At 46.9% G+C, this 144,179-nt stretch overlaps 1 long non-coding RNA gene across 1 annotated transcript; it reads right to left on the reverse strand.

Annotated features, from left to right (window-relative positions):
- Positions 1 to 46,601: 46,601 nt before the first annotated feature.
- Positions 46,602 to 111,483, reverse strand: LOC134935647 (uncharacterized). Its single transcript, XR_010180306.1, has 2 exons — positions 111,391 to 111,483; positions 46,602 to 46,805 (listed from the first exon to the last, which is right to left on the reverse strand). It is a non-coding gene; the product is annotated as an uncharacterized LOC134935647 (long non-coding RNA).
- Positions 111,484 to 144,179: the final 32,696 nt, after the last annotated feature.

Raw genomic sequence — 144,179 nt, forward strand, 5'->3', positions numbered from 1 at the left:
AACCAACCCATCATTTCAGTGACAGGGTCTGCCACACGACTGTGACTGAAATGACGGGTTGGTTTGGACCCCCACCAAAAAAGAAGCAATTAATCTCTCCTTGCACAAACTGGCTCTACAGAGGCAAGATGTCCACCTCATCATCATCCTCCGATATATCACCGTGTACATCCCGCTCCTCACAGATTATCAATTCGTCCCCACTGGAATCCACCATCTCAGCTCCCTGTGTACTTTGTGGAGGCAATTGCTGCTGGTCAATGTCTCCACGGAGGAATTGATTATAATTCATTTTAATGAACATCATCTTCTCCACATTTTCTGGAAGTAACCTCGTACGCCGATTGCTGACAAGGTGAGCGGCGGCACTAAACACTCTTTCGAAGTACACACTTGTGGGAGGGCAACTTAGGTAGAATAAAGCCAGTTTGTGCAAGGGCCTCCAAATTGCCTCTTTTTCCTGCCAGTATAAGTACGGACTGTCTGACGTGCCTACTTGGATGCGGTCACTCATATAATCCTCCACCATTCTTTCAATGGGGAGAGAATCATATGCAGTGCCAGTAGACGACATGTCCGTAATCGTTGGCAGGTCCTTCAGTCCGGACCAGATGTCAGCATCAGCAGTCGCTCCAGACTGCCCTGCATCACCGCCAGTGGGTGGGCTCGGAATTCTGAGCCTTTTCCTCGCACTCCCAGTTGCGGGAGAATGTGAAGGAGGAGATGTTGACAGGTCGCGTTCCGCTTGACTTGACAATTTTCTCACCAGCAGGTCTTTGAACCCCAGCAGACTTGTGTGTGCCGGAAAGAGAGATCCAAGGTAGGTTTTAAATCTAGGATCGAGCACGGTGGCCAAAATGTAGTGCTCTGATTTCAACAGATTGACCACCCGTGAATCCTTGTTAAGCGAATTAAGGGCTCCATCCACAAGTCCCACATGCCTAGCGGAATCGCTCTGTGTTAGCTCCTCCTTCAATGTCTCCAGCTTCTTCTGCAAAAGCCTGATGAGGGGAATGACCTGACTCAGGCTGGCAGTGTCTGAACTGACTTCACGTGTGGCAAGTTCAAAGGGCCGCAGAACCTTGCACAACGTTGAAATCATTCTCCACTGCGCTTGAGACAGGTGCATTCCACCTCCTATATCGTGCTCAATTGTATAGGCTTGAATGGCCTTTTGCTGCTCCTCCAACCTCTGAAGCATATATAGGGTTGAATTCCACCTCGTTACCACTTCTTGCTTCAGATGATGGCAGGGCAGGTTCAGGTGTTTTTGGTGGTGCTCCAGTCTTCTGTACGTGGTGCCTGTACGCCGAAAGTGTCCCGCAATTCTTCTGGCCACCGACAGCATCTCTTGCACGCCCCTCTCGTTTTTTAAATAATTCTGCACCACCAAATTCAAGGTATGTGCAAAACATGGGACGTGCTGGAATTTGCCCATATTTAATGCACACACTATATTACTGGCGTTGTCCGATGCCACAAATCCACAGGAGAGTCCAATTGGGGTAAGCCATTCCGCGATGATCTTCCTCAGTTGCCGTAAGAGGTTTTCAGCTGTGTGCGTATTCTGGAAACCGGTGATACAAAGCGTAGCCTGCCTAGGAAAGAGTTGGCGTTTGCGAGATGCTGCTACTGGTGCCGCCGCTGCTGTTCTTGCGGCGGGAGTCCATACATCTACCCAGTGGGCTGTCACAGTCATATAGTCCTGACCCTGCCCTGCTCCACTTGTCCACATGTCCGTGGTTAAGTGGACATTGGGTACAGCTGCATTTTTTAGGACACTGGTGACTCTTTTTCTGAGGTCTGTGTACATTTTCGGTATCGCCTGCCTAGAGAAATGGAACCTAGATGGTATTTGGTACCGGGGACACAGTACCTCCAACAAGTCTCTAGTTGCCTCTGCAGTAATGATGGATACCGGAACCACGTTTCTCACCACCCAGGATGCCAAGGCCTCAGTTATCCGCTTTGCAGCAGGATGACTGCTGTGATATTTCATCTTCCGCGCAAAGGACTGTTGGACAGTCAATTGCTTGGTGGAAGTAGTAAAAGTGGTCTTACGACTTCCCCTCTGGGATGACCATCGACTCCCAGCAGCAACAACAGCAGCGCCAGCAGCAGTAGGCGTTACACGCAAGGATGCATCGGAGGAATCCCAGGCAGGAGAGGACTCGTCAGAATTGCCAGTGACATGGCCTGCAGGACTATTGGCATTCCTGGGGAAGGAGGAAATTGACACTGAGGGAGTTGGTGGGGTGGTTTGCGTGAGCTTGGTTACAAGAGGAAGGGATTTACTGGTCAGTGGACTGCTTCCGCTGTCGCCCAAAGTTTTTGAACTTGTCACTGACTTATTATGAATGCGCTGCAGGTGACGTATAAGGGAGGATGTTCCGAGGTGGTTAACGTCCTTACCCCTACTTATTACAGCTTGACAAAGGCAACACACGGCTTGACAAATGTTGTCCGCATTTCTGTTGAAATACTTCCACACCGAAGAGCTGATTTTTTTGGTATTTTCACCAGGCATGTCAATGGCCCTATTCCTCCCACGGACAACAGGTGTCTCCCCGGGTGCCTGACTTAAACAAACCACCTCACCATCAGAATCCTCCTTGTCAATTTCCTCCCCAGCGCCAGCAACACCCATATCCTCCTCATCCTGGTGTACTTCAACACTGACATCTTCAATCTGACTATCAGGAACTGGACTGCGGGTGCTCCTTCCAGCACTTGCAGGGGGCGTGCAAATGGTGGAAGGCGTATGCTCTTCACGTCCAGTGTTGGGAAGGTCAGGCATCGCAACCGACACAATTGGACTCTCCTTGTGGATTTGGGATTTCGAAGAACGCACAGTTCTTTGCTGTGCTTTTGCCAGCTTGAGTCTTTTCATTTTTCTAGCGAGAGGCTGAGTGCTTCCATCCTCATGTGAAGCTGAACCACTAGCCATGAACATAGGCCAGGGCCTCAGCCGTTCCTTGCCACTCCGTGTGGTAAATGGCATATTGGCAAGTTTACGCTTCTCCTCCGACAATTTTATTTTAGATTTTTGAGTCCTTTTTTACTGATATTTGGTGTTTTGGATTTTACATGCTCTGTACTATGACATTGGGCATCGGCCTTGGCAGACGACGTTGATGGCATTTCATCGTCTCGGCCATGACTAGTGGCAGCAGCTTCAGCACGAGGTGGAAGTCGATCTTGATCTTTCCCTATTTTTGGAACCTCAACATTTTTGTTCTCCATATTTTAATAGGCACAACTAAAAGGCACCTCAGGTAAACAATGGAGATGGATGGATACTAGTATACTTATGGATGGACGAGCGACTGCCGACACAGAGGTAGCTACAGCCGTGGACTACCGTACTGTGTCTGCTGCTAATATAGACTGGATGATAATGAGATAAAATTAAAATATATATATATATCACACTAGTACTGCAGCCGGACAGGTATATATTATGTAATGACGGACCTGCTGGACACTGTCTGTCAGCACTGCAGACTCCTAAAGTAAGCTACTAGTATCAAGAAGATAGAAAAGAAAAAAAAACCACGGGTAGGTGGTATACAATTATGGATGGACGAGCGACTGCCGACACAGAGGTAGCTACAGCCGTGGACTACCGTACTGTGTCTGCTGCTAATATAGACTGGATGATAATGAGATAAAATTAAAATATATATATATATCACACTAGTACTGCAGCCGGACAGGTATATATTATGTAATGACGGACCTGCTGGACACTGTCTGTCAGCACTGCAGACTCCTAAAGTAAGCTACTAGTACCAAGAAGATAGAAAAGAAAAAAAACCACGGGTAGGTGGTATACAATTATGGATGGACGAGCGACTGCCGACACAGAGGTAGCTACAGCCGTGGACTACCGTACTGTGTCTGCTGCTAATATAGACTGGATGATAATGAGATAAAATTAAAATATATATATATCACACTAGTACTGCAGCCGGACAGGTATATATTATGTAATGACGGACCTGCTGGAGACTGTCTGCAGAATGCGTTTATAAAAACACCACACGACGAGTGTTTAACTTTTTCAGGCAGACAATCACAATATACTGGTGGTCAGCAGACAATCACAATACTGGTGGTCAGTGGTCACTGGTCAGTCACACTGGCAGTGGCACTCTGGCAGCAAAAGTGTGCACTGTACTTGAAATATGTACTCCTGCTATAACTGCTCCCCAGTCTCCCCCACATTTAAGCTGTGTGAGCAGTGAGCACTCAGCACAGTCAGATAATCATATACAGTATTACATATGATGCAGCACACTGGGCTGAGCACAGATATGGTATGTGACTGTGTCACACTGTGTATGTTTTTTTCAGGCAGAGAACGGATTAATTAAACTGGTGGTCACTGGTCACACTATCAGCAGCAAGTAGTACTCCTCCTAATAATATGCTCCCCAAAATTAGTGTCTCTCTCTAGTACTCTAGTCTAAACGGAGAGGACGCCAGCCACGTCCTCTCCCTATCAATCTCAATGCACGTGTGAAAATGGCGGCGACGCGCGGCTCCTTATATAGAATCCGAGTCTCGCGATAGAATCCGAGCCTCACGAGAATCCGACAGCGGGATGATGACGTTCGGGCGCGCTCGGGTTAACCGAGCAAGGCGGGAAGATCCGAGTCGCTCGGCCCCGTGTAAAAAAACCTGAAGTTCGGGCGGGTTCGGATTCCGAGGAACCGAACCCGCTCATCACTAGTCGAAACGCGTTGATACAGTGCCTATTTGATGTTTTTAACCTGGCATACACATGAGGGAAAACTTATGACACATTGATACCCGGGTCATATTTGTCAGCTGGTTCCACCTCAAGTTTTCTTCCATGGTATGGCTGGTCATTTATGTGTATTTTATTTTTAAATAAAGGGGTTAAGCTTTGCCCTAATTGGCTCCCTTTTAATTTTTTCATTCACATACACGAGTGATACTCATTCTGATTGTATTGGTTAAAGAAGAAAGTCCACACTTCTAAAGAAACCTTTATGTGTTTTCTACTTCGCTTATACAAGTAAGCATACATGTACAAATTCCCTGTTTCGTTGGCATGACATCACTTTGGGTGATCCTATAAGAAGGTGGACGTTGGAACTCTTCCTAGGATTTTTCTCCATCACTTATTCTTCCGCCCCACACAGTGTGAAGAATTATTTCATATAGACAATACTACACTATATTGTGATTTATGTCTTTTTGTTCCATGTGAAACTAATATCTTGGCAAGAACTATACAATTAAGGGGACATTTGGAGCGCAGAAAGTGAGGTTGTACTTTTTCTATTACATATCGTTTTATAGGTTGGTGACCTATTTCTGTACTGCCCATTGCTGCTCCATTTTGCAGCGCCACGAGAGGTTTTTCTTTCCAATTTCTTACTGTCGTAGCAGACTTTAATCTATCAGCAAAGGGTGGAAATACATCTTTAAGTTAAACCTTTTCCTGGTTGCTTGGATGTTTTAAAACTCTATTTGTGTGCTGTTAGATTGCGTCTGCTCTGTCTGGTCTGCAGAGGTGCTGAAAGAACCCGGAGGTAGACAGGAAAAAAGCTATTTAAAAAATCTGTGTTATTTTTGTTGGCACTAAAAGCGTACACAAAGCATACCAATATTTTGCATACTCCCCCCACATAGTGTTGCCATAGGTTATTAGTAATTTTAGACCTGTGTGAAATCAGATACATTTGTTTGCTATATAGATAAATTTGAAATAAGTGTATTAAGGGAGTAATTATAAAGACACAAAACGCAGTTCTGGCCTGGTTGCAAAGGTTTATACAGAACAAGTGTGGGTTGTGTGGGTTGTGTTTGTGAGTTATTATAGTTTGTATTGCTCACATTTATAGAGATTGTGTGATTTGTTGAATTGCGGACGTACATTTGTACACGTGGCACGGACAAAGTATAGGGTCGCACACGCGGTGTAAAAGGCACGCACGGTAGCGTGTGTAGACAAGGTTGCATAGGAGTATGGACGCTAAGTACAAATCACATGATAGTTGTTCAATTAAAAGGCGGGATAGTATACATTTAATACAATAGCACATTACTATCTGATTTCAAAAACAGGTTACCTTAAAAATTTAGTTTAAAACTGTAAGTACCCCTGGGGTAAAGTAATCAACCTAAGGGAGTGGAAATTTTCTGTACAGAAAAGAAAAACAAGGTGTATTTGAGTGAGTGAAAGCGGAGTGAGTGGAGCTGAACCCCGGAAATTCGGGTCCCGTGGGAACACTGGGTTAGTAGAGCCCCGGTGGCGTAAGGTTCGCTACCTTATGTGAACATATTGTGGAAATACACAAGTCGTGAGGAGACTTGCACAGGAGCGTGGTAGGAAATTGTGAATTGAGAATTGTGATCCCATACAGTTTTTGTTATGCTCCGGCTGAGTATCGCAGCTTGTGAATTCAACTCCCGCGATCGTAGGGCATATAGATAACTAGTATGTATAGGCTGTGCGATTGAACCGCACGTCCGTGTGTTCTACACAGCACAACGTGATACCATTGTGTCATATGTGCTGTGGAAAAGCATACACAGACGTAATTGTGTAAACAAAGGGGTTTTTCTTTGATAACGTCGGGAAATCCTGGTGGACTTCCATTGGAAAGGGTGAACAATAGTTATCTAATTTCTCTATTTTTCACCCTCCAAAAAATTCCAGTGGAAAGATACCGAAAAGGAATTTTTCGCTGCCTCTCTCAGGAAAATATTCCAACAGAACCTCCACCGAAAGAAATTGCGGTGCTGTAAGGTCTTATAGGAGCCCTAAGTTGGGTACATTGCAATACACTATCGACAGTGTATCGTTGTACTGGCCAGCGAGAGCGAGTGAAAGGCGCTCAAGTAACTTTCACTGTCTGCTTGCATTGAGTATTTTGGTGTTTGTGGGTAAAGACCCACAATTATGGGAGCCAGTTGCTCAAGTGAGAGACGTTCAGTATGCAGGGTTCAGGCTGGAGAATTGCGGCCCAGGGGGTCAGCAAGGTTTATTATGTGTGGGAAATATGGTTCACATGCAGAGGCTTATTGCAATGAATGGGTACGTATGACTGCTAAAGATAGGGCATCATTCCCTGGGGTGAGTAGCTTTGAATCAGAGGTACTGCAGAACATATGGATTAAAATATGTCTGATTAAATCTAGAAAACAAAGGATCAGACATAACGATTGTTTAAATCTGTGGCAGCAAGAGGGGGAGGCGCAAAGGGAACTAACTCGCATAGCAAGTTCCAAACCTGGCAGGGATGTGAGTATGAGCACACCAGTACCGACATAAGTCGAAGGGGAGGAAATGGCTACAATCAATGGTACATCTGTAAATGATAGTAGAATGCAGAAGCAATGTGTTAACCCTAACCCGTGCAAGTTGTATCCTGTCTTGAAATCTCTCCAAGGAAATAGGTCACAGGAAAATGAAGGATCCAGCCTAATCTCAGCCCTCATTCAGGCAGTCACCTTACAGGAAACTCAGAGCAGTAACAGTGTCCCCCACCGAAAGGACTGGTGAGATCACAGCAACAGATCACACCGGTAAGTGTGAGACTGTTCATTACACAGAGACATTAACACCTCAAAGTGAGCAGATTAGGAATGGAATGGTATGATTACATTCTGTCTTAGAAATAGTAACTCCCAATAGGAGGACCGATAGTCAGGGAATAATCCTCACCAGGAACAATGCAATGTATTGCCCGTTGTCCAGATCAGAGCTGCGGTCAATCATTTCAGAATTCCTCGATCCCCAGAAGCATTTAGCCAGCTGTCAGAAGTTTATCAGGGATCTGGGTAATACCCATGAACTGGCAAACAAAGTTTGGCGGACACTTTTGAAAGCATGCCCACCCCTTAATATTGACACCCAAAAATGTATTACGGATTGTAAATTAGAGTCGGCTAGTCCTATGACTGACGAACACAATCAGGAGAACGTGGAACGAATTAACATACAACTAGGATTGTATTTCCCCACTGCTGTTAAGTGGAGCAAAATTTTCTCCATAAGACAGAAGGACAATGAAATGACATCTGAATATTTCCATAGGGCTTTGCAAATAATGGCTAGATACACTGGGGTATCGGATATAGGGAATGATGAGAATTACAGGGAGGTGGCTGTCTCTGTGCTAATGGACGGTCTCAATAAGGCATTGAGGGTCAGGGTGCAGACTTCTTTACCAAATTGGAAAGGGGTCACAGTAGCTAATCTTAGATAGCGTGCTATTGAACATCACAAGAATATTGTTAGGCGCAGAGAACAACAGGAGGAGAGGTTGAGGACGGTAAGTATACAGGAACATATAGGAAAGACCCATCAGCTCAAACCCCAGATCCCTAATGGTAAGTCAAGGTCAATAATATGTTACACTTGTAGGAAGGAAGGGCATTTTGCCAGAGATTGTAGGAGTAGTAGGACACATAGTCAGTATAGACCCCCTAGACAGAAAACACAAGCCACATTATTAAACACATAGATGGGACCAAGGGACATATAGTAAGGAATCACAAGCCATATAGAAAACACAGATTCGGCTAATGGGAATAACGAAATAAATGCAACATTACCCTTTGACAAAACTTGCTAGGGTTAAGATGGGGCCTCTAAACTTTTGCTTCTTCTTCTAGCAGAAATGGCCCGTGATTAACTTAACAGGAGCTTTGTTAGATATGATATACATATAATGTGCTCCCGCTTGTTATATTTCTCTGTTCTAGATTCATATCCATCACAGGTAGAGGAAATTATCTCACAGATACCGGGTTCCCTATGAATTTAGGATGGACAGGACACTGGATTGATGGCTGGGATAGTCCCAATAGCGATACAACAAGCACAATTTTTTTTTAAGGGGAGTAGACCAAGTAGAAAATCACTTCCCTGTAGTACCCAATCCAGTTGTCAAATTTTAGAAAATCTTCTTTGCCTCTACAAACTTATCTGTCACCAATGTCTATTCTGTTTCTCCACAATTTCCTCTTCATCTTTTGCGTTCACACAGGGTGGTCCAATACGTGGACCCGATTACAGTTTAAACACCACATGCCTACTCAGTCCTTCAGAGTTCTGCCCAAACCCAGTACAGGTTGAGTATCCCATATCCAAATATTCCGAAATACGGAATATTCCGAAATACGGACTTTTTTGAGTGAGACTGAGATAGTGAAACCTTTGTTTTCTGATGGCTCAATGTACACAGACTTTGTTTAATACACAAAGTTATTAAAAATATTGTATTAAATGACCTTCAGGCTGTGTGTATAAGGTGTATATGAAACATAAATGAATTGTGTGACTGTACACACACTTTGTTTAATGCACAAAGTTCTAAAAAATATTGGCTAAAATGACCTTCAGGCCGTGTGTATAAGGTGTATATGTAACATAAATGCATTCTGTGCTTAGATTTAGGTCCCATCACCATGATATCTCATTATGGTATGCAATTATTCCAAAATACGGAAAAATCCCATATCCAAAATACCTCTGGTCCCAAGCATTTTGGATAAGGGAGACTCAACCTGTATATCTCACCAACACAATGACATCAGTATTACTACAGTGTGCCTGGTCATGCACAAAGGGTAGGGAATGGGAATACTGGTGAAGGGAGATTGTGTACAGACACTGATATGCATGATGGTGTGACGGCCTGTTGGTGAATGGCAAACCTGACATTTATCGTTTTCATTTTCCCTCTCTTCTCTCATCCAGAGATGTTTTTACTTCACACAACTGATAACATGAAATAATTAAATTAAAAATTTAAAATTTGTGTTCCCTACAGGAAAAAAAGGTCTGGAAGGTGAAGGGATATGGCCAGGAGTCCTCAGGACTTTGGACAGATGGACACGGTAAGCCAGTGGCCCCCAGAACATATCTCCCAAGTCTAGCTGAGGCGGCACACGGTTTGACTCATCTGGGCAAGGAGGGTATGTGCAAGCTGGTAAGAGCCTACTGGAGTGCACCAGGATTCTCTTCTCATGCAGGTAAGAAAGCAATGACATGTCTTACTTGCTTGGGGAAGAATATTGGTAAGGCAATACAAACGGAGACATCCCATATCCCTCCTACAGACGGACCTTTTCAGGTAATACAAATCTACTTCATACAGTTACCACCCTGTAGGAATTTGAAATATGTGTTAGTATGTACTGATGTGTTTTCCAACTGGGTAGAAGCATTCCCCGATGCCACAAATACTGCTGTGTTCACTGCAAAGAAAATCGTGCAGGAATTTGTGTGCAGATATGGTATCCCTAGAATTATTGAAAGTGATAGGGGTACCCATTTTACAGGTGAAGTCTTTCAGGTCATGTGCAAACTGATGGGAATTAATAGCAAGCTGCATACTCCGTACCGACCACAGGCGAGTGCAAAGGTGGAGAGAATGAACAGCACTTTTAAGAATAAGCTGAGCAAAGTAATAGCTGAAACTGGATTGTTGTGGCCAGAAGCTTTGCCACTAGTATTGTACAGCATCAGAACCACTCCCAGGTCCCCCCTTAACCTATCACCCTTTGAAATTCTTTTTGCTCGACAACCACATGTAATGATAGACCCCCAGGATGATTTGAAGTGCAATAATGAAATGACTGTGAAATATTTGGTTAGGATGAGCCAGCAGCTGAGAAATCAACAAAGAAATCTAAAGCTGGTGATTCCTGACCTACCAAACGGTAATTGTCATGACATTGAGCCTGTGGATTATGTGATGATTCGAAATTTTCTACGATCAGGTTGCCTCATAGACAGGTGGGAAGGACCGCATCAAGTCTTGTTAACCAGCACGACAGCACTAAAGGTCACCGAAAGAGAGACTTGGGTCCACTCGTCCCACTGCAAGAAGGTCGCTGACCTGGAGAGCTGTGTGTTCAAAGAGCAAGGTGAAGAGAACCTCGTATCACTAGAGTGTTTGTTCCAGGAAAGCTGAGAGGCAGGACCAGGGCCGGATTAACAATGGGGCGGGTGGAGCTGCAGCTCCAGGCCTCCCCATCAAAATAGGCCCACAGCATTGCTCTGCTAGTGTAGACAAGAAACGTTTTGTACTGCTACACAGCTTGCCATCGTCCGTGTGCGGCCCAGCCCACTCCAACACCCCTTTCCCTGGCAGTAGTTCAAACACCCGACATACCAGAAGTTACATACTGGTGCAGTGAAGCGCTCCACTATCCCGGCCCCTAACTGCGCTGCATGTCTCAGTGCCGCCTTCACACCAGGTGACACCCGCCCCATCATCACGCCCATGGGGGGGGGGGTTGCAGGGGCAGCAGATTGGCCCGGCGGGATCCCAGGATAGTTTTCCTTTGGCCGGGCTAGGGTGGGCTGTTCAGTCTTCCTCCCCTGTCACCACTGCACGGGCTCATCACTAAGTTGCTGCAGCAATTGGAGCTTAGCTCTTATCAGGAGGCATTCACAGCTAATTACTGGGCGGAATAACCAGCGGTACAGCTGATCTGTCAACAGCTGTGCCGCTGGGAAACTGATGTGACTCGGCCGGCACTGCAGCCACGGCACCTTCACATTACAGTAGATGTCCCCTCCCCAGAGACCAGCCAGCCTATCACGGTCTTCAGGGTGGGCTGCCTCTGGGTGGGCTGCATGTATCAGCCTAGCCCCTCCCCTCTTCCTGCTCCTCGTCTGCTGCGTGTGTCACTGGAATGCCTGCCCCTCCTCTCCACAGTGTCCTGGCTTCCTCTATGCATCTGCTTTCTATAGGAAAACGAAGGTATCATGAGGTGTTGGCTATGCTGGACTGTAATATGGGGGAGGGGGCTGTGTATACAAGGGCTAATATGAAGGGGGGAGCTGTGTTTACAATACTTTAATATTAGGGCACTGTGTTTACTGGGGGAGGGGGTAATATGGGAGCACTGTGTGTAGGGGGGTAATATGGGGGAGGGGCCATGTTTACTGGACTGTAATATGGAGGAGGGGGCTGTATTTCCTGGACTGTAGTATGGGGGAGGGGGCCGTGTTTACTGGACTGTAATATTGGGGAGGGGGTCGTGTTTACTGGACTGTAGTATGGGGCGCGGGCCGTGTTTACTGGACTGCAATATTGGGGAGGGGGTCGTGATTACTGGACTGTAGCATGGGGGAGTGGGCCATGTTTACTGGACTGTAATATGGGGAGAGGGCTGTGTTTACTGGATTGCAATAAGTGGGGCAATTTGTGTATTGGGGTGAAATTTAGTGTAGGGTGCACAAAGACAAAAGAAATAGGGGACACAAATATAGCAGCGTAGTATGTTAACAGCACAATGGTTCACTTAGTATAAATCACACGTACATCAGAAAAGGCAAAAACTGGAATATCATGTGCAAACAAGCCTGTTAGGAGAAAGTGCTGCGCCTCCATTTTCTAACCAGGAACCAGCTTGTGATACCCTCTGGAAGCACTGTCTACTAACAGACTTGTTTGTCCCTGATATGCCAGTTTTTACCTCTTCTAGCATAGGGCTGGTGCAAATGTCAGTGGTGCAACCAATGGTGGTGTCTAATAACACACAAAGCATGATTTCAGCATCTGTACACACTGGCAGGGGTGGTTTCAGCCCTTGCACATTCCCATGGATGTATATCAGGGAAGGGCTTTGTAGCAGCATCAGCATACAGTAAATGTCTAAAGCGCAACTGCAGCAAAAGATTCAAGGAAGGCCAAGAATCATGCTCTATGTCGAGGGACAGACCCCACCCATTCAAAAGACCCTGCCTTCAATAGGGCTGTTTCTACACATTTCCCGGGCTGGTTTGCCATCCCAATCCACCCCTAAGGTCCATGCCCAAAACACAAAAACTCATCTCTGTGAAGGCTGCACTGGCTGTCCGGTGACTGTAGCTGACTTTGAAACTCACTGCTGCTGCCTTCTGAATGGAGATGATGGTCATGTCATGCTGGCTGCTGCTGCAGCAGATCAGTACTTCTGTACATGTTATATGCAAGCACCATAAGAAATATTTTGTGAATGAGCTTTCATATTTGTGTATGTTTCTGGTGTTTGTGTATGTACAGTCAGGGCCGGTTCTAGGCCTTTTTGTGCCCCGGGCAGGAAATAGGGACATGGCTTCATACAGGGGGCATGGTCAGTTACGCCCCCTGTACAGTAGTAGCGCCGCTGAAATGCTGTGCGGTGCACGATTACGTCATTGCGCACCGCACAGCAAAGGTCCTCTCCACGAAGGGAAACTAGACGCGCACCGCACAGTAAAGGTCCTCTCCACGAAGGGAAACTAGACGCTACGTGTCTAGTTCCCTTCACAGCGGGACGCAGCAGGCAGCGGGACACAGCGGGCAGCAGGGGGCACAGCAGTAGCGGATCTTGCCATGGTACGGCGCCCTCTGGATGGCGCCGGCGCCCTCCGGAAGGTGGCGCCCCGGGCAAAAGTCCTGCTTGCCCGTGGCAAGTTCCGCTACTGTACAGTGTGTGTGTGTGTGTGTGTGTGTATATATATACATATATACACACGTGTCCTCCATCCCACGGTATTGACCACACCACCTGTGTAGACCACACCCCCACTTCAGTAGTCACACCCCCACAGTTCTGGTCACACCCCCTGCCGTGGCACACAATAGGCCCTTCACACATTTCAGCTCCAGGCCCACATGGACCTTAATCTGGCTCTGGGCAGGACTGTTGAAACGGCACCTGAGCGCGGAGAACAACAAGATCAGAGGCGGTTGTCTTACCAGTTTTCTTTTTTCACCTCCCACTGCTTTTTTCTCTTTCTTCCCCTTCTTATGTTCCTTCTTTTCCCTTAACGAAATGGATCTACCTCAAGAGACTGCGTTTCGGATTTGTCTAGTAATTCTGTTTTTGATCAGGACAATTTGTTTTGGTGAGGGTCCCGGAGAGGTCGAGCAAGGATCTGGAATGGGTTCTGATGGCAAGTACGGATTTGTAGGATCTCAGGAGCAGCACATCATTCGAGTAAAGGCTGGTATCAGTAAGCACTCTGGTAGTCATAGAGCTCAGAGGCAATGTGAGGGGTTATTGTCTGATGAATATTGTATTTGTAGGAATTGTGAGAACATAGTCGAAGATGCACCATCCAGAGATGTCAGTCCAATATTAATATCGTCATGGACCGACATCCGTTGAGTGATTACCACTCATTAGTGGGTAAGGTCTTAAACCAGACAGAATGTTGGGTGTGCTCACAGGTACCTCAAGGACAGAGTAAGTCAGGATTAGTGCCGTACCCTTTAGCAATAGATGAGGTACTCGAATTGCGGGGTTAGAGACCGGTGGACAAAAAATTCAATCTATCTAGGCCCCCTAGCTTGAAGCTCCACCAGTACAACGTAGATAGGTCCCTGTTGTGTTTTAATATTTCCAATTTCCGAAAACCAGGAAATTGGGAAGTGACTTGGAATAACCAGACAATGACTTTTTCACACAGAGCTGATAGGATTCCCATCGACTCTGAACTTGTACGCAAGATAGCCAGCAGTATTTTCGGTACCGGTATACACGTGGAAGCAAAACCATGTGGGTTGGAAAGGTATCGCAGGGGTATTGTGCCCATATCATCCAGCCCGATACTTGTACTGAGCAAATGAGAGAACTAGGGATTGGTTTCTGTACCTGGAAGGTTTGCAATATGGTGATTTTACATTTTGTCCCCTATGTTTTCCCAGATGATGCCTATTTCATATGTGGGAGGAAAGCGTACAAGTGGCTTACTCCGAGATCTGAGGGATTGTGTTATATTGGGAGAGTACTACCAGAGGTCATGACCATAACCCATGACAAAATGAAAGACATTCACCGCAACGCTCAGACTCCTTATACTCATACCCACTATGAACACATCATCAAGAGACACCTCATAGATAGGGCAGAGCACACAGCCTCTGATTTGATCCATGAATCCACCGGGATTCAGTTCCTTCTCACATTAGATATAACCCGTACTGCCAGAGGAACTATAAATTATAGGTACATCCATGCGCTAGCGAACTTGATAGATAATATCACTGAGATGTATGATAACACCTTCAGGTATACAGGAAGGGAGTTACAAGCTTAGAAGAAAGAATTGATCCAGCACCGGATGGTCCTAAATTACGTTACAGCTGTGACAGGTGGGTATTGTGTTACCCTGGCAACTCAATATGGCGTGAAGTGCTGTACGTATATTATGAATAGCACTGACGACCCCACGGAGATCATCGATCAAAAGATGGATGAGATCTTACAGTTGAAGTGGGAGTTCCGGAGGAAACACAATCTTACCTTGACGGCTGTGGGTATTGAATTGACCGGCTGGGTCTCATGGTTAAACCAACTCAAATGGTTTTCTGGATTAGGAGAGTGGGTGCAGAATCTAATTGCAAGTGTAGGAAAGTTTCTCCTTTGTATTCTGGGTGTCATCATAATTATTGGCTTGATATTTAAGTGTGTTCGAATTCTAACGCGCCGCAAGCACGGCACAAATTTGATGAGTCTAAGGAGCGAGGGCGTTGTCACAGCAGCAGATTTGGTTTATGACCCATCTATAGAAACAGTGTTATGATAAGGATTGCAAATGAATTTCATGGCCTGTTTCTTTCACCATTTTTTTTCTGTCTCCCCCTTTTTACCCAGAAACATCCAATCGGAAAAGACGTCAATCCTACCCAAATGTTTATGTGAATGTATTTTTATATATGTGTCTTATCTTCATCTCTGCAACCCTCAGTTAATGGCACACATAGTCAACAGGTGTTATACACATATAGTAGCATTCACATATGTTCCCCCTCCATGTATCATCAACTAAATGTGCTCCCCATTTGTTGGTATTAGAAGCCGAAGAGGCAAGGGTCAAAAGCCTTTTGCCCGAAAGGAGCTCAGTAGCATTTGTTTGCCCATTTACAGACCCTTAATACGGGATGAGAAGGATTTAATGTATACTTCGCAATACCTCGAAGTTTACTTAGAACATATACGGCACGATGATACATGCCCCTCAGACATTGATTCATACATACATGCTTTTACTATCCCACTAGGATATACATTTCCCACCTACAACTCTCCCCGATCATCCAAGCTTTGTATATATTGTATAGGTAATATTTTTAGTTTATTAGTTAAGAGTGGCAGTTATTGATCACTGCCAAAGGGTGGACTGTCGAAGTCGGAAAATATTACAGTACACACATCACGTACAAACTCCACACAGATAGCCTCCATGCGCATACTTGTTCTGCCGTGCGTGCACATATTCACAAATTGCGTATGACCGCTCACGCGGTCCTGCGTATTAGCACGTGGTATGAGTAATTACGGTAGCATTTGTACTTGCATGGAAATGCCACAAAGACTTATCACATATTTAATCCACATAGTGCACAATGAACACATAGCCCACATGCACCACTCCAGCAATTTATACTTGTTTAAATGGTACAACAACAAAGGGATTCACCTTTACAGGATATGAGGGGACAGCATTAGGTTATGACGTGGTGTTTGGTATCCAGCTGTAGGGTATTTTAAGGGCAACATTCCAGTAGCAGTTTGCAGAAGATAGCACACTCCTGCGCATAATTATGCGCAGGAACAGAATATTACTATTATACTGTGTTTACTGTACTTTGATATGCATCAGGAACCCAGTGGAGACCAACTGCAAGCACACCTGGAACAGACATCGCCCACCTATTCAAACCAACCTATGACCCCTCCTTTACTGTAAATGATCAGCCCTTTGACCTATAGATGAAGAGGTTACAGTTTCCATTGTATTGTGTTTTTACCAACTGTATAAAAACCAAAGTTACCTAGCCGGTCACTCTCTCTCTGAAGGTCATCTTGCTTGATTGATCTGAGCACCGGACCGAGTGGCGCTGGCGAAATCAAACGTATTACCATTGTATTGTAGCCTCTTTTCTCTTATTGTAATTGTATATTTGTTGTAACCCCCTTTTATCAATTATATGTTGGTGGGACGGATCCCAACTTCTTAAATACAATTGGTGTCTTGTCTCTTTCCCTGCTAAGGTTATAAGTGTATTTCAGCCACACGTGAAGCTACATTGTGCTCTCAGCGCGTCGGTGTGTGTGTATGCACTGCGTGTACTTTGTACGTCCATCACGGCGTGTTTACGCAAAGTGCGTACACGGTACGGGGCTTTGTACGCTAACTGAGTAAAAAGTTCGTAGGTTAAGGATTGAATACAGCGGCCGCAGCGGCTCGATTTTAAAGTGTATTGAGTGTATTTTTAAGTATTGCTTTTAGCCCTGTAAGTAAATCAGCATTTACAATATATAATATATAATATATTAATACACACACACAGCGCACGCAGTGATAGCCATGGCATGCACGTTGGGTTTGCCATGCGACCCAGAGCATGATCAAAATTAGGTAACATTTGCTTGATAACTTAATTTTGATCAGGGAATGATTTCTATCTATCTTTCTATCTATTTATCTATCTATCTATCGGGGTGCAAGGGGCACCAACATATCTCTTGCCTCCGGGAGTCTGGAATGAACTTACGCCACTGTCTATATTCATTTTATATTTTATATAATGTCACCTCAAATTTTTATATAACCTATACTTATGTAATCTGGGTGTTTTTAGGCACCACTAGGTAACATTGTAACAAGGTAAACGACAGACAACCAGTCCCATCTGTAATCAGGTGACGAATGGCAATTACCCTTCTATACCTCTATCTCATTCTTAGCAAAAAGGGGAAACTCAGCTAATTCCCCACTCCTTATCATACGTCAACATGCCACTGTAGATCCCACACCCAGGTTACAAACAATTGACCAGCCCCAGGGATTCATTCAACCCCCTAGGGGCCAAACAATCCAACCGAAAAATCCACTTGGATTCAATCTGAAGCAATTTCTTGCCTCTATCACCTCCTCGGATGGAAGCCGGTACATGGTCGACCGCCTTATACCGAAGGCTGGCTAGATTGTGTCGCTGTGAGGCAAAGTGCCGGGCTACCGGTTGTTCAGTGGTACCTGAACTTAGCGCGGCCCGAATGGCAGATCTATGTTGGGTCAATCGAACTTTCAATTGACACTCAGTTTTGCCCACGTAATAGAGCCCGCAGGGGCACCTATCACATATATGACAAACCGTGTGGTGCAGGTTAGAGGCCATTTGATTTTCTCATACGCCCTAGAGGATGCTGGGGTCCACTTCAGTATCATGGGGTATAGACGGTTCCGCAGGAGCCATGGGCACTTTAAGACTTTTCAAAGGGTGTGAACTGGCTCCTCCCTCTATGCCCCTCCTCCAGACCTCAGTTTTAGAAATGTGCCCAGGCAGACTGGGTGCACTCCAGAGGAGCTCTATTGAGTTTCTCTGAAAAGACTTATGTTAGGTTTTTTATTTTCAGGGAGAACTGCTGGCAACAGTCTCCCTGCTTCGTGGGACTGAGGGGGCAGAAGTAGGAACCAACTTCCTAAAGAGTTTCATGGCTCTGCTTCTGGCTGACAGGACACCATTAGCTCCGCCGTCACCCCCCTCACAGAGCCAGAAGTCAGAAGACAGGTGAGTGTTAGAAGACAGATCTTCAATCAAGAAAGTGACGGCTAAAGGTACCGCACGGCTGGCAGGAGCGCAGCGCGCCATGTTGTCCACACATACACAGGCACTGCAGGGTGCAGGGCGCGAGGGGGGGCGCCCTGGGCAGCATGAAACCAATGGAAACTGTCATAAATAAGGGGCATAAGTTGCTGAGGCACAGTCCTACCCCCACCAGTATAAAAAATTACCTCATAAAAGCTGAGGAGAAACACGCCATTGAAGAGTGGAGCTTCCTCCTCAGTCAGCCAGCACACTGCTCAGTGCCATTTTCTCTCTTCCAGACTGCAGAGAAGAACGCTGGTCCTCCTCCACTACTGAACAAGTATCAGGGTGCAAAACAGGGGGGGGTGGCACAGTGAATTTGGTGCTATATAATTGTGTGATTAATATTATAAAAGTGCTGCATGTCAGTGGGCATTTTGTGTTCATAGACATTGTGTTACTGGTGCTGGGTTGTGAACTGGCAAATCCTATCTGTGTCCCTCTTACAAATTTTACTGTGGGTCTGTCCCCTATAAGTCCCGGTGTGTCTGTGGTGTGGTTGTGCACGTGTGTGACATGTCTGTGGCAGGGAACTCTTCCTCTGTAGGAGACATGTTAGGGACACAGAGGTGTAATATGACACCAAGAGCCTGACTGGGTGAAAGGTTACATGATAGTGTGAATCATATCAGTAAGAGGTTGGACTGAATCTCATAAAGAAAACTGAAAATAATCTGTTGAAGATGTGATTTTTAATAGTTCTGCCTTTCATCCACAGGGACCCCTCTGGGTCACATACAAATTTGCACAAGTAGTGCAAACTGATACCGACACGGACTCTGATTCCTGTGTCGACACTAGTGATTCCAGGGGAATAGGTCCTAAGTTAGCAAAAAAGCATTCATAACATGTTTTAGCTATAAAGGTGGTGTTAGAAGTTACGAAGCCCCCTCTTTTACCAGAAGGAGAGGGTTTACTTTAGTAAAGAAGTAATGTAATTTTCCCTCCACCTCAGGAGTTGAACAGTCTCTTGGAAGGAGTCTGATTTAACCTGAAAATAAATGTCAGATTCACAAAAGGAATTCAGTCAGCTTACCTTTTTCCAAAAGGTGGGAGTCACCCCGCATTTTAGACAGGGCCCTGTTATAAAAGAGAAAAGGTGTTTCTCCCTGCGCCTGAAATGGCTTCACTTAAGGAGCTAACAGGCGCAAGTGAGTGAGGTGATCTATTGATGTGGCCAATGGGACACTACTCAGGCCTAGCATTGTCTGTGCGTGGGTGAGTAGTGCTATTGAGAAAACTTGTCATTAGACATTGACACAATAGATGGAGGCGAGATACTCCTAACGCTAGGTCATATCAAAGACGCTGCTGCGTACGTACTAGAAACCATGAAATATATTGGTCTATTGGGATCAAGAACCGCTACCATGGCAGTATCGGCTCGGAGGGCGTTGCGGATTCGCCAGTGGAATGCTGATGTAGATTCCAAAAGAAATATGGAGGCTTTCCCGTATAAAGGTGAGGCCTTGTTTGGTGATGGGCTGGATGCATTAGTCTCGGCGGCTACCGCAGGTAAGTCAACATTCTTGCCTTATGCTCCTACACTGGCGAAAAAGACACATCACTCTCACATGCAGTCCTTTCGGCCCAACAAATACAAAAAGGCCAAAGGTTCCCCCTTTTTTGCAAGTAGAGGAAGGGGAAAAGGAAAGAAATCCACAGCGTCTTCCGGATCGCAGGAGCAGAAGTCCACCCCTGCTTCTGCCAAATCTTCAGCATGACGCTGGGGCTCCCTTGTGGGAGTCCGCTCGGGTGGGAGCACGTCTGAAACTTTTCAGTTAAATCTGGATTCAATCTGGCCTGGACCCATGGGTCTTAAAAATAGTGTTCCATGGGTACAAACTAGAGTTTCAAGACGTCCCCCCATGCCGATTTTTCAAATCGACCTTGCCAGCTTCTCTTCCAGAAAAAGAGGCAGTAACAATGGCAATTCAAAAATTATGTCAGGATCAGGTCATTGTCCTGGTACCCTTGTCACAGCAAGGATAAGGTTTTTATTCAAGCCTCTTCATAGTTCCGAAGCCGGATGGCTCAGTCAGACCGATTTTAAACCTGAAAAATCTGAATCTCTACCTGAAAAGGTTCAAGTTCAAGATGGAATCCCTGAGGGTAGTGATTTCCAGTCTGGAGGAGGGGGACTTCATGGTGTCAGTAGACATAAAGGATGCTTACTTGCATGTTCCCATTTATCCTCCTCCCCAAGCTTATCTGAGATTCGCAGTACAGGATTGCCATTACCAGTTCCAGACGTTGCCGTTCGGACTCTCCATGGCACCGAGGGTATTCACAAAGGTGATGGCAGAGATGATGGTCCTCCTTCGTCAAAAATGAGTCAATATAATTCCTTATCTGGACGATCTCCTGATAAAAGCGAGATCCAGGGAACAGTTGGTGCAGAACATCGAACTCTCCCTGTCAATACTCCAACAACACGGTTGGATCATGAATTTTCCAAAGTCGCAGTTGTAACCGACGACAAGATTGTCCTTTTTAGGGATGATTCTGGACACAGAAGTACGGAGAGTATTTCTTCCAGTGGAAAAGGCTCTGGAAATCCAGAAAATGGTCAAACAAATATTGAAACCAACAAGTGTGTCGATCCATCAATGCATTCAGTTGTTGGGGAAAATGGTAGCAGCCTACGAGGCCATACAGTTTGGCCGATTTCATGCCAGAGTATTCCAGTGGGACCTGTTGGACAAGTGGTCCGGATCCCACCTACACATGCACCGTAATAATCCTGTCCCCCAAAGCCAGGATTTCACTCCTGTGGTGGCTACACAGTTCTCACGTACTAGAGGGACGCAGGTTTGGGATTCACGACCACGGATGCAAGTCTCCGAGGCTGGGGAGCTGTCACACAGGGGGCAAGCTTCCAAGGAAAATGGTCAAGTCAGGAAGCATGCCTTCACATAAACGTTCTGGAATTGAGAGCCATTTACAACGGCCTTCTACAAGTGGTACATCTTCTTCAAGATCATCCCATGCAGATCCAGTCGGACAATGTAACAGCAGTCGCGTACATAAACAGGCAAGGCGGAATGAGAAGCAGAGCGGAAGTGGCAGAGGTGACAAGGATTCTCCTCTGGGCAGAAAGACATGTAAGAGCTCTGTCAGCAATTTTCATTCCGGCAGTAGACAACTGGGAAGCAGACTTCCTCAGCAGACACGATCTCCATCCAGGAGAGTGGGGCCTCCACCAAGAAGTCTTCGCAGAGGTGACAAGTCTTTGGGGAGTTCCTCAAATAGACATAATGGCATCTCTTCTAAACAAGAAGCTTCAGAGATATTGTTCCAGGTCGAGAGACCGTCAAGAAATAGCAGTGGATGCACTGGTGACCCAGTGGGTGTTTCGGTCGGTATATGTTTTCTCTCCACTTCCACTGATTCCAAAAGTTTTCAAAATAAGAAGAAGAACAAGAGTTCGAGCAATCTTCATTGCCCCAGACTGGCCAAGGAGAGCTTGGTATCCAGATCTTCAGGAGTTGCTCATAGAAGATCCTCAGCCTCTTCCTCCTCGAGAGGACCTACTACAGCAGGGGCCGTGTGTGTATCAAGACTTACCGCGGCTACGTTTGACGGCATGGCTGTTGAGCGCCGGATCCTAGAAAGGGTATTCCCAAGGAAGTCATCCCCACTCTTATTCAGGCCAGGAAAGGAGTAACGTCTAAACATTACCACCGTATTTGGAGAAAATATGTGTCTTGGTGTGAATTCAAGAAGGCTCCTACGGAAGAGTTTGAGTTTGGATGTTTTCTCCATTTTCTGCAGGCTGGTGTGGATGCGGGCCTTAGATTGGGGTCAATCAAGGTCCAGATTTCGACCTTATCAGTTTTCTTTCAAAAACAATTGGCCCCCTTTCCAGAAGTTCAGATGTTCGTGAAAGGGGTTCTGCACAACCAGCCTCCATTTGTGCCTCCAGTGGCACCATGGGACCTTAATGTGGTGTTGCAGATCCTTCAATCAGATTGGTTTGAACCTCTGCAGGAGATAGAATTGAAGTTTCTCACTTGGAAAGTGGTGATGCTTTTGGCCTTGGCATCCGCAAGGCGGGTGTCTGAGTTGGGGGCCTTGTCTCACAAGAGCCCTTACCTGATCTTCCATGAAGATAGGGCAGAGATGAGAACTCGTCAACAATTTCTTCCAAAGGTGGTTTCGTCCTTCCACATAAACCAACCTATTGTGGTGCCAGTAGCTACTGACACTTTCACTGAGTCACAGTCTCTAGATGTGGTTAGAGCTTTGAAGATTTATGTCGCAAGAACAGCTCGGTTACGGAAAACAGAGGCTCTGTTTGCCCTGTATGCTCCCAGCAAGATTGGGTGTCCTGCTTCTTAGCAGACTATTGCGCGCTGGATCAGAGGGACAATTCAGCACGCTCATTCTACGGCAGTCTTGCCGGTACCGAAGTCGGTGAAGGCCCATTCTACTAGGAAAGTGGGCTCATCCTGGGCGGCTGCCCGGGGCGTCTCGGCTTTACAACTTTGCCGAGCAGCTACTTGGTCAGGGTCAAATTCATTTGCTAAATTTTATAAGTTTGACACTTTGGCCGATGAGGACCTCAAGTTTGGATGAGGACCTCAAGTTTGGTCAATCGGTGCTGCAGGGTCATCCGCACTCTCCCGCCCGTACTGGAGCTTTGGTATAACCCCATGGTACTGTAGTGGACCCCAGCATCCTCTAGGACGTATGAGAAAATAAGAATTTACTTACCGATAATTCTATTTCTCGGAGTCCGTAGTGGATGCTGGGGTTCCTGAAAGGACCATGGGGAATAGCGGCTCCGCAGGAGACAGGGCACAAAAGTAAAGCTTTCCGATCAGGTGGTGTGCACTGGCTCCTCCCCCTATGACCCTCCTCCAAGCCAGTTAGGTACTGTGCCCGGACGAGCGTACACAATAAGGGAGGAATTTTGAATCCCGGGTAAGACTCATACCAGCCACACCAATCACACCGTACAACTTGTGATCAAACCCAGTTAACAGTATGATAACAGAGGAGCCTCTGAAAGATGGCTTCCTAAACAATAACCCGAATTAGTTAACAATAACTATGTACAATTATTGCAGATAATCCGCACTTGGGATGGGCGCCCAGCATCCACTACGGACTCCGAGAAATAGAATTATCGGTAAGTAAATTCTTATTTTCTCTATCGTCCTAGTGGATGCTGGGGTTCCTGAAAGGACCATGGGGATTATACCAAAGCTCCCAAACGGGCGGGAGAGTGCGGATGACTCTGCAGCACCGAATGAGAGAACTCCAGGTCCTCCTTAGCCAGAGTATCAAATTTGTAAAATTTTACAAACGTGTTCTCCCCTGACCACGTAGCTGCTCGGCAAAGTTGTAATGCCGAGACCCCTCGGGTAGCCGCCCAAGATGAGCCCACCTTCCTTGTGGAGTGGGCCTTTACAGATTTAGGCTGTGGCAGGCCTGCCACAGAATGTGCAAGTTGGATTGTGCTACAGATCCAACGAGCAATCGTCTGCTTAGACGCAGGAGCACCCATCTTGTTGGGTGCATACAATATAAACAACGAGTCAGATTTTCTGACTCCAGCTGTCCTTGCAATATATATTTTTAATGCTCTGACAACGTCCAGTAACTTGGAGTCCTCCAAGTCACTTGTAGCCGCAGGCACTACAATAGGCTGGTTCAGATGAAATGCTGACACCACCTTAGGGAGAAAATGCGGACGAGTCCGCAGTTCTGCCCTGTCCGAATGGAAAATCAGATATGGGCTTTTGTAAGATAAAGCTGCCAGTTCTGACACTCTCCTGGCCGAAGCCAGGGCTAGTAACATGGTCACTTTCCATGTGAGATATTTTAAATCCACCTTTTTTAGTGGTTCAAACCAATGAGATTTTAGAAATTCCAAAACCACATTGAGATCCCACGGTGCCACTGGAGGCACCACAGGAGGCTGTATATGCAGCACTCCCTTAACAAAAGTCTGGACTTCAGGAACTGAAGCCAATTCTTTTTGAAAGAAAATCGACAGGGCCGAAATTTGAACCTTAATAGATCCCAATTTGAGACCCATAGACAATCCTGATTGCAGGAAATGTAGGAATCGACCCAGTTGAAATTCCTCCGTCGGAGCACTCCGATCCTCGCACCACGCAACATATCTTCGCCAAATGCGGTGATAGTGTTGCACGGTTACTTCCTTCCTTGCTTTAATCAAAGTAGGAATGACTTCTTCCGGCATGCCTTTTTCCTTTAGGATCCGGCGTTCAACCGCCATGCCGTCAAACGCAGCCGCGGTAAGTCTTGAAACAGACAGGGACCCTGCTGAAGCAAGTCCCTCCTTAGAGGTAGAGGCCACGGATCTTCCGTGATCATCTCTTGAAGTTCCGGGTACCAAGTCCTTCTTGGCCAATCCGGAACCACTAGTATCGTTCTTACGCCTCTTTGCCGTATAATTCTCAATACTTTTGGTATGAGAGGCAGAGGAGGAAACACATACACCGACTGGTACACCCAAGGCGTTACCAGCGCGTCCACAGCTATTGCCTGCGGATCTCTTGACCTGGCGCAATACCTGTCCAGTTTTTTGTTGAGGCGAGACGCCATCATGTCCACCATTGGTCTTTCCCAACGGGTTACCAGCATGTGGAAGACTTCCGGATGAAGTCCCCACTCTCCCGGGTGAAGGTCGTGTCTGCTGAGGAAGTCTGCTTCCCAGTTGTCCACTCCCGGGATGAACACTGCTGACAGTGCTATCACATGATTCTCTGCCCAGCGAAGAATCCTTGCAGCTTCTGCCATTGCACTCCTGCTTCTTGTGCCGCCCTGTCTGTTTACATGAGCGACTGCCGTGATGTTGTCCGACTGGATCAACACCGGTTTTCCTTGAAGCAGAGGTTCTGCCTGGCTTAGAGCATTGTAGATTGCTCTTAGTTCCAGAATGTTTATGTGAAGAGACGTTTCCAGGCTCGTCCACACTCCCTGGAAGTTTCTTCCTTGTGTGACTGCTCCCCAGCCTCTCAGGCTGGCGTCCGTGGTCACCAGGATCCAATCCTGTATGCCGAATCTGCGGCCCTCCAATAGATGAGCACTCTGCAACCACCACAGAAGAGATACCCTTGTCCTTGGAGACAGGGTTATCCGCTGGTGCATCTGAAGATGCGACCCTGACCATTTGTCTAACAGATCCCTCTGGAAAATTCGTGCATGGAATCTGCCGAATGGAATTGCTTCGTAAGAAGCCACCATTTTTCCCAGGACTCTTGTGCATTGATGTACAGACACCTTTCCTGGTTTTAGGAGGTTCCTGACAAGCTCGGACAACTCCTTGGCTTTTTCCTCCGGGAGAAAAACCTTTTTCTGAACCGTGTCCAGAATCATCCCTAGGAACAGCAGACGAGTTGTCGGCATTAACTGGGATTTTGGAATATTCAGAATCCAGCCGTGCTGTTTTAGCACTTCTTGAGACAGTGCTAATCCCCTCTCTAGCTGTTCTCTGGACCTTGCCCTTATTAGGAGATCGTCCAAGTATGGGATAATTAATACGCCTTTTCTTCTAAGAAGAATCATCATCTCGGCCATTACCTTTGTAAAGACCCGAGGTGCCGTGGACAATCCGAACGGCAGCGTCTGAAACTGATAGTGACAGTTTTGTACAACGAACCTGAGGTACCCCTGGTGTGAGGGGTAAATTGGAACGTGGAGGTACGCATCCTTGATGTCCAAGGACACCATAAAGTCCCCTTCTTCCAGGTTCGCTATCACTGCTCTGAGTGACTCCATTTTGAACTTGAACTTCTTTATGTACAGGTTCAAGGACTTCAGATTTAGAATAGGTCTTACCGAGCCGTCCGGCTTCGGTACCACAAATAGAGTGGAATAATACCCCTTTCCCTGTTGTAGAAGAGGTACCTTGACTATCACCTGCTGAGAGTACAGCTTGTGAATGGCTTCCAAAACCGTCTCCCTTTCGGAGGGGGACGTTGGTAAAGCAGACTTCAGGAAACGGCGAGGCGGATCTGTCTCTAGTTCCAACCTGTACCCCTGAGATATTATCTGCAGGATCCAGGGATCTACCTGCGAGTGAGCCCACTGCGCGCTGAAATTCTTGAGACGACCGCCCACCGCCCCCGAGTCCGCTTGAGAAGCCCCAGCGTCATGCTGAGGCTTTTGTAGAAGCGGGGGAGGGCTTCTGTTCCTGGGAAGGAGCTGCCTGTTGGTGTCTCTTCCCCCTTCCTCTGCCTCGTGGCAGATATGAATATCCCTTTGCTCTCTTGTTTTTAAAGGAACGAAAGGGCTGCGGTTGAAAAGTCGGTGTCTTTTTCTGTTGGGGAGTAGCTTGAGGTAAAAAGGTGGATTTCCCGGCTGTAGCCGTGGCCACCAAATCTGATAGACCGACTCCAAATAACTCCTCCCCTTTATACGGCAAAACTTCCATATGCCGTTTTGAGTCCGCATCGCCTGACCACTGTCGCGTCCATAAACTTCTTCTGGCCGAAATGGACATAGCACTTACCCGTGATGCCAGTGTGCAGATATCCCTCTGTGCATCACGCATATAAAGAAATGCATCCTTTATTTGCTCTAAAGACAGTAAAACATTGTCCCTATCCAGGGTATCAATATTTTCAATCAGGGACTCTGACCAAACTACTCCAGCACTGCACATCCAGGCTGACGCTATAGCTGGTCGTAGTATAACACCTGTATGTGTGTATATACTTTTTTGGATATGTTCCATCCTCCTATCTGTTGGATCTTTAAGTGCGGCCGTCTCAGGAGAGGGTAACGCCACTTGTTTAGATAAGCGTGTGAGCGCCTTATCCACCCTAGGAGGTGTTTCCCAGCGCGCCCTAACCTCTGACGGGAAAGGGTATAAAGCTAATAACTTCTTTGAAATTAGCATCTTTTTATCGGGGGCAACCCACGCTTCATCACATACATCATTTAGTTCTTCTGATTCAGGAAAAACTATAGGTAGTTTTTTCACACCCCACATAATACCCTGTTTAGTGGTACCTGTAGTATCAGCTAAATGTAACGCCTCCTTCATTGCCAAAATCATATAACGTGTGGCCCTACTGGAAAATACGGTTGATTCGTCACCGTCGCCACTGGAATCAGTGCCTGTGTCTGGGTCTGTGTCGACCGACTGAGGCAAAGGGCGTTTTACAGCCCCTGACGGTGTTTGAGGCGCCTGGACAGGCACTAACTGATTGTCCGGCCGTCTCATGTCGTCAAACGACTGCTTTAGCGTGTTGACACTATCCCGTAATTCCATAAATAAAGGCATCCATTCTGGTGTCGACCCCCTAGGAGGTGACATCCCCATATTTGGCAATTGCTCCGCCTCCACACCAATATCGTCCTCATACATGTCGACACACACGTACCGACACACAGCAGACACACAGGGAATGCTCTTAACGAAGACAGGACCCCACTAGCCCTTTGGGGAGACAGAGGGAGAGTTTGCCAGCACACACCAAAAGCGCTATATATGACAGGGATAGCCTTATAATAAGTGCTCCCTGTATAGCTGCTTTTATAATATAATTTTTGCCACTATTTTGCCCCCCCTCTCTTGTTTTACCCTGTTTCTGTAGTGCAGTGCAGGGGAGAGACCTGGGAGCCGTCCTGACCAGCGGAGCTGTGTAAGGAAAATGGCGCTGTGTGCTGAGGAGATAGGCCCCGCCCCTTTTCCGGCGGGCTCGTCTCCCGCTCTTTAGTGTATTCTGGCAGGGGTTAAATATCTCCATATAGCCCCGGAGGCTATATGTGAGGTATTTTTTAGCCAAATAGGTTTTCATTTGCCTCCCAGGGCGCTCCCCTCCCAGCGCCCTTCACCCTCAGTGACTGCCGTGTGAAGTGTGCTGAGAGGAAAATGGCGCACAGCTGCAGTGCTGTGCGCTACCTTTAGAAGACTGAGGAGTCTTCTGCCGCCGATTCTGGACCTCTTCATGTTTCAGCATCTGCAAGGGGGCCGGCGGCGAGGCTCCGGTGACCATCCAGGCTGTACCTGTGATCGTCCCTCTGGAGCTGATGTCCAGTAGCCAAGAAGCCAATCCATCCTGCACGCAGGTGAGTTCACTTCTTCTCCCCTAAGTCCCTCGTTGCAGTGATCCTGTTGCCAGCAGGACTCACTGTAAAATAAAAAACCTAAGCTAAACTTTCTCTAAGCAGCTCTTTAGGAGAGCCACCTAGATTGCACCCTTCTCGGCCGGGCACAAAAATCTAACTGGCTTGGAGGAGGGTCATAGGGGGAGGAGCCAGTGCACACCACCTGATCGGAAAGCTTTACTTTTGTGCCCTGTCTCCTGCGGAGCCGCTATTCCCCATGGTCCTTTCAGGAACCCCAGCATCCACTAGGACGATAGAGAAAATAGGATTTTAATACCTACCGGTAAATCCTTTTCTCCTAGTCCGTAGAGGATGCTGGGCACCCGACCCAGTGCGTACTTTACCTGCAGTTTGTTCTTTATAGTTACACAAGTTGTGTTCATTTGGTTTCAGCATGTTGCTGTAAATGGTTCATGCCTGTTGGCGTGTGTCATGTTGAATGCCATGTTGTGCGGCATGGTTGAGGTGTGAGCTGGTATGAATCTCACCATTAGTATAAAAGTAAATCCTTTCCTCGAAATGTCCATCTCCCTTGGCACAGTTCCTATAACTGAGGTCTGGAGGAGGGGCATAGAGGGAGGAGCCAGTTCACACCCTTGAAAAGTCTTAAAGTGCCCATGGCTCCTGCGGAACCATCTATACCCCATGGTACTGAAGTGGACCCCAGCATCCTCTATGGACTAGGAGAAAAGGTATTAAAATCCTATTTTTGTCTTTACAGGCCCTGAACAACAGCTTTTGAATAGGGGTCTGACGTTTATTCCGACGAACTATCCTGATAATTTGAAATGGAAGGTGGACTCATTTAAAATGTCTCGCTCATTAAAAATAAAAGAGTACTTCTCTAAGCAACCATCGATGCCGCCTACACAGAGATTACCCCCCAGGATTTCTAAACTGGCCAGTCAGTCCAGATTTGATCCACAGTCTACAAATGCCACGTTAAAAACATTCCATTGTTTGATGGAAAATACCATCAATAAGGAGTCCGAAGTTGTCAGACATAATTTATCACGTGAGGTATTAATAGATCTAGAAAACAGGACAGATATCATTATAAGGGCGGCCGACAAGGGGGGATCCATCGTCATTCACTACACTGAAGAATGCGAGAGGCTGTTAAGCGATACAACCACTTATTGCTTACAGGAACAGGACCCTACCTCCAGCTTTAAACAAGAATTGGATGCCTTGCTCAAACAGGCAGTGGGTGAGGGACTCATCTCACAAATAGTGTGTGACAAATTGACAACCAAGTGGCCGGTTGTCCCTCTTTTCTATACGCTGCCTAAGATACACAAGGACGCACAGAGGACCCCGGGGAGACCAATTATCTCAGCCCGGGGGTCTCTATGTGAGCCTATTGCGGTGTTCCTAGATACATATTTGCAGCCGTGCATTCAAAATAAATGTTCTTATCTTAAGGATACTAGGATGTTACTAGAGAAATTGGCACTGGTAGAACGGGTTCCCAGTGAGACGACATTGGTGACTTTAGACGTCACTAGTCTCTATATCTGCATTCCTCACCAAGCAGGGTTGGAGGCGGTCAGACGTCTACTCACTGGCAATGTGTTGTATGAAGGCCCTGATATTGGTTTGTTTATGAAATTACTTGCTTTCACTTTGGAACATAATTTTTGTCTATTCAATGGCAGGTTTTACAAGCAATTAACTGGCTGTTCTATAGGGTCACCTGTAGCACCCTTGTTTGCCAATTGTTACATGTGGGCATAGGAGTGCGCAGCTAATTTTATTAGGGGGCGCACCGCAGGAGGGGCGTGTCTAGCACTATTTTACATTCTCTCAGTAAAATCACATGGCTTAATCTAATTTCTCCCTAATTCCTAATAATAAAGTAGGTATAATACACCCCAGAAAAATACAATGAAACATAATGGTGCGACCACCGGCCGGTACTGCATTACCCTGAGTCCTAGCTGCAGTTGCACCCTATCGCTGCTTACACTTCCCAATCCTATCCCTGACCCAGTGGCGGAACTAGAGAGTGGCGAACCTAGGTGCATATGCACCCCCCAGCACCTACAGCCTGATTTTGAGTGGGCCACTCTGAAAAGTACGGGAGATTTAGGGGACCAAACATTTGAGTTTTAATATAACACAAGTAGATTTTAAAATGTAAACATGTGCCGTCAGAGCCAAATCTGCCTTTTTCTATGGCATCAGTGCGCCCCCTCCGCAGGACACCAGCACTTGTCACACATGTGCCCATGCTCACCAGTTACTGACAGTATGAGCCAAAATTCACATTACGTCACACGATATGAGCCAAAATTCACATTACATCACACGATATGGAGCCAAAATTCACATTACGCCACACGGTATGAGCCAAAATTCACATTACGTCACACGGTATGAGCCAAAATTCACATTACATCACACGGTATGAGCCAAGATTCACATTACATCACACGATATGGAGCTAAAATTCACATTACGTCACACAGTATGAGCCAAAATTCACATTACGTCACACGGTATGAGCCAAAATTCACATTACATCACACGATATGGAGCTAAAATTCACATTACGTCACACAGTATGAGCCAAAATTCACATTACTTCACACGGTATGAGCCAAAATTCACATTACATCACACGATATGGAGCTAAAATTCACATTACGTCACACGATATGGAGCAAAAATTCACATTACGCCACACAGTATGAGCCAAAATTCACATTACGTCACATGGTATGAGCCAAAATTCACATTACGTCACACGGTATGAGCCAAAATTCACATTACATCACACGGTATGGAGCTAAAATTTACATTACATCACACGGTATGAGTCTCACCTATATTTCTATATGCTAATACTAAAAGAGAGGTGGTGCTACCATACCAATCTCATCATATATATTCAGTATATACATATACATACATATTTATTTATGTTTTTATTTTTTTTATTTTTTTACTAAAAAGGAAAGACTGAGATCTAAAAAAAAAACAGATCTGTGGGTGTGCTCATGGAAATTTATATATATATATATATATATATATATGCACTGCACATGTGCAGTTTGCCGCAACTGGCAAACTGTGCTGGGTCCGGGTCTGAATGACCCCTACATCACTACACTAAATATCCCTTATACGCAGCACATCACTACACTAAATATCCCTTATACGCAGCACTACATCACTACACTAAATATCCCGTATACGCAGCACTACATCACTACACTAAATATCCCTTATACGCAGCACTACATCACTACACTAAATATCCCTTATACGCAGCACTACATCACTACACTAAATAGCCCGTATACACAGCACTACATCACTACACTAAATATCCCGTATACGCAGCACTACATCACTACACTAAATATCCCTTATACGCAGCACTACATCACTGCACTAAATATCCCTTATACGCAGCACTACATCACTACACTAAATATCCCTTATACGCAGCACTACATCACTACACTAAATATCCTGTATACGCAGCACTACATCACTACACTAAATATCCCTTATACGCAGCACATCACTACACTAAATATCCCTTATACGCAGCACTACATCACTACACTAAATATTCCTTATACGCAGCACTACATCACTACACTAAATATCCCTTATACGCAGCACTACGTCACTACACTAAATATCCCTTATACGCAGCACTACATCACTATACTAAATATCCCTTATACGCAGCACTACATCACTACACTAAATAACCCTATAGACCACCCTAAATCACTACAATACATCCCCCCTATACAGCACACTATGGGCCTAATTCAGTATGAGTTGTAGTTTTGCGAGAAATCGCAAAACTACAACTCAATTCTCTAGCATGCGGGGTCGCCCAGTACAGGGCAAGGCCACCCCGCATGCTGGGTCCTCCCCAACCGCTCGCATCTTAAGGGTAGCCCCTGCCTTTGCAGGGGTCACAGCGGCTGTGTGTGACGTCGCGCAGTCGCCCAGGCCCACCCCACAAATGGTCCAAATGGTCCAGACATGACTCCATTGTCTAGACCGCGCCCCCACAATGCTGCAACACTGCCTCCAAAATGCTGTGTCGCCACCCCCGCCAGGACTTAGATTGCAATCGCGTGTGATGTTATGTTAATATGATTGTGGAATTTATTTGATTTATTGACCTTAATAAATTTAGATACAAGAGACAATTTCTATATATGATATTTACTTTATTGAAGATATAGATATCTGTGCAAAATAGATATATACACATGGAGAGCATCGGTTCACTCTTTATACACAGTGTTACTCTTTCATGTATTTAACAATTTCACAAACAATAGGCAATTTTAATAAAAGTAATAAGACACTTAAGACACTTTTCTGTCCTGTGAATCATACGCCAGTGGACCATCACTAGCCAGAGCTCTCACACTCACCTGCTACCACCCAGATACTACTGCGGACTACAGCACTGGTTCATCAGTAGATAGAGCTCTCACACTGGCCTGCTACCACTATTAATGTGGACTACATCCCTTGCTTATCAGTAACCAGAGCTCTCACACTCGCCTGCTACCACCCAGATACTAGTGCAGACTACAGCAATGGTTCATCAGTAGATAGAGATATCACACTGGCCTGCTACCACCCAGATACTAGTGCGGACTACAGCAATGGTTCATCAGTAGATAGAGACATCACACTTGCCTGCTCCCACCCAGATACTAGTGTGGACTACAGCAATGGTTCATCAATAGATAGAGATATCACACTCGCCTGTTCCCACCCAGATAGTAGTGCGGACTACAGCAATGTTTCATCAGTAGATAGACATATCACACTCGCCTGCTCCCACCCAGATACTAGTCCGGTCTACAGCAATGGTTCATCAGTAGATAGAGATATCACACTTGCCTGCTCCCACCCAGATACTAGTCTGGACTACAGCAATGGTTCATCAGTAGTTAGAGCTCTCACACTCGCCTGCTACCACTCAGATACTAGACAGGACTACAGCAATGGTTCATCAGTAGATAGAGATATCATACTCACCTGCTACCACCCAGATACTAGTGCGGACTACTGATAATGCTGATTTATCCTTAGGAATGAAAGCTATACCTTAAAAACACCTTAAATACACTTTAACCAGGAGCCGCTGCTGCCGCTGTACTTAATACACACTTTACGTACTTTGTACGCTATTAGCGTACAAAGTCCCGTGCTGTGTACGGACTTAGCGTATAAACGCCGCGCTGACGGTACAAAGTACTCACAGCGCGTACACACCCAGAGATACACTTTAAACCTTTTACAGCAATGCAATGCAATGATAATACACTTTAAACCTTAGCAGGGCAATGAAGACACGACACCAGATTGTAATTAAACCGCTGGGTTCTGACACCACAAGGTATATTGCTGAAAGGGGTTACAATACAAAAAATACAATGCAATATAACAGAGTAAATGGCTACATTCAATGTTACATACGTGAGTGGATTCGCTTGCGCTACCCGGTCCGGTCCTCCGTCATCTGATAAATAACGTTGTGAGTCTTGTGTCTGACCAGGCCTGCAGTAGGCTCTCTTTATACAATTCTTCCAAAGAGCAATACAATAGATACTGTAATCTCTTTGTCCATTGGACACAGGAATGCACATTTACAGTACAGGAGAGGTCATAGGTCGGTTTGAATAGGTAGGCGATGTCTTTCCGAACTGCTCTTGTGGGTGGTCTCCTCTGGATTCCCGCCGCATACATAATGTACAGTAAATACAGTTTATATCTATATTCTGCTCCTGCACATAACTATCCGCAGGAACATGCGATCTTTCTCAAACCAACACCGGAATGTTACCCTTAAAATACCCTTCAGCTTGATACCAAACACCACCTTATAACCTTGTTTTGTCCCTTCCTATTCTGTAAAGGTGAATCCCTTTGTTCTGAAACCATTTAAACTGCTGTTATTTTCTGATGTGGTGCAGGGAGGCTATGTGTACATTGTGCACTATTTGGATGAAATATGTAATGTGTTTTGATAGCTTTCCATGCGTTCACAAACTCTATCGTAAATACCCATACCAAGCGCTAATGCGCAGGACCGCGGGAGCGATCATACGCAAACTGTGAATATGTGCACGCACGACAGAACAAGTACACGCGCGGAAGCCATCTGTGTTTAGTTTGTACGTGATGTGTGTACTGCAATATTTTTTAACTTTGACACTACCGAAATAGTTCATCAGTAGATAGAGATATCACACTCGCCTGCTACCACCCAGATACTAGTGCAGACTACAGCAATAGTTCATCAGTAGTTAGAGCTCTCATACTCGCCTGCTACCACCCAGATACTAGTGCGGACTACAGCAATGGTTCATCAGTAGATAGACATATCACACTAGCCTGCTCCCACCCAGATACTAGTGTGGACTACAGCAATGGTTCATCAGTAGCTTGAGATATCACACTTGCCTGCTCCCACCCAGATACTAGTGTGGACTACAGCAATGGTTCATCAGTAGATAGAGCTCTCACACTTGCCTGCTACCACCCAGATACTAGTGCAGACTACAGCAATGGTTCATCAGTAGTTCGAGCTCTCACACCCACCTGCTCCCACTCAGATACTAGTGCAGACTATACCAGTGGCCCATCAGTAGCCAGAGCTCTCAAACTGGCCTGCTCCCACCTGTATTCTAGTGCAAGAAATGCTACCGGACCATCAGTAGCCAGATCTCTGACACTCACCAGCTTCCATCTGGATACTAGTGTGGACTGTGACACTGGACTGCTATAACCCAGAGCTATCACACTTGCCTAATTCTATCTGAATACTAATGTGGACTACTCCAACAGGCCAGAGCTCTCTTACTCTCATGTAATATGTTAGGTAAATTATCTACAAACAAATCCCATATTATTTCACTCAGGCAGTACCTTATAATGCATCTTTTTAGTAGAGATGAGCGGGTTCGGGTTTTACTCGGGTCTCCAAATGGGATCTTATTGGCTATCCAAAGCAAGAGACATCCGTGAGCCAATAAGATGCCGTTTTGAGAACTGAGTAAATACGAGTAAAACTGAGTAAAACTGAAACCGCTCATCTCTTCTTTTTATTGCATAACTTTATCAAAATCATTTGGTGGTATTAGAGGAGATTTCTTTATAAAACAACTTATTTGGATCTCAAAATAACATAGCGCTTGATATACATAGAGCCAAATGGAAATCATACATAGTTAATGAATAAGGGGTCTATTTACTAAGCCTTGGATGGAGATAAAGTCGCTGGAGATAAAGGGGCAGATGTATTAACCTGGAGAAGGCATAAGGAATTGATAAACCAGTGATAAATGCAAGGTGATAACACACCAGCCAATCGGCTCCCATATGTAAATTAACAGTTAGGAGCTGATTGGCTGGTGCATAATCACCTTGCACTTAACACTGCTTTATCACTGGTTTATCATTTCCTTATGCCTTCTCCAGGTTAATACATCTGCCCCAAAGTACCAGCCAATCACCTCCTAACTGACATTTTTCAAACACAGCCTGTGACATGGCAGTTAGGAGCCGATTGGCTGGTGCTTTATCTCCAGTGACTTTATCTCCATCCAAGGCTTAGTAAATAGACCCCTAAGTCTCTTAAAACATATTTATTTATTTATTATATTTATGTATTTAAGTCAGATTTCATGCGACTGCGCCGTCCCACCCTGACCCCCCGTTTTTGATGAGGAGATCCATTCTGCAGATGTGCATAATATAATGTTTAAATATTTTGATAAATACTTTTTAAACTTTAAGAAATAAAATAAATTTTAAAAAACAATGTTATTAACATTTTTGAAGGGAAAAATCATCAGTTAAGTGGTTTTTTAAAGAAGCATAAGGACATAATTTTTTCACTTTCAAAACAAAGGGCCTAAGTCAGTATGGATCATTAATCTGAGAAATTGCAGTTGTTTGCGAGTAGATAGGCGCCACCCTGACAGAAAGGAAAACGACCCCATGCAAATTTGCGAGTGCATCACAGATCACTATCCAATCGCAGATGCATACGCAAATCCCGAAACATCATAGAATCTTTGACGTCTAAGCAAATGAGAGTAGGTCTGAGGCTGCCACTAATCTGAGACCGGCAAACGCTACGCAGATGTTCGATAATTGCTCCATTTTTTAATTCTTTAATTAGCGATTCATGATGAATTAGGTCCAATATCAATTACTGGTAACCTTATACATACAAGCATTGGATGTACTAAAGAAATGGAGATATTGACTACATAATAAGTGCTAATTATTTCCAATGTTATGTTATTTGGTAAATTTTTCTCTAAATAATAGACTCAAATAAGTGGATATCGAGTTCAGCTAAATGGTGCTCAGATATAAGAAGCCAAACTGTGCTCAAGAACTATTGATACTAGGGGTAAATTTACTAAAAATCGTGTTTGTGCCGATTTGATGGGAGTTTAATCTCGATTTTTATTGGTCGTATTTTACTGCAACTTTTTGAAATCATCTACGCAAATTTACTAAGTTGCCGAGTTTTCTATGTTCGTATTTTCCAATGTCGATGTGAATCATATTGTCGGGTTGTGTTTTACGGGAGTGATTAGTAAAACACTGCCAGACATAACACATTGAAGCCCGGCCGGATCAGTGAGATCCGTGCAGGGCTTCATTGTGTACTAGATGAGGTGTTGAAAGAGTTAAAAATGTAAAAAAAAATTGCGTGGGGTCCCCCCTCCTATGTATAACCAGCCTCGGGCTCCTTGAGCCGGTCCTGGTTGTAAAAATACAGGGGGGGGGGAATTGCGTAAGGTCCCCCCATATTTAAACAACCAGCACCGGGCTCTGCGTCCGGTCCTGGTTCAAAAAATATGGGGGACAAAAGATGTAGGGGTCCCCCGTATTTTTCAAACCAGCACCGGGCTTCCCTAGCCAGAGAGATAATTCCACAGCCGGGGAACACTTTTATATAGGTCCCTGCGGCCGTGGCATTACCCCCCAACTAGTCACCCCTGGCTGGGGTACCCTGGAGGAGTGGGGACCCCTTAAATCAAGGGTCCCCCCCTCCAGCTACTCAAGGGCCAGGGGTGGAGCCCGAGGCTATCCCCCCATCCGTGGGCGGTGGATGTAAGGCTGATAGCCTTTGTGTAAAAAATAGAATATTGTTTTTTGTAGGAGAACTACAAGTCCCAGCAATCCCCCCCCAAAGCTGGTACTTGGAGAACCACAAGTACCAGCATGCGGGGAAAGAACGGGCCCGCTGGTACCTGTAGTTCTACTACAAAAAAATACCCCCAAAAAAACACCACACACACCGTGGAAGTAAAGCTTTATTTTACATAAATGCACACTTACACACTCACATACTTACCTATTATCCAACGGAGCACCTCGGTCCCCTTGTCCCATAGAATCCACGGTGAACCTGTTAAAAGATGCCCAAAACACTCACCTATTATCGGTGAAGATCTGTCCTCCTCAGTCCATGTAGCATCCAGGGTGTTAAAAAACAAACAAACAAACCGGCAAATCCCGAACCCACGCACTAAAGGGGTTCCATGTTTACACATGAAACCCCTTTTTCTGACTGCCGGGACCCCCCATGACTACTGTCACTGGAGATCCCGCCAGCCAGTTAGGGAGTGCCACGTCATGGCGCTCTCCTGATTGGCTGTGTGCTCCTTGTCTGTCAATCAGGCTCAGCGCAGCGGCTAGAATGGAGGATCGCGGTCCTCCATTCTAGCCTATGATGGGGACTTTGCGGTCTGTGGTTAACCGCAAAGTTAATTGGGATCACCCACAACACTGCCGATAGTTGTGCTTAGTAAATTCCCGAGATGACACTTAGAAGAAAAAATCAAACTCAGACAAAATCGGAACTTTAGTAAATATACCCCTATGTATAAGTGCTGACTAGCTCCATTAATAAGGAGACTTTCCCCTAGTGATACATCTGTGTAGGTGAATGATGATCTTATTGGCTCTGATACAGGAGCTAAAGTGACTCTATCACATGAGAACCGATTATTCAGGTTATCACAATTATAAGATCGAGAAACGGTTTAAGATTTATTTATATTTTCTAGATGCTGTTATGTGTTATTATACTATTGCTTAATATGCCACCATATGTGATTTATTTTAGATATTTTGGATACTTACCTGTGATAATGGCATTATTTTTCCTAATAATATGAATATTTGTTCATACTATGAATAATTATCATAGTTATAAACAGGGCTGGTGCTAGGATATTCGGCGCCTGTTATGCACACCAGTGCCTGCAGGAAAGTACTGGTGTCAGGACTGTTATGCACTCCAGTGCCTGCAGGAATGTACTGGTGTTTGAACTGTTATGCAAAACACAAGGACTCACAGACAGACTAGGGAATATGACATAACGTACACAGAAGGTGGAAGGGTAACAAAATACACACAACGTGAACAGAGAAGCCCAGAGGCTAAGGAACAGGGTATCTCCCTTGTATTAGAACTGCTCAGATGTGAAAAGCAAGATGTTGTGTTTTTAATACATAGAAAACCCGAAATGCTGTTGCTAAGGGCAACAGCAAAACCCTAAAGGGTTACCAACGGGTGTGGCAGTAAACTCCTTGGTCAGAGATGGAATGATAGACACAAGGAGATTCTCCACAATCCTAATTCTCACTTGCAGTGCACAGGTTCGGTTTACTGCCACTAAACTGACCCCTGACACCTAGCACAGTGAGACAGGATTAGACAGGCAAGTCTTAGAATACAGCCGCAAACTTGCTAAGTTCACAGAGTAGTAACAGAACCCCAGCAAGCTGAACGACTGACTCCAGTCTTACTGCTAGGTCTGGATTGGCAGAGTGTAATACCAAATCCCCAGGCCTATTTGCAGTAAGCAACAAACAAATACAAAGCTACACAGTACTGGCTAACTTTCAGAAACTGACTAACCAACAAAGATTCAGCAGCATCTGCTTACCCTGAAAAGAGGCCTTATAAAGCAGGTGCTGTCCACGCCCCACTCAGACCTCACAGACTGTGAGCACAAAAACCAGCACCGGATCCCCTGCCATGCACAGAGCCTATAACCACTGCACAGCAAAAGACCCGAACCGGAGTATCAGCTGCGCTCAGGTTACTCCGCTAGCACTTGTCTCCCGGTTGCCATGACGACGTGGCAGCACAGGGCAGGAGACCCTAACGGTACCCCCCCCCCTCTGACGAGGGGTCAAAGAACCCCTACCACCGGGTTTATCGGGGAACTGCGAGAAGAAAGAGCGTATCAGTCTGGGGGCATGAAGATCACAACTGCGCACCCACGACCGCTCCTCCGGGCCATACCCCTTCCAGTGCACCAAAAATGACAGCCGACCCCGAACCACCTTGGAGTCAAGAATCCTTTCAACAACAAACTCCCTCTGGCCACGTATCAGAAGAGGGGAAGGTCTTCCACTGGAAGAAGGATTACTAATCGCCCGTTTTAAAAGGGAACAATGAAATGTTTTATTGATACCCAAAGAACGGGGCAGATCTAACTGAAATGCCACCGGATTGATAACCCTGGTGATCTTATAAGGGCCGATGAACCGGGGGCCTAACTTATGAGATGGCTGTCTCAACTTCAAATTCTTGGTAGACAACCAGACGAAGTCTCCTAATTTGAAGCTGCAGGGTCTTTTCCGCTTATCAAAAACCCTTTTGGTCACTAATGACACAGACACAAGGGCTTTCTTCACTTTCCGCCAAATACCTCTAAGGACCGAAACCACAGAGGAACCACCAGGCGTGGAGTCCAGGGGGTCAAAAGAATTGGCCTTAGGATGATGCCCATACACACAAAGGAAGGGAGAGATCCCTGTAGCAGAGTGAGCCGCGTTGTTATAGGCAAACTCCGCCATGGACAGATGAGCAACCCAGTCAGTCTGACACTTGGAGACATAACACCTGAGGAACTGCTCCAAGGACTGGTTCACCCTTTCAGTCTGCCCATTAGACTGCGGATGGTAGCCCGACGACAAGCTGACAGAAATCTGGAGATCGGAACAAAATGCCCTCCAGAATTTGGCCACAAACTGGGATCCGCGGTCAGAGACCACATCAAGTGGCAACCCGTGGAGACGCACAACATGCAGCATAAATAATTCAGACAGGCGTCTGGCCGATGGCAGCCCAACCAGTGGAACGAAGTGCGCCATCTTCGAAAACCTGTCAACGACAACCCAGATGGCTGTCATCCCCGAGGATTTGGGCAAGTCCACCACAAAATCCATTGAAATGTGGGTCCATGGCTTAGATGGGATAGAGAGTGGATGTAATGGGCCAACAGGAACCCCTCTAGGAGTCTTATTTCGGGCACAGATGTCACATGCCCGAACCCACTGATCCACATCCTTAGCCACCGAGGGCCACCACACCGCCCTAGATAGCAACTCCCGAGTTCTGGCAATACCCGGGTGACCTGCAGACTTCTTGGCATGGAATTCCAGGAACACTCGCTGTCTTAACCTAGGAGGCACAAACAAAAGACCTACCGGAAGGTCTGGAGGAGCCTGCTCCTGTGCTCTAAGGACTAATGATAAGAGGTCCTGGGTAATGCCCACTTTAATACATGATGGGGAAACAATGGGCAACGGCTCCTCGGTGGTCTCCTGGATTGGAGCAAAACTCCGCGAGAGCGCATCAGCCTTGATGTTTTTTGACCCAGGGCGATATGTTATCAAAAAATTAAAGCGAGCAAAAAACAAAGCCCATCGTGCCTGCCTGGCATTGAGACGCTTCGCTGACTCTAAATATGCCAGATTCTTATGGTCAGTGAGAATTGAGACCACAAACTTAGCCCCCTCAAGCCAGTGTCTCCACTCCTCGAGTGCATCCTTAATAGCCAACAATTCCCGGTTACCCACGTCATAATTCATCTCGGCAGGCGAAAATTTACGGGAAAAGTAAGCACAGGGATGAAGGCGATTATCTGACACTCCCATCTGAGAAAGCACTGCCCCAATACCCATCTCAGAGGCATCCACCTCCACCACAAAAGGACGCTCTGGATCTGGGTGTCGCAGCACCTTGGCCGAAACAGATGCCCTTTTGAGACGGGCAAAAGCCGCTTTAGCCTCACAAGACCAGTGAGCAACATCCGCCCCTTTCTTAGTGAGTGCCACCAAGGGCGCCACTATAGACGAAAATCCAGCGATAAATCGTCTATAAAAATTCGCAAAGCCCAGGAAACGCTGAAGCGCCTTCAAACTAGTGGGCTGCACCCAATCCAGGACTGCCTGTACCTTGGAACCCTCCATTTGGAAACCTTCTGGGGAGATAATATATCCTAGAAATGCGATTTGCTGAACTTCAAATTCGCACTTCTCCAGCTTCGCCCCAAGCCGGTGGTCTCTGAGTTTCTGGAGGACTAAGCGTACATGCTTCCGATGTTCCTCCAGGGAATGGGAGAAGATTAGGATGTCATCTAAGTATACAACTAAGAATCTATCCAAATATTCCCTGAGCACATCATTCATGAAATCCTGGAAGACTGCCGGGGCATTACAGAGCCCAAAAGGCATCACCAAATATTCATAATGCCCCGAGTGGGTATTAAAGGCAGTCTTCCATTCATCCCCCTCTCTTATTCGGATTAGATTGTACGCACCGCGTAGGTCAATCTTAGAAAAAATGGTGGCAGTACGAAGCTGGTCAAACAAGACCGAAATGAGAGGCAGTGGGTATAAGTTTTTAATCGTGATACGGTTCAATTCCCTGAAGTCGATGCAGGGTCGCAACGAACCGTCCTTTTTACCCACGAAGAAGAACCCCGACCCAACTGGAGACTGTGAAGGTCTGATAAATCCCTTAGCCAAGTTCTCCTGAATGTACTCTGCCATAGCCTGAGTCTCAGGACGTGACAGGGAGTACAACCTGCTCTTGGGAAGCTTAGCATTTGGCAACAAATCAATGGCACAGTCATAGGAGCGATGGGGAGGTAGTACCTCTGCAACTTTTTTGGAGAACACGTCCGCAAAATCTGCATAACACCCTGGCAATCCTGGCAAACTTAGCTGCGAGAACCTGACTGGAAGGCTCAAGCAACTCCTGAAACAATCAGTACTCCAACTAAGAATCTCCCCAGAGACCCAGTCAAATTGAGGATTGTGGGCCCTTAACCAGGGTAACCCCAACACCAATGGGGCAAAAGTACAGACAGTCACATAAAAGGACAATTTTTCAGAGTGTGTGGCTCCAATAAACAAAGAAATCTGGCTAGTGCAAGAGGTAATTTTACCTTGGGATAATGGTTCCCCGTTTAACCCACAAATCTCAATTTCTGATGCCAAGGGTACTAAGGGAACAGAGTGTTTCAGGGCGAATTGGCGGTCCATAAACACCCCGTCGGCCCCACTGTCCACAAAGGCCTCAGTCTTGACAGTTTGACCGAGGATCTTCAAGGTCACCGGAATGATAAAAGTCTTCTTGGGAAATTCTGACTTCTGGCCTGACAGGATATTTCCCATCACCCTCAGGCCCTGAAGTTTTCCGGCTTTTCTGGGCATGATACTACCACATGACCTTTATTCCCACAGTACAAACACAACCCCTGCTGTCTCCTCCGCATCTTCTCACGCGAGGAGAGGCGGGTAGCCCCAATCTGCATAGACTCCTCTGAAAATTCCTCAGAGTCTGAGGTTCCCTTGGGAAGGAAGGAAATCTCAGTCTCCCTTTCAAGCCTACGCTCTCTCAGCCGTCTATCCACCCGGATGGATAACTGCATGAGCTGATCCAAGCTATCAGGCAAGGGATGTTGTACCAGTTGGTCCTTTATCTGGTTAGAAAGACCTCTTCGGTACTGGTGTCTCAGGGCTGGGTCATTCCACTGGGTATCATGGGCCAACCTCCGAAACTCCGTACAGTAAACCTCAACTGGCCTTCGCCCTTGCTTAAGGATCGAAATCTGAGCCTCGGCTGAGGCCGTCTTGTCAGGGTCATCATACAACATGCCCAGTGCCGTAAAAAAAGCATCAACACTTTTAAGCGACGGACAGTCAGGCTGCAACCCATATGCCCAGACTTGTGGGTCTCCTTGTAGCAAGGAAATCACTATGCCCACCCGCTGAATCTCCGACCCAGAAGACTGAGGCCTAAGCCGGAAGTATAGCTTGCAGCTCTCCTTGAAACAAAAGAACTGCGAGCGATCTCCAGAAAAACGATCCGGGAGATTTACTTTCGGCTCCTTAACCCCTGCAGGTGCTGCTGCTGCGGGAGCTCCGCCAGCAGCCTGGGAGGTGTGCATTTTAATGGACAAATCATTACATTTTTGAGTCAGGACCTGCACCTGATCAACCACCTGTTGCAACGTATTTTGAGGGGTATGCTCCATATTCCCACAAAATTTCAACAGGAGTATTGGGCTGCTGAATATGTTATGCACACCAGTGCCTGCAGGAAAGTACTGGTGTCAGGACTGTTATGCACTCCAGTGCCTGCAGGAATGTACTGGTGTTTGAACTGTTATGCAAAACACAAGGACTCACAGACAGACTAGGGAATATGACATAACGTACACAGAAGGTGGAAGGGTAACAAAATACACACAACGTGAACAGAGAAGCCCAGAGGCTAAGGAACAGGGTATCTCCCTTGTATTAGAACTGCTCAGATGTGAAAAGCAAGATGTTGTGTTTTTAATACATAGAAAACCCGAAATGCTGTTGCTAAGGGCAACAGCAAAACCCTAAAGGGTTACCAACGGGTGTGGCAGTAAACTCCTTGGTCAGAGATGGAATGATAGACACAAGGAGATTCTCCACAATCCTAATTCTCACTTGCAGTGCACAGGTTCGGTTTACTGCCACTAAACTGACCCCTGACACCTAGCACAGTGAGACAGGATTAGACAGGCATGTCTTAGAATACAGCCGCAAACTTGCTAAGTTCACAGAGTAGTAACAGAACCCCAGCAAGCTGAACGACTGACTCCAGTCTTACTGCTAGGTCTGGATTGGCAGAGTGTAATACCAAATCCCCAGGCCTATTTGCAGTAAGCAACAAACAAATACAAAGCTACACAGTACTGGCTAACTTTCAGAAACTGACTAACCAACAAAGATTCAGCAGCATCTGCTTACCCTGAAAAGAGGCCTTATAAAGCAGGTGCTGTCCACGCCCCACTCAGACCTCACAGACTGTGAGCACAAAAACCAGCACCGGATCCCCTGCCATGCACAGAGCCTATAACCACTGCACAGCAAAAGACCCGAACCGGAGTATCAGCTGCGCTCAGGTTACTCCGCTAGCACTTGTCTCCCGGTTGCCATGACGACGTGGCAGCACAGGGCAGGAGACCCTAACAGCGCCCCTCTGCAAACTATAAATTTGCACCCTCCCATACTTTGCAAAGGGAAGGCGCGCACGGAAAAAAAAGGGTTTGGGCTCACAAGGAAGTGGCGTGGCCACACAGTACACACAAATTATGCCACATAGTAGCACAATCTCATTCACATTACATAGCATGTACTAGTGCTGCTTATCCACATCATGCCCCCAGTAGTGGTGACATGGGCGTTATGCGCCACTGGCCATATTGGCGCTGCTATCTGAAAGATAGAGCACACTGATATGTGGGGGCAATGTATGAACAGTCGGCATCGCTGACCGTCCTGTCACCTACAGCTATCGATTTCAACAGCTGCAGATTATGTTGCCCATACACTACAGCCAGGAACAGCTCTGTCTCTGGCTGCAGCGGCTCCTTGTGATATCTCGTGATATTAGCGAGATGTTGCGCATGACCAGTGAGCCGGCCGGGGGAGCAAGTGTGATGGCGTATGTGCACTGTGCACTGCCTCTACAGAGTACTGAGGGCGGACAAGGTGGTGTGACGGGGTGCCTGACATCCCGTGCGCACGTCTATGGATGTGAACTCTCTGCCAATTGTGCTGTGGATGCAGCACTCTGCACAGTGCTAGTGATGGCCCTGCACACAGTTACACACACACACACACACACACACACTTTCTCTCACTCTTTTTACATCCATTTACTGGAGTCTAGCTGGCCAGATCTGCAACAGCCTTGTCCCATGTAGCCCCGCCCCCTCAGCCCGGGTAGCCATGCCCCTCAGTCTGTGAAGAGCCGCCTCTTTTCGGGCAAACACAGACATGTCCCTCGCTGTCACAGGGGATCGGGAGAGGAGAGGAGGACTTAAGCTGTCCCAGCAGCAGGAGGGACACAGGGCAGCGCAGCACAGGGATGCAGAGCAGGGAGAGCGCCTCTCCAGCCTGGCGCCTACCTGCTCTGCATCCCTGTGATGAGCGGGTAGCGCCAGGTCTGGTTATAAATTTACCTAGATACAAGATACATTTCTCACTACACATAAATTTAATGGCGACAAGAACGCACTCAAGACAATACTTTTGCTCTGTTTGTTTATTGATGTTCAAGATATAAAAACCAGAGCATGTGATGGAAACAGTTTAGCCACAGTTAGCTGTAACCAGAAGATGACATACATACATACATGATCCTTATCTTTATGCTTTCACCTATTAGAGAAGTGGAGAAAAGGAGTAAAGTACACACTGAGAGATTTGTGCAGTCTTCAAAAAAAAAAAGGTCACTCCTTTTCAATTAGAAGATTACAGAAATCTCTCAGAGCATATTTTCCACCTTCTCTAACAGGTGAATGCATAAAGATAAGGAACATGTTTTTCTGGTCAGCTACTGGGCCTTAGTAGCGGAGTCTGGCAGTGATCTCCTCCATCATCTTCACTACCTCTATCAGTGTGTTATATTGATGTTCCAGCTTGGCTTTCAAAATGTCGTTTTCCTCCGCTAGCAGGTTCTTCTCTGCTGTTAATTTTTTATTTTCCAATATGAGGGCAATCTGGGGATCATTGTTGGCATTATCACTGGGACGTTGTTCCCTGTCCAAACTGCTATTAGAGTTGAGATTATCCACCTGCTCATTTGGAGTCAGATCTTCTGCCTCATGCCCGGTAGGGCGAGGCACGTGGGCGTCTCTTCTCCTTGAAGACCACTTGCGATATTTCCTGCAAGGGTAGCATGCAGTGATGGAGTCCCAAAATCCAATCAGCCATTTTGGAGGCATCGTGCTAATGTGGGGAAAGATGAAGAGTAGACAGTGTTAGATGCCTTGAATTGCATTTACAATAGAAATGTGCGGTGGGCACTTTTCGTGTTTTATGTTTTGTGTTTGGTTCTAATTCTCCTCCCGTGTTATGGTTTTGGCATGGTTTTGCCAAAACCACCCTTTCGTGTTTTGGTTTTGCATCTGGATGATTTTTTACAAAAACATAAAAACAGCTGCTGAATCTCCTCCTCAGAGCAATTAGGCTGCAGAACAGGTGGGAGGGCGTGCGGCTACATTTAGTAGTACTACGTGCCATCACCCAACGCGCTGCAGCTGATGCTCCTCCGTCTTCTCTCCCCTGCAGCTGCTCCCAGAATGCAGAGCGTGATGACATTGCTCCCGTTTCTGCATTCTTGGAAGGAGGGATGGAAAAGAAGAGTGCAGCAGTAGGGATGGATGTAGAAAATATGGCAGCAGGAGAGAGCAGTCATGTAGGCAGGGTAATTGCGGCCACGCTGTCAGACCTCAGAATCAGTCAGCCTCTCCCCTATATATATATATATATATATATATATACACATATACACATACATATACACACACACACACATAGACATATATATACACACACACACACATAGACATATATACACACACACACACACACACACACACACACACACATAGACATATATACACACACACACACACACACACACACATATATATGCAGCCTGCCTATATTTGCAGGACACTTTTGAATAAATGTAAAATATCTTACTTTTTTTAAAGTGCAGCAATTCTGGGCGCTGTGTTCGGTCCACCCCTGCATTTGTAAGGCTGCTTTGCAGTGGGGAGGGAGGAGGAGGAGGAGACTGAGGGATAAGTGCCCGGAGTCCGACTAACTCCATAAAGGACCATGGAAGGAGGAGGTGTTGTGGCTGGGCATGCGCAGCAGCCCTCCTCCCCATTAGCCATATTTGTTAGGGGCAGCAAGGAGCATCTAGTCTGAAGCTGACTTACCCACACTCCCCAACGCCGCAACCCAGAGGACTGACTATGCATCCGCCTCGGCGTTCTCACATGCGGCTCTGCTCAGATGTGCAAGAGCTGATCCGCCGGCGATGCCGACGTTCGGATGCCCCACTGACCACCACTGTTAGCTGAGCCTGCCCCTAGCGTCGGCAATTGCCTAGTCTGCCTACAGCTAGTGCCAGCTCTGCTTCCAGTACATCAGCGTCTCTCTCACACTGCATGGAGGATGCAGTGTGCGGTCTTTCACCTGACCGCACATGGGGGGTCATTCCGAGTTGTTCGCTCGTTGCCGATTTTCACTATATTGCGATTAGTCGCTTACTGCGCATGCGCAAGGTTCGCAGAGCGCATGCGGTTAGTTATTTTACACAAAAGTTAGGTATTTTGCTCACGGCATAACGAGGATTTTTCATCGTTCTGGGGAGCGTACTGTGATTGACAGGAAGTGGGTGTTTCTGGGCGGAAAACTGGCCGTTTTCTGGGAGTGTGCGAAAAAACGCTGGCGTTTCTGGGAAAAACGCGGGAGTGTCTGGAGAAACGGGGGAGTGTCTGGGCGAACGCTGGGTGTGTGTGTGACGTCAAACCAGGAACGAAACTGCCTGAACTGATCGCAATGGCTGAGTAAGTCTCGAGCTACTCAGAAACTGCTAAGAAATTTCTATTCGCAATTCTGCTAATCTTTCGTTCGCAATTCTGCTAAGCTAAGATACACTCCCAGAGGGCGGCGGCTTAGCGTGTGCAATGCTGCTAAAAGCAGCTAGCGAGCGAACAACTCGGAATGAGGGCGATTGCTCCTCCAGCTAAGTGGCGCCTCTCTTATGTTTGGGGGGGCGTGCTGCTCCCTTGCCCTTCCCATTCCGACGTCTCAGGTGACCACTATAATAAACTAACATGTATAATACAAAAATTTTAAATAAAACACATGATAGTATTATTTAAATAATCACCAGCTATGACAGTTGGTGAATAATAGCTGATAAATGGGCCCCTATGTCTGCTGCCACATCTAACCAAGCTGCCCTTGTCTTTGTCCAGTTACTTACACTTATTCAATGGTATCTGCTGCTGGTTACTTCTCCTCCTGCCGGTGAGCTGCCAGTAAGCTGCTGGTGAGCAGTTGGTGACCTGTGTGTGTTTCCAGGTCTCTGAAGGAGAATGAGGGAGGCAGCAGCAAAGCCAAGCTATAGGCAGTTGATACAATTATGACATCACAGCATGACCTCACAGACCCCCCTCCCCCCACCAGACTGGCTAGGACTGGATTGAGGTGCCTGTTGTCTTTTGCATGACTGACATAAGGTAAATGTGATATCACACCAGAGCCGGTCCTGGGCATAGGCAAACTAGGCAACTGCCTAGGGCATTTGGCATGCCTAGGGACACAAGCAGCTTCTGCTGATTAAAATGATATGCAGCATGCCTATATTCTGTGTAGCATTTCGTATGCAGATACAGCCACAGTCGCACACAGTTTATAGGCATGCAGCATATCATTTTAATCAGCAGAAGCTGCATGTGCATCCTAGCCACATAGCAATGCAACTAAGATAAATTTTCATCAAAAATAGGCACATGCCGTTAGCAGAGTTTCCAGCTGACGTACGCCAGACATCTCCTGCTGCATGGCGCACTGAGGCAAGATTTATGAGGACACATCTGTATCCAAGCAGAGGCAGAGGTCACAGTGTTAGTGGCCATGTGAGTGCTGTGTGCGGGTGGGTTGGTTGCGTAATAGTGTTCGGCATATGTGTAAGGGGCAATAAGTGTATAAGGGCATTAATAAAGTTTGGCATAATGTGTAAGGCACATAATGCTTATAAGGACATTAATAATGTGTGTCATATATGTAAGGGGCATTACTGTGTGGTATTATGTGTATAAATGCATTACTAATGTGTGGCATTATGTGTGTACGATGCTCTATTGTGTGGCGTAACATATAGGAACGGCACTACTGTGTGGTCTAGTGTGAATAAAGAGCAATATGGTGTGGTGTAATGTGCATAAGGAGCAATTCAGTGTGATGTAATGTGAATAAGGGACACTACTGTGAGGAGTAACGTATATAAGGTAAAGTGGTACTACTGTGTGATGTAACATGGACACTATCACATGATAAATTGTGAATAAAGTTGCACTACTGGGTAGCATCATTTGAACTGGGGGCACTATTGTGTGGCCATGCCCCTTGCCAGCAAAAACACACACCTTTTTGGGCTGTGTGCCAGATGTGCGCAATGTTCCTGTTTAAAATATAGGGGGTGGGAACACCAAAATAAGGACTGCTATGGGTGAGGGGTGATGGTGCTGGCAGAGCCGGCCATAGGCATAGGCAAACTAGGCAATTGCCTAGGGCATTTAATATGCCTAGGGGCATCAGCAGCTTCTGCTGATTAAAATGATATGCGGCATGCCTATATTCTGTGTGTAACATTTCATATGCAGATACAGCCACAGTCTCACACAGTATATAGGCATGCTGCATATCAGTTTAATCAGCAGAAGCTGCTTGTGCATACTAGCCACATAGCAATGCAAATAAGATGCATTTTCATTAAAAAAAGGTGCCCGACGTTAGCATTGATGCAAGATTTGTGAGGACACATCTGTATCCAAGCAGAGGCAGAGGTCACAGTGTTAGTGGCAGTGTGAGTGCTATGTGCATGTGAGTTGGTTGGTTGTGCAGTAGTGTTTGGAATATGTGTTAGGAGCATTATGTGTGTCATGTAAAAATGCATTAATAATGTGCAACATATGTGTAAAGAGGCACTATGTGTGTCATTAGGTGTATAAGGGCATTAATAATGTGCAGCACATGTGTAACAGGGTACTACTGTATATGTGTCATTATGTGTATAGAGGCACGAATAATGTGCAGCAAATGTGTAGGGGGCACTATGTGTGTCATTATGTTTATAAGGGCATTAATAATGTGCGGTATATGTGTAAGGGACATTATGTGTAAAAGGGCATTAATAAAGGTTGTCATAATGTGTAAGGCACATTTTGTTTATAAGGACATTAATGTGTCTCATATGTGTAAGGGGCATTACTGTGTGGAATTGTGTATAAATGTATTACTAATATGTGGCATTATGTGTATAAGGTGCTGTACTATGTGGCGTTGCGTATAGAAAGGGCACTACTGTGTCGTCTAATGTGAATACAGAGCAATAGGGTGTGGTGTAATGTGAATAAGGAGCAATTCAGTGTGATGTAATGTGAATAAGGGGCTCTACTGTGAGGAGTAACATTTATAAGGTAAAGTGATACTACTGTGGGATGTAATATGAATTATGGACACTATCGCATGATAAAATGTGAATAAAGTTGCAGCACTGTGTGGCGTAATTGGAATTGGGGTTACTATTGTGTGGCCATGCCCCTTGCCAGCAAAAACACACCCCTTTTTGGGCTGTGCGCCAAATGTGCAAACTGTTCCTATTTAAAATATAGGGGGTAAAAACACCAAAATAAGGACTGCTATGGGTGAGGGGTGATGGTGCAGGGAAAGAGGTGCAAGGTCAGAGGCGGAACCAGCGGTGGTGCTAGGGGGCACCAGCCAAAATCTTGCCTAGGGCATCATATTGGTTAGGGCCGGCTCTGGGTGCTGGGAAGGGGATGCAGGGTCAGAGGCGGAACCAGCGGTGGTGCTAGGGGGCACCAGACAAAATCTTGCCTAGGGCATCATATTGGTTAGGGCCGGCTCTGGGTGCTGGGAAGGGGATGCAGGGTCAGAGGTGGAACTAGCGGTGGTGCTAGGGGGCACCAGCCAAAATCTTGCCTAGGGCATCATATTGGTTAGGGCCGGCTCTGGGTGCTGGGAAGGGGATGCAGGGTCAGAGGTGGAACTAGCGGTGGTGCTAGGGGGCACCAGCCAAAATCTTGCCTAGGGCATCATTTTGATTAGGGCCGGCTCTGTATCACACCTTATTTAAAGCTATTAACATCAGAATATTAGTTATTATATTATTTTTATGACAGGGTTTCCTTATTCATCTTTAACTATGTGAGACTTTGTATAAATCCAATTTTCAGTGTGCTTACATTGTTTTTTAATGTTACAGTGTATCCGCAATAACCTCAATTAAGGATAAAACACTGCCTGCTTCAGAAGTATTGGGCTTCTGTTAATTAAACATGATATTGGCCATAAGACTCAACACAACAATTCTCTCCCCTGTTAGACTCTGCAGGGAAGCTATAGAAAGTGGTTACTTGATGGCTGCTCCCCTGCTGTTGCTGTCTGCCGCGGTTCCTCTCCCATAGTGAAAGGTAGGCCCCATTTTTCTGAACATCAGGGCCTGGTACGGGTGTCCCCTTTGACCCCTCCTGTCGGCGGGCCTGCAAGGGTCTCTGTGTCTGCTTCCGTTCGCAAGTGCATGAACACAACCTTGCTTTACTCGGTGCCAGTGGGTGGGTACTGTGACAAGGATCACACACACGGGGACTCATATGAACACCTTCGGTGTTTATTTTGCACAGCAGGTCACCACATAGCAAGTTAAGTCCATATGCAGTCGGTATTACAGGCAGTAGCATACAGGCACTCGCAGCATAGCAGACTCTTGATAGGCTCCAGTGGTCCCTAGTCTAACCCACACACCCCGGCCTATCACTTGGGTAGCTAGTCCACCATCAAGAGCAAGGTGACTCTGCCCTGGAAACCCTTATATCAGGAGATCCCAGGTGCTGCTGATCACACACTTGGGATTCTGCTATTGCTTCCAAAACCTGGTCTGGATCCTCCACATTACTTTCACATGGAAAAATGCTATCTCTGCCACAGTACTAATTCCAAATGTTCCCGTATGCAGCGCACTTGCACTTTCAAAGGGGGCGTGGATATGTCTCCTGGATTTGGCCACGCCACCCAGTGCCCGAGCCTCATTCAGCTCTCAGCTTCCATACATGGCATATATCAGAGTGCCTCTGCCCTCATCCATCCTGTCTCTACACAAGATGATGTTGTTCTCACTCTGCATCAGCATGAATATATCTGCCTCATATAAGCTATAGAAAGTGGTTACTTGATGGCTGCTCCCCTGTTGTTGCTGTCTGCCGCGGTTCCTCTCCCATAGTGAAAGGTAGGCCCCATTTTTCTGAACATCAGGGCCTGGTACGGGTGTCCCCTTTGACCCCTCCTGTCGGCGGGCCTGCAAGGGTCTCTGTGTCTGCTTCCGTTCGCAAGTGCGTGAACACAACCTTGCTTTACTCGGTGCCAGTGGGTGGGTACTGTGACAAGGATCACACACACGGGGACTCATATGAACACCTTCGGTGTTTATTTTGCACAGCAGGTCGCCACATAGCAAGTTAAGTCCATATGCAGTCGGTATTACAGGCAGTAGCATACAGGCACTCGCAGCATAGCAGACTCTTGATAGGCTCCAGTGGTCCCTAGTCTAACCCACACACCCCGGCCTATCACTTGGGTAGCTAGTCCACCATCAAGAGCAAGGTGACTCTGCCCTGGAAACCCTTATATCAGGAGATCCCAGGTGCTGCTGATCACACACCTGGGATTCTGCTACTGCTTCCAAAACCTGGTCTGGATCCTCCACATTACTTTCACATGGAAAAATGCTATCTCTGCCACAGTACTAATTCCAAATGTTCCCGTATGCAGCGCACTTGCACTTTCAAAGGGGGCGTGGATTAGAGATGAGCGGGTTCGGTTCCTCGGAATCCGAACCCGCCCGAACTGCAGCCTTTTTACACGGGTCCGAGGCAGACTCAGATCTTCCCGCCTTGCTCGGTTAACCCGAGCGCGCCCGAACATCATCATCCCGCTGTCGGATTCTCGCGAGGCTCGTATTCTATCGCGAGACTCTGATTCTATATAAGGAGCCGCGCGTCGCCGCCATTTTCACACGTGCATTGAGATTGATAGGGAGAGGACGTGGCTGGCGTCCTCTCCGTTAGAATAGATAGAGACACTTGAGTTGATTTACTACTAACTTAGTAATTTTGGGGAGCATTAGGAATACTCAGAGTGCAGAGTTTTGCTGATAGTTACTAGTGACCACCACCAGTTTTATTTATTATTTAATATAATCCGTTCTCTGCCTGAAAAAAAACGATACACAGTCACATACCATATCTGTGCTCAGCCTCAGTGTGCTGCATTATAATATCATCTATGTATATCTGACTGTGCTGAGTGCTCACTGCTCACACAGCTGAATTGTGGGGGAGACTGGGGTGCAGTTATAGCAGGAGTACAGTGCACACTTTTGCTGCCAGTGTGACTGACCAGTGACCACCAGTATATTGTCTGCCTAAAAAAGTTAAACACTCCTGTGGTGTTTTTTTTTATTATTCTATAAACGCATTCTGCTGACAGTGTCCAGCAGGTCCGTCATTCATTATATTATATAAATATTTACCTGCAGTAGTGTTATATTTTTTTTGTTCATCTCTATCATCTTTATCATCTCTATATTAGCAGACGCAGTACGGTAGTCCACGGCTGTGGCTACCTCTGTGTCGTCAGTGCTCGTCCATAATTGTATACCTACCTGTGGTGGGGTTTTTTTTTCTATCTTCTTCATACTAGTAGTTTAGGAGTCTGCTGACAGTGTCCAGCAGGTCCGTCATTATATTATATATACCTGCAGTAGTGATATATATATATTTTTTATATCATTATCATCTCTATACTAGCAGACGCAGTACGGTAGTCCACGGCTGTAGCTACCTCTGTGTCGTCAGTGCTCGTCCATAATTGTATACCTACCTGTGGTGGGGTTTTTTTTTCTATCTTCTTCATACTAGTATTTTAGGAGTCTGCTGACAGTGTCCAGCAGGTCCGTCATTATATTATATATACCTGCAGTAGTGATATATATATATTTTTTATATCATTATCATCTCTATACTAGCAGACGCAGTACGGTAGTCCATGGCTGTAGCTACCTCTGTGTCGTCAGTGCTCGTCCATAATTGTATACCTACCTGTGGTGGGATTTTTTTTTCTATCTTCTTCATACTAGTATTTTAGGAGTCTGCTGACAGTGTCCAGCAGGTCCGTCATTATATTATATATACCTGCAGTAGTGATATATATATATTTTTTATATCATTATCATCTCTATACTAGCAGACGCAGTACGGTAGTCCATGGCTGTAGCTACCTCTGTGTCGTCAGTGCTTGTCCATAATTGTATACCTACCTGTGGTGGGTTTTTTTTTTCTATCTTCTTCATACTAGTAGTTTAGGAGTCTGCTGACAGTGTCCAGCAGGTCCGTCATTATATTATATATACCTGCAGTAGTGATATATATATACATTTTATATCATTATCATCTCTATACTAGCAGACGCAGTACGGTAGTCCACGGCTGTAGCTACCTCTGTGTCGTCAGTGCTCGTCCATAATTGTATACCTACCTGTGGTGGGGTTTTTTTTTTCTATCTTCTTCATACTAGTAGTTTAGGAGTCTGCTGACAGTGTCCAGCAGGTCCGTCATTATATTATATATACCTGCAGTAGTGATATATATATATTTTTTATATCATTATCATCTCTATACTAGCAGACGCAGTACGGTAGTCCACGGCTGTAGCTACCTCTGTGTCGTCAGTCACTCGTCATCCATAAGTATACTAGTATCCATCCATCTCCATTGTTTACCTGAGGTGCCTTTTAGTTGTGCCTATTAAAATATGGAGAACAAAAATGTTGAGGTTCCAAAAATAGGGAAAGATCAAGATCCACTTCCACCTCGTGCTGAAGCTGCTGCCACTAGTCATGGCCGAGACGATGAAATTCCATCAACGTCGTCTGCCAAGGCCGATGCCCAATGTCATAGTACAGAGCATGTAAAATCCAAAACACAAAATATCAGTAAAAAAAGGACTCAAAAATCTAAAATAAAATCGTCGGAGGAGAAGCGTAAACTTGCCAATATGCCATTTACCACACGGAGTGGCAAGGAACGGCTGAGGCCCTGGCCTATGTTCATGGCTAGTGGTTCAGCTTCACATGAGGATGGAAGCACTCAGCCTCTCGCTAGAAAAATGAAAAGACTTAAGCTGGCAAAAGCACAGCAAAGAACTGTGCGTTCTTCGAAATCACAAATCCACGAGGAGAGTCCAATTGTGTCGGTTGCGATGCCTGACCTTCCCAACACTGGACGTGAAGAGCATGCGCCTTCCACCATTTGCACGCCCCCTGCAAGTGCTGGAAGGAGCACCCGCAGTCCAGTTCCTGATAGTCAGATTGAAGATGTCAGTGTTGAAGTACACCAGGATGAGGAGGATATGGGTGTTGCTGGCGCTGGGGAGGAAATTGACAAGGAGGATTCTGATGGTGAGGTGGTTTGTTTAAGTCAGGCACCCGGGGAGACACCTGTTGTCCGTGGGAGGAATATGGCCATTGACATGCCTGGTGAAAATACAAAAAAAATCAGCTCTTCGGTGTGGAAGTATTTCAACAGAAATGCGGACAACAGGTGTCAAGCCGTGTGTTGCCTTTGTCAAGCTGTAATAAGTAGGGGTAAGGACGTTAACCACCTCGGAACATCCTCCCTTATACGTCACCTGCAGCGCATTCATCATAAGTCAGTGACAAGTTCAAAAACTTTGGGCGACAGCGGAAGCAGTCCACTGACCAGTAAATCTCTTCCTCTTGTAACCAAGCTCACGCAAACCACCCCACCAACTCCCTCAGTGTCAATTTCCTCCTTCCCCAGGAATGCCAATAGTCCTGCAGGCCATGTCACTGGCAATTCTGGAGTCCTCTCCTGCCTGGGATTCCTCCGATGCATCCTTGAGTGTAACGCCTACTGCTGCTGGCGCTGCTGTTGTTGCTGCTGGGAGTCGATGGTCATCCCAGAGGGGAAGTCGTAAGACCACTTTTACTACTTCCACCAAGCAATTGACTGTCCAACAGTCCTTTGCGAGGAAGATGAAATATCACAGCAGTCATCCTGCTGCAAAGCGGATAACTGAGGCCTTGGCATCCTGGGCGGTGAGAAACGTGGTTCCGGTATCCATCATTACTGCAGAGCCAACTATAGACTTGTTTGAGGTACTGTGTCCCCGGTACCAAATACCATCTAGGTTCCATTTCTCTAGGCAGGCGATACCGAAAATGTACACAGACCTCAGAAAAAGACTCACCAGTGTCCTAAAAAATGCAGTTGTACCCAATGTCCACTTAACCACGGACATGTGGACAAGTGGAGCAGGGCAGACTCAGGACTATATGACTGTGACAGCCCACTGGGTAGATGTATTGACTCCCGCCGCAAGAACAGCAGCGGCGGCACCAGTAGCAGCATCTCGCAAACGCCAACTTTTTCCTAGGCAGGCTACGCTTTGTATCACCGCTTTCCAGAATACGCACACAGCTGAAAACCTCTTACGGCAACTGAGGAAGATCATCGCAGAATGGCTTACCCCAATTGGACTCTCCTGTGGATTTGTGGCATCGGACAACGCCAGCAATATTGTGTGTGCATTAAATCTGGGCAAATTCCAGCACGTCCCATGTTTTGCACATACCTTGAATTTGGTGGTGCAGAATTATTTAAAAAACGACAGGGGCGTGCAAGAGATGCTGTCGGTGGCCAGAAGAATTGCGGGACACTTTCGGCGTACAGGCACCACGTACAGAAGACTGGAGCACCACCAAAAACGCCTGAACCTGCCCTGCCATCATCTGAAGCAAGAAGTGGTAATGAGGTGGAATTCAACCCTCTATATGCTTCAGAGGTTGGAGGAGCAGCAAAAGGCCATTCAAGCCTATACAACTGACCACGATATAGGAGGAGGAATGCACCTGTCTCAAGCGCAGTGGAGAATGATTTCAACGTTGTGCAAGGTTCTGCAACCTTTTGAACTCGCCACACGTGAAGCCAGTTCAGACACTGCCAGCCTGAGTCAGGTCATTCCCCTCATCAGGCTTTTGCAGAAGAAGCTGGAGACATTGAAGGAGGAGCTAACACTGAGCGATTCCGCTAGGCATGTGGGACTTGTGGATGGAGCCCTTAATTCGCTTAACAAGGATTCACGGGTGGTCAATCTGTTGAAATCAGAGCACTACATTTTGGCCACCGTGCTCGATCCTAGATTTAAAACCTACGTTGTATCTTTCTTTCCGGCAGACACAAGTCTGCAGGGGTTCAAAGAACTGCTGGTGAGAAAATTGTCAAGTCAAGCGGAACGCGACCTGTCAACATCTCCTCCTTCACATTCTCCCGCAACAGGGGGTGCGAGGAAAAGGCTCAGAATTCCGAGCCCACCCGCTGGAGGTGATGCAGGGCAGTCTGGAGCGACTGCTGATGCTGACATCTGGTCCGGACTGAAGGACCTGACAACGATTACGGACATGTCGTCTACTGTCACTGCATATGATTCTCTCACCATTGAAAGAATGGTGGAGGATTATATGAGTGACCGCATCCAAGTAGGCACGTCAGACAGTCCGTACGTATACTGGCAGGAAAAAGAGGCAATTTGGAGGCCCTTGCACAAACTGGCTTTATTCTACCTAAGTTGCCCTCCCACAAGTGTGTACTCCGAAAGAGTGTTTAGTGCAGCCGCTCACATTGTCAGCAATCGGTGTACGAGGTTACTTCCAGAAAATGTGGAGATGATGTTCATTAAAATGAATTATAATCAATTCCTCCATGGAGACATTCACCAGCAGCAATTGCCTCCACAAAGTACACAGGGAGCTGTGATGGTGGATTCCAGTGGGGACGAATTGATAATCTGTGAGGAGGGGGATGTACACGGTGATGAATCGGAGGATGATGATGAGGTGGACATCTTGCCTCTGTAGAGCCAGTTTGTGCAAGGAGAGATTAATTGCTTCTTTTTTGGTGGGGGTCCAAACCAACCCGTCATTTCAGTCACAGTCGTGTGGCAGACCCTGTCACTGAAATGATGGGTTGGTTAAAGTGTGCATGTCCTGTTTATACAACATAAGGGTGGGTGGGAGGGCCCAAGGACAATTCCATCTTGCACCTCTTTTTTCTTTTATTTTTCTTTGCGTCATGTGCTGTTTGGGGAGTGTTTTTTGGAAGGGCCATCCTGCGTGACACTGCAGTGCCACTCCTAGATGGGCCAGGTGTTTGTGTCGGCCACTAGGGTCGCTTATCTTAGTCACACAGCTACCTCATTGCGCCTCTTTTTTTTCTTCTTTGCGTCATGTGCTGTTTGGGGAGTATTTTTTGGAAGGGCCATCCTGCGTGACACTGCAGTGCCACTCCTAGATGGGCCAGGTGTTTGTGTCGGCCACTAGGGTCACTTATCTTAGTCACACAGCTACCTCATTGCGCCTCTTTTTTTTCTTCTTTGCGTCATGTGCTGTTTGGGGAGTATTTTTTGGAAGGGCCATCCGGCCTGACACTGCAGTGCCACTCCTAGATGGGCCAGGTGTTTGTGTCGGCCACTTGGGTCGCTTAGCTTACTCACACAGCTACCTCATTGCGCCTCTTTTTTTCTTTGCGTCATGTGCTGTTTGGGGAGTGTTTTTTGGAAGGGTCATCCTGCGTGACACTGCAGTGCCACTCCTAGATGGGCCAGGTGTTTGTGTCGGCCACTTGGGTCGCTGAGCTTAGTCACACAGCTACCTCATTGCGCCTCTTTTTTTCTTTGCGTCATGTGCTGTTTGGGGAGTGTTTTTTGGAAGGGCCATCCTGCGTGACACTGCAGTGCCACTCCTAGATGGGCCAGGTGTTTGTGTCGGCCACTTGGGTCGCTGAGCTTAGTCATCCAGCGACCTCGGTGCAAATTTTAGGACTAAAAATAATATTGTGAGGTGTGAGGTGTTCAGAATAGACTGAAAATGAGTGGAAATTATGGTTATTGAGGTTAATAATACTTTGGGATCAAAATGACCCCCAAATTCTATGATTTAAGCTGTTTTTTTAGGGTTTTTTGAAAAAAACACCCGAATCCAAAACACACCCGAATCCGACAAAAAAAATTCGGTGAGGTTTTGCCAAAACGCGTTCGAACCCAAAACACGGCCACGGAACCGAACCCAAAACCAAAAACCCGAAAAATTTCCGGTGCACATCTCTAGCGTGGATATGTCTCCTGAATTTGGCCACGCCACCCAGTGCCCGAGCCTCATTCAGCTCTCAGCTTCCATACATGGCATATATCAGAGTGCCTCTGCCCTCATCCATCCTGTCTCTACACAAGATGATGTTGTTCTCACTCTGCATCAGCATGAATATATCTGTGCAATAATACTGTGTCCACACTAGATAGGGTTAGATACAGTATAAATCATTATCCATAAGTCACACCTCATCATAGCTACTCTCAGAGTAGGTAAAATTATTTTTTTATTTTACAATGAAAGACAAACACAATGCATGTGCTGTAAAATACTAGCGCTAAGGTAATGACATATTATTACATATAAAAAGTAGAGATGAGCGGATTCGGGTCTCAGAGAACCGAACCGTACCGAACTTCACGCTCTGAACCCGGTTCCGAGCCCGGCTCTGGTTTTCCCGCCTGACTCGGAAACCCGAACGAGGCAAAACGTCATCATCCCGCTGACAGATTCTTGCGGGATTTGGATCCATATAAGGAGCCGCGCGTCGCGGTCATTTTCACTCCAGTCCTAGAGAGTGTAGTGAGAGGACGTGTGTCCGTCCTCAGTGTCTGTGTGGGGGTGGGAAAGTGGAGTGGCGAGTCTTGTGCTGTGTTGTGCTGCTCAGTCCAGTCCAGTGTAGTCAGTGTATTGTGCTGCATCAGTCCAGCCAGTCACAGTGTAGGTGTCCTCTGCTGCTATATGTCCCCAGTGCTGCTGGCTGCTGTATAAGTCCCTTGCATTTTTGCTGTGTTGTCTTGCATCAGACCAGGGGTAGTGTCTTGTGCAGCATCAGTCCAGTGACCAGTCACAGTGGTGGTGTCCTCTGCTGCCATATATCCAGTGTAGCTGTATAAGTCCCTTTCAGTGGTGCTGTGTTGTCCTGTATCAGACAAGTGGTAGTGTCCTGGCCATCAGTCATTCCAGTGACCAGGCAGTCACAGTGGTATATGCTGCTGCTATATGTCCACTGCTGATGTATAATAATAATAACAACAAGTCCCTCACAGTGTTGCTGTGTTGTGCTGAATCAGACCAGTGGTCGTGTCCTGGCCATCAGTCATTCCAGTGACCAGGCAGTCACAGTGATATACGCTGCTGCTATATGTCCACTGCTGACGTATAATATTAATAACAACAACAAGTCCCTCACATTGTTGCTGTGTTGTCCTGCATCAGACCAGTGGTAGTGTTCTGTGCATCAGCCATCAGTCATTCCTGTGCCGCATATTGTGTTATATAACTCCAGAAAAATAATGGAGAACAAAAATTTGGAGGATAAAATAGGGAAAGATCAAGAACCACTTCCTCCTAGTGCTGAAGCTGCTGCCACTAGCCATGACATAGATGATGAAATGCCATCAACATCGTCTGCCAAGGCCAATGCCCAATGTGATAGTAGAGGGTATGTAAAATCCAAAAAGCCAAAGTTCAGTAAAAAAGACCCAAAAAAAGAAATTTAAATGGTCTGAGGAGAAACATAAACTTGCCAATATGCCATTTACAGTGGCAAACGCAGGATTTGCATGGGGGGGTTTCCAGAACTGGGCGGAGCCAATCACGGGGGTGGGGACTGAGGTGACCCAGTATATGCTGGATCCGTAAAACTAGTGTGTCTGTGTGTGTGTGTATATATATATATATATATGTATGTATGTATATATATATATATATATATATATATATCTACACATCTCCTATATAGTAGCCCAGATCTGTGATTTTGTGATTCATTTGCTAACGCTGGGCGGAGTCACAACACTGGGCGGAGTTAGTCAAATGAGTCACAGATCTGGCCAAATCTATAGGAGACTAGGAGCAGAAGCAGATAGTATGGGCATGGCACAGGCAGGGGTGCATACCTCCCAGCTTTCTTCAGGAGCTTTCTTCAGGCAGAAGGAGGGACACACACTCGGCAAAAAGGGGGCGTGGCTTCACGGGAGGGTCCCCGTTTTCGTCAGTGAGGGGGCATGCCCAGCACTCTGTGAGCTGCTGGCATGCCCCCAGGGGCTGATTATGAGTCCAGGGGGCCCAGGGCACTTGAGACAGGGGATCCCTATCTCATTGCTGACCCTGCTGTGGGGACGGGGGCGTGGCCTAATTGCGGGACGCGTGGCCACGCCCCCTTATGCAAATTCCTGTTGTTTTTTTAAATGGAATACAGAGGAGGTGGTCGCTCCCCCCTACACACCCGCACAGGCAGAAGAAAGCAGGGAGACTGCTGCCTCCCTGCAACACCACAGACCTGCCAACACGCAGCAGCGTGTGCTGACTGTAGGACAATGCTGCTGCTGGCAGGACGGGGGAGCTTCTGAGCTGGGACAGAGCTACTCGAGCCGGGGGACCCCTAAAACTGTGTACCCCCTGCCCCCCCCCCTTAATTCGGCTCTGCTGCTGGAACCCCCCCTTTATCCGTACCCCCTGATGCCCCCTCTCCCTCTGTCTCCACTATTCACCGCTGCTCTGCTAAGCAGAACAGCAAGTACAGGAGCTTCCCAACTGCCCCCCCCACCGCGGGACACTGCGACCCGCGGGTGGGACAGCGGGACAGACCCAAAAAAATGGGACTGTCCCGCGAAAATCGGGACAGTTGGGAGGTATGGGGGTGTGTGAGGGGGTATGCCGTACAGACAGACAGGCACCGGCTCACTGTGTGCTTGACCCCCCACATCAGGACACTCAGCAGGGTCTCTCTGGCGCTGAGGAGCGTAACTTTCTTGTACACTCCACGCTTCTTAGCTGCAGTTTTGTGTGGCACCTGCCGCTGTGCAGGTTCCGTACTGCCTCTGTTATCTCCAGCCCCGGCAACCCCACCGCTAGCTGCAGCGCTGCCACCCGCAGTGAGGTGCGCCCAGCTCCTTCACACAATTTAGCCGGCGGGTAGCGCTGCAGAAGTCCGAGCTGCTTGCAGGCTCCGACTCCCTTCTCCCTCCAGCCGCAGCGACTCCTGGGAACTAACCAGTCACTCCCAGTCTCCCCTTACCACAGTGCCCAGCTGCCGCGAGGTCCGCGCCGCGTGCATGCTATGACCCCCTCCTCCCTCCAGCCGCAGCGTCTCCTGGGGGCTAACCAGTCACTCCCAGTCTCCCCTTACCACATTGCCCGGCAGCTGCGCAAGATCTGCGGTGTGTGACTGAGGAGGGGGGGAGGGATGTGGACGGGCAGAGGAAGCAGGACTCCAGCCTGAGAGAGTCAGCCATGCCAAGTCTCCACCAGCAGCAGATCCCAACAGGTTGGAGTGGAACAGCAGCAGTCAGCAGCAGTAACTCCGGTAAGACACATCTGTCTGTCACCACTGTTCTGTCCCTAATACCAATCTCTCCCATGCCCTGTGTTCTGTCATGTACCCGTCACCCCTGGCCTTGCCCTGTCACTGTTATCCTGGCCCTGTCACCCTTATCCTGGACCTTTCACCCTTATCCTGGCCCTGTCACCCTTATGCTGGCCCTGTTACCCCTATCCTGGCCCTGTCACCCCTGTGCTTGCCCTGTCAACCCTATACTGGCCCTGTCACCCCTGTCCTGGTCCTGCCGCCCCTACCCTGGCCCTGTCACCCCTATCCTGTCCCTGTCATTTCTGTCCTGGCCCCATCGCCCCTGTCCTGGCCCCGTCACCCCTGTCCTGGACCTGTCACCCCTGTCCTGGCCCCGTTACCCCTGTTCTGACTCTGTCACCCCTGTCCTGGCCCTGTTACTGCATACCCTCCAACTACCTTTTTGGCAGGTACAGCACCCGCAGCGCCTCCAGACCCCTCCCCAATGCACCACACCTCCGCACCTTCCCCTCCACCACATGCGGCACTCCACCCCTCCCCCACATGCACAGCCTCCAGACCCCCTACACCACCCGCGGCTCCCACTCCTCCGCCCCTTCACCACCCACAGCACCTCCAGACCCCCTCCACCATCCACCCCCCATATATGTCTCCCCGCACACCTGCCCCCCTCCACCCGCAGCATCTGCAGAACCCTCCTCCATCCGCGCCCCCCCCTCCCCCACCCCTCCCCCACCCATGGCACCCCCGCATTTGCCCCTCCACCACCTGCAGCACCTCCGGACCTCCTTCCCCATCCGCTGCACCACCCGTACCTGCCTCTCCCCTACCCACGGCACCTGCAGACCCCTACCCCACCCCCGGCACCCCCGCCCCTTCCCATCCCACAGCACCTCCGGAACCCTTCACCCATCCGCAACATCCCCACACCTGCCCCTCTCCCACCCGTGGCACCCCTGCCCCTCCCCCACCTGCAGTGCCTCCGGACCCCTCCCCCATCTGCGGCCCCCACTCCTCTGCCCCTCCCCCACCCACAGCACCTCCCGACCCTTCCCCATCCGGGCCGCCCCGCTTCCGCCCCCTCTCCACCGCAGCATCTACAGACACCCTACCCCATCCGCAGTCCCCCCCGCACCCGCTACATTCTGTACATCGTGCCCTGCAGGTGCTGTTCACGCCGTCGCAAGGGGCTGCGCCTCCTTCACCATCGCACGCCCTTTCATTGTGCAATATTTAACCACTAACAAAGGAATGCAGGTAATACTCCATATAATACACATATTGACCCCCAGAAAGGCATGCAAGGGTTAAGGGGGCGTAGCCCCTTGCGACGGTGTGAAGAGCGCCCGTAGGGCGCGATGAAGCACCTAGTATATATATATATACACATATATATATATATATATATATACATACACAGACACACACACATACACATATACATAGCATATTAAACATGCATACATACATATATATATATGTGTACACACACATACAGTACATATATATATATATATATACACATGTATATATATATATATATATATATATCATATGTGTGTGTGTTTATATGTATGTATGTATGTATATACATATGTATATATGTGTGCACATGGATATATATATGTACTATAATTAAAATAAAGTAAACTTTTATTGCACTTACAAGTGCCACCAGGAAGACAGCAGGCTGCAGAGGACACTAGACAGCCATTAATAATACTCATGCAGCTAAAAAAAAAAAAAAAAAACCCTGGGTGCGCCACTGATTTACGACACAGAGTGGCAAGGAACGGCTGAGGCCCTGGCCTATGTTCATGACTAGTGGTTCAGCTTCACATGATCATGGAAGCCCTCACAACTGAGGCCTTGACACTTATGTTGGTGTTAGATGTGCATCCGGTATCCGCCATTAGTGCAGTGGGATTTAGACAATTGATGGAGGTATTGTGTCCCCGGTACCAAATCCCATCTAGATTCCACTTCACTAGGCAGGCGATAGCGAGATTTTGCCACTTAATCCCAGTGATTTGGACATATAATTATTAATTACAGTGATCTTGCCAATTAATTCCAGTGATTTGGGCATATAATTCCAGTGATTTGGACGTATAATTATTAATTCCAGTGATCTTGCCAATTAATTCCAGTGATTTGGACGTACAATTACAGTGATCTTGCCAATTAATTTTAGTGATTTGGACATATAATTCCAGTGATTTGGATGTATAATTATTATTTACAGTGATCTTGCCATTAAATTCCAGTGATTTGGACTTATAATTCCAGTGGGAATTGTTTGTGTCGCTTGGCCATACAGCTACCTCATTGCACCTCTTCGACATCTTTGCATGAGGTGCTGTTTGGGGCCTAGTTTTTGAAAAGTGCTATCCTGTGTGACACTGCCGTATGAGTCCAGGGGTACTGGTGTATTAGTCCTGGGGTACTGCCGTATAAATCCACCAATTGCAGACTTCTTAAAAAGTGACTGGAGCGTGCTGGAGATGCTGTCAGTGGACCGAACAATTGCGGCCCACTCTCGACATTCAGCCACTGCGTGACACAACTAGATGGGCCAGGTGGTTGTGTCGCTTAGCTTAGTCATACAGCAACCTCGGTGCACCCTTTTTTTCTTCTTTGCATCATGTGCTGTTAGGGGCCTTTTTTTTTATATCTGCCCCCTTCTGTCTGCCACTGCAGTGCCGCGCCTAGATGGTCCAATTGTTTGTGTCGCTTGGCTTAGTCATACATCTACCTCATTGCAATTCATTTTCTTCTTTGCATGATGTGCTGTTTGGGGCCTTTTTTTATATCTGCCCTCCTGTCTGCCACTGCAGTGCCACTCCTAGATGGGCCAGGTGTTTGTGTTGTCCACTTGTGTCGCTTAGCTTTGTCATCCAGCAACCTCGGTGCAACCTTTTGGCCTAAAAATAATATTGTGAGGTGTGAGGTGTTCAGAATAGACTGGAAATGAGTGGAAATGATTGTTATTGAGGTTAATAATACCGTAGGAGCAAAATTACCCCCAAATTCTGTGATTTTAGCTGTTTTTATGGGTTTTTTTTTTAAATCATCCAGATCCAAAACCAAAACCAAAACACGAAAGGGTGGTTTTGGCAAAACCAAGCCAAAACCAAAACACGAAAGTGGAATTAGAACCAAAACCAAAACACAAAACACGAAAAGCGCCAGCCGCACATCTCTAAAAAAAAGTAAGCTGCATTCTTACGACTGTGAACAAAAATGTGCTATTTAATGGTTTACAGGTCTGCTTTCTCAGATAAGGGTTCATTAGAATTTTTTTCCCCCTTAAATTACATTTTTTTTTGTTTCCCATGTTATAATTTCATGCTAAGTACACATCCAGGTGTTTTTGCCTATGAGTACTGAGTGAGCAGCACACAGAAGCGATAACCAAAGTAAGATCTGGGTGACGAAAGACCCAGATACTATGATGTTGGAGCTAGAGAGAGAGCGTAAGACAGAAAGACAGAAGGACAGAAAGACAGAAAGACAGAAAGACAGACAGAAAGACAGACAGAAAGATAGACAGACAGACAGACAGACAGACAGAAAGACAGACAGAAAGACCCATCAAAGACCCATCAAAGAAAGAAAGAAAGACCCATCAAAGAAAGACAGAAAGACCCATCAAAGAAAGACAGAAAGACCCATCAAAGAAAGAAAGACAGAAAGACCCATCAAAGAAAGAAAGACAGAAAGACCCATCAAAGAAAGAAAGAAAGACAGAAAGACCCATCAAAGAAAGAAAGAAAGACAAAGACCCATCAAAGAAAGAAAGACAGAAAGACCCATCAAAGAAAGGAAGACCCATCAAAGAGAGTGTCAGCTCTGTGGACAACTGTTTCAAATTAAACTTATGCGCCTTACACACTTAACGATGTTGCAGGGCGATGTGAATGTTCTCGTTCATTAATGAATGAGAAATCGTTCATATTGCTCAGTGTGTATGCACCAACGATGAATGATGCACGGCCCCACAGTCGTTCATTGTTGGTTTCCCATCGTTTTGCAATGCAAGTCAATTTGGACGATATCGAGATCGATCATTGTCCAAATTGCTGCCGTGGCCCAGTGTGTAGGGCGCATAAGACCTGTGGAGGACAAGGTGCAATAAAATTGATTCTTCATTTTATCAGAGAGCTGATGTGGAGGCACATTCATTGGTCAATAGTAACTGTACTGCATCACTGTCTATGTCAGCTACACTCACAAGTCTTGTTCCTAAACCTGCATGTGCAGGGGCATTTCTAGCAATGTACCCAGTGGGAACACAAAGGTTGAGCAAAGCGTGGGTGGTGAGTGTCTGGATCTGCTAATGTGGTGAACGCATCCACCTCTCCCCACAGACAGGCAGGGGACTAGAGTCATTGGCCCTCATTCCGAGTTGATCGCTCGCTAGCTGCTTTTAGCGGCAGTGCAAACGCTAAGCCGCCGCCCTCTGGGAGTGTATCTTAGCTTAGCAGAATAGCGAACGAAAGGTTAGCAGAACTGCTCGAAAATCTTTTCCTGCAGTTTCTGAGTAGCTCCAGACCTACTCCTAGATTGCGATCACCTCAGTCCGTTTAGTTCCTGGTTTGACGTCACAAACATGCCCTGCGTTCGGCCAGCCACTCCCCCATTTCCCCAGCCACTCCTGCGTTTTAGCCTGACACGCCTGCGTTTTATAGCACACTCCCGAAAAACGGTCAGTTTCCGCCCAGAAACACCCACTTCCTGTCAATCACACACCGATCAGCAGAGCGGCTGAAAAGCGTCGCTCGCTCCTGTGTAAAATTGCTTAGTTTTATGTGAAATTACTTTGCGCGATTGCGCAGAACAGCCGGTTTTTAGCCTGATCGCTATGCTGCGAAAAACGGCAGCGACCGATCAACTCGGAATGACCCCCATTATCTCCAGTGTCATTCATAGGACTGTGTATCCAGTTTCAATAGCTTTTTTCCACACTTTCAATGTATAAAATGTAATAAATGGGTAAAAGAAACGGTTGATTTTTAAGGGCATAGTAAAATGATGAGGTGACTAAGCAGCAGGCAACTTCTGGTTTTCTGTGCAGCCTGGGATAAGAGGCAGTTCTAATTTTACTGCAATGATCCTAAGGTATGTGCACAGTGGCAGATACGTGATTTTGTCTGAGGCTCCACAACTTCAAAGGCATACTGTACATGTCTATCAATCAGAAACTATCATCCTAGATGGAGACACTTGCATACTTTCCCAGTAGTTAGTTTAATTTCTATGTGATTTAAGGTTAGTGCTGCACAAACAGCATTGTCACGCCAAGAGATGCTTCATGCAGTGACAGAATAGCAAGAGCTTTCTCTACAACGCAAGGAATCATTGCTGACATCCCAAACATACCTATTACAGAACGGTCCTTCACCGATCTAATGACCGTAGCTCTCTCTAATGGTGCCCATACACTTGTGAGATAATCGGTGCTAACTTTCGATTTCGACTGCATCTGTGAGAGAAATCGAAGGATTGTATGCACATTTTAGGTACCTTTCGATGCGATGCGCGGGCACGCCGCTCGAATCTCGCGTCTCAAGATAGTATGTGCTGCACTTAATATTTATCGAATTGCAGTGCGATCGCATGTGTTTTTAAAAACACATGCTATATATCGCACTGAGATGTGCGATGGGCACCCGCCGGGAGTGGAAGGCGGCCGCTCCCACTCGGCGGTGACGTGCCCATCACGTGATTACCATGCGATCTATTGCATGATCACATGGTAATCACTGGCAGTTCAGGTGCGATTTGTTTTTTTTTATTGTGAAGCAAACAACAAATAGGACAAAATAACAGAAAACTTCAGCGTGCATAACTATTCACCCCCCTAAAGTCAGTACTTTATAGAGCCACCCTTTATGGCAATTACAGCTGCAAGTCACTTTGGATAAGTCTCTATGAGCTTGCCACATCTTGCCACTGGGTTTTTTTGGCCATTCCTCAAGGCAAAACTTCTTCATGTTGGATGGTTTCCGCTTGTGAACAGCAATCTTCAAGTCTGACCACAGATTCTCAATTGGATTGAGATCTGGGCTTTGACTAGGCCATTCCAACACATTTAAATGATTCCCCTTAAACCACTCGAGTGTTGCTTTAGCAATATGCTTCGGGTCATTGTCCTGCTGGAAGGTGAACCTCTGTCCCATCTCAAATCACAGGCAGACTGAAACAGGTTTTGCTCAAGAATATCCCTGTATTTAACACCATCCATCTTTCCCTCAACTCGAAACAGTTTCCCAGTCCCTGCTGCTGAAAAACATCCCCACAGCATGATGTTGCCACCACCATGTTTCACTGTGGGGATGGTGTTCTTGGGGTGATGGAATGTGTTGGGTTTGCACCAGACATAGTGTTTTCCTTGGTGGCCGAAAAGTTACATTTTAGTCTCATCTGACCAGAGCACCTTCCTCCATACATTTGGGGAGTCATCCACATGTCTTTTGGCAAACTCAAAACATGCATTCTTATTTTTAACACTAAGTAACTCTATGGCGTGTACGGCTTATTGTGGTAACATGCGCAGATACACCAGTCTCTGCTGTGGAACTCTGCAGCTCCTTCAGGGTTACTTTTGGTCTCTGTGCTGCCTCTCTGATTAATGCCCTCCTTGCCTGGTCTGTGAGTTTTGGTGGCCAGCCCTCTCTTGGCAGGTTTGCTGTGGTACCATGTTCTTTCCATTTGAAGATGATGGATTTGATTGTGCTCCGGGGGATCATCAAAGATTTGGATATTTTTTTATAACCCAACCCTGACTTGTACTTCTCAATAAACTTTGTCCCTGACTTGTTTGGAGAGTTCCTTGGTCTTCATAGTGTGATGCCTCTTGCTCAGTGGTGTTGCAGCCTCTGGGGCCTTTCAGAAAAGGTGTGTTTATACTGACAGATCATGTGACACTTAGATTGCACACAGGTGGACTTCATTTCACTAATTATGTGACTTCTGAAGGTAATTGGTTGCACCAGAACTTTTGAGGGGCTTCATATCAAAGGGGGTAAACACATATGACCATGCCAATTTTCATATTTTTATTTATAAAAAATATTTTTTATATAAATTTTTCTCATTTCACTTCACCAACTTAGATTATTTTGTGCAAATCCATCACAAAAAATTCAGCTAAAAAAAAAATTAAAATACAGGTTGTAATGTAACAAAATAGGTAAAAAGCCAAGGGGGTGAATACTTTAGCAAGGCACTGTACATTTAGACATCTCAAATTTACATCTCTATAGAGTTACCAAATTTTTAACACTCGTTTACATTTAGAACCGTGAAAATCAGAAACTCCCATGCAAAGAACTGGTAGAACACACACACACACACACACACACACACACACACACACACACACACACACACACACACACACACACACACACATATATAGTTGTGATTGTGTCATGCTGTAAAATGCTGGACTTCACATTTCTGGTACCAGCACCAGAATTACTTTTTTTTCCAACTATTCTTCAGTACCACACAACAACAATAATTCTTCCTCTTCTCTGTATTGGTAGAAATTCTCTTTACATGTTCTTATTTTCTGAGATTTCAAAATAGAAGGTGATGCCTATTTTATAAAAACTCATATTTGTACAGTGCTCCTTGATTAGAGAGTTATCAGGGGAGATTAATATTGTTGGAACTCCGGTCTCCAGCTATTGATGAATCATCTTGGCCACCATATAATTCCATGCTGTGGATGGGAGGTAAGCAATTAGGCAATGTGGAAAACTGACTGGATTGGTCACAGGAAAACAGGGAGGGGGGAGGGAAGGGGGGTTGGACTACACACCTTTTTTAACATAATAATAGGTGCTACCTACCATGCTGAGGCTTCTAGTGCCATATAGGAGAAATAAAAAATGCAGGTGCAAACTCTAAGCACCAAGAACACTGATAGTCAAAATCATTTTGAGAAACTCATACAATGAACATGGAGTATAAGTGAAGTTCTTAGCACACATCTGGCCAACTATGTAGGCCCATCCACCAATATCCAGGTGAACTTCATTAGATGGGTCCCTAACATCTCTAATACTAACATATTATATACATTTATCCAGGTATTACCTTTAAATAGTGCCCATTCTTATAATATGTAGTCAGCAATGTAGGAACCTGTGCTAATTAAAACACTTGAGGGTACTGTAGCTGGGAAGGGTGCCAATACTCGCCTTGGAGTGTACAATATATACACAAATATAGAGGAAACAGGTAACAGGACAGGTACTACATTAACTACAGACCCTTAGTCTGGGCACTTTGCTACACCACATGGAAAGTGTAAAATGAACAACAGATACCAATGGGAGTAGTTATACATGGAAAACTACCGGCGTTCACACTGTTATTTATTGTTAGCATATTGGACCTGACATTCACCAAATAGAGAGGTCTCTCCTCTCATTCCTTTCCTTTACCCAGGCTAAGACATCCTTCAGGCAGATCCTGTGCTTGTTGCGGCTTACCACTTCATTCTCTACCACACAGTGTGGGAGATATTGGTGGAAGGTGTCCTTATTTGTCATAGGCATGTATACTCCACAGTTTTGTCTATACAATGGTTAGAATAATACAAATTTATTTTATTTTAAATCGTGAAATTTTATTAAGGAAGATGAACATATTTAACAACATGTAATAACATGAAAAACATGTATACAGTAGATGTTTACAGGAAAACCAATAAAAGCAGATAATCTGAAAAATATATGGTTTCCAGGAGAAGAGACATTATATAAGTTAGTATTATCGAATCTTGAAACGTAGATTGTAGCAATAATAAAATTTGTAATAAACAAAGAGAGGAAACATCAAAAATTTGTGAGTCTGTTGATTTCGACTTCTTAATTGTGACAAAAAGTTCCAGTCAAGACGAATATAAGAAGTAAGTGGAATGGGAGAGAAAAGGAAGAAAAATCAGAAGGAGAGGATAGGAAGGGAAAGTAACCTCTAACGAGTCAAGAGTCAAATTGGCAAAGGGTAGGGAATAAAAAGTAGAAAAAAAGGGGGGGGGGGGAGAGGGGGGGTTATAGTGAGTCATTCTCGAGTCTCGCAGATAGTTAAGTCCTGGAAGGGGAGAATTATGGTGTCTGTACCAGGGGAGCCAAGTGGAGTGGAATTTTCGAACTGTATTGTGTTGAAGACTAGTGATGTATTCCATTTGTGCAATAAACCAAATCCTGTTCATTAATGCTTGGCGGCTGGGTGCATCTGGGGCTTTTCAGTTACGTGCTATTTGGTATTTGGCCGCACAGGAAATATGGAGAATCAATCTATTTGAGTCTCTTGGGGTTTGATCTAATGGGGCACAAAGAAGTAAGTTAACTGTTGAGAGAGGCATTGTCAAATCATGTAGTTGAGCGAGGAGAGTGCGGACCATCGCCCAGTAGCGAGCAATTGCAGGACAGGACCACCAAATGTGGTAGAACGTACCTTCTAAACCACAATTTCTCTAGCAAAGGTTTGAGGTGTCGGGCTAGATTATGTGCAGTCGTTCCAGTACTAAATTCCATCTTGTATAGATTTTATACGAATTTTCACGAATGGCCACGCTGATGGAAGATCTCAAGCTCGTGGCACGGATTGTATCCCACTCCTCTTCCCCAAGATGTTGCCCTAGGTCTGTTTCCCAGGCCTGTTCGTGTGGTTCAAGGGGGGTTCGGAATTCAAAATGCATTTATAAAGTAGTGAGATGACGTCTCTGTCAGTGGGTCTATACATACAAAGCCTTTCAATAGAGGAGGGGACTGGTAATGGGTATGATAAACGTAGAGAGGAAATTAAATTACGTATTTGTAGATATTGATAGTGTAAGGAATTGGGTAAACCATAGGTATCTTGTAATAAAACCAAGTGGCGCTCGACAATCAGAATAATAAAAACATTTATTTATAAAATAATAACAACAAACCTCTCGGGGGTGTAATACAAATTCATTGACATACAATGGAAACTGACAAATACAATGTTGCTAAAATATCCAATAGAAACTGTAGCACCATATATAGTAATTGCTAAGTGGGAGTTCCTTTAATGTAATATACCTCAGAGGTACCGTGATGAATAACTAGAGTGCAGAAATCTTAATTGATGAACAAGTCACTCACTTAATGTGTGTAGATCCAGGGCGATCCTTGTTCCATTTAAATGTGCGCCGTCCCCATCGCTCCAATAGGTAGTGAATCCCCGATGGTCTGCAATACTGTGCTCAGATGCACATCCACATAAGAGCGTTGCCAGGTATTAATGCTATTGCTCGATTCCTAGCCACTCCAATTAATAACTGTCTGGACCTGCATCTATTATTTATTTATTAACAGTTTCTTATATAGCGCAGCAAATTCCGCTGCGCTTTACAACTGGACACAATTAGAAGACAAAACTGGGTAAAAACAAACAGTCATAGAGGGTGGAGGGCCCTGCTCGCAAGCTTTCCTAATGCAAGCTCCCCTCTGCCTCTCAGAGAGGCAGAGAAGAGCTTGCATTAGGAGGAGATGCAGGTCCTGACATGCCAGATGGAGCATTATGGGGTTGCTCCAAGGTAGGTAGCTCTTAGCTTACATATATTGTAGCAGGGAGCCATTATCATGTGGCTCCTTGCTGGTTAAACATAGACCCAGATTGGGGTTGTGGAGGTGTTGGATGTGGTGGCCCTGAATTGGCTGAGCTGGATGGCTTTAGTGTGGCATACCCTTACATTATCTGATTTTTGTATCACTTTCTCTATAGCTTCGGCTTCTTAAACACTAATTTATTAATATTATAGTTTTTTCACTGGTATGCTGCCCTGGGCTGTCTGGCTCATGCTGATTTTTTTGGGTGCCACGCCCTGCACCTAGATATAGCGCTAGGGACCCCCAATATATATACAGAGAGGCCTTGACGCGTCTTGGGGGATTACACATACATTTGCGCAGATATATGTAACCGAGATCTCTGAATTCTAAGATATTGTATGGGATTTAAATCAGGTCACTGCTATCATTCAGGGTGCTGGGGGAAACAAAATGTGTTTTATTTTCTTAATTTTATATCCCGAGAGATTTCCATAGATGGATAATTCCTGGAAGAGATTAGGAAGAATAAGGAAACAGTACACTGAGTGTGGTTAATAGTGACCCCGGAAATATCTGGGCTGGCCCTGATGCGACTCGCGAGAGGTTCGATTAGAAGTGCGAAAATGAGAGGAGACAACGGGCACCCTTGCCTGGTTCCATTGGAAATTGTGGAGGGGTCTGACAGTAAGCCGTTAGAGTACACCGAAGCAAAGGGGTTATGAAATAGGGCCTGTATGGCCTGAAGAAATTTACCTCGAAAGCCAAAGTGCTGCAGGGTTTGCAGCATGAAAGGCCAAGAGACCCTGTCGAAGGCCTTCTCTGCATCCAGAGCAAGCGCCAGAGATGGAATTTTATTGAGGTTAATGTAATGAATGATGTCGACAATACGTCTAGTGTTGTCAAGCGCTTGTCTGGATGGGACAAAGCCCACCTGATCAGGGTGTATTAGAGAAGGGAGAATAGGATTAAGTCTATTAGCCAGTATTTGGGCAAAAAAATTTAGATCGGCGTTCAGGAGCGATATAGGCCGGTAGTTAGTAATTAGGTGGGGATCTTTGTTTAGTTTTGGAATCACAGTAATAGTGGCTTTAGTGGTTTGAGAGTAAAAAGGAGAACCTTCCAATATTAGATTAAATACTGTTGCAGGCGAGGGAGTAGTGAGGGTTGAAAAGTTTTGTAGTATGACATTGGGAAGCCGTCCGGGTTTGGTGCCTTAGACTGTTTCTGAAATTTGATGGCAAGATCTATTTCTTCTTCCGTGATAGGTCTGTCTAGGTCTGAAGAAGTCTCTGGGTCTAAACGGGGTAGGTCACATGACGATAGGTAATCAGATGTTGTTGGGTGATTCGGGTTTGAGGTAAGTGGCCTATCTGAAAGACTGTAAAGTCGCTCATAATAAGTCTTAAAAAGAGAATTAATAGTGGCAGGGTTATATAGGAGTGAGCCTTTGTCATCTTTAATAGCCGGTTTAGCAGTTTGCTCTTTCCGAGCTTTCAGTCTGTTGGCTAATAGTGTGTCAGCTTTATTACCCTTTTTGTAGAATCTTTGTTTTAACCAACGGAGAGAATAATAGGATTTTGGTACTTACCGGTAAATCCTTTTCTCCTAGTCCGTAGAGGATGCTGGGGACTCCAAAAGGACCATGGGGTATAGACGGTATCCGCAGGAGCTTGGGCACACTGAAAAGACTTAAACTGGGTGTGAACTGGCGCCTCCCTCTATGCCCCTCCTGTAGACCTCAGTTATAGGAACTGTGCCCAGGAGAGACGGACATTTCGAGAAAAGGATTTTTGTGTAAACTAAGGGCTACAAACATACCAGCCCACACCACAAACATACCGTACAACCGGAGTAACAGTAAACCAGATAACAGTATGAAATAACAACAGCAACAAGCTGAAAACCAGAAATACACAACCCGTGTCCGTTAATCAACAAGAATATACTGCAAGTAACAGTCCGCACTGGGATGGGCGCCCAGCATCCTCTACGGACTAGGAGAAAAGGATTTACCGGTAAGTACCAAAATCCTATTTTCTCTTACGTCCTAGAGGATGCTGGGGACTCCAAAAGGACCATGGGGTTTATACCAAAGCTCCAAACCGGGCGGGAGAGTGCGGACTACTCTGCAGCACCGACTGAGCAAACGCAAGGTCCTCATCAGCCAGGGTATCAAAGTTATAGAACTTAGCAAAAGTGTTTGAACCCGACCAGGTGGCCGCTCGGCAAAGCTGTAAAGCCGAGACGCCTCGGGCAGCCGCCCAAGACGAGCCCACTTTCCTGGTACAATGGGCTTTCACTGACTTCGGCACCGGTAGCCCTGCCGAAGAATGAGCCTGCTGAATCGTACTACAAATCCAGCGTGCAATAGTCTGTTTCGAAGCAGGATGACCAATCTTGTTAGAAGCATACAGGACAAACAGCGCCTCAGTTTTCCTGGCAACAGCCGTTCTGGCAACGTAGATCTTCAAAGCTCTCACCACATCCAGAGACTTTGGAACCGCCACAGCATCCGTAGCCACCGGCACCACAATAGGTTGGTTAATGTGAAACGAAGACACCACCTTCGGTAAAAATTGTTGACGAGCCCTCAATTCCGCCCTATCTGAATGAAAAATCAAATACGGGCTCTTATGAGATAAGGCCGCCAACTCAGACACTCGCCTGGCAGATGCCAGTGCCAACATGACTACCTTCCAGGTGAGAAACTTCAACTCAACCTTACGCAAAGGTTCAAACCAGGGAGACATGAGAAACTGTAAGACCACGTCAAGATCCCATGGAGCAGGGCCGGTTGGAGCGCTTGCAGCACCCCGGGCAGGCAATGGGGGCATGGCTTCATACAGGGGGCGTGGTCAGTTACGCCCCCTGTACAATATGAGCGCCGCTGAAATGATGTGCGGTGCGCGATGACGTCGTCGTGCACCGCACAGCAAAGGTCCTCTCCGCGAAGGGAAACTAGACGCTACGCGTCTAATTCCCTTCGTGGAGAGGACCTTTGCTGTGCGGTGCGCAATGGCATCATCACGCACCGCACAGTAAAGGTCCTCTCCATGAAGGGAAACTAGACGCTACGCGTCTAGTTCCCTTCACAGCGGGGGGCAGCGGGACAGACCGGGCATCGGGGGGCACAGCAGCAGCGGATCTTGCCGTGGTGCGGCGCCCTCCGAAAGGCGGCGCCCCGGGCAAAAGTCCTGCTACTGCATGGAGCCACAGGAGGCACAAACGGAGGATTGATATGCAATACTCCTTTCACAAACGTCTGAACCTCAGGGAGGACAGCTAATTCCTTTTGAAAGAAAATAGACAATGCCGAAAGCTGCACTTTGATGGAGCACAATTTCAGGCCTGCATCTACACCTGCCTGCAAAAAGTGGAGAAAACGACCCAAATGAAAATCTTCCGCAGGAGCCAATTTAGTCTCACACCAGGAAACATACTTCTTCCAAATACGGTGATAATGTATCGCCGTAACCTCCTTCCTAGCCTTACTGAGAGTAGGAATGACCTCCCCGGGAATACCCTTACGAGCTAAAATCTGGCGCTCAACTTCCATTTCGTCAAACGCAGCCGCGGTAAGTCTGGAAACACGCACGGACCCTGCAACAACAGGTCCTCTCTTAGAGGAAGCGGCCAAGGATCTTCCACAAGTAATTCCTGAAGATCCGGATACCAGGCCTTCTTGGCCAATCTGGAACGACGAGAATCGCCTGAACCCTTGCTCGACGAATGATCCCCAGTACCTTTGGAATGAGAGGAAGTGGAGGGAACACATACACCGACATCATGTCGATCAACGGAATTCCCCAACGCTTCATCACCTCCGCAAAAACCTCTTGGCGAAGAGCCCACTCTCCCGGATGGAGATCGTGTCTGCTGAGGAAATCTGCTTCCCAGTTGTCCACTCCCAGTAGGAAGACTGCTGACAGGGCGCTCACGTGTTGTTCCGCCCAGCGAAGGATTCTTGTGGCCTCCGCCATTGCCGCCCTGCTCCTTGTTCCGCCTTGACGGTTTATATGTGCCACCGCTGTGATGTTGTCTGACTGTAACAGGACAGATCGACCCTGAAGAAGGCTTCTTGCTTGTAGCAGGCCGTTGTAAATGGCTTTTAACTCGAGAACATTTATGTGGAGAGACGCTTCCTGGAGCGACCATTTCCCCTGGAAGTTTCTTCCTTGGGTGACAGCACCCCAGCCCCGGAGACTTGCATCTGTTATCAGAAGTACCCAGCCCAGGATACCGAAGCGGCGTCCTTCTAGGAGGTGAGAACTTTGTAGCCACCACAGAAGAGAAATTCTGGCTCTGGGAGATAAACTTATCTTCCGGTGAATGTGCAGGTGAGACCCGGACCATTTGCTCAGCAAATCCCACTGAAACACCCGGGCATGAAACCTGCCAAACGGAATGGCTTCGTACGCCGCAACCATTTTCCCCAGAACCCGAGTACAGTGATGGATGGACACACTCTTCGGCCGCAGAAGTTCCCTGACCATCGACTGCAGTTCTAGAGCTTTTTCTTCTGGAAGAAATACTCTCCGTAACTCCGTGTCCAGAATCATGCCCAGAAAAGACAGCCGAGTGGCCGGATCAACTGAGATTTCGGCAAATTTAGCACCCAACCGTGCTGTCGCAGCACCAACAGTACCAAATTTACACTCCTCAGCAACCGTTCCTTGGACCTTGCCTTTATCAGGAGATCGTCCAAGTACGGGATAATTGTAACCCCTTGCCTGTGAAGGAGAACCATCATTTCTGCCATGACCTTGGTGAAAATCCTCGGGCCGTGGAAAGCCCAAACGGCAACGTCTGAAAATAAGATTTTACTTACCGATAAATCTATTTCTCGTAGTCCGTAGTGGATGCTGGGGACTCCGTCAGGACCATGGGGATTAGCGGCTCCGCAGGAGACAGGGCACAAAAATAAAGCTTTAGGATCAGGTGGTGTGCACTGGCTCCTCCCCCTATGACCCTCCTCCAAGCCTCAGTTAGGATACTGTGCCCGGACGAGCGTACACAATAAGGAAGGATTTTGAATCCCGGGTAAGACTCATACCAGCCACACCAATCACACCGTACAACTTGTGATCTGAACCCAGTTAACAGTATGACAACGTAGGAGCCTCTGAACAGACGGCTCACAACAAGAACAACCCGATTTTTTTGTAACAATAACTATGTACAAGTATTGCAGACAATCCGCACTTGGGATGGGCGCCCAGCATCCACTACGGACTACGAGAAATAGATTTATCGGTAAGTAAAATCTTATTTTCTCTAACGTCCTAGTGGATGCTGGGGACTCCGTCAGGACCATGGGGATTATACCAAAGCTCCCAAACGGGCGGGAGAGTGCGGATGACTCTGCAGCACCGAATGAGAGAACTCCAGGTCCTCTTTAGCGAGGGTATCAAATTTGTAGAATTTTACAAACGTGTTCTCCCCCGACCACGTAGCTGCTCGGCAGAGTTGTAATGCCGAGACCCCTCGGGCAGCCGCCCAAGATGAGCCCACCTTCCTTGTGGAATGGGCCTTGACAGATTTAGGCTGTGGCAGGCCTGCCACAGAATGTGCAAGTTGAATTGTGCTACAAATCCAACGAGCAATCGTCTGCTTAGAAGCAGGAGCACCCAGCTTGTTGGGTGCATACAGTATAAACAGCGAGTCAGATTTTCTGACTCCAGCCGTCCTTGAAATATATATTTTCAATGCCCTGACAACGTCCAGCAACTTGGAATCCTCCAAATCGCTAGTAGCCGCAGGCACCACAATAGGCTGGTTCAGGTGAAACGCTGACACCACCTTAGGCAGAAAATGAGGACGAGTCCGCAGTTCTGCCCTGTCCGAATGGAAAATCAGATATGGGCTTTTATACGATAAAGCCGCCAATTCTGACACTCTCCTGGCTGAAGCCAGAGCCAGTAGCATGGTTACTTTCCATGTAAGATATTTCAAATCCGCCGATTTGAGTGGCTCAAACCAATGGGATTTGAGAAAATCCAAAACTACATTAAGGTCCCACGGAGCCACTGGGGGCACAACCGGGGGCTGTATATGTAGTACTCCTTTTACAAAAGTCTGGACTTCAGGAACTGAAGCCAATTCTTTCTGAAAGAAAATCGACAGGGCCGAAATTTGAACCTTAATGGACCCCAACTTGAGGCCCATAGACAATCCTGTTTGCAGGAAATGTAGGAATCGACCCAATTGAAATTCCTCCGTGGGGGCCTTCCTGGCCTCACACCACACAACATATTTTCTCCAAATGCGGTGATAATGTTGTGCAGTCACCTCCTTCCTGGCTTTAACCAGTGTAGGAATGACCTCTTCTGGAATGCCTTTTTCCCTTAGAATTCGGCGTTCAACCACCACGCCGTCAAACGCAGCCGCGGTAAGTCTTGGAATAGACACGGTCCCTGCTGAATCAGGTCCCGTCTTAGAGGTAGAGGCCACGGATTTTCCGTGAGCATCTCCAGAAGTTCCGGGTACCAAGTTCTTCTTGGCCAATCCGGAGCCACGAGTATCGTTCTTACTCCCCTTTGCCGTATAATTCTCAGTACTTTGGGTATGAGAGGCAGAGGAGGAAACACATACACTGACTGGAACACCCACGGTGTTACCAGAGCGTCCACAGCTATTGCCTGAGGGTCTCTTGACCTGGCGCAATACCTGTCCAGTTTTTTGTTGAGGCGAGACGCCATCATATCCACCTTTGGTTTTTCCCAACGGTTCACAATCATGTGGAAGACTTCTGGATGAAGTCCCCACTCTCCCGGGTGAAGGTCGTGTCTGCTGAGGAAGTCTGCTTCCCAGTTGTCCACTCCCGGAATGAACACTGCTGACAGTGCTATCACATGATCTTCCGCCCAGCGAAGAATCCTTGCAGCTTCTGCCATTGCTCTCCTGCTTCTTGTGCCGCCCTGTCTGTTTACGTGGGCGACTGCCGTGATGTTGTCTGACTGGATCAACACCGGCTGACCCCGAAGCAGGGGTTTTGCCAGGCTTAGAGCATTGTAAATCGCTCTTAGCTCCAGTATATTTATGTGAAGAGACATCTCCAGGCTTGACCATACTCCCTGGAAGTTTCTTCCCTGTGTGACCGCTCCCCAGCCTCTCAGACTGGCATCCGTGGTCACCAGGACCCAGTCCTGTATGCCGAATCTGCGGCCTTCTAACAGATGAGCACTCTGCAACCACCACAGAAGAGACACCCTTGTCCGTGGCGATAAGGTTATCCGCTGATGCATCTGCAGATGCGATCCGGACCATTTGTCCAGCAGATCCCACTGAAAAGTTCGTGCGTGGAATCTGCCGAATGGGATTGCTTCGTAAGAAGCCACCATCTTTCCCAGGACTCTTGTGCATTGATGCACAGACACTTTTCCTGGTTTTAGGAGGTTCCTGACTGTCACAACTGAGGGCCTGAGCTGACGGGAGGCAGCCTCAGTTGTAGGGGCTGAGATGTACCGGAACCTGGGAGGTTGTATCAGACCCCTGGACATGTAAGTAACATGAATAATAACTGCCCGAAGGCGTGACCACGACAACTTAGATAAAAGTCAATGATGTTTATTATGACAACTCCGCATCACAGCAGCAATAAAAGAAAACGTAAAAGTCAGCAAAGAATAAATACAGTTCCTGAGTACTACAGCATGGCAGGAGCCACAGGGCACTGGTAGTGTGAGATAGTTCTTATGATCTTCTAGATGGAAAGTCCTTACCAGGCCCGGCTGTAGCAATGGAGATAACCCAGGATTATACCAGCTGGTGTTCCAGGAAGAGCTGGGTTGCTGAAGGTAAAACAGCTGCTGTGGATACTGGCTGGAACCAGACTGTTGTTAGCACGGAGTGGATACTGGCTGGAACCAGTTAAATAATAAATGAACTTTGGGAGCGATGAAATGATAATTCCGGTGGAGAGTGGTAAAGTGTAGAAAGGACACCGGCCCTTTAAGGGAAGCTGTACTCTGCTGGAAGCTGAGGCTGGAAGCAGGTAGTGTTGTAGCTGGAAACAGATGAATCCACAATGGATTGGAGAGTCAGGCTACACCGCAGGTGGAATGCTGGTGCGGGTCTCTATGGTGGAAGTCTTGAGACAGGAGCTGGAACCTGGAAGACAATCATAGAAGAGAGACAAACAGGAACTAGGTTTGACAACCAAAGCACTGACGTCTTCCTTGCTCAGGTACAGCTTACTTATACCTGCAGCAAGGAAGGGGTTGGCTAGGCAATTATGCAAATCAACAACACAGACAGCAGATTGGTGGAAATGATCAGATGACAGAATCCAAGATGGCTGCGCCCATGCAGACACTTGGAGGGAAGTTTGGTTTGTAATCCATGTGGTCTGGGAAACAGTAATGGCGGCGCCGGCCACCGGAGAAAGGAGACGCCAGGCTGATAGATGCACATTTAACCACGCGGGCACAGCGGAGGCCGCGGCTGATGAAAAGACCACTCTGTATGTGGAAACTCAGGAACAGCGGAATCCGGTCCTGGAACGCTGAGCCCGCCTTAGGAGGCATCTGAAGGGTAAGTAATGGCGTCCAGATACCCGGATCGTGACAGCACCCCCCCCTTTAGGAGTGGCCCCAGGACACTTCTTAGGCTTTAAAGGAAACTTTGCGTGGAAATTTCGGACCAAGGCAGGAGCATGGACGTCAGAGGCATTGGTCCAAGAGCGTTCTTCAGGACCATAGCCCTTCCAGTCAATGAGATACTGAAGTTGACCGTAACGGTGACGTGAGTCCAGGATCTTGGCCACTTCATACTCAACGCCTCGTTGAGTTTGGACTTTCGGAGTTGGTGGAAGTGAGGAATGAAACCGATTCAAGATTAGCGGTTTCAACAGGGAAACATGGAATGTCCTGGGTATTTTTAAGAAGGGAGGTAACTGGAGTCTGTAAGCAACAGGATTGATGACTTGATCAATTTTGAAAGGACCGATGTAGCGAGGTGCAAACTTCATACTGGGAACTCAACCTCAAATTCTTCGTGGATAACCATACCCGATCACCCACCTTGAGAGCAGGAACTGCTCGACGCTTCTTATCCGCAAACTTCTTGTACCTGAACGATGCCTTGAGCAGAGCTGATCGTACGCTCTTCCAGATATTGGCAAACTGATGCAAGGTGATATCCACTGCGGGAACAGAAGTTGCTGGAAGCGGTTGGAACTCAGGGACTTTAGGGTGGAATCCAAAGTTGGTGAAGAATGGTGTTGAAGAAGATGAAGAATGATACTGGTTGTTATGACAGAACTCGGCCCAGGGAAGTAATTGAACCCAGTCATCTTGAGAGGAGGACACATAGATGCGGAGGAAGGCCTCCAAGTCCTGATTCACCCTCTCAGTTTGACCATTGGTCTGAGGATGGTAAGCCGTGGAAAACTTTAACTTGACTTGGAGGACTTGACATAAACTTCGCCAGAATTTGGCTGTGAATTGAACTCCTCGATCTGAGATAATTTCTTCTGGAAGACCGTGGAGTCGGAAGATCTCTTGTATGAATACTTGAGCCAACTTGGAAGCTGACGGAAGACCGGTGAGAGGAATGAAGTGTGCCATCTTGGTGAACCGGTCAACTACCACCCAGATGGTATTGAACTTGTTGCACATGGGCAAATCTGTAATAAAATCCATCGACAAATGGGTCCATGGTCGACGGGGAACAGATAGTGGAACCAGTTGCCCCGCAGGCGACTGGCGGGATACTTTATGTTGAGCACACTTTGGGCAAGATGCAATAAACTCCAAAACGTCCTTTTTCAGAGTTGGCCACCAATAGGACCTAGAGATAAACTCCAGGGTTTTTTGGATACCTGTATGTCCGGCAAAACGGGAAGCATGGGCCCAATGCATGAGCTTCTTCCTTAGTGTCGGCTTCACAAAACTTTTCCCTGATGGGGGCGTAGAGTCCATCCCTACCGTGGAGAATGCCAACGGATTTATAATAGGATGCTTGTCTGAAGACTCTGACTCATTTTCTTGCTCCCATGAGCGGGAAAGGGCATCGGCCTTGCGATTCTGAGAGCCCGGACAGAACTGGAGTTTAAAGTCGAACCTGGAAAAGAAAAGTGCCCATCTGGCCTGACGAGGGTTGAGACATTGTGCGCCTTTTAGATATAGAAGGTTCTTGTGGTCTGTAAGGATGGTGATTGAATGAGAAGCTCCCTCCAACAGATACCTCCACTCCTCTAGAGCGAGCTTGATGGCTAGCAACTCCTGGTCGCCAATGGCATAGTTGCGCTCCGCTGGGGAGAACTTCCGTGAGAAGAAACTGCAAGGATGTAAATGACCATCTTTAGCCCTCTGAGATAACACCGCTCCTACTCCAACGGAGGAGGCATCCACCTCTAAGATGAAAGGAGAGTCGATGTCAGGCTGTTTCAGGACAGGTGCAGAGATGAACCTCTGTTTTAAAAGATGAAAAGCTTGCATGGCTTCTTCAGACCACTTGGACGGGTTAGCACCCTTCTTGGTGAAAGCAGTAATAGGCGCCACAATGATGGAAAAGTCTCGTATAAACTTTCGGTAATAATTGGCGAACCCTAAGAACCTCTGGACCCCTTTGAGGGTTAAGGGTACCGGCCAATTCTGGATTGCTTGTAGTTTCTCAGGATCCATCTCTAGTCCGGAACCGGACACAATGTACCCTAGAAACGGAATGGACTTGACTTCAAAGACGCATTTCTCTAATTTGCAGTAGAGATGATTGACACGGAGACGGGACAGAACCTCCTTTACCCAGAAACGATGTTCCTCTAAATCGTTGGCAAAAATGAGGATATCATCTAGATAGACCACGACATGACGGTATAGAATGTCTCTGAAGATCTCATTGACGAAATGCTGGAAGACAGCTGGAGCATTGCTCAATCCGAAGGGCATGACGAGGTACTCATAATGTCCGTCACGGGTGTTAAATGCGGTCTTCCACTCGTCACCCTCACGGATCCGGATGAGATTGTATGCACCTCTCAGGTCCAGCTTTGTAAAGATGGTAGCTCCGCTAACTCTGTCAAAGAGCTCAGTAATCAGGGGTAAAGGATAGCGGTTCTTGATGGTAATGTCGTTCAAACCTCTGTAGTCGATGCACGGCCGCAGACCACCATCTTTCTTCTTTACAAAAAAGAAGCCTGCGCCGGCTGGAGAAGAAGAAGGTCGAATGAACCCCTTTGCTAGGTTCTCTTTAATGTATTCCTCCATAGAATGTGTCTCGGGGAGAGACAACGGATAAGTTCGGCCTCGAGGTGGAACCTTCCCTGGAACGAGATCAATCGGGCAGTCCCATTCTCTATGAGGAGGAAGGATATCAGCAGAAGCTTTACTGAACACATCCGTGAAATCTTGATATGGAGGAGGTGGAACATCAGACGACCTGGGGGAGGAAGAACAGACAGGCAACACTTTAAACAAACATGTCTTAGTACAGGAGGAACCCCATGCCAGGATTTGCGTAGTCGTCCAATCAATTGTAGGATTGTGAAGACGGAGCCATGGAAGGCCCAGGACCACAGGATGTGTGGCTCTTGGAATCACTAAAAATGAAATAAGTTCGGAATGAAGAACTCCCACTCTCAGACGAACTGGTAGAGTCCTTAGAGAAATAACTGTATCAAAAATTTTACTGCCATCCACAGCAGTTAAGGAAAAGGACGAAGGAAGTCTCTCGGTGGGTAGGGACCACCGTTTAACATAGGCTTCAGTAATAAAGTTCCCAGCTGCTCCGGAATCCAGGAGGGCAATGACGTTCTGATAACGTTGAGCAACTTGAAGCGAGACTGGGAGGTTACAATCTTGAGGAGATGGAGAGGAGATCATTACTCCTAGCCGGCCCTCTCCTTGGCGAGCTAGGATTTGGAGTTTCCCGGACGTTTGGGACAGGCATTAATGGTGTGAGACGGAGCTGCACAATACAGACAGAGAAACTCGGAGAGACGTCTTCGGCGCTCAGCAGGAGTTAAACGGGAACGGCCAATTTGCATGGGTTCATCTGTAGTTGGTGACAGTTGGCGAGGAGGAGGAGTAGAAGATTTTGGAGCAGATGATCTTCCACGCTCAGTTGCTCTCTCTCTGAAACGCAAGTCAACTTTCGTACAAAGTGAGATTAGCTCATCTAACTTGGAGGGTAAGTCTCTGGTAGCTAACTCATCTTTAATACGCTCGGATAAACCATGCCAGAATGCAGCATACAGGGCCTCGTCGTTCCATGCCAGTTCGGATGCCAGGATCTGGAACTGTATAAGATATTGTCCTACAGTACGTGATTCCTGGCGTAAACGGAGAATCTCAGACGAAGCTGAAGTTACCCGGCCTGGCTCGTCGAAGATGCGCCTGAATGTTGACACAAATGCAGTGTAAGAAGATAGCAGGGTGTCGGACCTCTCCCATAACGGTGATGCCCAATCAAGGGCTGAGCCACTGAGAAGAGAAATAATGTAGGCAATTTTTGTACGGTCACTGGGAAAATTGCCAGGTTGTAGCTCAAACTGAATCTCACACTGGTTGAGAAATCCCCTGCAGAATCTTGGAGATCCGTCAAATTTTGCTGGCGTTGGAAGATGAAGACGTGGAGCAGAAATGGGTAAGGTGGGTGGGGTTATAGCTGGAGTCACTGTGGTTGACGCACCAGACGCGCCTGATCCACGGAGAGTTGTCTGAATCCCATCCAGCCGAGTAGAGAGATCCTGGAGACAGCGGATGATGTGGCCCTGTGCAGCCTCCTGATGTTCTAGTCGGGCTGCCAGTTCTTGCATCGGCCTGGCCGCTTGATCCTGGTCTCCGGCTGGATTCATTAGGTCAGTGCTTACTGTCACAACTGAGGGCCTGAGCTGACGGGAGGCAGCCTCAGTTGTAGGGGCTGAGATGTACCGGAACCTGGGAGGTTGTATCAGACCCCTGGACATGTAAGTAACATGAATAATAACTGCCCGAAGGCGTGACCACGACAACTTAGATAAAAGTCAATGATGTTTATTATGACAACTCCGCATCACAGCAGCAATAAAAGAAAACGTAAAAGTCAGCAAAGAATAAATACAGTTCCTGAGTACTACAGCATGGCAGGAGCCACAGGGCACTGGTAGTGTGAGATAGTTCTTATGATCTTCTAGATGGAAAGTCCTTACCAGGCCCGGCTGTAGCAATGGAGATAACCCAGGATTATACCAGCTGGTGTTCCAGGAAGAGCTGGGTTGCTGAAGGTAAAACAGCTGCTGTGGATACTGGCTGGAACCAGACTGTTGTTAGCACGGAGTGGATACTGGCTGGAACCAGTTAAATAATAAATGAACTTTGGGAGCGATGAAATGATAATTCCGGTGGAGAGTGGTAAAGTGTAGAAAGGACACCGGCCCTTTAAGGGAAGCTGTACTCTGCTGGAAGCTGAGGCTGGAAGCAGGTAGTGTTGTAGCTGGAAACAGATGAATCCACAATGGATTGGAGAGTCAGGCTACACCGCAGGTGGAATGCTGGTGCGGGTCTCTATGGTGGAAGTCTTGAGACAGGAGCTGGAACCTGGAAGACAATCATAGAAGAGAGACAAACAGGAACTAGGTTTGACAACCAAAGCACTGACGTCTTCCTTGCTCAGGTACAGCTTACTTATACCTGCAGCAAGGAAGGGGTTGGCTAGGCAATTATGCAAATCAACAACACAGACAGCAGATTGGTGGAAATGATCAGATGACAGAATCCAAGATGGCTGCGCCCATGCAGACACTTGGAGGGAAGTTTGGTTTGTAATCCATGTGGTCTGGGAAACAGTAATGGCGGCGCCGGCCACCGGAGACAGGAGACGCCAGGCTGATAGATGCACATTTAACCACGCGGGCACAGCGGAGGCCGCGGCTGATGAAAAGACCACTCTGTATGTGGAAACTCAGGAACAGCGGAATCCGGTCCTGGAACGCTGAGCCCGCCTTAGGAGGCATCTGAAGGGTAAGTAATGGCGTCCAGATACCCGGATCGTGACACTGACAAGTTCGGATAACTCCTTGGCTTTCTCCTCCGGAAGAAACACCTTTTTCTGAACCGTGTCCAGAATCATTCCCAGGAACAGCAGACGTGTTGTCGGGGTCAACTGAGATTTTGGGAAATTCAGAATCCACCCGTGTTATTGCAGCACTACTTGGGTTAGTGCTACTCCGTCCTCCAGCTGTTCTCTGGACCTTGCCCTTATCAGGAGATCGTCCAAGTAAGGGATAATTAATACGCCTCTTCTTCGCAGAAGAATCATCATTTCGGCCATTACCTTGGTAAAGACCCGAGGTGCCGTGGACAATCCAAACGGCAGCGTCTGAAACTGATAATGACAGTTTTGCACCACGAACCTGAGGTACCCTTGATGTGAAGGGCAAATTGGGACATGCAGGTAAGCATCTTTTATGTCCAGGGACACCATAAAGTCCCCTTCTTCCAGATTCGCTATCACTGCTCTGAGTGATTCCATCTTGAACTTGAATTCTTGTATGTACAGGTTCAAAGATTTCAGATTTAGAATAGGTCTTACCGAGCCGTCCGGCTTCGGTACCACAAATAGCGTGGAGTAATACCCCTTTCCCTGTTGTAGGAGGGGTACCTTGACTATCACCTGCTGAGAAAACAGCTTGTGAATGGCTTCCAATACCGTCGCCCTGTCTGAGGGAGACGTTGGCAAAGCAGACTTTAGGAACCGGCGAGGGGGAGACTTCTCGAATTCCAACCTGTAACCCTGAGATACTACCTGCAGGATCCAGGGGTCCACCTGTGAGCAAGCCCACTGCGCGCTGAAATTCTTGAGTCGACCCCCCACCGCTCCTGAGTCCGCTTGTAAAGCCCCAGCGTCATGCTGAGGGCTTTGCAGAACCCACGGAGGGCTTCTGTTCCTGGGAAGGGGCTGCTTGCTGCCCTCTCTTACCCTTTCCTCTGCCTCGGGGCAGATATGACTGTCCTTTTGCACGCTTGTTCTTATAGGACCGAAAGGACTGCGGTTGAAAAGACGGTGTCTTTTTCTGTTGGGAGGGGGTCTGAGGTAAAAAGGTGGATTTCCCGGCAGTTGCCGTGGCCACCAAATCCGATAGACCGACGCCAAATAATTCCTCCCCTTTATACGGCAATACTTCCATATGCCGTTTGGAATCCGCATCACCTGACCACTGTCGTGTCCATAAACTTCTTCTGGCAGATATGGACATCGCACTTACTCTCGATGCCAGAGTGCAAATATCCCTCTGAGCATCTCGCATATAAAGAAAAGCATCGTTTAATTGCTCTAAAGTCTGTAAAATACTGTCCCTATCCAGGGTATCAATATTTTCAGTCAGGGAATCCGACCAGACCACTCCAGCACTGCACATCCAGGCTGAGGCGATGGCTGGTCGCAGTATAACACCAGTATGTGTGTATATACTTTTTAGAGTAGTTTCCAGCCTCCTATCAGCTGGATCCTTGAGGGCGGCCGTATCAGGAGACGGTAACGCCACTTGTTTTGATAAGCGTGTGAGCGCCTTATCCACCTTAGGGGGTGTTTCCCAGCGCGCCCTAACCTCTGGCGGGAAAGGGTATAATGCCAATAACTTTTTAGAAATTAGCCCTTTTCTATCTGGGTTAACCCACGCTTCATCACATACATCATTCAATTCCTCTGATTCAGGAAAAACTACAGGTAGTTTTTTCACCCCCCACATAATACCCCTTTTTGTGGTACTTGTAGTATCAGAGATATGCAAAGTCTCCTTCATTGCCGTGATCATATAACGTGTGGCCCTACTGGAAAATACGTTTGTTTCTTCACCGTCAACACTAGATTCAGTGTCCGTGTCTGGGTCTGTATCGACCGACTGAGGTAAAGGGCGTTTTACAGCCCCTGACGGTGTCTGAGACGCCTGGGCAGGTACCAACTGGTTTGACGGCCGTCTCATGTCGTCAACTGATTTTTGTAATGTGCTGACATTATCACGTAATTCCATAAACAAAGCCATCCATTCCGGTGTCGACTCCCTAGGGGGTGACATCACCATTACCGGCAATTGCTCTGCCTCCACACCAACATCGTCCTCATACATGTCGACACACACGTACCGACACACAGCAGACACACAGGGAATGCTCTATTGAAGACAGGACCCCACTAGCCCTTTGGAGAGACAGAGGGAGAGTTTGCCAGCACACACCCAAGCGCTATAATATATATGGGAACAACCCTATATAAGTGTTGTATCCTTATAGCAGCTTAAATATATTAATATCGCCAAAAAAATTGCCCCCCCTCTCTGTTTTACCCTGTTTCTGTAGTGCAGTGCAGGGGAGAGTCCTGGGAGCCTTCCTCACAGCGGAGCTGAGCAGGAAAATGGCGCTGTGTGCTGAGGAGAATAAGCCCCGCCCCCTATTTCGGCGGGCTCTTCTCCGGAATCTGTGAGATCTGGCAGGGGTTAAATACATCCATATAGCCTCAAAGGGCTATATGTGATGTATTTTTAGTCATAAAAAGGTATTATATATTGCTGCCCAGGGCGCCCCCCCAACGCCCTGCACCCTCCGTGACCGCTGTGTGAAGTGTGCTGACAACAATGGCGCACAGCTGCAGTGCTGTGCGCTACCTCAGGAAGACTGAAGAGTCTTCTGCCGCCTGCTTCTGGACCTCTTCCATCTTCGGCATCTGCAAGGGGGGTCGGCGGCGCGGCTCCGGGACGAACCCCAGGGTGAGACCTGTGTTCCGACTCCCTCTGGAGCTAATGGTGTCCAGTAGCCTAAGAAGCCAATCCATCCTGCACGCAGGTGAGTTCACTTCTCTCCCCTAAGTCCCTCGATGCAGTGAGCCTGTTGCCAGCAGGACTCACTGAAAATAAAAAAACCTAAAAACTTTTTCTAAGCAGCTCTTTAGGAGAGCCACCTAGATTGCACCCTGCTCGGACGGGCACAAAAACCTAACTGAGGCTTGGAGGAGGGTCATAGGGGGAGGAGCCAGTGCACACCACCTGATCCTAAAGCTTTATTTTTGTGCCCTGTCTCCTGCGGAGCCGCTAATCCCCATGGTCCTGACGGAGTCCCCAGCATCCACTAGGACGTTAGAGAAATTGGTAATGAGAATCCTGTACCGCAAACCTTAGAAAAGCTTGATGCGGAGGATATATCGGGACGTGTAAGCAGGCATCCTTTGTGTCGACTAGTGATGTGCACCGGACATTTTTCAGGTTTTGTGTTTTGGTTTTGGATTCGGTTCCGCGGCCGTGTTTTGGATTCGGACGCGTTTTGGCAAAACCTCCCTGAAATTTTTTTGTCGGATTCGGGTGTGTTTTGGATTCGGTGTTTTTTACAAAAAATCCTCAAAAACAGCTTAAATCATAGAATTTGGGGGTCATTTTGATCCCATAGTATTATTAACCTCAATAACCATAATTTCCACTAATTTGCAGTCTATTCTGAACACCTCACAATATTATTTTTAGTCCTAAAATTTGCACCGAGGTCGTTGGATGACTAAGCTAAGCGACCCAAGTGGCCGACACAAACACCTGGCCCATCTAGGAGTGGCACTGCAGTGTCAGGCAGGATGGCACTTCAAAAAAATAGTCCCCAAACAGCACATGATGCAAAGAAAAATGAAAGAAAAAAGAGGTGCAAGATGGAATTGTCCTTGGGCCCTCCCACCCACCCTTATGTTGTATAAACAGGACATGCACACTTTAACAAACCCATCATTTCAGCGACAGGGTCTGCCACACAACTGTGACTGAAATGACTGGTTGGTTTGGGCCCCCACCAAAAAAGAAGCAATCAATCTCTCCTTGCACAAACTGGCTCTACAGAGGCAAGATGTCCACCTCCTCCTCATCGTCCGATTCCTCACCCCTTTCACTGTGTACATCCCCCTCCTCGCAGATTATTAATTCGTCCCCACTGGAATCCACCATCTCAGGTCCCTGTGTACTTTCTGGAGGCAATTGCTGGTGAATGTCTCCACGGAGGAATTGATTATAATTCATTTTGATGAACATCATCTTCTCCACATTTTCTGGAAGTAACCTCGTACGCCAATTGCTGACAAGGTGAGCGGCTGCACTAAACACTCTTTCGGAGTACACACTGGAGGGGCGCAACTTAGGTAAAATAAAGCCAGTTTCTGCAAGGGCCTCCAAATTGCCTCTTTTTCCTGCCAGTATACGTACGGACTGTCTGACGTGCCTACTTGGATGTGGTCACTCATATAATCCTCCACCATTCTTTCAATGGTGAGAGAATCATATGCAGTGACAGTAGACGACATGTCAGTAATCGTTGGCAGGTCCTTCAGTCCGGACCAGATGTCAGCACTCGCTCCAGACTGCCCTGCATCACCGCCAGCGGGTGGGCTCGGAATTCTTAGCCTTTTCCTCGCACCCCCAGTTGCGGGAGAATGTGAAGGAGCAGCTGTTGACGGGTCACGTTCCGCTTGACTTGACAATTTTCTCACCAGCAGGTCTTTGAACTTCTGCAGACTTGTGTCTGCCGGAAAGAGAGATACAACGTAGATTTTAAATCTAGGATCGAGCACGGTGGCCAAAATGTAGTGCTCTGATTTCAACAGATTGACCACCCTTGAATCCTGGTTAAGCGAATTAAGGGCTCCATCCACAAGTCCCACATGCCTAGCGGAATCGCACTGTTTTAGCTCCTCCTTCAATCTCTCCAGCTTCTTCTGCAAAAGCCTGATGAGGGGAATGACCTGACTCAGGCTGGCAGTGTCTGAACTGACTTCACGTGTGGCAAGTTCAAAGGGTTGCAGAACCTTGCACAACGTTAAAATCATTCTCCACTGCGCTTGAGTCAGGTGCATTCCCCCTCCTTCGCCTATATCGTAGGCAGATGTAAAGGCTTGAATGGCCTTTTGCTGCTCCTCCATCCTCTGAAGCATATAGAGGGTTGAATTCCACCTCGTTACCACCTCTTGCTTCAGATGATGACAGGGCAGGTTCAGGACTGTTTGCTGGTGCTCCAGTCTTTGGCACGCGGTGGCTGAATGCCGAAAGTGGCCCGCAATTCTTCGGGCCACCGACAGCATCTCTTGCACGCCCCTGTCATTTTTTAAATAATTCTGCACCACCAAATTCAATGTATGTGCAAAACATGGGACGTGCTGGAATTTGCCCAGATGTAATGCACGCACAATATTGCTGGCGTTGTCCGATGTCACAAATCCCCAGGAGAGTCCATTTGGGGTAAGCCATTCTGCGATGATGTTCCTCAGTTTTCGTAAGAGGTTGTCAGCTGTGTACCTCTTCTGGAAAGCGGTGATACAAAGCGTAGCCTGCCTAGGAACGAGTTGGCGTTTGCGAGATGCTGCTAGTGGTGCCGCCGCTGCTGTTCTTGCTGCGGGAGGCAATACATCTACCCAGTGGGCTGTCACAGTCATATAGTCCTGAGTCTGCCCTGCTCCACTTGTCCACATGTCCGTGGTTAAGTGGACATTGGGTACAACTGCATTTTTTAGGACACTGGTGACTCTTTTTCTGAGGTCTGTGTACATTTTCGGTATCGCCTGCTTAGAGAAATGCCTGCAGGACTATTGGCTTTCCTGGGTAAGGAGGAAATTGACACTGAGGGAGTTGGTGGTGTGGTTTGCAGGTGCTTGGTTACAAGAGGAAGGGATTTAGTGGTTAGTGTACTGCTTCCGCTGTCACCCAAAGTTTTTGAACTTGTCACTGACTTATGATGAATGCGCTGCAGGTGACGTATAAGGGAGGATGTTCCGAGGTGGTTAACTTCCTTACCCCTACTTATTACAGCTTGACAAAGGCAACACACGGCTTGACACCTGTTGTCCGCATTTGTGTTAAAATAATTCCACACCGAAGAGTTCTTTGCTGTGCTTTTGCAAGCTTAAGGCCCTCATTCCGAGTTGTTCGCTCGCAAGGCGATTTTAGCAGAGTTACACACGCTAAGCCTCCGCCTACTGGGAGTGAATCTTAGCTTCTTAAAATTGCGAACGATGTATTCGCAATATTGCGATTACAAACTACTTAGCGGTTTCAGAGTAGCTTCAGACTTACTCGGCATCTGCGATCAGTTCAGTGCTTGTCGTTCCTGGTTTGACGTCACAAACACACCCAGCGTTCGCCCAGACACTCCCCCGTTTCTCCAGCCACTCCCGCGTTTTTTCCGGAAACGGTAGCGTTTTTATCCACACGCCCATAAAACGCCGTGTTTCCGCCCAGTAACACCCATTTCCTGTCAATCACATTACGATTGCCGGAGCGAAGAAAAAGCCGTGAGTAAAAAAACTATCTTCATAGCAAAATTACTTGGCGCAGTCGCAGTGCGAACATTGCGCATGCGTACTAAGCAGAAAAACGCTGCGATGCGAAGAAAATTACCTAGCGAACGACTCGGAATGAGGGCCTAAGTCTTTTCATTTTTCTAGCGAGAGGATGAGTGCTTCCATCCTCATGTGAAGCTGAACCACTAGCCATGAACATAGGCCAGGGCCTCAGCCGTTCCTTGCCACTCCGTGTCGTAAATGGCATATTGTCAAGTTTACGCTTCTCCTCAGACCCTTTTAATTTTGATTTTTGGGTCATTTTACTGAACTTTTGTTTTTTGGATTTTACATGCTCTCTACTATGACATTGGGCATCGGCCTTGGCAGACGACGTTGATGGCATTTCATTGTCTCGGCCATGACTAGTGGCAGCAGCTTCAGCACGAGGTGGAAGTAGATCTTGATCTTTCCCTATTTTACCCTCCACATTTTTGTTCTCCATTTTTTAATGTGTGGAATTATATGCCAGTATCAATAGCAATGGCCTACTACTATATATACTGCGCACAACTGAAATGCACCACAGGTATGGATGGATAGTATACTTGACGACACAGAGGTAGGTAGAGAAGTGGCCTACTGTACCGTACTGCTATATATTATATACTGGTGGTCAGCAAACTGTGCAAAACTGAAATGCACCACAGGTATGGATGGATAGTATACTTGACGACACAGAGGTAGGTAGAGCAGTGGCCTACTATACCGTACTGCTATATATTATATACTGGTGGTCAGCAAATTGTGCAAAACTGAAATGCACCACAGGTATGGATGGATAGTATACTTGACGACACAGAGGTAGGTAGCGCAGTGGCCTACTGTACCGTACTGCTATATATTATATACTGGTGGTCAGCAAACTGTGCAAAACTGAAATGCACCACAGGTATGGATGGATAGTATACTTGACGACACAGAGGTAGGTAGAGCAGTGGCCTACTGTACCATACTGCTATATATTATATACTGGTGGTCAGCAAACTGTGCAAAACTGAAATGCACCACAGGTATGGATGGATAGTATACTTGACGACACAGAGGTAGGTAGAGCAGTGGCCTTCTGTACCGTACTCCTATATATTATATACTGGTGGTCAGCAAAATTATGCACTGTACTCCTACTATATACTACAATGCAGCACAGATATGTAGCGTTTTTCAGGCAGAGAACGGATAATATTGGTGGTCACTGGTCAGCAAAACTCTGCACTGTACTCCTCCTATATAATACTGATGGTCTCTAGTGCCCACAATAAAGCAGTGTGAGCACAGATATATGCAGCACACTGAGCACAGATATGGAGCGTTTTTCAGGCAGAAAACGTATAATACTGGTGGTCACTGGTCAGCAAAACTCTGCACTGTACTCCTCCTATATAATACTGCTGGTCCCCAGTCCCCACAATAAAGCAGTGTGAGCACAGATATATGCAGCACACTGAGCACAGATATGGAGCATTTTTCAGGCAGAGAACATATAATACTGGTAGTCACTGGTCAGCAAAACTCTGCACTGTACTCCTCCTATATAATACTGCTGGTCCCCAGTCCCCACAATAAAGCAGTGTGAGCACAGATATATGCAGCACACTGAGCACAGATATGGAGCATTTTTCAGGCAGAGAACGTATAATACTGGTGGTCACTGGTCAGCCAAACTCTGCACTGTACTCCTCCTATATAATACTGCTGGTCCCCAGTCCCCACAATAAAGCAGTGTGAGCACAGATATATGCAGCACACTGAGCACAGATATGGAGCGTTTTTCAGGCAGAGAACGTATAATACTGGTGGCCACTGGTCAGCAAAACTCTGCACTGTACTCCTCCTATAATACTGCTGGTCCCCATAATAAAGATATTTTCAGCCCCCTGAAACAAAGTGAGAGGACGCCAGCCACGTCCTCTCACTATCATTTCCAATGCACGAGTGAAAAATGGCGGCGACGCGCGGCTCCTTATATAGAATCCGAATCTCGCAAGAATCCTACAGCGGGATGATGACGTTCGGGCGCGCTCGGGTTAACCGAGCCATACGGGAGAATCCGAGTCTGCCTCGGACCCGTGTAAAATGGGTGAAGTTCGGGGGGGTTCGGATTCCGAGGAACCGAACCCGCTCATCACTAATGTCGACTGACGCCATAAAGTCCCCCCCTTCTAGGCTGGCAATCACCGCTCGAAAAGATTCCATCTTGAACTTGAAAACCTTCAAGTATGGATTGAGGGACTTTAGGTTCAGAATCGGTCTGACCGAACCGTCCGGTTTCGGCACCACAAAAAGGCTCGAGTAGAACCCCTCCCCCCGTTGAGACGGGGGAACGGGAACAATGACCCTTTGATGACACAACTTTTGTATTGCTGCCAGCACCACCTCCCTGTCCGGAAGAGACACTGGCAGGGCCGACATGAAAAACCGGTGAGGGGGCGTCTCCTGAAACTCCAGCCTGTAACCCTGAGATACAATCTATAGAACCCACGGATCCAGGCCCGATTGAACCCAGACCCGACTGAAGAACTGCAGACGGCCCCCCACTGGTACGGACTCCCCCAGGGAAGCCCCAGCGTCATGCGGTGGACTTGGTAGCGGCAGGGGCGGACTTCTGGTCCTTTTGAAGCGAGAAAGGACGAACCTTTTCCTCGCCTGTATTTATTCGGACGAAAGGACTGCATCTGCTGATATGGTGCCTTTTTGTGTTGGGTGGGAACATAGGGAAGAAAAGACGACTTACCCGCAGTCACGGTAGAAACCAGGTCAGCCAAGCCGTCCTTAAACAGGACATTACCTTTGAAGGGTAAAGCTTCCATAGCTCTCTTGGAATCGGCATCAGCATTCCATTGATGGATCCACAGCGCCCTCCTGGCCGAAATCGACATGGCATTGGCTCTCGACCCCAAGAGACCAACATCCCTCGCCGTATCCTTCAGGTAATCTGCAGCGTCCTTGATATAACCAAGAGTCAAAAGAACAGTATCTTTATCAAGGGTATCCATATCAGCAGCTAAATTCTCAGCCCATTTAGCAATAGCACTACTCACCCATACCGACGCCACAGCAGGTCTGAGCAATGCACCCGTATTAGTGAAAATGGACTTCAGAGACGTCTCCAGCTTGCGATCCGCTGGATCCTTGAGAGCTGCCAAGTCAGGAGACGGAAGCGCCACCTTCTTAGACAAACGAGATAAAGCTTTATCAACATTTGGAGACGCCTCCTATTTTCCCCTATCAATAGAGGGGAAAGGATACGCCATGTAAATCCTCTTGGGAATCTGCCACCTCTTGTCCGGCGACTCCCAAGCCTTTTCACAAAGAGTATTCATCTCATGAGAGGGGGGAAACTGCACCTCAGGTTTTTTCTCTTTAAACAAGCAAATCCTTGTTTCCTGTACGGCAGGTTCCTCAGAAATGCGTAACACATCCTTTATAGCCACAATCATGTACTGAATACTCTTAACTAATCTTGGATGTAAAGGAGCCTCAGTGAAGTCGACATCGGACTCTGAATCCGTGTCGGTATCAGTATCTATCACTTGAGTAAACGGCCGCTTTATCGACCCCGAAGGGGTCTGTACCTGCGACAAAGCATCCTCCATGGATTTTTTCCACACCTGTGTCTGTGACTCAGATTTATCTAACCTCTTTGAGAAAGAAGCCACATTAGAATTAATTGTATTCAACAGTGCAAGTAAATCAGGTGTCAGCTACGCCGACAGAGCCAACTCCAGACTCGCATCTGCCCCCCCAATAACCTCCTCCGGTGAATAACATTCAGCCTCAGACATGTCAACACGGAGTATCGACCCACCGACACCCACACACAATGCCTCAGCCAGAGGACAGGCCCACAAGGAAGCCTGGATAGAGAAACACAGAGGGAGTATGCCAGCTCACACCCCAGCGCCCATATATCCCCCCAACGAATATATGTACCAGCGCTGCTTCAATAACACTAAATCTGCACCACCTACTGTGCCCCCCCCCCCCCCGATAAGCTCCCCGTTACTTTAGTGGAGCTTGTAGAGGTCCCGGACCAGCGTCTCCTACATGCCGCGTGTGAGGAGCAATGGTGCCTGTGAGCCGTGCGGCTAAGCTCCGCCCCCTCCCAGCGCGCTTCAGCCCGCCAAGTTTAAAATCTTGAAAATGCTGGCGGGGGTCCCGAAAACGGTGCACCGAAAAAGCATCTACCGGCCTACAAACCTCAGTAACATGCCCCCCCCCCCCCAGCGCCCTGCACCCTGTGAGTGCCGATGGAGAGAGTGTGTGTGTGGGAGCATGGAGCGCAGCGCTACCGCTGCGCTGTACCTGGTTACTGAAGTCTTCTGCCGTCCTGAAGTCTTCTGTTCTTCTCATACTCACCCGACTTCTGTCTTCTGGCTTCTGTGAGGGGGTTGACGGCGTGGCTCTGGGAACAAGCAGCTAGGCGCACCAAGTGATCGAACCCTCTGGAGCTAATGGTGTCCAGTAGCCGAGAAGCAGAGCCCTTAAACTAAGAAGAAGTAGGTCTGCTTCCCTCCCCTCACTCCCACGATGCAGGTAGCCTGTAGCCAGCAGGTCTCCCTGAAAATAAAAAACCTACCAAAAGTCTTTTCCAGAGAAACTCAGGAGAGCTCCCCTAGTGAGACCCCAGTCAGTCCTGGGCACAAAGTCTAACTGAGGTCTGGAGGAGGGGCATAGAGGGAGGAGCCAGTTCACACCCAGTTTAAGTCTTTTCAGTGTGCCCAAGCTCCTGCGGATCCCGTCTATACCCCATGGTCCTTTTGGAGTCCCCAGCATCCTCTAGGACGTAAGAGAAAAAGCGTTTAAGGTCACTCTAGCGGTTGTAAGTTGTGTGTAGAGAGAGCGTGAATAAAGCGTTTAAAGTCACTCTAGCGGTTGTAAGTTGTGTGTAGAGAGAGCGTGAGGGTCGCTGTTTATGTTGGGTTTCCAGATTATGGACCTCATTTGTAAGAGAAACCAATTTTTGTTTATGTTATTTATTTCTATGTGAGGCATAGCTAATGATATGACCTCTTATAACAGCTTTATGCGCTTCCCAGATTAGTGGGGTACAAGAGGAGTCAGTGATGTTTAGAGAGAAATAGTCTGCGATAGCTAATTTAATTTTTTCTTGGAACTGGGGGATTTTCAATAATGTTTTGTTTAATCGCAAGTTGGGTCGGGTTGCCGAAGTATCAAGGAAATCAAAAGTGGCGGTAACGATGGAATTATCCGACCATGGGTTGGTAACAATGGATGAACCGGATATATGCTTGGAGGCCAGGGTACTGCAGAAAATAAGATCAATTCGGGAGTATGAGTGGTATGGGACTGAGAAAAAAGTATAGTCCATAGCTGTGGGGTTGAGGGCCCGCCAAACGTCGGATAGACCGGATTCCCGGACATGCTTGTTTAAAGATCGGGATGAAGAAATTAACTGTAAGCGAGACGGATGGAAAGATTTGTCTAGATGGGTATACGGAACAGTATTAAAATCTCCCCCTAATATTAAATAGCTTTTTCTGACTTTAGACAGTTTGGAAAAAAAGGAGTTGAAGAAGGACATTTGTCCAGAGTTGGGGGCGTAAGCAGTGGCAATTGTGCATTCCAAATGTCCAATTTTGCCCATTAAAATGATAAAACGCCCATCCTGGTCCATATGGGTAGAATGTAGGGTAATGGGGTTTTAGAATGTATCAAAATGGCCACCCCATTATGTTTGATTGAAGAATAAAAAACTGTCGGGTATCGTTTGGTAGTAAGGGTAGGGTGTGATTGGGCTTTAAAATTAGTCTCCTGAATTAACACTATTCCCGCTTTGAGAGTTTGGAGAAAACTAAATAAGGACCAACGTTTCTGAGGGGTGTTGAGACCCTTGACATTCAGAGACGCCAAAACTAGGGCCATCGTGAGTATTGATTAAGGAGAAGAAGAAGGAGAGGGGAAAAAAAGGGGGGGGGGGAGAATGGGTGAGGGTTTCGACTCGTCAGAGGGGAGAGAGAGAAGAGAGAAAAGAAAAATACAGTTTACTGAGAGAAAGTGTTAGAAAGGGGAGGAGTCTGTGCTGAAGTTCCTCACGGCCAGCGGAGAGGAACAGGCACAGAAATTAGGACCAACTTATCCAAAGTGAGGAAGTATCAGGTAGTAACCGTACTCCCTCCAAGGAAGTAAGGTGGTGGAAAAGTGGAATTAAATTCAAAAGTTCAACGATGTGAACTTGTGGTGTATATAGATTGAATGGGGGATCGCGTCCCTCCAGTGGTGATTTAATCAAAGAATTAATTAATAATGGCTAAAGGGTAAAGGTCGTGGGATAGAAGAGACATAGTATAAATGTGAGAGCGAGAAAGTATAAACATTAACACTGACTAAACAAATGCAAATCCAGTGAGAGAAACCTATAATTGGCAACTTTTACAATAATACCTCAAAGATGTTATCAGGAAAGTTACAATATGCCTCATTGAGGTGTCCCAGGTCACATGCTAGAGCAAAACAGAAAAAAGAGGATTCCAATAACAGTTCCAGTGCAACATTAAGTAGCGGGTACAAAATACATTCAATATGACCAAGACACCTACAATAAGACGTAAAAAATCAGGGCGGGTGAGAAGGACCATGTAACTTAGATTTAAAAATATAGATGAACTGAGTGCAGTGACAAGTCTAAGCGATTCTCAAAAAGCTGATATTAGTAGGGGAATATAATGATTAAAACATGAAAAACATACTGATGAGTGAGAGAAAACAGTTAATATACGGTAGGCAGTAAAATAAGATTTTACTTACCGATAAATCTATTTCTCGTAGTCCGTAGTGGATGCTGGGACTCCGTAAGGACCATGGGGAATAGCGGCTCCGCAGGAGACAGGGCACAAAATAAAAGCTTAAGGATCAGGTGGTGTGCACTGGCTCCTCCCCCTATGACCCTCCTCCAAGCCTCAGTTAGGATACTGTGCCCGGACGAGCGTACATAATAAGGAAGGATATTGAATCCCGGGTAAGACTCATACCAGCCACACCAATCACACCGTACAACTTGTGATCTGAACCCAGTTAACAGTATGATAAACGCAAAGGAGCCTCTGAAAAGATGGCTCACAACAATAATAACCCGAATCTTTGTAACAATAACTATATACAAGTATTGCAGACAATCCGCACTAGGGATGGGCGCCCAGCATCCACTACGGACTACGAGAAATAGATTTATCGGTAAGTAAAATCTTATTTTCTCTGACGTCCTAGTGGATGCTGGGACTCCGTAAGGACCATGGGGATTATACCAAAGCTCCCAAACGGGCGGGAGAGTGCGGATGACTCTGCAGCACCGAATGAGAGAACTCCAGGTCCTCCTCAGCCAGGGTATCAAATTTGTAGAATTTAGCAAACGTGTTTGCCCCTGACCAAGTAGCTGCTCGGCAAAGTTGTAAAGCCGAGACCCCTCGGGCAGCCGCCCAAGATGAGCCCACTTTCCTTGTGGAATGGGCTTTTACTGATTTTGGCTGTGGCAATCCTGCCACAGAATGTGCAAGCTGAATTGTACTACAAATCCAACGAGCAATCGTCTGCTTAGAAGCAGGAGCACCCAGCTTGTTGGGTGCATACAGGATAAACAGCGAGTCAGATTTTCTGACTCCAGCCGTCCTGGAAACATATATTTTCAAGGCCCTGACAACGTCAAGCAACTTAGAGTCCTCTAAGTCCCTGGTAGCCGCAGGTACCACAATAGGTTGGTTCATGTGAAATGCAGAAACCACCTTAGGTAGAAATTGAGGACGAGTCCTCAATTCCGCCCTGTCAGAATGAAAAATTAAGTAAGGGCTTTTATATGATAAAGCCGCCAATTCTGACACACGCCTGGCTGAAGCCAAGGCTAACAGCATCGACACCTTCCATGTGAGATATTTTAAGTCCACAGTGGAAAGTGGTTCAAACCAATGTGACTTTAGAAAACTCAACACCACATTGAGATCCCAAGGTGCCACTGGAGGCACAAAAGGAGGCTGTATGTGCAGCACCCCTTTTACAAATGTCTGAACTTCAGGTACTGAAGCCAGTTCTTTCTGGAAGAAAATCGACAGGGCCGAAATTTGAACCTTAATGGACCCTAATTTTAGGCCCATAGACAGTCCTGTTTGCAGGAAATGAAGGAAACGACCCAGTTGAAATTCCTCTGTAGGGGCCTTCTTGGCCTCACACCACGCAACATATTTACGCCAAATGCGGTGATAATGTTTTGCGGTTACGTCCTTCCTGGCTTTGACCAGAGTAGGGATGACTTCTTCTGGAATGCCTTTTTCCCTCAGGATCCGGCGTTCAACCGCCATGCCGTCAAACGCAGCCGCGGTAAGTCCTGGAACAGGCAAGGCCCCTGCAGTAGCAGGTCCTTTCTTAGAGGTAGAGGCCACGGTTCGTCCGTGAGCATCTCTTGAAGTTCCGGGTACCAAGTCCGTCTTGGCCAATCCGGAACCACGAGTATAGTTCTTACTCCTCTCCTTCTTATGATTCTCAGTACTTTTGGTATGAGAGGCAGAGGAGGGAACACATACACTGACTGGTACACCCACGGCGTTACCAGAGCGTCCACTGCTATTGCCTGAGGGTCCCTTGACCTGGCGCAATATCTGTCCAGTTTTTTGTTTAGACGTGACGCCATCATGTCCACCTTTGGTTTTTCCCAACGGTTTACAATCAGGTGGAAGACTTCTGGGTGAAGTCCCCACTCTCCCGGGTGAAGGTCGTGTCTGCTGAGGAAGTCTGCTTCCCAGTTGTCCACTCCCGGAATGAATACTGCTGACAGTGCTATCACATGATTTTCCGCCCAGCGAAGAATCCTTGCAGCTTCTGCCATTGCCCTCCTGCTTCTCGTGCCGCCCTGTCTGTTTACGTGGGCGACTGACGTGATGTTGTCCGATTGGATCAACACCGCCTGACCCTGAAGCAGAGGTTTTGCTTGACTTAGGGCATTGTAAATGGCCCTTAGTTCCAGAATGTTTATATGAAGAGACGTTTCCAAGCTTGACCACAGGCCCTGGAAATTCCTTCCCTGTGTGACTGCTCCCCAGCCTCTCAGGCTGGCATCCGTGGTTACCAGGATCCAATCCTGAATGCCAAATCTGCGGCCCTCTAGTAGATGAGCACTCTGCAGCCACCACAGGAGAGACACCCTTGTCCTTGGCGACAGGGTTATCCGCTGATGCATCTGCAGATGCGATCCGGACCATTTGTCCAGTAGATCCCACTGAAATGTTCTTGCATGGAATCTTCCGAATGGAATCGCTTCGTAAGAAGCCACCATTTTCCCCAGGACCCTCGTGCACTGATGCACTGAGACCTGTCCTGGTTTTAGGAGGTTCCTGACTAGCTCGGATAACTCCCTGGCCTTCTCCTCCGGGAGAAACACCTTCTTCTGGACTGTGTCCAGAATCATTCCTAGGAACAGTAGACGTGTCGTTGGAATCAGCTGCGATTTTGGAATATTTAGAATCCACCCGTGCTGACGTAACACTACCTGAGATAGTGCTACTCCGACTTCTAACTGTTCCCTGGATCTTGCCCTTATCAGGAGATCGTCCAAGTAAGGGATAATTAAAATGCCTTTTCTTCGTAGAAGAATCATCATTTCGGCCATTACCTTGGTAAAGACCCGAGGTGCCGTGGACAATCCAAACGGCAGCGTCTGAAACTGATAATGACAGTTTTGTACTACAAACCTGAGGTACCCTTGGTGAGAAGGGTATATCGGGACGTGGAGATAAGCATCTTTGATGTCCAGAGACACCATATAGTCCCCTTCTTCCAGGTTTGCTATCACTGCTCTGAGTGACTCCATCTTGAATTTGAACCTTTTTATGTAAGTGTTCAAGGATTTCAGATTTAAAATAGGTCTCACCGAGCCGTCCGGCTTCGGTACCACAAACAGCGTGGAATAATACCCCTTTCCTTGTTGCAGGAGGGGTACCTTGATTATCACCTGCTGGGAATACAGCTTGTGAATGGCTTCCAAAACTGCCTCCCTGTCGGAGGGAGACTTTGGTAAAGCAGACTTCAGGAAACGACGAGGGGGAAACGCCTCGAATTCCAGTTTGTACCCCTGCGATACTACCTGTAGAATCCAGGGATCCACTTGCGAGTGAGCCCACTGCGCGTTGAAATTCTTGAGACGGGCCCCCACCATATCTGAGTCTGCTTGTAAAGCCCCAGCGTCATGCTGAAGACTTGGCAGAAGCAGGGGAGGGCTTCTGCTCCTGTGAAGCGGCTGCATGGTGCAGTCTTTTTCCTCTTCCTCTGCCCCGGGGCAGAAAAGAGTGGCCTTTTGCTCGCTTGTACTTATGGGAACGAAAGGACTGAGTTTGAAAAGACGGTGTCTTTTTCTGCTGATGTGGAGTGACCTGGGGTAAAAAGGTGGATTTTCCAGCCGTCGCCGTGGCCACCAGGTCCGATAGACCAGCCCCAAATAACTCCTCCCCTTTATACGGCAATACTTCCATGTGCCGTTTGGAATCCGCATCCCCTGACCACTGTCGCGTCCATAACGCTCTTCTGGCAGAGATGGACATAGCACTTACTCTTGATGCCAGGGTGCAAATATCCCTCTGTGCATCACGCATATATAGTAATGCATCCTTTAAATGTTCTATAGTTAACAAAATATTGTCCCTATCCAGGGTATCAATATTCTCGGTCAGGGAATCCGACCATGCGACTCCAGCACTGCACATCCAGGCTGAGGCGATTGCTGGTCGCAGTATAACACCAGTATGTGTGTATATACTTTTTAGGATATTTTCCAGCCTTCTATCAGCTGGTTCTTTTAGGGTAGCCGTATCAGGAGACGGTAACGCTACTTGTTTTGATAAACGTGTGAGCGCCTTATCTACCCTAGGGGGTGTTTCCCAACGCGCCCTAACCTCTGGCGGGAAAGGATATAATGCTAATAATTTTTTAGAAATTAGCTGTTTTTTATCGGGGGAAACCCACGCTTTTTCACACACCTCATTTATTTCCTCTGACTCAGGAAAAAATATTGGTAGTTTTTTCTCACCCCACATAATACCCTTCTTTGTGGTACTTGTAGTGTCAGAAAGGTTCAATGCCTCTTTCATTGCCGTGATCATGTAACGTGTGGCCCTACTGGACATTACGTTTGTCTCGTCACCGTCGACACTAGACTCAGTATCTGTGTCAGGGTCTGTGTCGACCCACTGAGGTAACGGGCGTTTTAGCGCCCCTGACGGTGTCTGAGACGCCTGGACAGGCACTAATTGATTTGCCGGCTGTCTCATGTCGTCAACAGTTTTTTGCAAATTGCTGACATTATCACTTAATTGTTTAAATACAATCATCCAGTCAGGTGTCGACTCCCTAGGGGGTGACATCACCAACACAGGCAACTGCTCCGCCTCCACATAATTTTCCTCCTCATACATGTCGACACACGCGTACCGACACACAGCACACACACCGGGAATGCTCTGATAGAGGACAGGACCCCACTTAGCCCTTTGGAGAGACAGAGGGAGAGTCTGCCAGCACACACCCAGCGCTATATATATATATACAGGGATAACCTTATATAAGTGTTATTCCCTTATAGCTGCTGTTATTATCGTTATTTGCTGCCAAAAATGCCCCCCCTTCTCTTTTTTACCCTGATTCTGAAGCAGGACTGCAGGGGAGAGTCAGGGAGCCGTCCTTCCAGCGGAGCTGTGAGGGAAAATGGCGCTTGGGGCTGAGGAGATAGGCTCCGCCCCTTCACGACGTCCTTATCTCCCGCTTTTTTGGGTAAAATGGCAGGGGATTAAAATACATCCATATAGCCCAGGAGCTATATGTGATGTATTCTGTTTTGCCACCTAAGGTATTCTGTTATATTGCGTCTCAGGGCGCTCCCCCCCCCAGCGCCCTGCACCCTCAGTGACCGGAGTGTGAAGTGTGCTGAGAGCAATGGCGCACAGCTGCGGTGCTGTGCGCTACCTTAGTCTGAAGACAGGATGTCTTCTGCCGCCGATTTCACCGGACCTCTTCGTCTCTTCTGGCTCTGTAAGGGGGACGGCGGCGCGGCTCCGGTGACCCATCCAGGCTGAACCTGTGATCGTCCCTCTGGAGCTAGTGTCCAGTAGCCTAAGAAACCCGATCCACTCTGCACTCAGGTGAGTCCGTTTCTTCTCCCCTTAGTCCCACGATGCAGTGAGCCTGTTGCCAGCAGGACTCACTGAAAATAAAAAAACCTAACTAAACTTTTATTCTAAGCAGCTCAGGAGAGCCACCTAGATTGCACCCTTCTCGGCCGGGCACAAAAATCTAACTGAGGCTTGGAGGAGGGTCATAGGGGGAGGAGCCAGTGCACACCACCTGATCCTTAAGCTTTTATTTTGTGCCCTGTCTCCTGCGGAGCCGCTATTCCCCATGGTCCTTACGGAGTCCCAGCATCCACTAGGACGTCAGAGAAATATTAATCAATAAAGCAAACCAGAACATTTGAAACTGATCTATGTGACATCTAGTACATAATACATGTCTACTAAAAGAAGGTGCAGACAACGATAGTAGTGAGAACGGTTAGGTTGTCTGGAGGTTGGAAGTTGTCGCTGGTGGTGAGCTGGAGTCCTCCAAATGCGATAGGAAGTCTCTACTCTCTCTCGGGTCACTAATAACAATTGTTTTTCCGTTAAGATCAATCAGTAACTTGAAGGGGAACCCCCAGCGGTATCGGATCCTGCACATACGAAGTGCGGAGGTCAAATCCCTGAGTTCTCTTCTTTTGATTATTGTAGAGGAAGCCAAATCCTAAAAAAACTGTAGTTTGGCGTTTTCAAATAGTATGTATGGCTTGCCCCGGGTCGGATTAAGAACCAGTTCCTTGTCCTTAAAGTTGAGAAAGCGCATAATGACATCTTTAGGGGTATCACCATCTCGCGGTCTGGGTCGGAGGGCCCTGTGGGCTCTTTCTAAGGGTAGTTCTCGAGGTCCCAGGCTCGGCACGACGGTGGAGAATAGCTTATGCAGGTACGCCTCAAGAGCCGCTGGAAAAATAGACTCTGGGATATTATGTATTCAGAGATTATTTATCCTCTCGCGATTTTCCAAATCCTCATTTTTGGCGCGTAGTTCCGATATGTCTTGGATACGATGGTCGATATCTCTAATGGTCTCGTTATGCTGTTTATGAAGAGTGTCTTCTCGGGATTCTAATTTGGAGGTTCTAGAGGACAAAGATGATATATATCCGACCTGATTGAGGTAACCACATTGTCCAGCTTGGATTCCAATGATTCTTTGAAGTCCATGATGAGCGATTTCAAGGCCAGGATGTCCTCTTTGGTTGATAGGGTGGGTGATGAGCATGGATCCTCCTTATCTGATAATGAGAGACCAGGTGAAGGGGGGCCCGAGGGTGAAGGCGGTTTGTAATTTTTGACGGCCTTGGTGAAGTGTTGTGAGATGTCCATCCCCGCTCGCTTTCTGGTAGCAGTAGTGGATTTAGACATGATTGCACATTGACAATCTGGTCAAACTGGAAAGAGTCAGACAAAATACTGGAGTAGTTTGCGTAAATGTATAAGCAAGATGGCCTGAGAAAGGACCACTGGAGGGCAGGGATGAGGTGTGGTCAGTAGAGCATGAGGGCCAGTTGACAGTAGTGTAGAAGGGGTATCTCAGATCACAGGGTGAATTGCCTTGTGTTGCGTCTCCAGTGAAGGCAGCGTAGGAGATTAAATGAGACTACAAAGCTTAATAGGTGGAGTAGTTAATAAGTGGTAGCTGCAGGGCTGCTTTGACGACATAGCCACGGTCTGTGTGAGATAGTGGGGGGACGGGGTCAGAGATAAAGCCTGGGGGAGGTAGAGGCACCGTGAAAACGATCCAGTATGGGTAAATATAGGCTGGTGTAATGCCTGGGTAAGGTGCATAGATGAGACAGGAGATATGGCTAAACAAACTCCCAGGAGTAAATAGTATTTATAATTCCTGCAAGAAAGCATTACTGTGGCCCAGGGGGACAGCTTTGTGGGTTATGTGGGCAGTGACGAGGGGGGCTAGGGCTAGAAACAGGGGCCGCTGTATGGTCTCCCCTCAACTTTGATCACTGTGGCCGCCGTAAGTGCTCTCTGCAGCAGGGATCCCCAGCAGCGTCGTCTGTATGCTCCCGCACACACAGCCGGGAGCGCAGGGCTGCAGTTCAGTGGCAGCTCTCTTGATGTTGCAGGGCCAGGTTACAGAGGGGCTAAAATTGCCACCACCAGCGCCCATTTTATGGGCCCACTGTGTATGGGCCCAACTTATGCCATACACAGTGGGCCCATAAAATGTCATGCAACAGTTAATGGCAGCAACCTGATGCTTAGCTGACCTCAGGAATGGTGATAATAGAGTCCCTAGTCTGGCTGCAGTGTGTGGGCTGACTGACTGCACCTATCTGATGCAGGTGCAGAGTCAGCCTGAAGTGCAGATTCCCAGGCGGCGTGTGTGGGGGGAGAGGTTGGAGTCTCCGTAGTCTCTGGCCGGAAGTGTAGGGTCCCGGACAGCGGGTGGGGGGAGGGAGGCGTGGCAGGCTGTTGACTCCGTAGTCTGTCAATGTGCAACTGCAGGTTGTATGTGCACAGATCCTCTCGTCCGTGATTACTGGCGGGCGGACAGAAATTTTAATTAAGCTTTAAGTCGCCCCCTAGAGTCCGGCGCCCGGGGGCATGCGACCGTGCAAACGCTATGCCGCCGCCCACTGGGAGTGTATTTTAGCTTAGCAGAAGTGCGAACGGTTGTATCGCAGAGCAACTACAAACATTTTTTGCGTAGTTTCAGAGTAGCTCAAAACCTGCTCAGCGCTTGCGATCACTTCAGACTATTCAGTTCAAGATTTGATGTCACAAACCCGCCCAGCGTTCGCCCAACCACGCCTGCGTTTTTCCGCACACTCCCAGAAAACGGTCAGTTGCCAACCAGAAACGCCCACTTCATGTCAATCACTCTGCGGCAATCACTCTGCGGCAAGCAGTGCGACTGAAATGCATCGCTAGACCCTGTGCAAAACTACATCATTCGTTGTGCCCGTACGTCACGCATGCGCATTGCGCTGCATACGCATGCGCAGAACTGACGATTTTTAGCCTGATCGCTGCACTGCGAACAAATTCAGATAGCGATCAACTCGGAATTACCCCCTAAATTCAAGCCTGCATTTCACCTTGTTTAAATCACCATAGCACAGTGGTTCCCAAACTGTGTGCCGTGGCTCCCTGGGGTGCCTCGGGACACTTGCAGGGGTGCCCTGGGTTGGTGGTCCAGGACCAATTCAAATTATTTATGGTCAATATAATAGGCAAAACCAGTGCTGGGGGCTGCCAGTCATAAAATATGGGGACAAACAGAAGCAAATCTTGTCCCTCACCACACAACTGACCCTAAGGATGACATATAAACACAATCTACTTAATTTAATATTTCTTTCTAAATTTCTCAATAAGAAATTATTGGACATGGGGTGCCGTGAAAAAAATTCTGATACTCTAGGGCGCCATGATTCAAAAAAGTTTGGGAACCACTGCCATAGCACCTGTGTAAATCATAGGTGTCCCCGATTAAGCGGATATTATTGCAAGCCTACCTTGCCTGCATGTGATTTAGCTGGTTTTCATCACATTGGGGTTGAAATTAATATTATCACTTTAATCCAGAGGTTCCCAAACGTGGTCCTCAAGGCACCCCAACAGTCCAGGTTTTAGGTATATCCATGGCTCAGCACAGATGGTTAAATCAAATTGACTAAGGTGCTAATTAAGCATACTTGCCTACTTTTGAAAACTAGTTTCAGGGAGAAAATAGGAAGTTAGAAGAGTTGCGCGGCGCTCCATTGAGGAAGGTGGGGAGGGGGGTTCATGCTCTGCCCGAAGGGATGAGTCTAACTCCACCCAAGGGCGTATCTATTGCCACTCGAGGTTGTACTGCAGTGGCAGGTGAAAACTATAGTACTAAGATGTAGACGTGGCTGCTGCCACTTGCTAGATATATTGGCAATAAATTACATTAGCAACTGCATAATTATAGAGACAAATTGGATCGGATATTTTAATACGTAGTTTCCCCATACCCACGCAGTGTCCCTCATACCCACACAGTGCCCAGCATGCATTCCCCATACCCACGCAGTGTCCCTCATACCCACACAGTGCCCAGCATGCATTCCCCATACCGACACAGTGTCCCTCATACCCACAGTGCCCAGCATGCATTCCCCATACCCACGCAGTGTCCCTCATACCCACAGTGCCCAGCATGCATTCCCCATACCCACGCAGTGTCCCTCATACCCACACAGTGCCCAGCATGCATTCCCCATACCCACGCAGTGTCCCTCTTACCCACACAGTGCCCAGCATGCATTCCCCATACCCACGCAGTGTCCCTCATACCCACACAGTGCCCAGCATGCATTCCCCATACCCACGCAGTGTCCCTCATACCCACACAGTGCCCAGCATGCATTCCCCATACCCACGCAGTGTCCCTCATACCCACACAGTGCCCAGCATGCATTCCCCATACCCACGCAGTGTCCCTCATACCCACACAGTGCCCAGCATGCATTCCTCATACCCACGCAGTGTCCCTCATACCCACACAGTGCCCAGCATGCATTCCCCATACCCACGCAGTGTCCCTCATACCCACACAGTGCCCAGCATGTATTCCCCATACCCACACAGTGTCCCTCATACCCACAGTGCCCAGCATGTATTCCCCATACCCACACAGTGTCCCTCATACCCACACAGTGCCCAGCATGTATTCCCCATACCCACACAGTGTCCCTCATACCCACAGTGCCCAGCATGTATTCCCCATACCCACGCAGTGTCCCTCATACCCACACAGTGCCCAGCATGCATTCCCCATACCCACGCAGTGTCCCTCATACCCACACAGTGCCCAGCATGCATTCCCCATACCCACGCAGTGTCCCTCATACCCACAGTGCCCAGCATGCATTCCCCATACCCACGCAGTGTCCCTCATACCCACACAGTGCCCAGCATGCACCCTTCAAAACCACAGTGCCCAATCATATACCACTCCATACCGACCCAGTGCCCAACATACATCACCCCATACCCACAGTGCCCAGCATTCGCCCCCAATGCCCACAGTGTCCAGCATACCTCCCACACGCATACATTATCTACAGCCCCCATATCCCACAGTGTCCAGCATACACTCCCTCACACTCCTAAGTGCCCAGCATAACCCCCAACCCCCACTCCCAAACCCACAGTTTCCCAGCACACACAGCACAAACCGGAAAGGCCAGCATACCCCCCCCCCCCCCCCCCATATAGTGCCAGACATAGTACACACATAGCTGATAAGTAAAATAATCAGCTCTACCTGATGCAAATTCAAAGCATCCGCCACAGCCCCTGAGGAGCAACACAGATCAGGGACATATGGAGGACGGGACGGTGATAGCAGTCCTCACTGCAGGGGGAGTGACGATCACATTACATGAGTTCTATAATAAACACCGCTCTGTCACTTGCTCTCCCCCTGGTGTCCGGCGGCAGTAACTGCATCTAGAGACTAAACCAAGATCCAGGCTACGGTGCACTGCGCAATAAGGTGAGACCCCATTGCGGCGGGGCAGGGGAATCCGGGGTTTTAAATTAGCTTTCCGGGGCAGCGGGGTAATGTACCGTGATCCGGGAGCCTCCCGCAGGATGCGGGAGAGTAGGTAAGTATGTAATTAAGTCACCTGTGGCCAAGCATGGATACATTTAAAACCAGGACTGTTGGGTTGCCTTGAGGACCGCGTTTGGGAACCTCTGCTTTAATCGCTAAATACTGATGTTTTTGTAGTAATTAAAAAGGAAAATTTGACATAGTGTGGCTCCTTTTAAAATATGTTGCATCGTACAATCATATGCTGTAACCCATAGCAACTGGACAAGTATTGGCTTGTGCTAATAAAACCTATTAGTTGATTGGTTGCCGTTAAGTTCTAATAAACTAGGACAGAGACATTTATGTGCGTTGTCTATTTCAAGTTGGAGGCATCACAAATAGAACAGTTCTACTATTTCTTCTAAAGTCAAAGATTACATTTACAGTAGAAACATCTGCTGCTTGAATTAAGGAATAGAAATCTTAGACCCGGATACTTTTAGCACAGGCTTCACAAGCTACCGGCGGCAAAATAAATGCGGGAACCCACAGGAATTTTGCAGTAAAAAAAAAAGTGGAATATTTTGGGGGCTACCACATACCCGCCATGACGATGGTCTGCAGTAGATAATAGGATACTGCAACCTAAACCTAACACCTCAATCCCAGAATCATGCAACAGATATCCTCACTCTTTCTGGTTTTACAAAACTTACTTTAGAAGACAGAGAACATGCCTTCACACCAGAGATATAGGGGTATATTTACTAAGCATCAGGTTCTAAAACTCTGAGCTTCCAATTATGTGTATGGGCTAGATGCATCATCGCTTTGAAAGTGATAAAATGGAGAGCGAAAAAGTACCAGCCAATCAGGTCCTAACTGCCATGTCACAGGCTGTGTTTGAAAAATGTCAGTTAGGAGCTGATTGGCTGGTACTTTTTCACTCTCCATTTTATCACTTTCCAAGCGATGATGCATCTGGTCCAGTGTCTGAAATGTAAAAGGGCAATGATTTTACTAGCACAACATGGCCAGTAAGGGCATTAGCCTTTGTAAATTTCGGGCATAAACATTATCGGGACCTGACGCTTAGTAAATAAGAGCCTAGAAACTAAGGGCCAATGGGTATATTTACTAAGCATTGGATTTTCAGCATTTTGAGACACCTGCACACACAACAGGGGCAGATGTATTAAGCCTGGAGAAGTGATAAAGCAGTGATAAGTGCAAGGTGATAACGCATCAGCCAATCAGCTCCAATATGTAAATTGACAGGAGCTGATTGGCTGTTGCGTTATCACCTTGCACTTATCACTGCTTTATCACTTCTCCAGGCTTAATACATCTGCCCCCCGTGGTTTGAACTCACTAGCTCAAATAGTAGGGAACTCAAAATGCTGACACTGGGTCTCTGGCTTGTTGATGGGGCCATCTTAATGTATAGGAATACTGGGTGCACCCATGGCCCAATGATTCTAGGAGTGTTTGAGCAGGGGCAAGTTGGGACAGGGGGCATCTGCCCCCAGAGTGATGCCTCCATACATTTTTGGGAGGCAGGTAAGGAATGCTGCCCAGCCACTGTAACTGTGAATTACACACAATCAGAACGGGCAGGCAGCATTTTCTACCGTCTCCCAGCCTGCAGCCAGACAGTGAATGGCTGCTGGCATACTGATTTGAGGGTGACTGAAGCTATTCATCAATCAAATGCTGACAGCCATTCACTGTATGGAAGCACGTGGAGAGACAGTGCCGGAACCACAGGAGGGGTAAGTTATGATTATTTTTTTAATTTATTCCAGTGAATGGGTGGATATTGGCCCAAGTACACTGCTTTGCTCAAGGCCTACAACGCTGCTAGGATAGCCCTGGCAGAACCATTGCGCAGGCGCCGGGACCTGGCGAGTCATGGCGGCTCCCCCCTCTCCAGCATAGTTAGTAGCTAGCCCCATACCCAAAAAAGGTAGGAGCCACCGTTGCCTACACTACTGTGTAATGTAACTTGAGTAAGGGGCACCACCATGTGGTTTAATATGAATCAGGGGCACTATGGGGGTAATTCCAAGTTGATCGCAGCAGGATTTTTTTTAGCAGTTGGGCAAAACCATGTGCACTGTAGGTGTGGCAGATATAACATGTGCAGAGAGAGTTAGATTTGGGTGTGGTGTGTTCAATCTGCAATCTAATTTGCAGTGTAAAAATAAAGCAGCCAGTATTTACCCTGCACAGAAATAAAATAACCCACCCAAATCTAACTCTCTCTGCAAATATTATATCTGCCTCCCCTGCAGTGCACATGGTTTTGCCCAACTGCTAAAAAAAATCCTGCTGCGATCAACTTGGAATTACCCCCTATGTGTGGTGTAATGAGAATAGGATTGTGCCACTGTGTGGCATAATTTGAATTGGGGGTACTATTGTGTGGCCATGACCCTCTCTGGTGAGACCACACCCTTTTTTGCACCGCACACCTTTCCTTTATGTGTATGGGAGGTAGGGCACAAATTTATAGTTTGCAGTAACAGCATCCCCTTCGCACTAGGAACACCACTTGCTGCCCACATTAGGCTCTTCATAATTTTCAGCTCTAGTCCCACGTAGACCTTTATCTGGCCCTGTGAACAGTACATGTATTGTGCTTGGATTGTTGTGGGAAGGTGTTCTAGTTGCAGCGGTGCAAGTATGCGGGTACGCTCAGGTACGGAGTACCCTTAAGAATTTGGCAGCAGGTACGCAGTACCACCTGCCACACACGTTGCTATTAACACAATTATAATGCGCCACAAAAGCAACAAGACCATGGTGCTTGGCAGCATGACGGCTCCTCCCACTTTGTCAGGGTTACTGGGAGTGCGACAGTGGCTGTATTTTCCTGCTATAATGGAGGCATTACTATATATTGTTATTAAATTGGGGGCATTACTATATATTTCTATTATACTGGAGGTATCACTATATATTTCTATTATACTGGAGGCACTACTATATAGTTTTAGCCTTGCCTCTAGATTCCCCCCCAAAAAGGTCTGTGTCTTGTGGCCACGCCGCTAATGTCATGTAGCCTTTCCCACTAGCAGCATGTGGCCACGCCCCCTCACAACACATGACCACACCCATTTTTCAGCACTCAGTACCACTAAGAAAATATTTCTACTCGCACCACTGTCTAGTTGGTATGGGGGCCCCCACAAGTTTGGTGCCCTGAGCCCCAACAAACTTAATCCGGCCCTGATCCCCACTGCTATTCACTTCCCTGTGATCTCAAACCTTGGAACTTGGAAGATGCAGCAGGATCATCCAAAGCGAAACTGCTACACTGCAGACATACTACTTGTTCAACCCGGGATCTTCTTGTTCTTCTCCTTCTCCTTGTCCCTCCCACTCAGCCCCTCCCACCTATACTGACAATGTTGCCTGTCACATCATCATTTGTTGTAGCCTGTTCCCTACAAGCTAGGTCAATACAGGTGATGGAGCTGTGTGTGGAGGCTACTAGGTGACTGCCCTGGTCACCTTGTTAATCCAGCACTGCCCCGGAAAGTGGAATTCTGAATCATAACTTGTTGAACTCCACCTTAAACAGCATTTTCAGTTTTGGCTGGATTCCTTTCCAGAGGAAAGATATCTGCGGGATCTGGTTTGGATTTTTCTTTGGTGCTAAAATGGAAAACAAAACATGGACCACAAATTGCAGTTTTAAAAAAAGTAAATTATGTGGGTGTATGATATATATCAGTTGACAAAAAATAATTATTTCCTTTTTGTAAAGAAAGGTTGACCTTTCTTAAAAACCGGTTGTGCAATTTGGAAGTGGGTATAGTTTCTGATTGCACAACTGGGCTGAAGAAACCAATATCCCTTCAAATAGTTTCATTGCCACCCACTCTATGAGCTTTTATGTTGTGGGGAAGAACAAATTACGCAATTGAGGTGGCAATTAAATGTCATTCTACAACCAATTGGAAACTCCTTAAAAAAAAAAAAGAGTTCTAGCCGCCAAGTTTCAAGTGACCAGTAATATCCCAAATATGTATACCAGGCATACAGACGTGGACAAATTTGTTGGTACCTTAAATCTCATTGAAACAATGCTTCATTCCCCCTGAAATGTGATTTATTAATGACCTAGGAATATTTATTAATGACCTAGAACAATGGTCTTCAACCTGTGGCCCTCCAGCTGTTGTGGAACTACACATCCCATGATGTCCTGCCTCAGTTTTTGCATGCCTTAATAGCAAAACTGTGGAAGAGCATGCTGGGATATGCACAGCAGCTGGAGGGCCACAGGTTGAAAACCCATGACCTAGGAGAGGGACTGGAAAGCACAGTGAAAATTTTTGCAGATGATGCTAAACTGTGTAGAATAATTAATTCTGACAAGGATGTTGAGTCTTTACAGAACGATCTATTTAAACTGGAAGTTTCGGCAGGTAAATGGAGAATGAGGTTCCATATAAAAAATTTTTAAAGTTAAGCACTTTGGGACTAAAAATAATCATGCACCCTATAAACAAAATGGGAAAAATGTAGCAGAAACGGTAGTTGAAAAAGATTTGGGGTGCCCATCGATAATAGACTCAGTAGTACCCAGCATCATAGTGCAGCATCAACGGCAAATAATGTGTTAGCATGCACAAAACTGGGAATGGAGACTAGGGATGCGAGTGTAATCCTGCCACTGTATAAATCATTGGTGCGGCCGCATCTTGAATATTGTGTACAGTTCTGGGCACTGCTCTACAAAAAAAAAAGACATCTTAGAACTTGAAAGGGTTCAGAGAAGAGCCACCAAACTGATCTGGGGGTTAGAGGCACTGGATTATGAGGAAAGCCTTAATAGGTTAGATATGTTTACACTCAAAAAGTGGCTGCTAAGATGAGACATTACTTATATTTACAAATATATAAAGGGACAATACAAGGATCTATCAGGGGATTTGTTTATTGAAAAATCCCGATACAGGACACGCAGACACCCTCTGAGGTTACAGGAGAGAAAATGTCATACCCAACGAAGGAAAGGGTTCTTCACAGTAAGGGCAGTAAGGATTTGGAATTCCCTGCCTGTGAAGGTAGTAATGGTGGACTCAGTCAATATGTTTAAAAATAGATTAGATAAATTTGTAACTGAAAAAAATATCCAAGAATATAGCATTTAAAGTGAGTTCATTTTAGGAAAAGCATGAATTATAGTTGTTAGTTAGACTTAATAACTTAACTTCATCTGGGTCATTATAGTTAAATTAGTGTTAAATATAGATTAGTGTGAGAATAATCAAAAAGGTTGAACTAGATGGACATTGTGTCTTTTTTTAACCTCAATAACAATGTTACAATGAAATTAATAGCCATTGTCTCATGTACACCTGCATGCCTTTGCTATGTCATATAATAAAACAAATAAACTGTGAAAACAGATACATTATTTCTTATTATCCAAAGATATTATAAAAATGGTTTGCACATATTTGTTGGTACCCCTTAGAAAAGATAAATAATTGGATTATAGCAATATTTCAAATTAATTGCTTTCTTGAATTAGCATCACACATATCTTCAATCTTCTAATCAGTCATTCAGCCTATGTAAATTGAGAAAGGGTGTTTGGTATCATTGTGTGCACCACACATAGCATGGACCATGGAAAGCAAGTGAGACAGTTGTCTGAAATCAGAAAGAAAATTATACACAAGAATATTAAATGTAAAGGCTGTAAGACCACCTCCAAACAGCTTGATGGTTTTGTGACTACAGTTGCAAATATTATTTAAAAGTTTTAAGTTCAAGGGACTGACCCCAGATTAAACAGGAGGCTAGTAATGATGGCATAAAAAGAGCCAAGGAAAACATCCAAAGAGATAAAGTACAAGCTGAACTTCAACGCCAAGGTAGGTCAGTGTCTGATTGTACCATTCCATACTTTTTCAGCATCATTCGGCTCCATGGAGGAAGAACGAGGAGAAACCCACTTAAAAAAAATAAACTGCAATTTGCTAAAATTCATATTGACTGGGGGGATGGGGGTGTGCTACATGGGTTAGCCATGGGCACCTAATTGCCCTGGTACGCCCACTGGGGTGCAAATCTTGCCCAGTACAGACTAGGTATGCATTGTTTTGCATCCACATGAAATATGATGATATCACAAGGAGTGCAGTCATTTAACAACATTTTTTCTCCTCTCGGATAGACTGAATTTGTTTGTTCTCATCCTTTACTTTTAATGTGATGCATTTTGCACCACCCAGTTGCACTTTTCCAGAAAATAAAATTTCTAGGGGCACCCTCGAGCAGGTGCACTTTCACTACTGTAATAAAAAAACATCAGACACAGAAAAGCAACACATAATAAATACAGTTGCGATGTCCCCTTATTTTTAATTGAAAACATAAATAAGAAAAGTTTGAATGAATGAAAAGAGGGCTACTAAAGTTTAACTAGATTGGACTGAAGTGATGGTCACCCATGTACATTTACAGGAGATCCTGCAAACCCGTTACAGGAGTTCCTGCAAACCCGCAAACGAAGGAGCAGTTTAATTTTGCAGGGGCTTTTTCATGTACCATGACGTTGCAGATAAATTAAACACATACTGTAAGCTGTGCTGGTCTGTTTTTTTTGTGATTCTCAAATTAGCTTTAGGGACGCCCACAGAAATGTTTTCACCCAAAGACAGATTTAACAACAGACAGCATATAAACAATGAATCTTCTGCAATTGAGAAATAATCACAATTAAAGAAAAAACCAAAACAGATCTTTATATGAAGCTATTTCTCGCCCAAATCATCAAATGACACTTAAGTGTATGATTCATCTATTGGCCTTTTATTTACAGATTCCATGAAGCAATCTCTGAAAATAAAATTCCTCTCCCATTTTTCACATTTAGCCACGCTAGACATAGAAAATGAGTAATACAAGACAATGCTCCCTGTCTAATATTACAAAGCGCTTGCATGATCCGAACTAGTGGAAATCAGATCCACAGGATGCAGGAATGAATGCACTTAATTTCCCGTGTTTTCAATTTGTTAAATACATTTAAAAATAAGGTGAAATAGCAAAATCATTACATTTCAAAGAGTAGATTAGTCTGCGTAGTGTGTTGTTCTTGCCAAAGTACATACATTACTGGAACTGTGCTCATTTATTATTCTTTATTTAAATAACATATTTCACAGCATTGTATAATAAGAAACTGTTATGGGCCCTTCACACTTACAGATCTCACTGCACGATATGAACGTTCTCGTTCATTAATTAACAAGAACTCGTTCATATCGTGCAGTGTGTAGGCACCAACGATTAACGATGCACGACCCCGCGCTCGTTAATCGTTGGTGCCGGGTCGCTTATGCATGCAGGCCAATATGGACACTCTCGTCCATAATAGCATGCACTGCTATGGAGCCGGGTGACGGGGGGAGTGAAGAAACTTCACTCCCCCCGTCACCTCTCCCCAGCACCGGGTCGCCCGTATCCGCCGTCGGGCAGCTCAGCGGTGGATCGCCGAGTGTGTAGGGCCCATTAGTCAGTCATGGTGTGGTATGTTGGGTCGACATGCATCAGGTTGACAGTCAGCATCGTCATTGGACGCCCAACAGTCACTTACCTGGTCCTGGTGGCAGCAGCATCTCCAGCATCCTCTTCTAGGTCCCGGCTGTCATGTGAGCAGATGGGTGACTTAGCCGCATTCCGGTGTGCATGTTCAACCTATCCCCAATCCATAACCCTAAATTCTCCCTCTATGCCTAACCCTAATCTCCCTGCTGCAGTTTAACCCTAACCCTCCAGGTGGCGCCTAACCCTAACTATCAGCACTCTGATAATGTGAATATGTTGACATTCTAGTGTCGACATTTTGGTGACATTATGAATGTCAACATGATTACTGTCCACCATCTGGCTACATACCATTCAGTCACATTAGTCCTTGCCCCAGTGGACCATTTATAATCTTTTTGACCACTTGGTTTCAGTGGTGGCTCCAGTGCATGGCAGTCCAAAAATTCAAATATGGGAGCCACACCAACTGCCACCCCAAACACTCCCAAACATCGCCAGCCGTATCTCGCTGGCAGTTGGTGTGGCTCCCCTATATGATTTAGGACTGCGCTGCAGCCTCACCTCTGGAGCCGTCACTGCTTGGTTTGTGCGTACAAACACACTACACATCCAATTTCATCAGACACACAATAACAGAGGGAGGAAACCCAAACAATGAGAAAATACAGATTCCATCTAGAACTCTTCAGAGGAAGGCAGGGGCAGAGAAGCATGGGTGTCTACCAGGGTGGACTGGCCATCTGGCTCTTCTGGCAAATGCCAGAAGGGCCAGTGGCCTGTTGGGCTGGTCCGGCCACACAGAGAGCCGGGCTGGCCACGCACAAGCGCTGCCTTCCAGTTCTCTATTTGCCCTCCCCACGCCCGTTCATGAGTGACACAGAGATAGATAGGGTGTGCTGTGAGGCCAGGTCCCCCTTTCTCATGGAATCCCCCCCGCAAGCCGTGACAGCACACACACATGGCATGACTGTAAAGCAGCCCTAGTCCATCCCTGGTGTCTACTATAAGGGTGCCAGCAGCTGCTACTTCTGTTACTTATGACGTTATACCCACCACACTGAGGGCCTGATGCAGAGTTAAACCATGGTTTCCGACACATTTAAATCCCTGTCCCATGGATGGGGCTGCCTTGGCTCTGTGGTTGCATCATCCTAGCCTCACCCTCCAATGTTCAAAGCCACAGCATTTACGGAACGGGGGCAACAGAATGCACATCGCCTGATTCTACCACAATCCTGAAGTCTGGCAGCGGGTGATTGGCCAACTCTGTCGGTCATACATAATATAACCAGTAGGAGACAGAACTGTTCTTCCTAAACACACATTCTCCCACCTCATGTTAATATGTATATCTATTCTCACTGGCAGCTGCTCTCTGGTCTCTCTGGTCCAGGATCGGGATTGGCAGTATCCCAGAATTTTGGCCTAAAATTGGCCAGGATTGAATCCCAGGATTAGAGTTTCCAATCCTGGGATTTTGGGATTAGTCAATGCATGCTTTTTTTCTTTTAATGCCGGGCAGCGTTGAGCACCTTCAGCATAAGGCTCAGATGCTGCCCTGTTCCCCCTGCCCCCGGCTGCGCAAAGTGTGACATGATGTCAGAGGTCATGCTGCATAGCCCAACACCAGCCACGCCCACAACTGCAGCATACAGCCTGCAGCCAACCTTGCCGCCCGCAGTCCGCGTGTCACCAGCCCCACGAGATAGGAGGGTGAGTACCTGTGGGGTAAATAATATAATGTATACAATCCTGGGTATTGACAAAAATGCCCAGGGATTGGCCTCCCTACTCAGGTCCACACACATAGCAGACAGTGTATTAGAAGCGGCTTCCATTGAGCATGCACAGCAGTACTGTTCCGTCCCTTACACCACATGCTATGGCTGCACCTCTAGTAAAATCAATTTTTTTTACTACGGATGTTGGAATAATGAGTCATGACGCTGACTGGACTGGAAGGAGTTTCTGGGCAACTGGAAGCCCCCACCCCCGAATTTGCCTATGATGAATATCATCAGAGTACACTTGTGCTTGATACAAATAATACACTTGGAAGCAGGAGTATTTACTGTACCCTTCTGTCTAGCTCTGCATAGCCCACAATTCTGTCGCCATGCCATATCTGAACATTGCCTCAGTGGGAGTGCACAGTTATGCCCCTTCAGAAGCAACTGAAATGCTTTCAGTTCTACATTGGTTGTACTTGCGTATGTTTGGTTGTAGAGCATAGGCTCTTACATTCAACATTCAACTCTATACCCAACCCTGCTTGTACCAGAAAAGGCTCAGAGCTTAATCTTCAGGGCTCCTAATACCGGAGGGGCCCATTTTTACCGCTTGTTTTTATGTACTGCATGCTTATAGCTCGTTACCAATAACACCATGACAAACCAGGCTTCTAGTAGAGCATGGCTGCTATTACAGCTTGGATGCGCATCGCTTAGTACCACGGGACCTGCTGGGAGTTGTAGTGTAGCGCTGTGATTTGTACTCTGTAAATAGCGTAAAACATGTATCATTTTTAAACTACAATTCCCAACAGCCTGCAGAACTTCTCTTTGTGACATTCAAGGAATGGCGGAACCTGAGGGGACACGTCCTAGGAAGGAAGCTGGGAGCAATGACAAATGAGAAGGATCCTGGGACAAGGAGGCGTCTAATAAGATCATTTTGCTGGTGATGAGCGGAGTACTGTCAGGTGTTTATTGAAGAGAGGTGAGGGAGAGGGGGAGAAATTGCTGTGAGGTGATTAATGAAGTGGGGGTGCCTGTCAGTGGGGTTGGGGGGGGAGGAGTTGTAACCAGACCTGCCCCACAGACTCTTGCGCTGTCACCAACCCAGGGCCAGATTAACAATGGGGCGGATGGAGCTTCAGCTCCAGGCCTCCACATAGAAAATAAGAATTTACTTACCGATAATTCTATTTCTCATAGTCCGTAGTGGATGCTGGGAACTCCGAAAGGACCATGGGGAATAGCGGCTCCGCAGGAGACTGGGCACAAAAGTAAAAGCTTTAGGACTACCTGGTGTGCACTGGCTCCTCCCCCTATGACCCTCCTCCAAGCCTCAGTTAGGATACTGTGTAAGTATTGCAGACAATCCGCACTTGGGATGGGCGCCCAGCATCCACTACGGACTATGAGAAATAGAATTATCGGTAAGTAAATTCTTATTTTCTCTGACGTCCTAGTGGATGCTGGGAACTCCGAAAGGACCATGGGGATTATACCAAAGCTCCCAAACGGGCGGGAGAGTGCGGATGACTCTGCAGCACCGAATGAGAGAACTCCAGGTCCTCCTCAGCCTGGGTATCAAATTTGTAGAATTTAGCAAACGTGTTTGCCCCTGACCAAGTAGCTGCTCGGCAAAGTTGTAAAGCCGAGACCCCTCGGGCAGCCGCCCAAGATGAGCCCACTTTCCTTGTGGAATGGGCTTTTACAGATTTTGGCTGTGGCAGGCCTGCCACAGAATGTGCAAGCTGAATTGTACTACAAATCCAACGAGCAATAGTCTGCTTTGAAGCAGGAGCACCCAGTGTTAGGCGCCGAGGGTCCGCTCGTCAGTGCGGCCGGCGCCTAGCAACGGGGACGCCACTGTCGGATCGTGTTCCCCGTTGCTGGGTCTAAGTTTATATCATCACTGGTTTCCTGGCTGTGTAGCATGCAGCTGCACGGCATGTTGTAATTATCACTCATCTGTTTCCCTGGCCATGCAGCTTGTCAGCTGCATGGCATTTAATCCAATCAGCCTCCAAACAGCTGATTGGAAGACTCTCTGTTAAAAGCACTCCCAGGACTCCTCACAGACGCCGGTGATAGCTTCCTGTTTGCCTGATTCTGCTGCAGAGAGAGTTCCCAGTCCCGGTCTGTTCGTTTGTTCCTGTTCTCAGTGATCCAGTACTCGGAAGTTACCATCTGTTCCTGGAGTCTGACCGAGCACCTTTAACATCTGGTGGTGTTCGTGAGTCGCGGCGCAGCCGTGTGTTGCGGCTTGTCCGCTACTATTTATTATTGTGTTTATTTTGAGTTCTGGTGCTTTGCGGAGGATTCCGCTTCCACAAGATCCACTCTGGTGTCCAGCGGTGCCGGATAGGAGTGTCGGATCCGTGGATCCTTGGTTGTCCTTTTCCCTGGCGGCTAGTCCGCACATACCTTTTGATTTAGTTAAGTTAGCTTGTAACCCCTGGCTTGGTTGCTTAGTCAGAGGGCCCCTTGTTATCTCCCTGTCTCGGACTTCCCCTTGTCTCCCATTAAGACCTGCGGGGGCATCGGGGTTGGGCAGACATAATCCGCCCTTCGAACGCGGCTGCCATGGGCTCAAGCAACCATAGTCTCGCAGGGGATTTCTGATAACACGGGCGATACAACGGAGTTAGGGCGCCAGGGGTTACTAGGCTCTCCAGCTCCCACAACCTGTATTTCATTCCTGTACTCAGATCTCTGCCATAAGATCTTCTCCAGTCTGGAGTACAGGAATCGTAACATTATCACCGGCCAGACAAAAGAAAAAATTTCAACAGGAGTTAATTTTTTTTCACTTATCCAGTAGGGAGAATTTTGTCGGCCTCATGAATCCCACCGGTGTTGGGCCAAATCCTGGCCAGTTTTTGGTTAGTCAGATTCAGGAACTTACCCAGATGGTTCAGGATCTGTCCCTCCGGGTGAGCTCACAGGAAGATCTGTTACGGACTTCCCCGAGGGTCATCCCTGAACCAAAAATGCATCTGCCTGACCGTTTTTCTGGGGATAGAAAACAGTTTTTTAATTTTAAAGAGTCTTGTAAACTGTATTTTCGTTTAAGACCAGTTTCCTCAGGTACGGAGGCTCAGCGGGTTGGAATTATAATTTCTCTGCTTCAGGGGGATCCTCAGACCTGGGCTTTTGGTTTAAAGACAGACGATCCGGCCTTATCGTCTGTAGACGCTTTTTTGAAATCTTTAGGGCTATTGTATGACGACCCTGATAGAGAGGCATCCGCAGAAAGTCAGTTGCGTGCTCTAAGACAGGGTAGGAATCCTGCAGAGAATTATTGTACGGAGTTTCGCCGTTGGTCGAACGACTGTGGCTGGAATGATCCTGCCCTGCGCAGTCAGTTTCGCCTCGGCTTATCTGAATCTATAAAAGACAGCCTCCTTCAGTATCCCGCTCCTGAGAACCTTGATAAACTCATGGAGCTCTCTATTAAAATAGATCGTCGGCTCAGAGAGCGGAGGACTGAGAAAGGGGCATCTGTAGTTTCTTTTCCCTGTGTTTCTTCCGTTCCGATAGACATGGAGGAGCCTATGCAGATTGGTCTCTCCAAATTGTCTCCGGAAGAAAGAACCAGGAGGCAAAATTCTGGTCTGTGTTTGTACTGCGGAGGTAAGGGACATTTTGCCCGTAGTTGCCCAAACAAGTCGGGAAACTTCCTGACCAAGTGAATAGTGAGGGGGTTCACTTTGGTCTACAGCTCATCTCCTCAAATAATTCACTATTGGTTCCTGCTAAAGTTTCTTATGACAGCCTCTGTTCCTCGGTCTCTGCTTTTGTGGACAGTGGAGCTGCAGGAAACTTTATGGACTTAACATGGGCCAAGGCCTTAGGTATTCCTCAGTTAACCTTAAGTAGGTGTATCACCATGCATGGTTTAGATGGGAGTCCCTTATCCAATGGGGTTATTTCTCTATGTACACCTCCTGTTTTGCTCTCGGTGGGAGCTCTACATTCTGAAAAGATTGAGTTTTTTCTTACCCATTGTCCAGCAGTTCCTGTGGTTCTGGGTCACCCTTGGCTGGCCTTTCATAATCCCATCATAGATTGGCAGTCTGGGGAGATTCTACAATGGAGTACCATCTGTGATAAAGAATGTATTACACTTCCTATCCGAGTAGCTGCTGCCAGGCCCGCACATATTCCTGGAGAGTACCAAGATTTTTTTGGATGTGTTTTCCAAGGGCAATGCGGATATTTTGCCTCCCCATAGGCCTTATGATTGTACCATTGAGTTAATTCCTGGTGCCACGTTGCCTAAAGGAAGGTTATATGCATTGTCTGGTCCTGAAACTGTGGCCATGAATGAGTATGTGAAAGAAAGTCTTGAGAAAGGGTTTATCAGGCCATCTAAATCCCCTTTAAGTGCAGGTTTTTTCTTCGTAGAGAAGAAGGATGGTTCCCTCAGACCCTGCATTGACTTTCGAGCCCTGAATAAAATCTCAGTAAAGAATACTTACCCTCTGCCTCTGATCTCTGTCCTCTTTGATCAGCTACGTTCGGCTGTTATTTTTTCCAAGATTGACTTGAGAGGAGCATATAATCTCATTAGAATCAGATCGGGGGATGAGTGGAAAACGGCATTCAGTACTCAATCAGGTCACTATGAGTATCTGGTCATGCCTTTCGGCCTATCTAACGCTCCGGCAGTCTTTCAGGATCTCATTAATGATGTACTCCGTGAGTTTCTGGGAAGATTCGTTGTGGTCTATTTAGACGACATTTTGATTTTTTCTGACTCTATAGAACAACATGTTACCCAGGTGCGTCAGGTACTTAAGAAATTACGTGAAAATCACTTGTATGCCAAACCGGAGAAGTGTGAATTTCACGTCACGGAGGTATCCTTTTTAGGGTACATTATTTCCCCTCGGGGATTCCGAATGGAACCTAAGAAGCTCCAAGCCATCCTGAGTTGGGCGCAACCCACCAACTTAAAAGCAATTCAGCGCTTTTTAGGGTTTGCGAACTACTACAGAAGGTTTATTCACTCTTTCTCTGACATAGTTGCTCCCATTGTGGCACTCACTAAGAAGGGAGCAGATCCTACCAATTGGTCATGTGAAGTTAAAGTATCTTTTCAGGCCTTGAAACAAGCCTTTGTCTCAGCCCCTGTCCTTAGACATCCCAACCCAGAATTGCCTTTCATCGTTGAGGTAGATGCCTCGGAGGTTGGTGTAGGGGCTATCCTTTCTCAGAAGGATCCAGATTCCCTTGAGTTACATCCTTGTGCCTTTATGTCCAGGAAATTCTCATCTGCTGAATCCAACTACGATGTTGGTAATCGGGAGTTGCTGGCTATTAAATGGGCTTTTGAGGAGTGGAGACATTGGCTTGAAGGAGCGACCCATACCATTTCTGTTTTGACAGATCACAAAAATCTTCAATACATTGAATCAGCTAAGCGACTGAATGCCCGACAGGCTCGTTGGGCTTTATTTTTCACTCGTTTCAAATTCATTATCACCTTCAGACCTGGTTCCAAGAATACCAAGGCAGATGCCCTCTCACGCAGTTTTCTTCCAGCTCAAGACAACAGTCCTGTTACTCTCATACTTCCGCCTTCAGTCATTCAGGCAGGTCTCACACAGGATGTTTTTTCTCAATTGAAGCTGCTTCAACATCAAGCTCCGGGAAATACTCCTGCTGGTCGTCTTTTTGTTCCTGAGTTTTTGAGAGCAACTGTTTTGGAGGAATTTCATGATAGCAAAGTTGCAGGGCATCTGGGAGTCGCTAAAACTTTTGAATTGGTATCCCGCGCAGTGTGGTGGCCTGGTCTTTCTAAAGACATTAAAGAGTTTGTTTTTTCGTGTCAGGTCTGTGCACAGCATAAAGTTCCCCGTTCTTTGCCTATTGGTCAACTTATGCCATTGAATGTTCCTCTTAGACCATGGTCGCATATCTCCATGGATTTTGTGGTGGATCTCCCTCTGTCAGCTGGATGCACAGTCATATGGGTGGTAGTGGACCGTTTTAGTAAGATGGCTCATTTTATTGGTCTTCCCCGATTGCCATCTGCCCAGGGATTGGCAGTCTTGTTCCTCCGTCATGTTTTCAGACTCCATGGGTTACCCACTGATATTGTTTCTGACAGGGGTCCACAATTCATTGCACAGTTTTGGAAGTCTTTTTGTGCTTCGTTAAAAATGAAATTATCATTAACCTCCGGTTATCATCCACAATCAAATGGACAGACTGAGCGAGTGAACCAATCCTTAAAACAATATTTGCGTTTGTACTCGGCCAAACTCCAAAATGACTGGTCTGAGTTTCTTCCATTGGCAGAGTTTGCTTATAATAATGCCTGTCATTCCTCTACCAATGTGTCTCCATTTTTTGCAGTTTTTGGTTTCCACCCCAGAGCTAATTCATTTTTCCAACATTCCTCTGTCTCCTCTCTGGCCCTGACCTCTCATCTTAAACTTATTTGGAAAAAAGTGCACATAGCTCTCAGAAAAGCAGCTTTCAAGGAAAAAGATTTTTCGGACAGGTTCCGGCGGCCGTGCACTTTTAGAGTAGGAGACAGGGTGTGGCTGTCGACTCGCAATATCAAACTTCGACAAACCTCAGCCAGATTGGGTCCTAGATTTATTGGACCATTTCTCATTATCAAAAAAGTCAATCCAGTTGCTTTCCGGTTACAGCTACCAAAAACGTTACGAATCGGAAATACCTTCCATTGCTCTTTGCTCAAACCATATGTTTCATCTAGCAGATTTCCTCGTAAAAAACCTCAGGGGAGATCACCAGTTAATGTACAGGGTCAGCAGGAGTTCGTGGTTGAGAAGGTTCTCGATTCCAAGCTGTCCCGGGGTCGGCTTTATTTTTTGGTGCATTGGAGAGGTTATGGTCCTGAGGAAAGGTCGTGGGTCCTAGATGAGGACCTTCATGCCCCAAGGCTCAAAAGGGCATTTTTTCAAGAATTTCCTCAGAAACCCGGATTTAGGGGTTCCTTGACCCCTCCTCAAGGGGGGGGTACTGTTAGGCGCCGAGGGTCCGCTCGTCAGTGCGGCCGGCGCCTAGCAACGGGGACGCCACTGTCGGATCGTGTTCCCCGTTGCTGGGTCTAAGTTTATATCATCACTGGTTTCCTGGCTGTGTAGCATGCAGCTGCACGGCATGTTGTAATTATCACTCATCTGTTTCCCTGGCCATGCAGCTTGTCAGCTGCATGGCATTTAATCCAATCAGCCTCCAAACAGCTGATTGGAAGACTCTCTGTTAAAAGCACTCCCAGGACTCCTCACAGACGCCGGTGATAGCTTCCTGTTTGCCTGATTCTGCTGCAGAGAGAGTTCCCAGTCCCGGTCTGTTCGTTTGTTCCTGTTCTCAGTGATCCAGTACTCGGAAGTTACCATCTGTTCCTGGAGTCTGACCGAGCACCTTTAACATCTGGTGGTGTTCGTGAGTCGCGGCGCAGCCGTGTGTTGCGGCTTGTCCGCTACTATTTATTATTGTGTTTATTTTGAGTTCTGGTGCTTTGCGGAGGATTCCGCTTCCACAAGATCCACTCTGGTGTCCAGCGGTGCCGGATAGGAGTGTCGGATCCGTGGATCCTTGGTTGTCCTTTTCCCTGGCGGCTAGTCCGCACATACCTTTTGATTTAGTTAAGTTAGCTTGTAACCCCTGGCTTGGTTGCTTAGTCAGAGGGCCCCTTGTTATCTCCCTGTCTCGGACTTCCCCTTGTCTCCCATTAAGACCTGCGGGGGGCATCGGGGTTGGGCAGACATAATCCGCCCTTCGAACGCGGCTGCCATGGGCTCAAGCAACCATAGTCTCGCAGGGGATTTCTGATAACACGGGCGATACAACGGAGTTAGGGCGCCAGGGGTTACTAGGCTCTCCAGCTCCCACAACCTGTATTTCATTCCTGTACTCAGATCTCTGCCATAAGATCTTCTCCAGTCTGGAGTACAGGAATCGTAACACCCAGCTTGTTGGGTGCATACAGGATAAACAGCGAGTCAGATTTTCTGACTCCAGCCGTCCTGGAAACATATATTTTCAGGGCCCTGACTACGTCCAGCAACTTGGAATCCTCCAAGTCCCTAGTAGCCGCAGGTACCACAATAGGCTGGTTTAAGTGAAACGCTGAAACCACCTTAGGGAGAAATTGAGGACGAGTCCTCAATTCTGCCCTGTCCGTATGAAAAATTAGGTAAGGGCTTTTATAGGATAAAGCCGCCAATTCTGAGACACGCCTGGCTGAAGCCAGGGCTAACAGCATTACCACTTTCCATGTGAGATATTTTAAGTCCACAGTGGTGAGTGGTTCAAACCAATGTGATTTTAGGAACCCCAAAACTACATTGAGATCCCAAGGTGCCACTGGAGGCACAAAAGGAGGCTGTATATGCAGTACCCCCTTGACAAACGTCTGAACTTCAGGAACTGAAGCTAGTTCTTTCTGGAAGAAAATCGACAGGGCCGAAATTTGAACCTTAATGGATCCTAATTTTAGGCCCATAGACAGTCCTGTTTGCAGGAAATGCAGGAAACGACCCAGTTGAAATTCCTCTGTAGGGGCCTTCCTGGCCTCACACCACGCAACATATTTACGCCAAATACGGTGATAATGTTGCACAGTTACATCCTTCCTGGCTTTGATCAGGGTAGGGATGACTTCATCCGGAATGCCTTTTTCCTTCAGGATCCGGCGTTCAACCGCCATGCCGTCAAACGCAGCCGCGGTAAGTCTTGGAACAGACAGGGTCCCTGCTGGAGTAGGTCCTTTCTTAGAGGTAGAGGCCACGGGTCCTCCGTGAGCATCTCTTGAAGTTCCGGGTACCAAGTCCTTCTTGGCCAATCCGGAGCCACGAGTATAGTCCTTACTCCTCTCCTTCTTATGATTCTCAGTACCTTGGGTATGAGAGGCAGAGGAGGGAACACATACACTGACTGGTACACCCACGGTGTTACCAGAGCGTCCACAGCTATTGCCTGAGGGTCCCTTGACCTGGCGCAATATCTGTCTAGTTTTTTGTTGAGGCGGGACGCCATCATGTCCACCTTTGGTTTTTCCCAACGGTTCACAATCATGTGGAAGACTTCTGGGTGAAGTCCCCACTCCCCCGGGTGGAGGTCGTGTCTGCTGAGGAAGTCTGCTTCCCAGTTGTCCACTCCCGGAATGAACACTGCTGACAGTGCTATCACATGATTTTCCGCCCAGCGAAGAATCCTTGCAACTTCCGTCATTGCCCTCCTGCTTCTTGTGCCGCCCTGTCTGTTTACGTGGGCGACTGCCGTGATGTTGTCCGACTGGATCAACACCGGCTGACCCTGAAGCAGAGGCCTTGCTTGACTTAGGGCATTGTAAATGGCCCTTAGTTCCAGGATATTTATGTGAAATGACATTTCCATGCTTGACCACAAGCCCTGGAAATTTCTTCCCTGTGTGACTGCTCCCCAGCCTCTCAGGCTGGCATCCGTGGTCACCAGGACCCAGTCCTGAATGCCGAATCTGCGGCCCTCTAGAAGATGAGCACTCTGCAACCACCACAGGAGAGACACCCTTGTCCTTGGAGACAGGGTTATCCGCTGATGCATCTGAAGATGCGATCCGGACCATTTGTCCAGCAGATCCCACTGAAAAGTTCTTGCGTGGAATCTGCCGAATGGAATCGCTTCGTAAGAAGCCACCATTTTTCCCAGGACCCTTGTGCATTGATGCACTGACACTTGGCCTGGTTTTAGGAGGTTCCTGAGTAGCTCGGATAACTCCCTGGCTTTCTCCTCCGGGAGAAACACCTTTTTCTGGACTGTGTCCAGAATCATCCCTAGGAACAGCAGACGTGTCGTCGGAATCAGCTGCGATTTTGGAATATTTAGAATCCACCCGTGCTGTCGTAGTACTACTTGAGATAGTGCTACTCCGACCTCCAACTGTTCCCTGGACCTTGCCCTTATCAGGAGATCGTCCAAGTAAGGGATAATTAAGACGCCTTTTCTTCGAAGAAGAATCATCATTTCGGCCATTACCTTGGTAAAGACCCGGGGTGCCGTGGACAATCCAAACGGCAGCGTCTGAAACTGATAGTGACAGTTCTGTACCACAAACCTGAGGTACCCTTGGTGAGAAGGGCAAATTGGGACATGGAGGTAAGCATCCTTGATGTCCAGAGACACCATATAGTCCCCTTCTTCCAGGTTCGCTATCACTGCTCTGAGTGACTCCATCTTGAATTTGAACCTTTGTATGTAAGTGTTCAAGGATTTCAGATTTAAAATAGGTCTCACCGAGCCGTCCGGCTTCGGTACCACAAACAGCGTGGAATAATACCCCTTTCCCTGTTGTAGGAGGGGTACCTTGATTATCACCTGCTGGGAATACAGCTTGTGAATGGCTTCCAATACCGCCTCCCTGTCGGAGGGAGACGTTGGTAAAGCAGACTTCAGGAACCGGCGAGGGGGAGACGTCTCGAATTCCAATTTGTACCCCTGAGATACTACCTGCAGGATCCAGGGGTCCACTTGCGAGTGAGCCCACTGCGTGCTGAAATTCTTGAGACGGGCCCCCACCGTGCCTGAGTCCGCTTGTAAGGCCCCAGCGTCATGCTGAGGACTTGGCAGAAGCGGGGGAGGGCTTCTGTTCCTGGGAAGAGGCTGCCTGCTGCAGTCTTTTTCCCCTTCCTCTGCCCCGGGGCAGATATGAGTGGCCTTTTGCCCGCTTGCCCTTATGGGGACGAAAGGACTGAGCCTGAAAAGACGGTGTCTTTTTCTGCTGAGAGGTGACCTGGGGTAAAAAGGTGGATTTCCCAGCCGTTGCCGTGGCCACCAGGTCCGATAGACCGACCCCAAATAACTCCTCCCCTTTATACGGTAATACTTCCATATGCCGTTTGGAATCCGCATCACCTGACCACTGTCGCGTCCATAACCCTCTTCTGGCAGAAATGGACAGCGCACTTACTCTTGATGCCAGAGTGCAAATATCCCTCTGTGCATCTCGCATATATAGAAATGCATCCTTTAAATGCTCTATAGTCAATAATATACTGTCCCTGTCCAGGGTATCAATATTTTCAGTCAGGGAATCCGACCAAGCCACCCCAGCACTGCACATCCAGGCTGAGGCGATTGCTGGTCGCAGTATAATACCAGTATGTGTGTATATACTTTTTAGGATATTTTCCAGCTTCCTATCAGCTGGTTCCTTGCCAGCAGGATTCACTGAAAATAAAAAACCTATACTTAAACTTTTTCACTAAGCAGCTCAGGAGAGCCACCTAGTGTGCACCCTTCTCGTTCGGGCACAAAAATCTAACTGAGGCTTGGAGGAGGGTCATAGGGGGAGGAGCCAGTGCACACCAGGTAGTCCTAAAGCTTTTACTTTTGTGCCCAGTCTCCTGCGGAGCCGCTATTCCCCATGGTCCTTTCGGAGTTCCCAGCATCCACTAGGACGTCAGAGAAATATGCCCATCATCATGACAGTATGATGATAGTAAGCTGCCTAGGTCAGCCATAAATCATAAGTATTAAAATTGTATTTCTAGTTTTCTCACAAAATTCTGCAATTAATCTACTGTTTTGTATTTTGTGAGACAGCGGGTCTGATAGTGTAGGGATGTACACACCCACATGGCACTGACCACACCCACACAGCACTGGTCACAGCTCCTCCCCTTCTCAGTATAGACCTGTAAAACATTTTCAGCCCCAGGCCCATTTTGCCCTTCATCTGGCTCTGCACCCACCACATCTGGCCCACAGACTCTCTCACCCCATCACCCATACATCTTTAGCACAGCTACGATCATCTCGGAATGAGGGCCACTATGTCTGGAAGACAATGTTCTCTGACATTAGAGCTGCTAATTTCAGTGAAATACTGGGGCTTGTTTTCTTCTGGTTGTGGGGGTGATGTATTAAACCTTGGAGAGCGATAAAGGAGAAAGAGATAAAATACCATCATTGGTGGAACTTGTGAGTGAAGGGCCCAGGTGCAAAAATATGCTCTGCCCACCTCCTCCGCCCCATAGGGAGATGTAGTGGGTGACAGAGGGAGAGACTGTGGGTAATAGGGAGGCAGAGGGAGACAGAGAAAGACAGTGGGTGATAGGGAGAGGTAGTGGGTAACAGCGGAAGGCAGTGGGTTACAGGGAGAGGCAGGGGGTGATGGGGAGGCAGGGGGTGATGGGGAGAAGCAGTGGGTGACAGCGAAAGGCAGTGGGTGACAGGGAGAGGTAGTGGGTAACAGCGGAAGGCAGTGGGTGACAGGAAGAGGTAGTGGATAACAGTAGAAGGCAGTGGGTGACAGGAAGAGGTAGTGGGTAACAGTGGAAAGCAGTGGGTGAAAGGGAGAGGGGCAATGGGTTTCGGAGAGCCAACCAGAGACAACTCTGTAAACCAGTAGTTGCTGGTAGAGTCAGGCTCAGCTCCTGCACAAAGCAGAAGTCCTGTAATGTGTGTATGCCTCAGTTTTACCACCTCATGAAGAGCCGCCCTGGCTCAGTCGGTGAGATGGGTGCGGGCAGGGGCAGTGCGGCTCCTCATTTCCGTCCAGCCGAGATTAACACTTCATCCCCAGTGGCACCACCTCCTGCTCATTACCCAGCCAGTCACTCTGGAGGAAGCAGGCAGAGAAGTGGAGCCGGGGATAGATGAGAAGGGAGACCCCCTCCTCCTCCGGGTAGAATGCCGTGCATCATTAGGGTCCTCTTGTTAGGCTTACCATACTATCCATTTAAACCGGGACACTCATGAATTACACAGGTTCTGTGTCTGATTAAAACCAGGTGAAGTAAAAGGCTTGAAGTCAAGCCTGCATTTCACCTGGTTTTAATCAGCCACAGTCAGAAAAAAGTCCTGCAGGTTATTTTCTCTGATTATTTAAAATTTGGCACAATGTCACCTGATAATCAAAGTCCAAAAACAAATGGGAACTAATGTCCTCAGAATTCCAAAAACCAGGTTTCAGTTCAACTTCTCCAGAGAAAATAATAGAATTGCTTGCAGAAATTCCATATAGACAAATAAAAGAGAAAAGAAAAATATGGTGCAGTGGTTTAAAAGATCATTTTATTTTTACAAATACAATTTCTTCATAAAGATATACTTTTTCACCAACAAGGCTAATGTAAAACATGGATTCGTACCGTGCTTAGCTCCTGGCCTGGAGCAAGGAGTGAGTAATTAACTGGAGTTTTCGGATTCCTTCCTTCCTCCAAGCTAATTACCAGTACCGCAAACACGGTTCCCCCCCTTGGATGCAGGTAAGTTCACCAGATAACGCCTACAACGTGTTTTGAGTTATGCAAAACGCTTCCTCAGGGACTGCCCCATTAGCCTTGTTGGTGAAAAAGTACATCTTTTAAAATACTTTATGAAGAAACTTCGGTTTTTATTGTAGAAATAAACTGTGATCTTTTAAACTGTACTGCACCATATTTTTCTTTTCTCTTTTATTTGTCTACATGGAATTTCTGCAAGTAATTCTATTATTTTCTCTGGAGGAGAAGTTGAACTGAAACCTGGTTTTGGAAATTCTGAGGACCTATCTCCCATTTTTTTTTGGGACTTTGATTATCAGGTGACATTGTGCCAAATTTTAAATAATCAGAAAAAAAAAAAACCTGCTGGACTATTTGGGTAGGAGCGCCCAAGGTGTTTTTCAAAATCAACTTTTTCTGTCTATTCTTTATTGGTGGATGGGTTCCGCCAGAATACACCTAGGCAGCTGTTGGACCACCAAGCGCCAGGTGTCTTTTCTATGCTTTGTGCATTAATCAGCCACAGAACCTGTGTAATTCTTGAGTGTCCCGATTTAAAGGTATTGGCCCTCATTCCGAGTTGTTCGCTCGCAAGCTGCTTTTAGCAGCTTTGCACACGCTAAGCCGCCGCCTACTGGGAGTGAATCTTAGCTTATCAAAATTTCGAACGAAAGATTCGCAATATTGCGAAAAGACTTCTCTGTGCAGTTTCTGAGTAGCTCGAGACTTACTCTGCCAGTGCGATCAGTTCAGTGCTTGTCGTTCCTGGTTTGACGTCACAAACACACCCAGCGTTCACCCAGACACTCCTCCGTTTCTCCAGCCACTCCCGCGTTTTTCCCAGAAACGGTAGCGTTTTTTTCACACACACCCATAAAACGGCCTGTTTCCGCCCAGAAACACCCACTTCCTGTCAATCACATTACGATCACCAGAACGAAGAAAAAACCTCGTAATGCCGTGAGTAAAATTCCTAACTGCATAGCAAATTTACTTGGCGCAGTCGCACTGCGGACATTGCGCATGCGCATTAGCGACTAATCGCTCCGTTGCGGGGAAAAAATAACGAGCGAACAACTCGGAATGACCCCCATAGTATGGTAAGTCTATGTAGAGATTTCATTTAGCAGAATGCGGTCGTTGCAATGAGATAATGTGGTGAAGAGGTGACATTATTTGAACTGTGCTTCATGCTTTGTGGAAGGGCCCACAGACATTTTCACAGCACAAAAACATAAGTCTGAGTCAGAGTAGCTTACTATGGCCCTCATTCCGAGTTGTTCGCTCGGTATTTTTCATCGCATCGCAGTGAAAATCCGCTTAGTACGCATGCGCAATGTTCGCACTGCGACTGCGCCAAGTAACTTTACTATGATGAAAGTATTTTTACTCACGGCTTTTTCTTCGCTCCGGCGATCGTAATGTGATTGACAGGAAATGGGTGTTACTGGGCGGAAACACGGCGTTTCAGGGGCGTGTGGCTGAAAACGCTACCGTTTCCGGAAAAAACGCAGGAGTGGCCGGAGAAACGGTGGGAGTGCCTGGGCGAACGCTGGGTGTGTTTGTGACGTCAACCAGGAACGACAAGCACTGAAATGATCGCACAGGCAGAGTAAGTCTGGAGCTACTCTGAAACTGCTAACTCGTTTGTAATCGCAATATTGCGCGTACGTCGGTCGCAATTTTAAGAAGCTAAGATTCACTCCCAGTAGGCGGCGGCTTAGCGTGTGTAACTCTGCTACATTCGCCTTGCGAGCGAACAACTCGGAATGAGGGCCTATATTACCACTTTAAACTGGGACACTCATGAATAGCACATCTTCTGTGGCTGGATTAAGTTAAGCCAACATTTCATCTGGTTTTAATTAGTGATGTGCACCGGACATTTTTCGGGTTTTGTGTTTTGGTTTTGGATTCGGTTCCGCGGCCGTGTTTTGGATTCGGACGCGTTTTGGCAAAACCTCACCGAAAATTTTTTGTCGGATTCGGGTGTGTTTTGGATTCGGGTGTTTTTTACAAAAAAAACTAAAAAACAGCTTAAATCATAGAATTTGGGGGTCATTTTGATCCCATAGTTTTATTAACCTCAATAACCATAATTTCCACTCATTTCCAGTCTATTCTGAACACCTCACACCTCACAATATTATTTTTAGTCCTAAAATTTGCACCGAGGTCGCTGGATGGCTAAGCTAAGCGACACAAGTGGCCGACACAAACACCTGGCCCATCTAGGAGTGGCCCTGCAGTGTCAGGCAGGATGGCACTTCAAAAAAATAGTCCCCAAACAGCACATGATGCAAAGAAAAAAAGAGGCGCACCAAGGTCGCTGTGTGACTAAGCTAAGCGACACAAGTGGCCGACACAAACACCTGGCCCATCTAGGAGTGGCACTGCAGTGTCAGGCAGGATGGCACTTCAAAAAAATTGTCCCCAAACAGCACATGATGCAAAGAAAAAAAGAGGCGCACCAAGGTCGATGTGTGACTAAGCTAAGCGACACAAGTGGCCGACACAAACACCTGGCCCATCTAGGAGTGGCACTGCAGTGTCAGGCAGGATGGCACTTCAAAAAAATAGTCCCCAAACAGCACATGATGCAAAAAAAAATTTAAGAAAAAAGAGGTGCAAGATGGAATTGTCCTTGGGCCCTCCCACCCACCCTTATGTTGTATAAACAGGACATGCACACTTTAACGAACCCTTCATTTCAGCAACAGGGTCTGCCACACGACTGTGACTGAAATGACTGGTTGGTTGGGCCCCCACCAAAAAAAGAAGCAATCAATCTCTCCTTGCACAAACTGGCTCTACAGAGGCAAGATGTCCACCTCATCATCATCCTCCAATTCCTCACCCCTTTCACTGTGTACATCCCCCTCCTCACAGATTATTAATTCGTCCCCACTGTAATCCACCATCTCAGGTCCCTGTGTACTTTGTGGAGGCAATTGCTGCTGGTGAATATCTCCACGGAGGAATTGATTATAATTCATTTTGATGAACATCATCTTCTCCACATTTTCTGGAAGTAACCTCGTACGCCGATTGCTGACAAGGTGAGCGGCTGCACTAAACACTCTTTCGGAGTACACACTGGAGGGAGGGCAACTTAGGTAGAATAAAGCCAGTTTGTGCAAGGGCCTCCAAATTGCCTCTTTTTCCTGCCAGTATACGTACGGACTGTCTGACGTGCCTACTTGGATGCGGTCACTCATATAATTCTCCACCATTCTTTCAATGGTGAGAGAATCATATGCAGTGACAGTAGACGACATGTCAGTAATCGTTGGCAGGTCCTTCAGTCCGGACCAGATGTCAGCACTCGCTCCAGACTGCCCTGCATCACCGCCAGCGGGTGGGCTCGGAATTAGTAGCCTTTTCCTCGCACCCCCAGTTGCGGGAGAATGTGAAGGAGGAGATGTTGACGGGTCACGTTCCGCTTGACTTGACAATTTTCTCACCAGCAGGTCTTTGAACCTCTGCAGACTTGTGTCTGCCGGAAAGAGAGATACAACGTAGGTTTTAAATCTAGGATCGAGCACGGTGGCCAAAATGTATTGCTCTGATTTCAACAGATTGACCACCCGTGAATCCTGGTTAAGCGAATTAAGGGCTCCATCCACAAGTCCCACATGCCTAGCGGAATCGCTCTGTTTTAGCTCCTCCTTCAATATCTCCAGCTTCTTCTGCAAAAGCCTGATGAGGGGAATGACCTGACTCAGGCTGGCAGTGTCTGAACTGACTTCACGTGTGGCAAGTTCAAAGGGTTGCAGAACCTTGCACAACGTTGAAATCATTCTCCACTGCGCTTGAGTCAGGTGCATTCCCCCTCCTTTGCCTATATCGTGGGCAGATGTATAGGCTTGAATGGCCTTTTGCTGCTCCTCCATCCTCTGAAGCATATAGAGGGTTGAATTCCACCTCGTTACCACCTCTTGCTTCAGATGATGGCAGGGCAGGTTCAGGAATGTTTGGTGGTGCTCCAGTCTTCTGTACGCGGTGGCTGAATGCCGAAAGTGGCCCGCAATTCTTCGGGCCACCGACAGCATCTCTTGCACGCCCCTGTCGTTTTTTAAATAATTCTGCACCACCAAATTCAATGTATGTGCAAAACATGGGACGTGCTGGAATTTGCCCAGATGTACTGCACGCACAATATTGCTGGCGTTGTCCGATGTCACAAATCCCCAGGAGAGTCCAATTGGGGTAAACCATTCTGTGATGATCTTCCTCAGTTTCCGTAAGAGGTTGTCAGCTGTGTGCCTATTCTGGAAAGCGGTGATACAAAGCGTAGCCTGCCTAGGAACGAGTTGGCGTTTGCGAGATGCTGTTCTTGCTGCGGGAGGCAATACATCTACCCAGTGGGCTGTCACAGTCATATAGTCCTGAGTCTGCCCTGCTCCACTTGTCCACATGTCCGTGGTTAAGTGGACATTGGGTACAACTGCATTTTTTAGGACACTGGTGACTCTTTTTCTGAGGTCTGTGTACATTTTCGGTATCGCCTGCCTAGAGAAATGGAACCTAGATGGTATTTGGTACCGGGGACACAGTACCTCAATCAAGTCTCTAGTTGGCTCTGAATTAACGGTGGATACCGGAACCACGTTTCTCACCGCCCAGGCTGCCAAGGCCTGAGTTATCTGCTTTGCAGCAGGATGACTGCTGTGATATTTCATCTTCCTCGCAAAGGACTGTTGGACAGTCAATTGCTTACTGGAAGTAGTACAAGTGGTCTTCCGACTTCCCCTCTGGGATGACGATCGACTCCCAGCAGTTACAACAGCAGCGCCAGCAGCAGTAGGCGTTACACTCAAGGATGCATCGGAGGAATCCCAGGCAGGAGAGGACTCATCAGACTTGCCAGTGACATGGCCTGCAGGACTATTGGCTTTCCTGGGTAAGGAGGAAATTGACACTGAGGGAGTTGGTGGTGTGGTTTGCAGGAGCTTGGTTACAAGAGGAAGGGATTTAGTGGTTAGTGGACTGCTTCCGCTGTCACCCAAAGTTTTTGAACTTGTCACTGACTTATGATGAATGCGCTGCAGGTGACGTATAAGGGAGGATGTTCCGAGGTGGTTAACGTCCTTATCCCTACTTATTACAGCTTGACAAAGGCAACACACGGCTTGACACCTGTTGTCCGCATTTGTGTTGAAATAATTCCACACCGAAGAGGTGATTTTTATTTTATTTTGACCAGGCATGTCAATGGCCATATTCGTCCCACGGACAACAGGTGTCTCCCCGGGTGCCTGACTTAAACAAACCACCTCACCATCAGAATCCTCCTTGTCAATTTCCTCCCCAGCGCCAGCAACACCCATATCCTCATCCTGGTGTTCTTCAACAGTGACATCTTCAATTTGACTATCAGGAACTGGACTGCGGGTGCTCCTTCCAGCACTTGCAGGGGGCGTGCAAATGGTGGAAGGCGCAAGCTCTTCCCGTCCAGTGTTGGGAAGGTCAGGCATCGCAACCGACACAATTGGACTCTCCTTGGGTATTTGTGATTTAGAAGAACGCACAGTTCTTTGTTGTGCTTTTGCCAGCTTAAGTCTTTTTTTCGTTTTTCTAGCGAGAGGATGAGTGCTTCCATCCTCATGTGAAGCTGAACCACTAGCAATGAACATAGGCCAGGACCTCAGCCGTTCCTTGCCACTCCGTGTCGTAAATGGCATATTGGCAAGTTTACGCTTCTCCTCAGACGCTTTTAATTTAGATTTTTGGGTCAATTTTACTGAACTTGTGTTTTTTGGATTTTACATGCTCTCTACTATGACATTGGGCATCGGCCTTGGCAGACGACGTTGATGGCATTTCATCGTCTCGGCCATGACTAGTGGCAGCAGCTTCAGCACGAAGTGGATCTTGATCTTTCCCTATTTTAACCTCCACATTTTTGTTCTCCATTTTTTAATGTGTGGAATTATATGCCAGTATCAATAGCAATGGCCTACTACTATATTTACTGCGCACAACTGAAATGCACCACAGGTATGGATGGATAGTATACTTGACGACACAGAGGTAGGTAGAGCAGTGGCCTTCCGTACCGTACTGCTATATATACTGGTGGTCACTGTGTCAGCAAACTGCAAAACTAAAATGCACCACAGGTATAGAATGTAGATGGATAGTATACTTAATGACGACACAGAGGTAGGTACAGCAGTGGCCTTCCGTACTGCTATATATAGTATACTGGTGGTCACTGTGTCAGCAAACTGCAAAACTAAAATGCACCACAGGTATAGAATGTAGATGGATAGTATACTTAATGACGACACAGAGGTAGGTACAGCAGTGGCCTTCCGTACTGCTATATATAGTACACTGGTGGTCACTGTGTCAGCAAACTGCAAAACTAAAATGCACCACAGGTATAGAATGTAGATGGATAGTATACTTAATGGATGATGACACAGAGGTAGGTACAGCAGTGGCCTGCCGTACTGCTATATATAGTATACTGGTGGTCACTGTGTCAGCAAACTGCAAAACTAAAATGCACCACAGGTATAGAATGTAGATGGATAGTATACTTAATGAATGACGACACAGAGGTAGGTACAGCAGTGGCCTTCCGTACTGCTATATATAGTATACTGGTGGTCACTGTGTCAGCAAACTGCAAAACTAAAATGCACCACAGGTATAGAATGTAGATGGATAGTATACTTAATGACGACACAGAGGTAGGTACAGCAGTGGCCTTCCGTACTGCTATATATAGTATACTGGTGGTCACTGTGTCAGCAAACTGCAAAACTAAAATGCACCACAGGTATAGAATGTAGATGGATAGTATACTTAATAAATGATGACACAGAGGTAGGTACAGCAGTGGCCTTCCGTACTGCTATTATATATAGTATACTGGTGGTCACTGTGTCAGCAAACTGCAAAACTAAAATGCACCACAGGTATAGAATGTAGATGGATAGTATACTTAATGACGACACAGAGGTAGGTACAGCAGTGGCCTTCCGTACTGCTATATATAGTATACTGGTGGTCACTGTGTCAGCAAACTGCAAAACTAAAATGCACCCCAGGTATAGAATGTAGATGGATAGTATACTTAATGAATGACGACACAGAGGTAGGTACAGCAGTGGCCTTCCGTACTGCTATATATAGTATACTGGTGGTCACTGTGTCAGCAACCTGCAAAACTAAAATGCACCACAGGTATAGAATGTAGATGGATAGTATACTTAATGACGACACAGAGGTAGGTACAGCAGTGGCCTTCCGTACTGCTATATATAGTATACTGGTGGTCACTGTGTCAGCAAACTGCAAAACTAAAATGCACCACAGGTATAGAATGTAGATGGATAGTATACTTAATGACGACACAGAGGTAGGTACAGCAGTGGCCTACTGTACCGTAATGCTATATATTATATACTGGTGGTCACTGGTCAGCAAAACTCTGCACTGTACTATTATACTGGTGGTCCCCAGTCCCCACAATAAAGCAGCACACTGAGCACAGATATGGAGTGTTTTTCAGGCAGACAACGTATACTGGTGGTCACTGTCAGCAAAACTCTGCACTGTACTCCTGCTATATAATATAGCTGCTCCCCAGTCCCCACAATTAAGCAATGTGAGCACAGATATATGCAGCACACTGAGCACAGATATGGAGCGTTTTCTTCAGGCAGAGAACGGATAACTGGTGGTCACTGATCAGCAAAACTCTGCACTGTACTCCTCCTATATACAGCTGCTCCCCAGCCCTCCCCACAATTAAGCAATAGTGCACAGCACAATCAAGTTCAACAAAAACGGAGAGGACGCCAGCCACGTCCTCTCCCTGACATTTCCAATGCACGAGTGAAAATGGCGGCGACGCGCGGCTGCTTATATAGAATCCGAATCTCGCGAGAATCCGACAGCGGGATGATGACGTTCGGGCGCGCTCGGGTTACCCGAGCCATACGGGAGAATCCGAGTATGGCTCGGACCCGTGTAAAAAGGGTGAAGTTCGGGGGGGTTCGGTTTCCGAGAAACCGAACCCGCTCATCACTAGTTTTAATCAGCCACAGAACCTGTGTAATTCATTAGTGACCCCGGTTTAAAGGGATAGTATGGTAAGCCTAAGTAAGAGGAGATCTGGTCTCTTCCTATACTTTTAAGCTGGACATACACTATACCAGAGGTTCTCAAATGCAGTCCTCAAGGAACCCCAACGGTCCAGGTTTTAGGTATATCCATGGCTCAGCACAGATGGTAAAATCAAATTGACTGAGGTACTAATTAAGTGACCAGTGGTCAAGCATGGATATACTTAAAACCTGGACCATTGGGTTGCCTTGAGGACCGTGTTTGAGAACCACTGCACTATACAATTATCTGGCAGATCATCTGCCAGATCTGGCTGGTTGGAATGAAAATCTGTAATGGACGAGAGCAGATGATAATCGACCATTTGCTCCCACACACTGGAAAATGGACACAACCTGTCGTGCAGACAAACTGGTTAAATCTGTGATTTAATCAATTTGTATGAACAATTGTTTTTGTCCATTTTCCAGTGTTTGGGAGCAAATGGTCAATTGTTATTTACTCTCATCTATTACCAGATTTTCATTCCAACCAGCCAGATCTGACAGATAATTGTATAGTGTATGCCCAGCTTTTAAGTGTGTGCTGCTGATATCAGGACCGTCCAGTGGCAGAAACAGCATCCCAATTGCCTGGGTGACCCCCCCCCCCCCCCAAAAAAAAAAAATTGGACAATGTGTAAAAGTAATTCTGATCAGAAAATGTTTCAAATGCTTATTGGTCCCCTTCAGCTTATCCAAGATAAAAATGATACTTTTGTTGCACACAGCAGTATAGCAGCGCGATTAGCTGCCACTTTATATTACAGGCTTATCCCTTGCCTTGGCCATTCTGAGCAAAGCCTCTCGGAGAAGGGAATAGTTATTTATTGCAAGAATCTCTTTAAAATTAGTTACCAAATGCTAGGATTTTAATTGCCATAATTTGTTTACTTATCTAATAGCCATGGACAACGATAATACGTACACATTCCATAGCTGTTATTTTTATTGCTGCTCTGAATGCAGGCACCATATATCCTCTAGTCCAGGGGTTCTCAAACTCGGTCCTCAGGACCCCACACAGTGCATGTTTTGCAGGTAACCCAGTAGGTGCACAGGTGTATGAATTACTCACTGACACTTTTTAAAAGGTCCACAGGTGGAGCTAATTATTTCACTTGTGATTTTGTGAGGAGACCTGCAAAACATGCACTGTGTGGGGTCCTGAGGACCGAGTTTGAGAACCTATGCTCTAGTCCATAAATAACATACCAACAAGAAGTCACTGTGGCCGGAGAGACCCCCAGCCCACGTGGACAATGGCCGCTGCAGCACTGAAGGGGTTAACCCCTAGTGCCCGGCGCCATGTTGCGGACAATAGGCGCTTGGCGTCACTGTTAAATGTACTTACGGCGCTGGGCGCAGACTGTTTAAAAATATGTTTAATGATGTGTCTTAACATGTCATATGTAGTGCTCTGTGCACAATTGCAGGAATGCATGTTTAAATGTATTTATATTTAAGATGTGGTCACCTGTATATTTAAAGGAAAAATGCACTTACCATAGCTGTCTGAATAAGCATCTCTCATCCTCTGGAAATAGGAAGTGGCATGCTAATGGCCCTGTCCTAGCAGAGAGGTGTGAATGACAATACCTTTTGATCTGTAAGTTCCTTAGAGAAATATGCTAATCACGGGGGATCTCCTTATCCCATAGATAAAGTCTATGGGCTTGGAACCTGTTTGTTTCATGTAGCTGATTTAATTGATATACGAACCCTGAATGGCAGATGCAGGAAGGAAGACTGTTTGTTGTGTTTCCTGTTGTAATCCCAAACACTGAGATTGCCTGGAGATGTGACTGAGACAGAAACATTTGTATTTTGAAGCTATGTGATAAATTTATCAATAGTGAATG

Source organism: Pseudophryne corroboree, chromosome 6, assembly GCF_028390025.1.
Source record: "Pseudophryne corroboree isolate aPseCor3 chromosome 6, aPseCor3.hap2, whole genome shotgun sequence".
NCBI classification, from domain to species: domain Eukaryota; kingdom Metazoa; phylum Chordata; class Amphibia; order Anura; family Myobatrachidae; genus Pseudophryne; species Pseudophryne corroboree.